At 41.8% G+C, this 144,179-nt stretch overlaps 1 protein-coding gene across 2 annotated transcripts; it reads left to right on the top strand.

Moving 5' to 3' along the window:
* The first annotated feature begins 40,295 nt into the window (after positions 1–40,295).
* On the top strand, positions 40,296–93,551 carry LOC116394082 (complexin-1). 2 transcript variants are annotated; one of them, XM_031866887.1, is made up of 4 exons: positions 40,296–40,640; positions 41,576–41,690; positions 86,468–86,646; positions 89,973–93,551. In XM_031866887.1, exons 2-4 carry the CDS (start codon positions 41,660–41,662, stop codon positions 90,165–90,167), a joined length of 405 nt encoding a protein of 134 aa, XP_031722747.1. In that variant the 5' UTR covers positions 40,296–40,640; positions 41,576–41,659; the 3' UTR covers positions 90,168–93,551. The 2 variants fall into 2 exon arrangements, with proteins under 2 accessions (XP_031722747.1, XP_031722748.1); XM_031866888.1 differs by lacking the exon at positions 40,296–40,640 and adding an exon at positions 40,700–41,275.
* The last annotated feature ends 50,628 nt before the right edge of the window (positions 93,552–144,179 follow it).

Raw genomic sequence — 144,179 nt, 5'->3', positions numbered from 1 at the left:
AACTACAAGTTACTTCTAATTTTAGTGGACAGCTCTCCTTACAGGCTGCTGTAATTACAGCATCCATCACACATAAAGAGGACTGCTCTCTGCAGCTGACACCTTTAAGGCGGACATAGGAAGCACAACAGCTAAATGTGCACTTTAATTACCCACTGCCAGTCTACCCAGATGCACAGTATGGACTTCAGGTCTCACACACACATATACCTGGCACCCTCTCATTAGACTCATCAGCAGATGTGTCACACACACTGGAGCTTCTTATAAGTAAGCTTTATTCTCCTTTTGACCAGACTTTGGAGCAGTTGAATGATTCTCCAGTTAGCTAGCATTAAGAGAACTAGAAGTGATCCAAGATGGCGCTCAGTCATTCATTTGAAAATAAAATAAAGCTCACTTCTTCTTAACTCTACACCTCCAGTTTTTTATTTTCATACTTTTCGCCACTTTATCAGATTTCAGTTTCCTCTGGAGAGACAAAAGGCTTCTTGCAACTTATTTCCCTACATGCAGTGGTCAGTGTTGCGCATGAACGGTGATATGAATATATCTATTGGCAACTAATGAACATGAACGTGAGTGACGCTCAGGCACTGTGCGTCACTCTCCACTGTCTATTCCATCCCCGCCTTCAAAGTCTCCAAAGTCAACATGACTAGTGAGCGAGTTACAGCAACGAGGAGCAGAAATGCTCCTTCGCGAGGCTCATGGCGAGGATGCTTTTCCACTCGTGGATAATGTTCTGCAGTTGTTTGCATCGGCCTGGTTCTGAGATGAGTCTCATAAAGAACTTTATTATCATGAGCAAAACAATTACAAGTCATTGACAATCCTGAATCTAAGGCTCCCTGTAACATTAAAATATGTATCTGAAAAGATTATTAGGTAAGAATTAAAGCACAATGAAAATCTAAGTCATAAATTAGCACAAGTTGACAAACATAAACAAAAGGAGAGGTGTAAACAGTTTGTAACAGTAGGTATATCAGTATAGGGAGCTAAAGTGATGAGCTGATGGTCCGTGGTACAAAGCTGTCCCTGGGTCTGGTGATGCAGTCCTGACCGGATTCTAAAAATATTTCTGATAGACTGATTAGACGATGCAGCATCCGACCAGTTTAAAAGAAGAAACAAGAAATGAATGTGAACTAGTTCATTTATTGGGGCTGTGAACTTATTTAAAACTTCCAAATTGTGAACGTGAACTAGTTCATGTGATTCCGTGTGAACTGAACTTTGAGCTCGCTCTGATGAACTGTGAACTTGCACAGCACTGGTAGAACTCCCCAACACCTGTAAACATGCAATCACAGGTCTCCTTTGACTCAAACACACCTGGGCAGGTGTAGTGGCGTAGCCTGGCTAGCCGGACACAACTGGTGGGTGTTGAGTTGTCGCAGTTTCTTTGTGTACGTCCTTTTAAAATGTTTTGTAGCCTTCTTATGATTTGATGATTCACAACTTTCCTCAGACATTTACCTTGTTGGTATTGCATATTGTGATTTATTGCCTGCCTGCACTTATGCAAACATTTTGGTGTTTTCTTACCCATGCACTGACAACTGTATAAGCTCAGATATCCATGCGGAAATACTTAGATGCCTGCATAACACACACATCTCTGTGATGTCGCTGGATGAAATGTACACGTTCTTTGTTGTCCTCGCATCAGTTCAGTCGTGCACTGAACACTTAAGTCTTGTTGAATGGGAACACGTAGAGAGTGGCCTGCCACAGTGCAGTGTTTTTAAACAGGAAAGCAGTGAAGAGGCACTTGAACGACACTCGTCAGTGCATTTTTCAAAGGGTGTATGATGGCGGTTGTGTTTTCATATTTGTCCCTTTTTATATCCTGAGGCTTCAGATACATGGACAACCTTTTTTAAAACATCATATCTTGTGTCCTCATCTAAGAGAGAGAAAAAAGAAAAAGTTATCTTCCAAATGGCTGTTTAGCCCACATTGCCCGCACTTCAATTGTACCAACATTACTAATAATGCAAAAAAACTAATGCTAATCTAATACATCAATGATGAGCTCAGCTGTGTGACTAATGTGTCTAGAAAATAGCCAATTTAGGTTATAAACAGGTCTGCTGACATGGTATGAATGTGGTATTAGCACGAGTCAGAAAAACAATTGCCAATTAAATCGGCTGATAAAAATACTGAAGAAGCAAAAGAACATTGTAATGACTCTCACATGTGGCTTAAGATGAAAAACAGGTCCATACCTAAGAAATACACAGAATTAGATAAACTAGACACAGCAGTGAAACATACACGGGGAACAAGTATTTATAAAAACAAAGAAACACTATTCACACGTTTCTTCGGTGATATTTGTGTTTTTAAAGCGCTGTGTGGTCCAAATTGATTTGCAACGCTTCCTAATCTCACTGTAGGCAATTTGGCGGGCTGACATTTGAATTTACCCGTGAACCATTACAATTTAGTAAGAGACAAACTCAGAGGCAGTCAAGCAGACTTCCAAAGGATCGTTTATTTATTCTGTCAATACTTAAAGTTATCTTCATTACCCAGACCAGGCCAACAATCAATACTTCATCAGGGCTGTTTGGACCATGTCTGCACGGAGCCGTGAGCATGGCGACTCTCAGTCACACCCATTTTTTAAAAACCTGTGTGCCTCATAAACTCCCTCAGGACAGGGCCAAACATATGAGTTACACAATGCTGCAGTGGATATTGACCGGTGGGTTTGTTTACTGAGGAGCACGGTGAGATGCTGCTTCAGATCAAAATGAAATAAAAAGTTAACTTTGTTATCAAGGCTACAGGCGTATCCTGTTTCCCTCTTCCTCTCCTGGTGTCCCCGTCCATCTCCTGCAGTGGTCACACTTTAGTGATCAGATGCACCAGATTATAGCTCAGCCGTGTCCGAATACACGTGTGTCCACACTTGAGCGTTCAGATATATTTACTTTTCCTATAAATTCTTCACATTATAAGTCCCCCGTTATTTTTGCTGCTTACTCTTCCTCCCTGCAGCATTGGTAGACTGGCTTTGATGAAGAATAGCCTCAAACAAAGCTCCGCTAATATGGTGATAAACTCATTTTCCTACAAATTCTTCATAATAAAAGTCCCGTTATATTGCTATTTAAAAGCCTTTATTTAGCTGTTAAAATCGGGAAATGTGTTTTCTTTTTTACCTTTATTTGACAGTGCAGCTGAAGATTGGAAAGGGGGATAGAGGTTGGATGACATGCGTCCTGGCATCAAATGACAAAAGTTCCTTTGAAAATTAGGTATCGTGAGTGTGGCTTCCTTCTGATTACGGCTCATTCGCCTCATCTGTCCTGGTTGCACAGCTGCCTTCTATCTACTAATGAACTCCACACTTCCTCCACTCCTCATCGGCTCAATCCCAACGTCCCCCCTAAGGCCTTAAACCCTCAGGGACTTACTGACGTCACCTGGTGAATGGTTGCGTGTGAGAGACTGTGAGGGCTGGAAATGCTCTAATTTGAATGTGTTCCAGGCTCTTTCCTCACAACATGAGAGGTAAATACAAATCATCCATTTACTCGTTTTTGTCAAAACAGCTTCAATGAGAAAATTAAACATTTGATGAATAAATAAATAAATGTTTTCATGATTTCCTTTGTTCCATCTTTATTTATTTAATGAGACAGGCTGAACACACGTGAGCCGTCCTTTGTTTACCTTTTTGTTTACGTCTTCATGCGTCCACTGGTTACCCCGTGTTTAACGTGTTCATTGCAATGAATTGTGGGTAATCCCCTTGGGCAAAATCTGCATCTAATGCCGACTTACATAAAGGGTTCATAAAGGGCTCAAAATGTCTGCCAGAGAGCCCTCAAACACTCGATGATTTGACAGTCTGAACCCTCAAGGACTTTACGGGAGCGCACCTCAAAGTCCGTAAGTCCGTGACTGTGGCGATTGGTTCGTCATTCCCTGCACACCTCCCATCATCGTTCCTCCACCTCCATCTTCCAACCTCACCAATAAATGACAGATAGCGATAACAACAGCAACATACGCTTGAAAACAAATCTACTTCAGTTTTACTGATCAGTTTGACACACTTGGTCTTGTCGGAACTTGTGCACTCAAGTAGTTTTATGATTTGAGGTTTAGATACAAGAAAACACTAACTAGTTCACTTTTAGTTACTACTGATACTACAGCAATGACAACTAACCACTACAATTATAACATTTTATGAACAAGACGTAAGAGGGACAGGGTAAACTGGTGCACAAGGTTTTGGCTACGAAAGACTGAAATTTTGCAGTTCTTATGCGAGACCTAGTAAACAGATGAGATGTTATCTGTCATCAAATCATTGTTACAACGGTTTACTTCTAAATTGTTAGTTGAAGCTACCGATTATGAAAGCATCGGGTTTTTACAAAAGGTTTTGTAGAAATAGAAGAGTTATATGTGCACAGTGAAGAGATTAGATTACTTGAACTATGAAGCAAGAAATCTCTTGTCTATGTCCTTCACATATTCCAAGAACCGTTCATCTAATTTACTTTTCACTTGGCGGGGGCGTTTCTGGGAATCCAACGTTGTGCCTGGTTGAATTTGGTGCACTTATTACAAGGAACATGCTCAATATTAATACAATTTTAATTAGTAAGCGAACAGCGCTCTGTGCAGCAGCGGGCGGGGCTTCAGGGCTCAGCCGACTGAGACACCAACATACTCTCTCCTTCCTCCTCCACCACCCTCAAGCAATTAAAGCCGATATACCTTCCCAGCTTCTTCACCAGAGACCAGCTTCATTGCCCCAATTTCCAAAAATATCAAGATCCGGTGTTTGGTGAACGTGAGGGGGACATGAGCACCACGCTCCGCCTTTGTTCCCCCACACAACCCAAACACTGTGGGGGGGGGGGCTTCAAACTCCCACCCAGATCTTTTTTAAAATCCACATCTCTTTGAAGTTGAACATTGAAAACAGTGCAGATTACATACGCAGTAAAAACACACACAGCATGTTCAGTCTTTACATTCTATGTCACAGGCATCAGATTGAGAAAGGAGGGTTGGGGGGGGGTTCATTACTTTGATGGATTCCAATTGTAAAGGGTGTTTTGGTGAAACAGACTGTGTTGTGTTCAAGCCTGTACATCACACCGAGCTAAAGTGAGATAAGGAAACAGAGAAGGCGAGAGGGAGAGCACACAAACAAAAACCATGATGATGCAGACGCATTGCAGTTGTACGAAGGCGAGCAGCAAGACGCCATCGCTGCTACGCATCAAGTTTCTGCTCAATTCTGCAGCACTGAGGCTTCAAAACCCCCGGAATGCTTTAGTGTCCGATGAGAGCTTTTAACTATTCCCTCTGCTCCCCTGCTGTTGCTTGGGATAGTGTTTCTCCTTATTTGTGGAGGGGAAGTGAAATGACGCAGTGATCCCAGATCTTTTTCTGCAGCACAAAGGTTGGTGGTTTGGCTGTCAGGGGGCCCTGGGACACCCAAAGGTCCACAAGGCGGCTTCAGAGGGTTCTCCGCCTAATTATGCCCATCTACCACCTCAACCTCTACGCACTTACTTTACACATTAAATTCTCAATATTTCTTGTATCGGCAGGAAGATGGATGCAAATCCTGAGGTGCTAAATCTTCCCATATGGATGTAATTTCTATGATATTGGGCTGCCTTCACTATATACGTACCGAGGTTGCTGGTGAGGATATTGAAACCTTAATACTGATTGACCCATAACTCCAGCTTTTTGTATTTTCATAGGAATATGATTAAAGTTTTTTTAATAATCTTTATCTGCACAAAGATAAAGAATGAAATTATACTGTAAAAGAAGAGCTATGCATCACTCTGTCTGCTACAGCCCCATTACATTCTTCAACCAAACTGAAAAAGAGACCACGGAGCTGCAAGATAGACGAATTATGAGACAATGGGCCCCTGGGCACAGACATGCAAAAGGCTCCACCACCTCTAAAGGAACAAGACTTTATCATTCTTTAGCCGCTTTGGTTTTGTGTCACTTCGTAATTGTTTTGGTCTTTTTGTAGTCATTTCACGTCTCTCTTTGTAGACGTTTTTTAACTCTGTAGTTCAGGGGTATTCAACTAAAATTCCAAAAGGTCCAGATTGAGAAAATCTCCTCGGGCAAAGGTCCGAAACATTACAATAATATCTAACTCGCGCTATTTAGTGCCATATATATATATATAAATATATTCAAGAAGCCTAGTAGTAGTAACGTCTCTGTGTAGTCAACAACTGTCAAATCAAATAAAGAAAGTACACATCAATTATATTTTAACAAATTTTAACAAAAGCGAATTCAGTATAATATAATAATATATATATATATCATATAATAATATTCACTATAATATAAAACACACGCACACACACACGTATATATATAATTATTTATTTATAACTATATATCCATTTCTCATACACAATTCATACACAAGTGCTGTCAACTTAACAATGAGAAGATTTGCAGTTTATTCATTTAACGCATGTTAAACACATTTTATTTTATGGGTATACTTTTGTTTCTACAGAAACATATTACAGAAAAGAAACGGTTTCACGTTACAAATGTAAAAGTTTAAGATTGTTTTTCACGTTCTAACCTTTTTCAGGTTGCACTTTCGCTGCAGTTCGAACACGGGTCACCGTCATGGTTACAATAGCGATCAATGTGGTTATTTAAAAACAAACGGAAACAACGTTGACAGCTTTCTGTTTGAAACGGGACAGGTCTCCAGTGATCCAGTCTAACATTTAACGTTAGTTCAGTTGCTTGGTTGACTTATCCACCGCGACCGTCTCCTCTCGCTGACTTTGCATCTGGTGAGTGTTTATTTAAATATACGACGGAGAGAAGGGGTGAAATGCAGACGAACTTGACTCGGAGCGCCGGTACCGACTCACCGGGATCCCGTAACGAAGAGCGAGAGACGGCGTTGCGAGTTGTGGGAAAGTGGATGCTGAGTGACAGGAAGGAGGAGGTGGAGGTGCAGGAAGGAGATCTCCTGACCTCCTCCTGCGCGCTTCTCCTCACACAGCGTTGCCAACAGCAGCGTGAAAAATACATCAAAACATGCGGCCTGATCGGGAATAGTGTGCTATCTATTTTCCGGAGAGATCCGCCCAGCGGTTTTCCCGAAAATTCCCGAAAATCCCCAAAAACTGAGCAAAATTTCTCCATTCACTTGAATGGGGTTTCGGCGTGAAGAGAGCTAAAAAAAACACTTAACTTTGGGCCCATATTGACGAGCCGTACATTAACGTAGAAACATGATTCAAAGTTTAAAACGTAGACAAAACGCTGCACTTTATTGAGCCAAATGGACATTTTGATAGCTAGCACAGTTTTCATGAAGTCACAGATTAAGTTTCAGGAAAATTTTGGGTCTGTTTCAGATTTTATAATGGGTGTGTATTGCACGGCTCATTAAGAGCTAGAGTGAGAGCATAACTGTCTGAGTGGAGCGGAGCAGGAAAATATTCTGTGATTTTTCCAAACAAATTGCTCTAGCTCCCACAATGTTTACTCTTTATACACCATTTTTGGCCAAAAAGTTTGGAAATGTGCTGTCGCACACAGATGTCTGTGGAATCCAACGGACTTACACATTTGGCTCAAAGAGCCGCAGAGCGACATGAACTCCAACCAACTGCTCCATTAGACTCCATGTTAAATCTCACCACTCATTTCTCAAAGAAAGCAGATGGTACCAGTTTTTCATATTGCGCTTGAGCTCACATTTTTAACACCACAAACATAAAAAACACATCTCCGCGTTTGCCAGAGTCTTATCTCTCTCACGGTATCCATATTTTATTGATTAGTCTCATGGTTTTGGTATAGAGGGCATATGTTTACCAGGTAGTTTTGTTGAAAATCACTGTTCACTCTTTCTCTTAATTAGCCTCTAACACACAGGTGCTCCAATCACCAACATGCACCCAAGCACACAGGTGTTTATATGAGCTCATTAGTGATGTTGATAAACACACAGAGGCACTGAGACACACACACACATACACTCCTCTCCCTCTCTCTCTCTGTCTGTCTCTATCTCTCTGTGTGCGTGTCTCTCTCTCATACAGTCATTTAGGTTTTGGAGACTTTTAGAGGACTCCACCCCCCCATTTTAAAATAACACATGATTTAGAGATATACGTGATGCAGCTCAGCCAATCAAATATGGGTATTCTAAGTTTCCTGATTCGAGTGACATTTACACACACCGCGACACAAGAGGGAGAGACACGGCAGAGCAGGACAATAGTTATGTAAGCTGTAAAAGATAAAACATAATACAATCTCCAAATGAGAAAGATTGCCAGAGAGATCAGAGTCTCTCTCTCTCTCTCTCTCTCTCTCTCTCTCTCCCCACACACACACATATGACATGGAGATATTCAGTCAAAGGCATTGTTAGACCTCCTGTCTGTCTGTCTGTCTCTCTCTACACACATCCACACATGATATTCAAGGAAAGATCATTAGACCTCCTGTCTGCCTGTCTCACTCACTCACTCAGTCCATCTAACTGTCTGTCTGCCTGTCTCTCTCTCCCACTCACTCAGTCCATCTAACTGTCTGTCTGTCTGTCTGTCTCACTCACTCTCTCTCTCTCTCTCTCTCTCTGTGTCTCTATCATACAGTCATTCAGGTCTTAGATATTTTTAGAGGACTTTTCCCCTCTCACTCCCCCCCCCCATTTCAAATTAAAAGCCCCACAGAATGAATTCTAACTGGAATGCTTGTGATGAAGCCTCTCATTTTAGTGTCAAACATTATGTTTCTGTCTCCTCTCCCCCTCTCTCACCCACCCAGTCCCACTCTTTCCAAATTAAAGGCCCACAACTACAAGATTCAATCCAAGAGTATGAATCTAAAATGCAGAAAAGAGAGTAGCGCTATCTCAATTGAACCTGAATGACTCTACCGGTAACATTGGCGTGTGTATATATTGCGATTTCTTCGGGCAGTAGAAGCCACACTGTCAAAATTTCTTTAGGAATTTTCTAGTTATGTCTTTGTTACTTGATTCTAGCTATCGGTTGTACTTTACTAACTAGCTATATGAATCATGTTAGCATGTAAAGCTAGCCCAACCACCGGCTTTCACACTAAATACATTATGTGTTTCTTGTCAGATGGGATTTGCCGACGGAAGTGGAACAGTCTGAGGGACACATATTTGAGAAAGAGGAGAGAGGAGAAAGAGAAAAAGAGTGGCTCAGGAGCAGGGCCATCCAAAAAATGGAAGTACTCTGCGGTCCTGTCTTTCCTCAACCCCTTCGTGACTCCCAGGGAGAGTAGCGGCAACATGGGGCGGACGGTCGAGGAAGACAGTACCGCAGAGTTCTTCACAGATGCAGGACGAGATGTCAGAGGCAGCAGCAGGGCCATCTGAGATTGACAGGAGAGGTTAGTTGAAGTGAAGACACAAAACCACAGCATAGTTAAGTCATACAGAAAAGATTAATACGGCTGAAAAAGTAACGCCAGGCCGAAGCAGTGAAAGTGTTTTTTTTTTCATTTGGCAAAGCCTGGTTCTGTATGGTTTTCATACTCATTAAAAAAATGTTTCATGAGCAAAAATAAGTTATAATAAAGGTGAGTTTTGAATCCTGGGCTCCAGATCTTAAACCACTATACTATCATAGCTTTAAAGGCAAATTACTATTTAATTAAAGCAGCACTTTTGAGTTATAAAATTGTTTTATTGTTGATGTTCAAAGATGAACCAGATCGGTCATCAGAGGACGGTGAGGAAGAACCTCAAGGTGCTGCTGCTCCTCCTCCTGCTGCTCCTAAACCACCCATGGGTATGTACATCACAACAGTTGGATTGCATTTTTTTGTATGAATATAATTCATGCATTCATGGTATGTTTTTCATGATGACAAATATTAACTTTACAAGCTATTGTAGTGATGGGATGCAATAGTTTCACAAAATATGTTGTTTCCATTTCATACAGGAAAGAGAGGGACCCGAAAAAGGCCAACAGGGATTGAGATGCAGAGGACTGTAGAGGAGCGCATTCTTCAGGCGTTGAAAAGCGAGTTCCCTGCTCCACCAGCTCCTCCACTATCAGAAGATGAACACTTCATGAGGAGCCTGGTTCCTTCCCTGGAAAGATTGCCACTCCAGCAAAAAGAATGTGAAATTTCAAATTCACAAATTAATTTATGAAGCCAGCACTGTGGTACTGAATTTGGAACATTTGGAATAAATGTCTGGGGGACAATCTTTCCAGGGAACGAACCAGGAATTAAAAAAAAGTTATTACATGTTTTGTGTGTGTATATATATATATATATATATATAAACACATACACACACCGTATATATAGCTGATTATTGAATACTAATTATATTATTATATAACTTGTTTTTTTATATTTTGATTGCATTTAAAAAAAAAAAATGCACGTTCGTGTTACTTTGTCCATGTTCTTTATTGTAGTTTTACAAGAAAACTTAACAAACAAAGGATACAACTATCTTATATGTATATATGTATGTGTCTTTTTTATAACATCCCATCACTGCACTGAATATAGTGCATTATAATGTGGGATGATTGTATTGTGAAGGACACACTGCTACTAGATATATATTAAGTAATATTGCAGGAAGTTTGCTCAGTAGTAATGTGTGGGTGGCTCCGAGCTAGCACCGATCCGTCCGAGCTCCATTGAGAAGACAACTACGAATGATTGCCGTTTGGTGTGAACGCGGCATTAGATCATTTCGCTTCACATCCCTTCAGTCTGCAAAAGTTGCTGAAAAATGATAGAATGGTTCAATACCATTGATAGTATTATATTTGATTTGGAACTTCCAAGAGCCTAAATTCTGCTTTAAATGCTTTACAATGTGATTATGTAAACAATCGGTAAAAGCAATTCCCCAAGTACACTTTGAGAGGATTCGTGTATCCTAAATTCTTGCTGAGCGATGTGGATGAAAGTCAGATCCTCCAAGTCGGACACCAATGTGAGCGAGGTCCTTTCCTCAAAGTCTAACTCTGTTTTGGTGAGAAATCATCTGGTAACCCTGTGTTGATCAAACGTGTTGTTGCTATTGTTACCTGTAGTTCAATAAACTGTACACACAGAATTAAATTGTATGTACTGTTGTGAGAGCTGAACCACCTCCTGCCATTTAATCAGAAACTAGTATTTTTTATCATGGCCTTGGCATGGTGTAATATAAGAAAAACTGACTATTTCTTCTGCACTTGGTATAGTTGTGCTCAGTCTACATGATACAAAGGTGGAATCAACAATGAACTTGAGTAGCACAATAATTAATTGTGCTTATTATATTTATCCAACAGGTTGCAATGAAAAAACACTTACTGTCTGATGCCTTAAGACTTAGTGATGCATTCGGTACACCTGACTAAATTCGTTTTTCCTGCAGAATTGTCCTCTTGGGCATTGCAATGATCTAAAACATCTATCTGATTAAATGTATGTTCAAAAATAAATCCCATCATTACTATTTGCTTTTTAATGTGTGCTGAATTGCTATTGCCAAATGGCAGCCTGCACTTAACATTATACGGCGGGGGAGCTGCCACGAATGCCAGAATCTGAAAGTTTGTTTTCCAAAATGTGTTTTGCCATTAAGTGTGCAGGCGTAACTGGCAGAAACAGTTCCGAGACTATTGCCGGCTTGTTAGAGTACTAATTAGAATGCTAATCAGAGGATGTACTGCCAGCAAAATGTTCTGTCACCACATCCTGCAGACAAAGAGTACACTTTTTCAGTCATTACAGCTCCAATCAGTCGCACAGCTGACGAGGAATAAAACATGATTAGAATGCAAATGGCAGTAAGTGTTTCTTTATCACATAATGTGTGCTCAATGATGAAATGGAGTCAGATGGGAAGAGTTAGACTTCTGCGCCAAGTTATGAGTGTGTATGAATGTACTTTACTTCTGCTGCATTTACTGTTTAAAATCTAGATATTAGTAATATTAATAATAGGGCTTGTTGTACATCTACCTAATGTTCTTTCAAGTCATTCTTTGGTGCATGTTGTTTTAAATTTCACCAGTTTATTCCCTTTATAATGATCTGTATGTATGTAACGAATTGCTGTAGATTTATGGTGGATTTTCAACGGTATCTTACAGTATTTGAAAGTAACTGTAACATAGAGTTAAATGGTCATCCCTTGCATGTAAATAACAGTTAATGCCATCAATTAATAACAGCAGACTACTGTAATTTATCAGCATGACAGTATTTTTTGTGAAGTGGTGAATATACGCTTCTCTATACAACCTACAAGTCATTTTTGAGTGACAAGACGTGACCGACTGCTCGTGAACGTGACTTTGGACACAACAGCTTCAGTTCACCCTTCTGAGCACAGCCATGTGGAGATCAACATAAAGTTACGTTTATCACCCGAAATTCAAAGTCCAGTATTGTTTTGTCTTCATGAATATTGAACTGTTAACATCTCAGATAATGTTTCACTTGGTCTGTTTCGTTACATCAGGTTGCTAATATTGGTGGAGCTAACGTTAGCTCTGTAACGTTAGCTAGCTCGAGCTCAATTAGTCTTAGAAAGGTTAGCTAGCTAACAGCATAGCAAGTTAAGTTAACGAAAATAAAGTTAATCACCAATTAGAGTGTTAAGATGTAACGTTAGTAACCTAACTTGCGCTATTATTGAACTGACTGTAGGACCACAAACGGGACGATTATTAAAAGGGAGAGCGGACCAGAAATCACCGACGTGTGTTTAAGACGAACAGTTGAGTTAACGCAGTTGAGTTAACTTTAACATTATCCCAGGAGCAACATTAAAACCAGATCAAACTAATTTTAGTGTTGAACGTTAGTCCATTGTGGTCCACTGTCTTAGCTTCATTTCTTCACCTAATGTAGTCAGCTCATATAGGCAGGTCTGTTACCTTAAACTGTATGGTATTGTATTAATTTTTAGCAAAACTTGCACTGATACGTTAACATGTGTAAGGCACATATGAACACCCAAAGCTTATTTTAAGTGTGTTTATCCTGGATGTCATAAAACTTTCGAGAATTTCAGAACATTGTGTTTCTAAAGTTTTAATTTTTATTTTAAATTAATTAATTAATTAAAACATTTTACCCTTTGTCACCGAGTGCAGTTAGGTACAAATTGAGAATATTTTTATTTAAATTAAATCATAGCACCTGTCTCCCTTCTGTAGCCCTCCTTGCTTCTCCACAAGCCTCTGGCGTGAATCTAAACGTGTTCGAACTTCTTCGTCAGTCTTCATTAGAAGCTAAACAAACAGACTGAGGCCGAAGGGAAGCACAGCTTTCAATCGTCGTGCCTCAAAATGTTTATGTGTTATTTACAGAGGACTGAAGGTCAAGCAGATATTGATGTTGGACAATCAGGACTTCGAAATATGTGGGTAAAAAAATAAAGTTTAAGGTAGCAAGTGAAGGAGTTTTGGGATTGAAATTGTACTCTTGACTGAAAACGAAGTCGTGAGCTGAGAGCCTTTTTGTTAATGCTGATTAATGACTAACCAGGAGGCTAAAGGACTCCACTCTTTTCAAAATAATGTTCCTGTGCTGCTTTATTTTATGCTTCATCCAAAGGTTCTTGCTGCATTATCTTGTAGGAATTTGCATCAGTCAAATATAACTTAATTAAAGACGAATTACATCCGCTCTACTGTAATGAAATCTAATGTACAGTAATATAATCTAATTGTTCATTTGGATTACATGACTCTTCCTTTTATTGCCGTAACGATGAGGCTGTAATCACTGTGAAGCATATAATCTCATCTCATTTTGTCCTATTATTGGATGGCATATCGTCAAGCGTTCACGAGCTGGTTGCTGAACTGTTGCTTGAACGTGAGGGTTGGAATTATTGTCTTGTGACAATTTAGTGTAGGGCAAAGAGTGAAAAGAGACAAGTTACCCACCCGTGATCTCCCTAACTGGAGTGAAACAGCAGTTATGGCTTTGCTGCTTTTATTCATTCTGTCTCAATGGTCTAGATTAGACGTCACAAACACTGGTGATCGATGAGCCTCTGCAACAACTTCTCATCTGAAACTAACTGCATTTCCCACATACTTGTCCTCGTCCTTTAACTGTTAAGGTCTCACATTTATTTCCCACAAGAGCCAATGTTAGCGTATAAACGCATGGATCGTCACGGCCACAGCAGTGCCCTTGTCTTTCCCTGTGTCCCCCACTCCCTACCGTGTCCCCCGATTGTCTCTGTGTTTCTGTGTGTCGTTCCCGTCCTGCACACCTGCCCTCAATCCGTTCATTACCTTTCCCAGTCTGCTCACCTGCCTTTGATAAGTTCATCAGCATTCTTCACATCTGTTGTCAGATCATTAGGCGTTTTCTGGGCCGGAGCAACATTTTCATAGTTCTATGAACTCCGTTTTTTTATTGTGTCTGTACCATATTGAGGGAACACGCGGGCGAATGCAGCACCGGCAACGGCTAACGTTAGTGCTGTAAACAATAGACAAAAACAAAAGCTACGTAACTGCTACATATTTATGCATTAAATATATTTGAAAAATAGTTAAGTAGTCCTGTATGTTTGGTTTATTTCAAAATATATTAAAATATCAATACACTGCGGTTATTTTAGATGTTTTAATCTTGACAATTTTCAAAACATGATGTGTGTTTGTGTGTGGAAACACCACCAATGTTTTTATTATCAGTACCAGAGAATTCTCCATCAGCAAAGCACATAATAACTACCTGTTGACTCATTACTTGCTGCCCACAGAGCAGGGCCGGTGATTTTAATGTTGTATTTATGCTTTAGTTCCCACTGAGTCTAGTGTCATTTTGGTTATTTACTGCATACATTTAATGGGAAATCAATGTCAAACCGCTCAGTGAGAATGCTTTTAACTTTAATGTACAGGACAATAAAATAAGCCATTCATTCTGAATGTGTAGTTTTTAGCTACATGATAACAACAGGTAGAAAATGATTTGTAGTAAATGAGGCATGACTTTTTGTGCAATCCATTAGCTAATTATAATTTTGGAAAAAGGGTTTGAGTGGCAAAACTAAGAAGCAACATGCCTTGAATAAAAAATCAACGGGTTGAAGTGAATTAAGTAAAGAAACAAGCCTGCATGTCTTCACATGCTTCTTCAGTGAGAGATGGGGGTGTTTGAGAGTGTTGGACTCGCCCGTGGCACCGACAGTACATGGCTCCACTCAAGACGCTGTGAATCCTCAACCTGACAGCACACAGCAAGTAACTTTTTTGTGCTGCCTGCTGACACTACAGGAATGCCAGTTTTCTACATACAAAAGGACTGGATGGTAGAGCAAAGCAGGTTATGATAAAAGACCACAAAGATGTATTTAAACACAACTGATGCGATCTTATTTATCATACATGCCTCAACTATTCAACGTATTCTCATACAAAGCTTCAAAAGATATCTTACGAAAAGTTGCTCCTCATTTTTCCTGCGGTTTCCTACGAAAGCCACCAACACGTGTCAATTTCTGCTCGTTACATGCATATGTTTTTTTTAAAATCTGTTAGGTTTACAAAACTACTTGGCTGAAAGATCGCTGTTTGTTGGTGCCATCTCACTGCCTCCTGCATACCCGTGACAAATGCCTTTAAAATGAAATGACTCCTTAAAATAGCTGCATATAAATGAAATCCAGGGTTGCTCAAAAATTTAGATCAGGAAGGACACTTGACACAGTATGTGGGAAGCAGCATGCATTAATTTAACATGCAGCATAAATATGGTTTGGTGTTGGCCCTGCTGCCTACATCTCAAATCTAAGGGGGGTGGTGCCAAGAAACCAGAAAAGCTCTGGTGAAAGCATTGTAGTTGCCATTGGATGGAAATGCCACTGAACATAATCAGGGGATTTGCAATTCCCCTGTCTGGCAATAGGGTTGCACAGCTGCGTAGCATGTTTCCCAGACAGGTGACTGGTTATTCTCAGCCACAGCAGAAGAAGAAAAAGAGAAACCTCCTTTCTACCTCCTTCAAAACATCACAAAATGGCCAGATTGGGCTGACAGAATGAAAAGGCATTGAAGTACGAACCATTCCAAGAGTCTCTTTGTCATTTGGAATCAGCGACAATCCACATGCTCGAAGCAACTTGGGTAAATTTAAATGATTGCATACATTGTTTTAACATTTTGGAGGGAATCTTTGTTAGATATATTGCACCGAAAGCAACCAATTCTCAAAAATTCATAACACGACCTGTAAACTGCAAGAGATTTCTTGTACTGGTGTGATATTCCTCGAAACAATCTTTTCTGAAATTAACTAACTCTGTTCAGCACAACATGAGGGGGTACTGGACAAAGAAATGCCCATCAATATACACATAGCTACTGGCTTTTTATCTCATACGCCATGCAAACCATGCAACCTGCATGGAAAATAACTGCATTTTGAGAGACAGAGATTACTGGTTTCCTCTCTCTTCCCAGCCCCTGTCATGTCCCATGACATGAGCTCTTTTAATGGATTTTCTCATCTTTGTGCGTGAGGTTATATATGTATTCATCTGACTGTGACTTCACCACATGGTGCAGGGGACCGATGCTGAGGTTGCTCATGTGCAAACATAACACAATTCTGCCTGCAACAATCACAATACTCATATCCTTCCTGTTCCTTGTGTCATCTATGGTGTAATTTCAGACCTCGGATAGCATCTCCAGTCCAGCTGCAGTATATCCTGCTGTAATGGTTTTTCTTTAATCCAATAAGTATTAGTATTTATTATTCAGCCCAGTCGCCAGGAAGAAATGTTGGCATTGTACGTTTGTGCAAACAAATGTTTTTGCATTTGGTTAGAGCAAGTGATGAAGTACAACAAGTGCAGACCAAATTATGTAGTATACGGAGTGATTGTTATTGAAGGCTATGTGGTATTATATTGAGAATAAAGGGCAGATGGGCAGGACTTTCACCCAGGAGACTGCTATTTGTGTCCCGTTTGAAACCAGAAGTAAACTAGTTATGTTACGTTAGGTTGAAACGTTACCGTGTTACGTTACCGTATTACATTACGTTGATAAATTAAGTTATACGTTACCTTATTACGTTACCGTGTTACATTACGTTGATACGTTACGTTATACGTTCCGTTACCGTGTTCCGTTACTGTGTTACATTACCTTGTTATGTTACCGTGTTACATTACGTTGATACGTTACGTTATACGTTACGTTACCGTGTTCCATYACTGTGTTACATTACGTTGATACGTTACCGTGTTACGTTACCGTGTTACGTTACCGTTATACGTTACGTCACCATGTTACGGTACGTTGATAAGTTACGTTATACGTTACCTTATTACGTTACCGTGTTACATTACGTTGATACGTTATGTTACTGTGTTACGTTACCGTGTTACGTTACCATGTTTGAGGAAAAGAATAAATGATTTGTGAAGTCAGAGCTTTACACATGATCAAAATTCATGCAGGACACAAACAGTGGTGTCTTGGGCAAAACCTATGCATACTTTCTGACTTCATACCACGTCAGTTGCTCTGACCATCTAATAATTACGCTGATGGGTTTACATTGGAGTTAGTTGAAAGCTTCGATGCGCCGGTATCAAGACGCAGAAGGGCACTGACCAAGCTGCGGTACGGGTTGGATAATATTTGGCCGTGTGAACCCACATATCAGAGCTTGAAATGCAAGTTCAAAAGACTTCATGAAAGTTGAAAATGAAAGCTCGGTCGACTTCAAAGGAAACTGCGACAGTTTCTGTTTCTACATATTAAAGTCAGGTTCTTTCTTAAAGGGAATGTGACAAGCCTAATGAGATTACCAGTCTACAAACCAGTTCCAATGTCAGAGAGACACAGACACAAAAATATTCTTCATTATCTCGTCTCATGTTCTTTTAATCTTTGCTGAAATAACTGAGTTAGATGCATGACTGAGGGATATATTTACATTGGCAGAATGTGTTATCTGCATTCCATTGTAGAGCATGCTTGCTTACATTACACATGTAACCTTCATTTATCTCTGCATAATTTTCTTCTTCTCTGTGCTGAAAAAGGATGAGGAAATGAGCATGGTGCTGTCTGGCTGGCTGATATACAACATTAATCATATCATGAAATCATTACATTTGTATAAACCATGAGCCAACCACTATATACTTTTCTTGTTCCATCATTTGGCTGCTGGCTGTTATTAATTTCCCATCTCTGACTACGTTACTACAGCTGGTGTGTATTAACCAACCAGGGCCTTCTTAACCAGCCTAAAATACAATTTTTAACATAATGGTAACTTTGTTTTATTGATCAGCTTCAGTGTTGTTTGAATCATAATTTAAAAAGATACCAGCACTTCTGCTTTATATTCACCAAAACATCAAAGAATTGTATTAATACTGTATATATTCATTCAGAGAGGCCGACACAGTGAACTTTTGGTTTTTAATTTAGGTGGGGGTGGACAGAGGGTGGAGAGGGTGAAGGGGGAGGAAAAGGGAGCTACTGCTGTCCAGCCTGAGATGAACAGCCAGCCGCCTCCTCCAGGTTTCTGTCTCCGTTTCACATCTTGTTGAGGTGCATCCAGCTCCAAAAACCCTTCGTCTTGCTCTTCTCCTGCTTTTCCTTTTTGAGCATTTTGCTCCAACTCTGTCCGTCTGTCCTCCGTCTTTTTGGGAAACAAGAAGCTCCTCCTTTTCATCTTTATTTGAGTGTTTGTGTTGTCTGAGTGTTACAGGACCAAGAATGACACCAAGCTCACTCTGGTGCAACACATTTCATTTCCTGTAAGTATGGGACAATACATCAGGTCAGAAGCACTCTCACGTACGTACTGACGTTTTAGGAGTCTCTTAGGACTGACGGTCCTAAGAGACTCCTACCAGAGGGTGAAGGATCCAGCCACCGCCAGTCTCCGATCCTTCACCCTCTGGTAGGAGTCTCTTAGGACCCTTGAAAACTCCTTCTTAGAAACCAAGAAGGAGTGGCTCACTGCCGACAGATCTCCTGTAACACCAGAGAAATCTGCCTTCAAGGGTCCGAAGAAACTCACATCCAGAGGTTGAAGGATGTGAGACGTATGTGGTGGCAGGCACAGGAGAATGACCCCCTCCCTCTGTGCCGCCCGGACCAGCTCTGGATCCAGGTGGGATTGATGTCCGTCCATGATGAGCAGCAGCGGGCGCTCCTGCACGGCGAACTTCAGGAAATGCCCGACAAACCACTTCCTAAACAGCTCACTGTCAATGTACCCTGCTGGCGACTTCCCGTAGAGGGCATCGGGAACCCATTCCTTGTTATAGGGGCCCCCTGGATATCCCCCTTGTAGATGATGAAATGGGGGGACATCCTCCCCAGCCGCGTTGAGGCAGGCCAGGACGGTGATGTGGTCTCTGGTTCCCTGGGCCTGACTGTGTCTGAAAGAGCTGCTATCTCTCTGCTCAGAGCCTCCATCTTCTCCTTCATCATCTGACTCTTCTGCTCCTCTTCCTCCCTCAGTGCAGCCATCCTGGCCTCCTCTTCCTCTAGAAACTGGTGAAGCTTCTTAAACTGCTCCTTAATCTGCCTCTCTGTGCGTCGGGCCTGGACCTTCATGTGTTCTGCTGTTTGATCAGACTTCACTTGAACTCGTTTAAAAACCTTTAACTTCTCCTTTAAGGGCTCCAGAGGTTGAGCCGGTATACCGCCCAGCCCTAGTGTTGCCGCTCCCGGACGTTTATCCACCACGTCTGGCCAAGCACGGTTCTTTGTGCTTCCCGGTGGCGGAGGTTGTAAATGGCCAGAGCGTGGGCCAGGACCTGAGGCTTCGTCAGTGGAAACCCGTGACTGGCAGAATACAAACAGTACTCCACCAGGGAATCCTCATCTTCAGGGGTGAGGAGAGTCCTCTGACCATAGACACAGTCAGAGGACACCCTTCCACTGACTCGGTCACTCAGGCTGGACCTAGGGACCCCAAACTGCTGGGCTGCCTGCCGTAGAGAAAGCCTGCCAGGCTTTCACCTCCAGTACGGCCTGTGCCATAGCCTCCTGGGTCCACTTCCTCGTCTTTTTGGTTAACCTTATATACTGTATAACATAGCACTGTATTATATTGGAGGTTTATCTACATAAACAATAGTTCCACTGCTGGCTTTCGATAAATGTACAGACAGTCTTTCTCACTCTCGAACACACACACACACGCACAAACCAAAATTATTTGCATAATTTATCAGATCATTGTGCATTAATATACTTGATGTAGCCTGGCTTATGATAAACAAGAAAAATATTTTATTTTACATGTCTGCTGTTATGTTTTAGAGCTAAGACCAAACAAACAGCCGCCTACCTTTAACTCGCGCTACGATTCTTTGTTCGTTTTTCCCGGGGCCACAACTTTTCTTTTTCAGACACAACATTTCTGCCTACCTCCCCTCGACTACAGATTATGTCACACATCAATGCTATATTTTCATTGGCTAGACAAAGTAGTGTAAAGCTAGCTACAAACTACACTCATATGCTAACTCATATTAGCAATACGGTGAAAATACAGAGACACTTTTCAGAGTAAAGAGCGTCGCCCGACTGTCGCCGAGTGTTCTTTCTGCTTCCTCTCATCAAAGTCACTTTCCTATAGTATTTAGACATGTAAACGTCCATATATATTCATGAAATTTGACACGTAGATTCTTTGATATGTATGAATTAATATTACTAGAAAATGACAGCGAAATGACCGGAAAGTGCGTCGCGACGGAATCGTTCGCGACAGGCCAATAGCAGCTAGCGCCGTCCGAGGCAGGCCATCGTTACGTTAATTGGCTCATTCCTTAACTACATTGCTATGAACACTCCCTCAATTCACACACACACATATATATATATATATATATATATATATATATATAAATATATAAAACTAACTTCAGCTCTCAATGCAGCAAACACCACAAAAAACAGTGGGTTCACTGTTTGTTTTTCTTCTCACCCACTCAATGCCACATGAGCATCTGGAGATCCAGGTTCACAGCGTACCTCTGGTGGATTTGGTCCTCTACCTGGGTCACCTTCCTCTGGCACTCAATCTGCAGCTCATCAGTACTTTGGCTCTGGACTGCTGCCTTGGACATCTGGTTGTTTTGGTCAGAGACTTGTTGTTTTTCTGACTCGTACCTTGCAACCATGTTGTCGTAGTCCTGCTTGTTTTGGTGCAAGTCAGACTGAGGATGTGCCTGTTAGCACGATCAAAAGCATTTTGCATTGACGGTCGGGGTAGGTAGCAGACCGACTCTCACCCCGTTCCTTGGGTTGTTTCTTCTATTCTTGGCGTCTTGCTGTTTGTTTCGGATGCATCGCCTGCGGTTGCTTTTCTTTTACCCCCTGCCAAATGTCTCTTCATTTTGCACACTAAGCTAGATGTTACAGGTCCCAGCATGAATGAGCCTGATAACAGATTGTATGCCTGAGAAAAACAGGAAATAATAAGACAGGCAAACGTTGTGGCTTCTTGATTCAGTGTCCTCTCAAGCTATATTTATTTCACACTTCTTTAAGTGAAAACATATCATCTACTATCATCTTAGCTAGCACTCAACAGTCAACAGTCTTAACTCACGTAGCTTCCAAACAACTACATAAAAACACATTGGTCCCGAATTCATGTGTCATCTTTGGTGCACTTTACATGTTACTAACCTGAGGAGAAAAACAGGAAATAATTCTAAAACGTTGTGGCTTCTTTATTCCGTGTCCTCTCAAGCTATGAGAAGACGCTGAACGCGCACATACAAGTCTCTGGTCGCGAGGCAGAACCACAGCGCTGCACTGTCACCTACTGGGCATAGATAGAAATACACTTCTAAAGGAAGTTTAATTATGATAGGCAAATCACAGAAATTCGTTCAAATATTCATCAAACAAAAATGTGACCATACGTTTTGTGTGCGTCACATAGACATGTGAGTCGCCGAGGATCTTGGCCGTCGCGCAAGAGTAACCTGTTAACAGCGTAACGTAAACATTTACACGAAAGTACAGGCATTTCGCCATGTATTTATGAATGACTTAGTTTTACGTCCGTGTACTTTGTACTTTTGTAATATGTGAAGTTCTCAATAAAGTTCTTGAAATACAAAAATTCTGCATTTCCCCCTGCGCCCCACCTGTAATACCACTGCGCCCCACAGTTTGAGAAATACTGGTCTAGAGACAAAACCAAAAAGTTGGGCGATAGAGGAAGGCTAAAACAGTGTGAAATAAAGAAGACAAAGGAGCAGACTGTGTGAAAAGGGCCATGAATAAAGTCAGGAGTCTGAGAGGCGTCACGCTGCGTCTTGTAGCATTAAAACAGACAAGTTACCACATTGTTGGGTTTTAATGAAATTAAAATCAACACTCACTCTAGCCCTGTTCTATTTATTGTGACTTACCCTTCACTGAAAATGAAAGTGTAAATGAACGCTCATCGTGCTCACTCCATCAGAAAGCTGTTTTATTTTTTAATGTCCAGATGTTTGTGTTGACTCTCTCAGCTTCACTGCTGACCACAGGAAAGTGTCTCTTGTCGTCTGCTCATGTGTCACCTCATCTCTGCCTCCATCCTAGGCCCTGTGTTTGGAAACCAAGATCAGTTTCTTGGCCTGGCTTTGTTTGTGGATACCTTCCGCAATGACCTCCATGGGATGGATGTAAGTGTGTGTGTGTGTAGCTCGAGGCGATTGACCGGCTTGTTTCTTTTAAGGGCCTGTGTTTTCCAACAATGCTCTCTTCCACGGGCTGGCCGTATTTATAGACACTCTAACGATGACGCCACGGATGTGAGTGGTTTGCTCAGGTTTTACTCGTCAGCACGCTGTTTTTCTATAACTTTAAATCGGCATGTCGTCAGAACGTTTTCAGCATGTTAACATTTGCAAACCCCTCATAATTCTAATCTCATTGGGAGCTGCATTTGGAGACTTTAATGTTTTCTTGAGGGGAGAAAGACGCTTGGGGCATAGGGAGATAAGGGAAATACATTCTGATTACCTCATTGTGATGAAGGCATAATTGAGTCCATTCAAGGCTTTTGGGGGCTCAGATATAACCACGCTGCCTACAGACGTCTGCGTAATATTACATTAGCCTGAGAGTGCTGGGAGAGCAGCCACTGCTGCTCGGGCTCAGACAGGCAGGGTGAATTAGTATTTGCATAATAATAATGCTTCGCTTTTGTTGACCTGCACTGAGGACTAAATGTGTGGGGTTTTAGTGCATCAGCACAACTCAGTGTTATGCAATTTGTTAATTGTTTTCCTGAGTGTTTCCTGTGGTTATGTAGAAGAATAGAATAGAGAAAATGTTAACCCACCAGAGCTGGATATGTGTTGTTGGGTATCCTCCCACAAGACCACCATCAAGAAAATCATGAAGGAACAAGAAAGCAAACAATCAAATAACAAAAGTATACATACATACAAACACATGTATTCATATTATTCTTGTAATTATGCAAATTACTACGTATGGCAGAAATGCACTGCATACAGAAATAATTGAATTATAGATAAGAATAAACTATATACTGTGGGGCTTATGGGTATGGGTGCAGACTGGGGCTGTCAATACATTTGGGTTGAAGCAAATGTGAACTAACAGCTAATTTGTTCAAATTATATCAAACACGGTGTAACCTGAGCGGTTGAGATACGGTGAGCTGTGACTCACATAACAACCCCTACGTTGTTCAGAAAAGAGTAAAATTATTAACAATAATATTGTCTTGGCAAGCTGTTAACATTCATTGAAAGTGCTGCTGCTACAACCAAAACACCCTCTTACAAATAAATATATACATTCTATATTGCTTATACATCATCTGCACACACAAACTGCATGGTAGCAAAGAGACAAAAGAAGTAACATACAGGCTGTTAATATCTCCTCATATTTAGAAGTATAATGATATTCATCGCCATGGAAACATCCTTATATAGTACCACTTTCTAGTCGAGGCAATGGGGAAAATACTGAAAATCCTTTTTACAAATATGTGTCACTCCGCCTGTGATGAAATTGGATTCCTGCCTCAGTTTGCTTAAAGGGACTCTGTTTCTACGAGTGTGAAAAGGCTTTTCAATACACGCACAGACCTTAATGAAAGACGGCATCTACGTCAGCACATATGATTATTCCACTGTAGCAAACGAATGTGTACACTACATGTTTTATTATTGTTTTACATGAACAAAGATCTGACATTTATGTGGGAATAAATTAAGCGATAAAATCCGTATTGGTAACAGCTGCATTTCCAGCCCGCCAGGACCAACAGACACTCACAGATTACTTTATTGTACTCACAGTGTCTGCAGGACCATGATGCAACGTTTTCTGACTGTAAAAAGTGTTACAACATCTAATTTATCCGTAAGAAATATTCATATGACGTATTTTTGTTGGCCAAAGTTAGACTATAAAAGATTTCCACCACGGTCACATGACGTCGCCACCACTAAGCTAAAGGAGGACTAGTGTTCTAGTGACGATGTCTCATTCATGAGCTAACTTCAAATCGCATTCATGAGACAATTTGTCTAATTTCAGATTAGATTTTAGAGGAAATGGTGCATAGTTACATAATCACTTCACGACAGGTTAATAGCAGACCACCTCAAGGTGTCACTCAGAGAGAACCAGGACATTCTGATGTAGCATTTCAAAATTAAAGCCCTTCAAAATCTATTTGCAAAAGTACTCACATATTCATCATCACTATCAGAACAGTTTATGGAGCATTGAGTCAAAGTATAGAAGGCTAGTGTTCGGCAGGTGGCACATTTTATTTGCATCACAAGATCAGAAAAATGTAGAAAAGTGTGTAGAATTCATTTTTTAATACATCCACAATAGTAGAAATACAAATCAATATATAATATTCATATAAACTCATTTTAAAAAGGGGAAGTTGTTATAAACAGTTATAAACTATTATAATTCATTGACTCCGTGATGGATTATGTCATATTTACATTTTCTGCCTTTAAATGAGTTTTTACTACCTTTGGTTCTATAATTTGCACACATATCCAACCATTTTAGGCTGCTGAATGAGTTAATAATTCATTTACTTGTATTAAATGACAGGGACATTGCACATTCAGTCATAAAAGCTGCAGCATTTGTTGCATTCTCTCTGTTTTTCTGGGTTCATCTGTTTTCAGTTTTAATGTTTTATCTCATCTGGCCTCTCTCTCTGCGTTTCAGTACTAATGGCATACATTATCCCCCCGACAAAGCAGGATATTCAGTTCTTTCATATTGTATAGAACATTAAAATACCCACTCACTGTACTGTGGGTAGGATTACTTTTCATCTGTAAAAAAAGGACGAAAAAAACACTTCAAGGTTGCAAGCAAACCACTGCAGTAAATAATTAAAGAAATGGGGGAGTCTGAACAAGCTCCCATAGCCGGTGTGATAGAGTGTGTTCTACGTATTAGTCCTGGTGTACTAATGAGGCAAAGTTGAATATAGTTTATTAATAAATCCTCGCTTCGACGAATCATCTTCATTTGCCTTAACACCACATTCCCCATACTTATTTCAGTGTACGCTCTGGTAACGACAGCGACCTTCCCAGTGAGCTGAAAGTCGTGGAGAGCTTCGCCCTCATTAGCGGCCTGCACTCGCTGTCTCGCGGTCGTCTCGCGGTGTAACAAAAACGAGCAGAGGACGACAAGCCGGGTTACAGGGTCCCTGCACGCTTTCTCTGTCCCCAACCTCGCCCTTGTCTCTCCCTCTGAAGCCTGAGCAGGGACAAGAATGTCAGCAACACAAGGTGCTAGACAGGCCTTCGCCATCTCTGTGGGTTCTGGGGACTATTTTCTGCTCATTACAAGGTATAACAAGATTTCACCCTTCTGCCCAAATCAAATGAAGGCTGTGTGACGATGGCCACGGTGACCTTACGGCTCCTAATGAATCTGACAAGACAGCAGCACTGCCGCCCGTCCTCTCTGTGTGTCCGGCAATATTTGTGGGGTCTTGGTGGTCATTCTGTGGCTTCCTGGAAAATATATGGAGTTGAACTGCTGATGTGAATAAGTAGAGATGGAGAGGAAGAACAGTTTAAAGAACCATTATCGATAACCTTTAAAGGTTCTTAATAAACCAATTGATGTCACCAATCTAGCTTAGTCCTTAGTCCTAGTGTTAGACACCATGAACTCTACGTGTGTGGAATCAGTTTTCAATTTACACCTGATTCTTCCCCAGACTACCAATTCTCAAATCTAGACCTTCAAACGCGTTACCACCAGCAGCAGGCTTAACACAGATCAAGTCACACACCTAACAAATTGGCGAGCTCACAGGTACCCTGATTGACGATCTGGTCAGCTACTTAGCACATAGAGTTGTCTGTCGGAACAGAGGTCTGGTCTGTCGGCCGCACCAATGAGGCTCTTTAGGATCAGACCAGGAAGTGAGATGGTCCTCTAAAATCCAATCAAAGAGGGGGAACCGCATATCCTATTCAACATGCACAGGAACCAGGGTGCCGTACCGCAATTTGATAATTTACTGCTGCCTTCATCAACCACTAGATTTGGCCACAAAAGGGCTTAAATAATCCACATCAAGCTGACGTACACACACTTCTGAACTGGGGTTCTCTCAAAGGACTGCCACTACTTGGAAGGTGAGGGTCATGTGACTAACTATTGCTAGCAAGTTAATCTGCTAGCATCTGTATAGCTGCCTGACCACCATGATTTCTTCATTTCAAAAATATTACAATTGACATATTTAAATGGGAAGTGATTACTGAAATTGTCATTTGTCTTTTTATTACATTTGCAGTGACAACATGAGAAGCACAAGGATAAGGTGCTGCTGTGTCAATAACAAAGAGAGGGGTAAGAACCAAGACCATTGGTGGATGTCTTTTTCCAAAAATAAGTGTCGCTATTTCGCCGCTTAATATTTGCGTTCTGTGTAAAAGTATTCACCACAAACACAACAGTTCGAATTAATCGCATGAAGAAAACAGCTCCAGTGTGTAAAGGTCTTAATAGGACAAGCCATAACCCATGAGTATCTGTGATTTTGATATGCAATGGGTTCATGTTGTCGACCTAAACCTCAGGATGAGAAAAAGAAAATACAATTTTTCATCCTTGTTCTGTGTTTTTCATCACTTTTCAGGCTTGACATAATTTGGTTATGATGTGCCCATTTCCTGTCTGCACATTGTGTCTCTGGAACAGGCGAGCAGACGCTCCGGCCTTGATGTCTTGCGCCGTGAGACGGGTCTGACAAATGCGACGAGGAAGAAAGCAGAGCCAGAGTGCAGGAAATTATCGGCATCGGCGAGGAGATGCTGTGAGTGCTGCACTCATCATCAGATGTCTGCACTCCAAATGTCAAGCTCGCAGGTGTTAATGTATTCTTACACCTTTGGAACATAATGCACTGTCCACTTCTGTTATGTTGTACTTACTTTGGATCCTCAACAAGGTGTATTTCAGTCTTGGAAAAATCATTGCTACTTCATTTGATTGGTGATCTATTAAGAGTTGCAGATTGTATTGATGTTTTTTCTCTATTCTAAGGATGCATCCAAGCAGCAACTGAAGATGACGGCTTAGAGCGAATAACAACTCGTTGCTGATTACCTTTAACAACTTTTCTCTCCAACTTTATTTATTGAGTTTAGAAATTTCTCTCAAACTTGATATATTGATTTTAGTAATTAAACACTTTCTATTGCACACCTGTGGCCCACACAGGTTTCCTGAAAGGCCAAACAAGCTGCTGTTAAATATTAATCATTTCTATTAATGCAATATGAGGGCATAGCGTGCAAACACAGGCAAACCTCCGCTGTGTTCCAGATTGATTATTTTAATTAAACTGGCTTGGGAACAAAAACGCCTCAATGCATCATGGGGTAACTGGTCGTTTATTATCCGAGGTGAAGGCTTCTCGAGGCGTGCGCTGGATGGAAATCTCTTTTCTCTTATTTCTGTTCCTCTGAAAGCACATTTTTAATTCCTAAAAAGTTGATGTGACGTTTGCTAGTTTGGCCTTTTTTTCATGCATGCCAGGACTATTTCTGTCCTCTTCTGGGAATCAGCCGAAATAAGTCAGCCCCGATCAAACATTTTGCCGTCAGCCTCAGTGGCTCCATATCCTGCTGAGAATGACTGCAGTGCAGCGACGGGCCTTTTCTGGTTTCACACTGACATGCGTGAGGAGTGGAGGAAGTTTTGCTGCAATCAAGAAGTTAAAAAGCCTCCTCAGAGTTCTGATCCCAGGTCTGATTGCCTTTTATCCTTTTTGCTGCTATAATCTGCAGCCAGCTTTCAGGAAAAGCCGCCAGGTGAGAACTTATTTCCGGCAGCTTCTCAGACTTGTAAAAGCTAGAGAGACGGAACAAATGGTGCTGAAGCATTTGGGATATAATGGGATCTACATGTCCTCTCATGATTGCACAGAATCGTGAGTGAAACAGCAACACAACCCTTTTGCTCTATACAACTTGTACTGTGGGTAAAGTTAAAGATATGAGGTACATTATAGGAAAAATTAATACTTTTTTATTGAAATTACAACAATTCATGTTTGCATTCAAGCCACATTATTGTGAACCTGGAAGTAAAAAGGGTGACAAACTCAGCAGGGAGGATTGGTGTGTCTGGAAACACCTGACTTTCACCCAGGAGACCACTGTTTGTGTCCTGTGTGGAACCAAAAGTCAAAGTTGATTTATTTGTCACGTAATTTCAGTACTTAAATAACACCACTTCCATAGTTATTTTAGACGATCTTTAACCTAACCAAGTTGTTTTTTTGCCTAAACTTAACCAAGTTGTTTCCTGTGAAGATGGAAGTTTATTTTGAAAAGACTGTATGCGAGCGGGAATTGACCCGTGTTGCAGGACATTTGCAGGAGAATGCAAGAAAAACATTGTATGAGGATATGTTACACCAATGTTTCAGCTACATTTATACATATTTTCGAAATATTTGGCTCCAGGAACTTGGTGATGTGGTGACCATACGCAGAGGGCTAGTTGGTGAACTACTGTCGCTGGCGAGCTAACTTGCTATCTCGCTCGCCAGTTCCGATAACTCACATAGCTTTTTTTTCTACTCCACTTGGACTCTCTCCCCTCAAGAGGTCATCTCTGTCAAACTAGTGGTAGATAACATTTAGTTACCATCGTGGAGAAGGTACATATGTAAATCACTGAGCTTTCTAACATTCTGCCACTGTGAGAATCTTCTGCAGAACTTTTGTCAAGATGTCATTTCTCCAAGCAACAGTCAGATAAGTCTGAGACAATGCAGCTGCACTGCTTCATCCTGTGCAGCTGTTTATTTGTGCTCTTTCTGTTCTCCTGTGCCTGTCTGAGTTTAACTCAGTCCCTGAAGTGTTTCCCTTCAGAAGATGAGATGTCTGATCCACCGCGACACGGCAACAACGTCCTATTGAACTGAGACTGAACCCAGACATCTTCAACAGCATCTGAGATATGAGAAGAAGCCCTCTGAGCACTGCTATATTAATACTGTAGCATTTTAACAGCGTCGGATATTTTAATGATCGGATGGAGAGATCGTTAATTAATTTAATTAATTGTTCATTTGCACTTTTACAGTGAGTGCAAAAGCAAAGTTAACGCCAGTAAAGCGAATGGATTTTGTAGATTAGGGAAGAGTTTAACTGGATGGAGTAAAAATTATATAAATTCAACTTCTCTGTTATTTTGAGAATAACCGTGTTGGTTAATTGGCCCAGCTCTATGTCACACTGGTCAGGACTTTGTTAGCGCTTCATTTTTAGGATTTGTTACCTTTTTGTTTTGTGTCATTCAGTCTTATTTAGTCTTTTCTTCATGTTATTCGTTCATTTTTAGTCTTTTCTGTTTTTATTTTGATACTCCCCTTTTTTTGTCGTTGTAGACAATTTCACTTCCTGCCTTTGTGTGCCCCGCCCTGATTGATTTTACCTGTCACTCATTAGAGCTTCCTCAGCAAAAAAGACTGAAACAGTTTGTAGTTCTTACTGTCTCACTGTCATATGAACTGATGGCGCTGAATGCAGGAAGGACTACAGATTTTGAAGCTGCAAACTCAGCTTTCTGGGTCAATATAGCACGAACTGAGGAAATTATTGCTTCAATCATTTACCATCAGCACTGATTGCACAATCACATAAAAGGTGCTGATTATTCCCTTTAAGATCGGCAGAGTTTTTGAGCGTCTTAAGGCTCATTGATGTGTTTTTCTTTCCTACTTAGTTCCTCTTTTAGTGAACTTCCTCAGAAACTAAGACACTCTAATTCAAAATATGTTTGGAAAATACCATCTTAGTATAACACTCCAGATCCATACTGGGTCAGGTGAGAAAACTCATGGACTATTGACTATTTTTGCTGTAATTAAGTTGAAGTTGCTGCAGTCTGTCTCTGCTGAAGTTTTCTTTTATTACTTCCTGTCAAGCCGCCCCAACAACAGGAGGAGCGAGGAATCAAACCGCTGCGCTACTTACGGAGCATCTTGGACTATTCTCAGCCATGGCTGGACGGATTGATAATTAAGAGCGCTGTGAAATTATATCCACATGCTTCAGTTCCTACCACATGCTGTGGAAACTCCCTGCAGAAAAGATTATTCTCATGCAGCCCACAATAGCTAATAACTCGCCGCCGCTCCAACAAAAGGACCTTTTTCAAAGACTCCCACAAGAGCATTTGATTTGACCAAACCCTCTCTTTCACTTCAAGACAAGGAGCCAATAAACTTCACCCATGCGCCACACCCCACGCTCAACACTCGAGGAAGAAGAATAGGTTGTTTATGAAATGCCTCTCGAGTCTGTGAGGGTTACCGGGGTAGAGGAGAGGACGAGAGTGAGCAGGTGTCTCCCAGTGGTCCATAAAGATATCCGTATTATCATTTTGTCTTGTGTCACAGCTGATCTCAAGACAATTTGTCAAATGGAGCAAAATGGCTTTAAGTAACACATTCTTTGCAGCAGAAGTGAGAGAGATACTTTGCATTAATAAAGAAAGTGCAGAGGGAGAATTAGAAAGTGTGTGTTTTTAAACCCTCTCAACAGCACAGTGGAGACGCCTCTGTAATGGTGGAGAGATGTGATTATAGTGCTGTGCACAGGGGTTTGATGGGGACAGACTACTGTGACATTGTCCCTCTGAGTGTCCAAGTGCCCATTTTGATCTCAAACCCCACAGACTTTCAGGGTTTAGTCATTACAAGATCACGCTGTGCAGCCAGAATTGTTCAAAGCTTACAGACATCCCAAAGTTTCCGATAATACCAAACATGGTGAATGTGGGGGAATTGTGTGTAAAATACAAGATATAAATGTGAAATATATTCCAATTTGAATCAATGGTGAAGCCATGAGTAACATGGAGTACTGGTTTTGAATACATCACATAGCTTTGGAAGAAGCTGAAGAAGATATTTTACTGTAATTGTGGAATTAGATGAACTTAAAGTTCCCTTCTTTGTCCTCAAATACAATTTAAGGACTTAATGAACCCAAAATACAGTCCAGAGTCTTACCCTTCGAGAGGTGTGTGTGCCACATTCTTTGTGTCCAAAACATTATTTCAGGCATGAAATTTGGTTAAAAGCTCCAGAAGAAGCTTGTTAATAACCCTCGAGTCAATATAACTCCGTCAAACTATTCATATTAAGGTAAATAAGAAACTCATTTTTGTCTCTATTCATTCTGATTTCCTAAACTTTTCAGATTTTCTCGTTGCATCGCTTAAGAATATGATCATATGCAATAAAAATGCTCCTCGATTACGCTTGTTTTTGATCTATTAAGTAAGCTCTTATTTTAAGCAAAAACAATGTTTTACCAAACCTAACGTAGTTTTCTTGCATTTTGTTTTGTTTCAATTTACGTTGAAATACTGCGACCTTAAATCGGGGAAAAAATACTTTTCAATGGGAAAGTAATTGAGGATGCAGTTTAGTTTTATGGGAGTGTACTTTTGTAGGAGACATGGTGGTCTGAGGACACCAGGTTTACAATAAGTTAAGGGTTTCAGTTAGTTTATTTTTTAAGTTGAATGTTTGAAAGAATACATGTCATCATCAGGGTCCTCAGTGAAGTGGAAAATGATAATTCATCGTCCATGGTCACTGTTTAAAATACAGCAGGGTAAGAATGCTGTTCATGATATTCTATTAACGTTATTTAGCATGAAGAGGTACAATCATCTGCTCATGAAATACTTTTTTACAACTTTTGAAGAACGTTGCATGCCAGTCGTCATGTGAATACACTTTGTTTCCTCTGATTTTCCCCGTGTGTCACGATGCATCAGCACATCTGTCGCTCATTCGCATGTGAATTAAACATTCAACATCATCAGCACGATTCATTCCAGCAGCCCATTCCCTTCCACCACACATTATTACACGGGATTCATTAAAGGCTGCATGCATGGCCGGAAAGGAAAAGAGAGGTTAATGGGAAAAAAATGAACAAATATATGTTTCGGAGATCATCCTCATCATTTGATTGTAAAATGAATGATAATTGCGCCAATGTGCAACACTGTGCTCCCTTTTTTTGACCCATGAATAATGAAGGCCGACACCAGGGAGAGAAAATGGATTTGTGTACACTGAACCTGGTGGATGAAGTGCAGCTGACAGAAGAAGGTGCTTTCTGTGTCACTAGGCTTCTCTGCTCCAGCTGACAAGTCTGACCTCAGAAGAGCTTCAGTTCAGGAAGCATTTGTTTAGCAAGTGTAACATGGAGGAGGAGGAGTTTAGGGGGGAAAGAGCACTTGACAAAAATGTGGCAGGAGGCTACACACAAAAGTGCAGTTCAGAAAAAAACAACAATAAAGAAGAGAAAGATGCTCGGCACACAGAGCCAGCCTGATGGAGAATGATGATGCCTGTGATGTGAGGCACGACACTGAAGGGCTCTACACACACACATGTGTTAATAACTTCGCTTTCCGGGTAGTGCTCATCAATGTGATTACCAATGCTCTTCCTGCTCTGTTTTATTCTCCTGCTTCACTCTATGGCACGTATCTATTTAAACACAATTCAAGTTAGAAATTTCAAGCAAATGTTAATTTATCATATGTCCCAAATAAAATGCATACTGTGCATATATTGAGGTATATATTTAGCAAAAAATCATCAACACTGGACCCGATTTGAGTGTGACTCTTAATTTGTCAGTTTGTGGACAAAGCTGACTGTGATTGGCTGATTAGACGCTCGCACTCTGGTTCCTTTTCGTTGGCATATATTCAGCGTTACTGTTTCAGCTGCTCTGTCACTCACGGCGTTTCAAGCAATGCATTTCAGCTCTCGGCATTAAACCAAAACCACATTTTCAGTTTCCCTTTTTGCTGCATGGACTTTGGTGCGCCCACGTGATTCCATCACACAGCCTCACCTAACAAGGTCCAATCAACGAGAACGACACCTGTGTGGGTGTGCAAGGCCTCGAACATGATGAATGGCAAAAAAAATCTAACGTTTTTTGTTGTTGTTCTGGTGTTAAACTTATATTGGCCAGTACTCAAAGCAAAAAGAGCAATAACTGATTTAATTACACTGAAAATATCAAAAGTCCTCCCTGCTTGTACACAAGTATTTTAGTTTGTTGTAAGTTTTCTCCAACATATAGTAGATAGACATGTATCAGTGTGATGTAATGGTCTGTGCCGAAATGCTCAGAGCTGGATTTAGACTGCAGCTGCTCCAATCACAAAGAATACCACCTGGCATGATTATATTGCATGGCAACATTAGAAGGCTGTTCTGTGCAACACTTTTCTGACAAGACATGTCAGAGACCTCAAGATGTAGTTTAAGCCAAAATAACGCTGCAAATGACCCCGAAAAATGACCTCTCACATGTATATACTACGTCACTTGTTTAGAGTCTATCCGAGTGACGCGGGTGCATTTATATTGCATTCTGGACAGACTACTTGGCGTACAAATGACGCACAAAAAATGCACACAAAATTACTTACAAATTGTTGTGTCATTCATATGCCAAATTTACCACTTTCATCTCAGAAAAGTAACCCCCCCCCTACCCACACACACACACACACACACACACAGCTCCGTAATGATCTATCCTAACATGCAATGGTAGGTTAGCACCTCAAAATGAATTGGTTTGTTTTCTGAGAACTGGGTTGCCTGTATCTCAACGAGTCCTTTGGGGGGCATATTATGGCCCAGTTGAACAATTTGGTTTTATTATGAAAAACATTCAAAACTCAGAGGCAGAACTTAATGGTGTGAAATGTAATAATGCAAGTTCGGCCGCTGTGAATTAATTTTGAAAAAGCTTAAATACACTTCTACAAAAAAAAAGCAACAACGCCAAAGGGACTGACATAGCAATACTTATCTCTGGTAACGGATCTGTATGTTGACTATTTGCTTGGTGGCCGATTCTGTAACTGGCTGCTCCATGTCATTGGTGAGTTAGATTTTCTATACATTTACCATTTGTCGATGTGTGTGCAGTTCAGATAATCATTTTGTGGGGACAAAACCTGTTCCCACAGTCACATTATGGGGACTCACCACCTATCTGTGGATTACCATTTGGTCCCCACAAGGTTATATCCATCTGAATTATCCTCTGGGGAAATATTTGGAGCTGAGCACAGATCAGCAGCCACACAGGGGAATAACTGCAGTACGTCAATGGCTTCTTGCAATCTTCCCAGTTGATATAGAGACCACCTCGCCACTTAAACGCACGGATCAGCAAGTGCACACCAACTTCTGTGTGTGTGTGTGTGTGTGTGAGTGTGAGAGTGAAAGCAAGACACCGAGAGAGAGAGAAAGGAGAATAGAGTACATTAGAGCGGGCCTGAGTTGAATTAACAAGACATCAGGGGAGTATGTGTGAGCGAGAGGGGAGTGTGCGATGGTGCGTGTTGTTGTGCTCTTGTGCTCGGACCTCACAACAAGAGTGCGCCCAGGAGGAAGTGAGGTTCACATTTTGTTACTCCTTATAACCATCCGAGTTGCCAGGGATATTGCTTCAGGTTAGGTTTAGGACAAAGGTTGGATTTTGGAATACAAGTTAGATTTATAGTCTGTACATTTGAAAGGTGTCTAATATATAAAGTTTGCTGTTTCATTCCTTCGTGGTCTAGAATTCTAATTTCTACTTCTAGACAAACCGGTGTGTTTTTTTTAATAGTACACCACTTCATGTGTATGATATGCTGAATAAACTATATGAAACCTTTAACGCTTAACATGACATTGTGACCTCAAAGGTGTATTTCGAGAGAGGCGTGTTAGCTGTAATAAAGAAAAACAAAACTCACTGATGATTTAATGTAGATTGTACTGTTAAACATTCTCTTTTGCAGGTGGACTGAAATGAAGACGGATAACACGGATATGTCCACGTTTTCATGTTTGGCATACATAAAGTATATCAAGCGGCCGTTATTGTATAAAAAGCAAGAGAGTCCATAAAGGTTTGGTGAAACAATCATAGGACTTTACCCAGGAGACCGCTGTTTATGTCCTGTGAGAAAACCAAAGTCAATGGTGACTTTACACTTGTTACATTACATTTCTTAAAAATTCAGTTTTGTTGCCTAAACCTAACCAAACGTTTCACAACATTAACAATTTGGCATTGTGTGTGTGTGTGTGTGTGTCTGCAAGCATGATACGAGGCTGATATGAAACATTTTCATGAAACATGTTTTTGGTTCAGAAACGTCGACATGCAACGAATCCCATGGTTTAGACATACAATGGTTTTGACGTACAGTACGTACAATGCAAAAAACATTGTTTTTGTGGCGACTGGGTTGAAACCTGACAAAAGAAAGTTAAAAAAGCATCAATACTAAATTGTAGAGGTTTTAACATTTGACTGTTTAATGACAGACATCCTCCACACATAAAGACATAAACAAAAAACATAAATAACGTGTGTGTGTGTGTGATTGGCAGTTTGATAATGTAATAAGTGAATGAATGAGAAAGCTACTTTTAACTGTGATGTTTGGCCCCGAGTGAACATGTCTTCCTGAAACAATTTCCAGTTCAGCGAATTCATTCCGATAATCAATCAATCAACGAAGAATTCACAGCAAAGAAGAATTATCTAAATGTATTTTTTTTATATTTCTCCTCAAACTGCATCAGTCTGCGTTCCTAACTCTTGCACCCTCACTTGGCTACACACACTGACCTCATTGGTGACCACCAACACAAGAGGGACTGCTCAGTCTGCTGAGTCTGACGCATCTTCTGTGCACATTTACAGCAGTGTAACTGTTCAATAATATTGATCAGAAGACATAATGGAAATCAAACAAAGTCCCATTGATAATGCATTACTGCAGAAATTGCTTCTTTTTTTAAAAATCACTTAGTGTGAGTTACTATTGATCTCAGCTCCTGATCAATAGTCATTTCAGAGGCTGATGGGGAGGGAGCACACATGACCTCTGCTTTGGCCAATAGCCACCCTGGGAGGGCAGCATGCAGCAACGTGCTGTACGGTAGTTTGAGAGTTGAAGCTACTAGAGATGAATGGAGAGCAGCTACAGAACCATGCATACATGTCGACTGAGCCCTGTATTCAAGGGATCTTTACGTGCTCCGTACGAGCATTTACACATAAGCCAAGAACCGCAGTGCTGGCATTATATTTTCTTAATGCTGTTTCATTATCTCAAGAAAACAAAAGGGCGTTTCTTCTTGTTACTTATCATGTTCATCAGAGATCAGGAGTGCAATGCCAGCATCCATAGATGACTGCTGTCCAGCCGTCACTCTAATGTCTGACGCTTAAGTTGTAGTGCACCCATATACTGGCATTTAATATAGTATATTTACATAATAAATGCATTCAATCAGCACAGATTGAGCTCAACATAGACTGTAAAGAAGTGTGTGCATAAAAAACTGTATTTAAAACTCTACATACGATGTATGGAGCTGACAGCTAGCGACGAACTTGAGAGAGTTAGCTGAAGGATGCTCGTAAGATCCAGTTACTGTACTTGTTTATTTTCTGCCATGACATTAAAACTGTCTTAGATAACAGCGAGCTACGCTTTCTGTACTCCAACACGACAAACTCTGCTCGGCCGGCACTCACGCTTCCACCGTTGTCTTCTGGCAACATGTCAACCTTAGGAGATTTCAGAATGACACTTCTCCTTGAGTGCAACTCTTTCCATAATGCCAGACACTTAATAACTATCAAAGCCTGTCGGTGGCAAAAACAAGCACTTTTAGTGGACGTAAATGACAGTGCCAGCTTTCCCTAATAGATTACATTACTGCCGTCTGCCGTCTACAGCGCTCTCGCTCAATACTGGACCAATTTCAGAAATAGTTGCCTTTATTAGTCAGTTAGACACAAAAATATGAAAATAGGGTCCAGATTGATAATTGGCACTTCACCTCCTTACAACTGAAGTGAAGAATGAAATACATTTATGACTGCGATCTGATGTGCAGCAATTTCCTCTAGTGTCCAAACCACACGCCAGAGTTCACCGTAGCCCTCCTCTGCTGCAGTCCTGCTGTTTCATGAGAATAAGACTTTAGTATTAAACTGAAAACATGGTACACGATAGCTTTTGTTGCATCATTTAATACTGGCAGGGATTTCAGTGAACTCATCTTCATGTATGTGCAGTTGCACACATAATACCGAGCAGAAAAAAAATGCTTGAATCAACTTAACTTTATCTCCGCCTGAGCCCCAGTATTTGGGGAAAATACCTTGGTGGGGAAACTGAGGAGGCCTAATTACCTGAGCTTGGCACGCTGTTCAACCTTGTTGTTGCCGATATTCCTTCAAATGAAGTGAACGGGTGAGATAAAACGAGAGCGGGGATTAAAATTCTCTACAATTAATTCCAGGAAACATGTCAAGTCCTTGTTCTACAGCTGAATAGTGAAGGGCCTCAAGTTGGCTCGATTTTACACAGAAATCATGCAAACCAAAGAACATCAGTGAATGCTGAATGGGAGGCTAAATGAGATACAGCTCGAAGGGTGTAGGGTGTGACATTTTGGCACACCAGCTTTGCATAAATTTGCAGAACACATCATCCATCAGGGTAAAGTCAAATTCTGTAATATGTTTGGTGTCGCTGAAAAGATCAGCAGGTTAAACCTCCCTGCTAGCAAGACTCAGATCAGAGAAAATGTTATGAGCTGGGAACAAAAAGGGCTCAAATGGCATCATGGACTAAAACCAGCTCAACATCATATTATGTCCGCTGGGGTTCAAGCTCACTGCAGAGCGACAGTATCCCAAATGTATCCCTCGCCATGTACAAGTTGACCATTTGTTTTCAGTTATTGTAATGCAGCAGAACTGTGATGTCTTCTAACTGTAAGTGAAACAAGATGATGCATAATATATATTTACAATATGTGACACATGGTATAAGTGAATCTGTCTCTGCTCTCAAATCTGGAGCTGGATTGAAGAGTGCAGGAGGACGTTTGAGGGCGCTGAGGCCATAGAATCAGAATAGGAGTAGAACGGATATTAAACTGTTGAGTACTAAAGAACATGGATTGTTGTCAGTTGTTACGGTGACAACACACATCAGCGTGACACACCACACTGCCATGTTGTTGTCAGATGAGACAGGTGGCTTAACATAAACCATGAACTGTACGCTACCTAATAGAGTAGAGTTTAAATGAATGAAAACAACTTTTACAACCGCGGTTAGTAACGTCATATAGCTCTGGGTATCCATTCAAAATAACCATAGTGAGAAAAAAATGCAGTTGGGGCCTTGTCAACTCAAGGCGCTCAGCACAATCCTGCAAAACAATGTGAGCCCCATAGAACGTGAGGCACTCAGAAACGCAAAAGCCGCGCGCACAACGCTGAAAACCATTACAATAAGCCACCCTCTGTCCCTCTGAATAAATGCATGTGACCTCGTCAGTGATTCAGACATTCAGAATAAACAAAATGCTGCACATGTCAGTGGAGACTCATTATTTCCATATTACGCTGGGTGACTGGAAAAACTCAATTCTACTCAATAAATACTCACATTTAAAACCCAAAATCTAGTTGATCAGAGAGGAAGTGACATACAGTATCAGTCACATTGCTTACACATTGAATGGAGGCTCCACAATCAAAGCAACCATCACAACAACTTACTAATCTGTTCAAAGTCCACTGGGAATGGTCCGTTGTTGTGTTCCCCTAAATCATAATCAGGGTTTAGTTCCAGAGTTTGTGAAGGAAAATATGAGTTTCAGTTAAGTGTACCATAAAACGCTGAATCCTATATTTCCTATAATGCCTCCTGTGTCAGCCCAAATCTTTCAACCTCTTCAACAGGAGTCAGCAGTCAACATGGTAGACTGCTAGGAAGTAGCATACAGTCATAGATGAGCACTAAAAATATGAGGGTGATGGGTCCAGTAGCGTGCGAGATTAGCTATGGACAGACAGACAGAAAGATGCACACATGCACAAACACAGACACAGGCTCAAGCCTGGCAGGGATGATATAGTAGCCTTCAAAAGATTTTAATTTGACACGGCTGTAAAGTAGAACTGTGTCACAATTATTTTTCTTCCGTGTTGCAGTGATGAAATCCAAGTGAAAGTATAAGCACAGGTCACATCAGAAGGGTAGCAACCTCCCAGGTAGAAGGAGGGGGGGGCTCTCTTTTATTTTACCCCTGCCCCTCACACAATCTGTGCACACCACTGATATGCCCTCATGTCTACAAGAATATCGTAAAGTAACGAGTCAAATATGATACATAACATGTTGCTATAGGGAATTCCAGTGTGAGCTCTTTTACTACCATCATGGAGGGAACCCCAGAGGATTGGGTAGATTGTTCACATCGCATCCATCGTGTCACGTTACACAAGACAGTGCCGGCAAACAAAGGGACATCCAGCTACTACGTATTTACCCGATTCCCATTACATTCCCGCTATATTCTACACTACTGTTTTAGATGAAAGCCGAGCCCTCTCCCCGTTGCAGAGACGAGGGGGGCGGGCTGTAGGATGGAGCAGCCAGCCAGCGTCAGGGCTGAATAATTGATCTGTCTTTATCGGTCAGGAGGACGCTAGTGGGACGTTTCTCTCTCTCTCTCTCTCTCTCTCTCTCTCTCTCTCTCTCTCTCTCTCTCTCTCTCTCTCTCTCTCTCTCTCTCTCTCCCTCTCTCTCTCTCCATGTGATTCAGGGTCCTTCCCATCACGGTGTGAACGGCAACTGCTTCACCCTCACCAAACCACCACCACCCCCTCCTCGTCTACTCCTCCTCTTTCTCTGTGTGTGAGTGCAAGTGAGTGAGTGTGTGTGTGTGTGTGCAGGAAGACGAAAGCGGCAGGCAGGAGGAGGCACCAAGGACGTCCCTTTTTTTTCTTCTCCCAGCCCCGGGAGCCGGAGATGCGAGGGACGAGCAGTTAGATTAGCCTGTGCTGCTGTTGCTGTATGCTGCGGGATAACTTCGCTGCAGCTGAAGCTCTCTGCTCTCCCCGTTCGGTGTGTGTGTGAGTGTGTGAGGAGGATTTCAGCCAGTCGCCGGGGACGGAGGTAAATCGATGCCTGACGCGGCCGCTTCAGCGCGATTCAACGGGTTCGGGGAGCTATCCACTCGCGGTGGTGCTGAAAACCAGGCTCCGCTCAAAACGAGGAAGCGCATGTGTATATCTCGTGTCAGGTCGAACATATTTGAATGCACGTTCACCGCATGCATGTAGATGCAAACAAGCATGCATCAGTCTGCAATCGCAGCTTAATTAACACACCGTGCGAGCAGCGTGTTTGATGCCGGAGTGGGATGGCTGTATCCAATCTCCCTCCAATGGAGAATGCAAAGTTTTACCACATGATCAGGAACAAAAAAAAAACCCACAGCGGTGGTTTAGTCCGGCGTCCACATGCATGACAACAGACTGTCCTGGTCAAGCTGCGTACTCGCACCGTGCACTTTGTCAAAACTCGCTTGTCTGCTGTCGTGACACGTTCTCTCTTCAGCACCCGAGACTAAACACTCAGCTGTCCGGGATTCTTGGGGGGAACAAGCGCCACATTTAGGAGGAAACGCTGAGCTGTAGCTGCTGATTTGGGTTGCAGATTTACGCGTTTTTTTCCAGTGTTTTCCGTTGTGTTCAGGTTGAGTTTGAACCATTGACCTTGGTGTCCTTCACTTGGCGCATTGAAGAAAGGTGCCGAACACTCAAATACAGATCATTTAAGTCTATATGCGACTGTTTGGATCCGTGCAATCTGTAATTGCAGCTAAATGTGGAGTTATTTCAGAAATGCTTTCTACAATATTCTGTACATATTTAATGTGGAGCGAGTCTGTAGTAGTGTAAAGTGAGTTTATAGTGACCTCCTTATCCTACGCACGGCCAATTTCCATACTACCTGTTGAATTGTTCATTGATGCCTTATAGGATTATAAAGTTTAGGATTATTGAATTCTTAAAATCTTTTTTGTTTGTTTTGGGTTTTTTTCGCAGATCTGGACAAAGGACTTCTTCTTCTGTCACAATTGAATGTAACATTGCTCGGACAAGGAAGGCAGGGAATTACAAGCCATCATCATGAATTTCGTTATGAAACAAGCGTTGGGAGGTAAGATCAACCTTTGTTTTGTCACTGTTGTGCCCCAGAGTGTGAATGCATATTGAACGTGTGTGCGTGTGTGTGTGTGTGTGTGTGTGTGTGTGTGTGTAAGTGCGATGGTGTTTCCTGGAGGTTTAATTTTCCCTGAAAACCTCTATCATACCTTTGTTGATGTGCAGTGCCTTCCCAATTTTGCGTCATCGATGCATGAATTCACACATTATTAATTTCAGCCTCAGACAGCTGTAGTAGAGGAAGTCAGTTGATGTTTTATTTCTTGTTTCCCGTCCTTGCTTGTGTTCTTCCTCCACATCTGCTGCTTGCTTGCTGCACACATGGCGTACGGTATAGTTGGCCCCTGAGGCACACTGAGTACAGCTTACCGTAACAGGCTGGTGATGTGTAATGTCGCCTGAGTCGCTGTGGTCAAAAGGGCATTTCATGTTCCAGTGAGTGCAACCTGCTTTACCAAGAGGTGTTAAAGGTCTTTTTGCGGTGGCTCGGTGATGGTCTTACCATTAACCAGCCCCGTAGTGGAGCCTCTTGGCTGGACGCTGCAGCGACTCTTATCTCGACATGCTGTGTACACATTTTACACCTGAAGGGGGAAAAAGATAATCAAGGCAGAATCTAATCCTCATGCAGGCATGTGAATGATTTTCTAATTGCTTGTGCTTCAACGACTCCCCTGACGTGGGATTAACATAACAGAGTAATGAATTTTGAGTGAGTATGGACTTGTTATTATGTGTGAATATGCAAATGGTGCAGTGGAAGGTGAAAGGGCCTCAGTAGTTTTCACCCAGCAGAGACGCTGCTTGGTGATTTGGTGGGAGTGGAAATCCATCCCTGGTCTGCTGTTGTTGGTGTGCTCTGCAGATGCTCTGACGCATCTGCACTAAAAATCCTTTGTGGTCCTCAAACATCTGGTGTGATTAAACAGAGCAATAAAGCCTCTGAAACCTTGTTTTTTATTTTAAGTGTTTCATTATAACAATAAATATTAAAGTTAAAAGTTAAAGAAAACATCCATTTTAAAACACTTTAAGATCACATCCTCGGTCACAGGCTGCAGCTATTTAACAATATATGCAAAAAACAACACTTTCTTTTCATATCAAAATCCAATCATTGCTCCTTCCTGTAAATAATATGACATTTGTTTACATATGCTAGTAACAACCAATTTCTTCCAATCATATCAGGCCACTGTCCTCTGTTGTTACACTCTAAGCCCGCCCACTTCTTTAGCGGCCTTTCACTGAACACCGCTCAAACTTCCAGTTCACTGAGTCTTAAAGGGCTTCACAGTCCGGTACACCGTTTGATCAGATTTGATTGGCCCAGCGGCACAAACAAACAACCCCACAACTGTCATTTCACAGAATCCTGATTGGTGCATGGACGAATGTGATGTCATTCGTTTCCAAGTGAGCTGTGAGCCTTCTTTTAAACACATAATTTGGAGTTTTTGGATGAAGCTGAATGATTTTGATCATGTTGGTTAGCTCCTGCAGTGTGCTACTTCCTGTTTACATTTTCACAGGACAAGATATAGGTCTGATTAGAACTCTTCAGTTCGTCCACTGAGTGCTTTCTGATTGGCTCAAAGGTTATAAAGGTTCTACCTGGTACCCTTTTAGATGGCTCTATACCTAGAACTTAACATAAAGGGGTAAAACTAGAAGTATCTGTGAAAGGTTCCACCCAGAACCCCCTATAAGAGGTTCGGACCGTTCCCTGGTGTAATGTTTCTACCCAGAACTCTCTCTGGTGTATCTAGAACCTTTCTCCCTTCTAAGAGTGGAAAAACTCACCCAGAGGGTTCTACTAAGAACCCTTTTATACTCCAAGGGTTTCATCTAGAACCAACCCACAGAGGTATACCAAGAACCATTTCATGTTCAAAGGGTTTCATCTAGAACCCACCCAGGTGTATCTACCAAGAACCCTTTGATATTGCAAGGGTGTCATCTAGTTCTGCTGGTTCTGGGCAGTCATTTTATGCAGACTTGATATTCATTGAAATGGATTACACAACGCGTTTGCCAATAGATTTCTATGTATACAGAAGTCAGTGGAAACCAGTATATACCAGACAGGTTGGGGAAAATACAATCAGAAATATTATTAAAAAAAGGTCAGCAAAAGTGTCTACATGATATGTCGACTGGTTTGATATGTTGCTTTAAGGCTGCCGGTCTCTGTGGCTGTGTTGTGTTTGTTTGTGTCATGTACAGCAGCTGTGTATTCATCTTGTATTAGCCGTGTGTGTGCGTGTGTGTGAGTGTGTGTTACACTGCTGGGGGGGTGTTAGTGCAGGTGCCCACCAACAGGCTCTTCAATAAAGACGAGTCAAATCCGCTGAATTGTGCATAAAAGAAATTTCACACATGAGGAAAAGCAGGCAGTTTGTGCCGAGGCCTTCACCTTAAGCAGAGTATTTCTTTCCGTCTTGGGGAAGATTTTTGGTTTTCTTCTTGAGGAGTAATGAGTTTTTAGTGTGCAGTGGATTAGCTGTGGGTTATTATCTCACTTCTCTCTCTCTCTGTGTGCTCTAAGGCGATACTCACACTCCATCTGCTCCCATCTAGTCCCTGATTAGTATTCTGTCTGTTTTATACAGGTCGTCTCTAAAGGCACCGAGGACTTGTCATCATCGATCGGAAATCATAGATCAGACGGGCTTAAAGTTTTTCATGTTAATGACCTCCAGAAGATGAATGCCTCACCAGTCTGTACCGGGATGTTCAAAAAGTTACTTTAAGATCACATCCTCGGTCATATTGTGCAGACTTTTACCGTACACCATGAACAGTTTAAAGTTTAAAGCATGCATAAACACCTGTCTGGTCCTTTAATATGTAGTGAAAAAGATCAAACCCCCTACAACCTGTTTAAGGACCGCTGGAGTCCCTGAACCACAGTTTTATAGAACTGGCAGTAAGGAGAAAAGTAAGGACAAATGAGGATTGATTCAGTCTACAGGGCAGTTACAGCAATGTGTGTGTGTGTGTGTGTGTGTGTGTGTGTGACCTATTGCAAGAACGGGAAACCATGCAAGAGGGAGAGGGGAGGATTTATTGCAGATGATATCATCCAAAAAATGCTCGTAAATGGAAGTCAGCTCTCTCACCTCTTTCTCTCGAAGCTTGCGACTCCAGCTCCTCCCTCCCCCACCTTCTTCTTCCTCCTCCTCCTCTGGCATCTCTGCTCTCAGCCCCGGCAGAAGAGGAGGAGGAGAAAGAGGTGTAGGAGGAGATGAAAAGTGACAAATTGATCTTTAAGACTGGGTGTTATATCATCAGCGGCTGATGGCAGAGGGTGTAAAGTCGCGCTGCACTCTGAACCGGCAGAAGCTGTAATCTCCATTTAATGGGAGATGTTTTCTCTCCTCTGCGGCCTCGGAGTTTCTCCCTTTCTCATCTTTCCTCCCCTACTTCTGTCATTCATTATTTCATCATTCTATTTTCAATTCTTATCTCCCTCTGACCTCCATCATCTTCAGTCACGTTTCTCCATTCCCACCTCTCTTCCTCATTTCCCCCCTCCCTGCACAGCTCCCTAGCCCTCTCTACTTTTACTCTATCACTCTCTCTGTCCCCTCTTTGCTTTTCCGTCTGTCAATTTAGCTTCCCTCCCCGTTCTTTCCTCTCTCCCTCCATCTGCGATTACAGTAGATCTAAAGGGCGAGGCCAGGAAACCTCAATCAGGCAGCCACAGGGGAAACTGGGACATGTGTGTGTGTGTGTGTGTGTGTGTGTGTGTGTGTGTGTGATTCAGTGTTTGCTTGTGCGTGGCAAGAGAGAGAGGCAAAATGTGCGACAAAGACAGAGAGACTGGGCGGACCTCAGTAGTCGTCTTTAGCTTTCATTAGATGATAATGTAAGTGCGTGTGTGTGTGTACCTGTACAGCTATCTTTGTGGGGACCAATGTGAGTTATAGACCTTCAGAGTGAGGACATTTTTGGAAAGTGAGGGCATTTTGGTTGGTCCCTACTTCGGTACAGACATTAAAAAACCCTTTTTGATGGTGCAGAACAAGAAGCTTCTCTGGTGCTGATAAATGAAGCCAATGTTTAAGTGCCAAAAACTGCAGTTCCTCAAATGTGCCACTTGAGGCTGGCTCCAAAAGAGAGTCAATCCCTCCATTTGAAAATGCCAAGCTTTATACCAGAAAGGACAGTTTTTACAGTCTGGTGCAAGAAAAGATATGATCGTGGGCGTGGCTGCTTTGAGTGACAGGTGGGTGCCATTTTAGATTGCTAGCTGTCTGCCCTGATGCGTCACCCGTGCCACCTCAGCTCCACCGACGATACACCTCTTTGCCCATTATTGGATTAGGCAGGAGTAGGGTTGTGTCGTCACTGCCAAGATGGCGATGATCTGAGCCACTTCACAATGGCTCTTCATAAACCTAGGAGTGACAGTCTATGGTTCAGGTTGGTTTAGGTTTGGGCTAGGGTAATGGTTGGGGTCAGGCATTGAGTTGTGATGGTTAAGGTTAGGGTAAAGGGTCAGGGAATGCATTATGTCAGTGAGTGTCCTCACAAAGATAGAAGTAAGGTTACTGGAGAGAGACATGATCACGACTAAAACGCACAGAAAAACACAAAAGTGGAGTGCGACACACAAACACGTGAGCACTGACATGGACCACCAGGACACAAAAACATCCAATTCAAACCCACTGACATACTGATAAACAAAGCCTAGCACACACATGGACACACACAGGGTTGCTGCTCGGGTAAAAAAAAACCACAGCAGGGAAACAGTGAGGAAACGTTGGGAGAACGGTAGCAGTTCAGACAGTGCAGACTGCTGTTGAGCCACATGTAAACATTCTCTAAGAAGACAAACAGAAAATAACACTGGATAATAACTGTAGGTGTCCTGCACTGCAGAGCATTTGTTCAGGATGCAAACAATTATATACACACTGAGTATATATACTTTGTTTATTAAGGAAGTCACATTGAGAGTGAGATCTGAGAATGGTGAAAAGAAAACAATTATAAATACAAGAAAAAGTAATGATAGTGATATAGAAATATAGTACTAAAATAGCAAATGTTTTAATATATATATACTGTATATATATATACATAGACAACAGCATAGCCAACATAAATAAATACGTTCTGCAATATCCTTTGCGTAGGTATAAAAAGGAGATTAAAAATACAAGCATATCATGTAAAACTGTCTCAACTGAAATCAATGTAGAACCTCGAAACACATTTCTGAATTTGGTCATTTGAGGGACTAAAACAAAAGAAAAGCCAAACTGCTGTCAATCAATTTCAGATTTGATTTCCTATTATTTTCTCTTATAGCTCCAAACCACGCGTCTCATTTTAGTAGGAAAAACGATGCATTGAAGAGTCTTTTAACAGATGGGCCGTGTTCTTCAGGTACCGCTGCCTCGGTAAGAGAATATCTTGAGCTAACTGCTCGGATGGATTTCCATGGTGTTGTGAGAACAGACAGAATGGATTGATGGAATTAATATGGTTTTGGGATAATATAAAGCTTGCATTTCAAAGGCTTTGGGTGTTGTGTCAAGAAATACATTAGAGTGCTGGAATAAATAGTGTAAAAGCTCTCTGAAAGCCCCCTGCTGAGGACATTTACACACGTACAGTGCTTATGTTAATGTGTCGTTATGGAAACCTGCATTCATTGTAAAGTGGCATACATTGATCGTGTAACTGTGAACATGTAATAAATGTGCAGTATGCTGTGTGAGGCTGTGCTCTGGTTGTGTGGTCACATACGAGATAAAAGATAATTATCCTAAAGGATTAATTAAAACTAGCTGAAGAGCCCGAGAGGATTTATGGCTGTATGGAGACCTTTAACTCCTGTGTGACCTTACAAAGCCCGGCGGGCAGGTGGGCTGTTATTTGTTTACTTGTTCAAAGAGCGATACAGAGACACATTTGTGTATATTTTTTTATAGTGTCTGCATTTCATTTGTGTTTTCAAATCAAACTATTTACCACATAATGTACTTCCCCTCCCTGTAAGGACATATTTAAACACATTTGTAAATCAACGCTCTTACGTGCCTTCTTCTGCACGTCCTCCATCTTTGCTCATCCTTATCACTTTTTCCTTTTCATCTTTCTTTTTTCTCCTCTCCTCCTCGCTGCCCTCCGTCTATGCCGTCTTGCTCCGTCCATTCTGTGCTGATGAGGCTGATATGGACTGTGTCTTTAAGAGCTTTATAAAGAGCTGTGGGACAGATTTATACACACAGCCTTTGTGCAGCAAGACTGTGATTGTAAAAACGATTTGTTTTCTTTCTACATTAAGCTTTGTTTTAAACAATGGAAACGTGGCCACATAGAGCTAAACAAGCTTTTATGCAGTAGCAGTCCCCATCAGCTGTGATTTTACGACATGTTACTCATGTCCTACATCGAGAACAGAGTGCTTTTTGTCCAAAATATTGCTTAATTTTTCTGCAGTTTGTGCTATTTATTTCATTTAGACCACCAACATAAGTGTCACACCTCACAAGCGGTTAACCCAAGGCTTACAGAACATGACATGTTTTTATATAACACACGCTTCCTGCTGGATTTCATATACAACCTTTGCGCATGGGTGGGCAGTCTCTGTAAGCAATTCAAATGAGTTTCTTCACACTTAACTGGCTTTCAGTTGACTTGGCATATAAGAATAATGTTTTATGGCGGATATCAGCCTTTTCGAACCCAATTCAGAGAAATGAGCCGAGAAGGGAGGCAATGTAATCCTGACAAATTGATGTGCAGTAATGATATCTGCCCTCTCTAGACGCCGCCGCTGCGCAGCACAGTTGTTTTATCATTCATGGTGCAGAGTCTTCCTTTGGGAAACAAACAGGTTTTAAACTCATTTGAGAACGCAACCTTGAGTCCAGCTGCCTTTGAATTTTTGACTGTGAGTTAAAGACTTTTCATTTTGTCGACTTTTAATATTTCACAAAAAAATTGAATTCAGTGAAACAAGAAGTGTTTCACTGAAGAAACACTGAAGAATTCAAGAAGTATACAAGAAGTGGACGTAGTTACAGTGACATCCCTCATTGGTTTCAGGGCTGTCTTCGGCTTTTTGTCTGTCACCATCTTGGTTTCTGTTCTGCAACCAGAAGTGACACGAGAGGGTGGAGCTCAAGACGTTTTTAGGCAACCAAAATGTTCCCATTAAACACACTGAAAACACACTGTGAAAGGGTTAACGTTCTAAGACAAAAGCACAGACAACTCTCAGAACGGACAACGCTGCGGTAGCGACCTGTCAATCACCGTGTAGCCCCGCCCTAAAGCATCCCCTGCTTTATGGTCTGTTTGACTCTAAATGGACCATAATGTACTAAATGAACATCATGCTGTATTGAAGAAGACTTGAAACTAGAGATTGAGACCATAAACTCATGTTTACAATGTTTACTGAGGTAATAAATCAAGAGAGAAGTAGAGTCATTTTCTCATAGACTTCTATACCACCAGAGGAGTCGCCCCCTGGTGGACACTAGAGAGAATGCAGCTTTAAGACACTGATGCATTGGCTTCACTTTTCAGACGCAGAGGTTTTTAAAATCAGTTTTAATCAGCTTCCAGCTGATTCAGCCAAATATGTAATAGTTCACATATTTTATATAAGAATAGGCCAGTCAATGGACATGTGGTTACAAAGTTTGTAAAATTGTAATATGGTTTGGTGGAAATCTATTGGCAGGAAACATAGTCATTATTATCTAAAGGCTTCTGAGCTTTCAGAACCACAATCAAAAGGAAAAAGAGAGCTCATATTTCAGACACCTTTTTTTCAGAAGCACAGGTCGTCCACCTGAAGGGGCCAATATAAGATGATTGATGTACCGATGTTTTATTTGTCATCATGGTCCGACAACTCACCCTGAAGGTCTTCATGTCACACAGTGTGTGTTGTGTGTTTTATAATCATGGTGAAGTGACAGTGACTGACCTGAGGGTATCTTTTTTAAACTGAAGTTACAGACCACTGTCTTTAGAAGCAGCCGTGTCCAAAAGATCTAGTTTGTTACATGATGAAGCCCCCTGAGGCTTTCGATAGGCAGTGCTACTGTCATAATATGAAAAGGGAAAAGTGCATTTATTTTACCCGGGTTGGTTCTGGGACTGTTTGAGGCACACATGCTCTTTTGCAGCAGCCATGGGATTCAATCTAAACAGTAAAAACAAAATATTCTGTTGGCAGCTTTCCTCTTGTTTCCCAATAGTGGCATGTCCTATTCAAAAGTAAAAAATAATGCCAAAGATCTTCTTAGAGTACTGTAACGTGCCACCACAGTACAAGCTGTAACACACAAAAGTGTACCAACCAATGTTAGTACTCATCTGTATACTTCTGTTTGTATTACAGAGGAGACAAAGTAAAATACACAAGTTATTTACTAAATCTATTTTGAAACATGTCTAAATAGAAAAGCCAAAGTTGTATTAACAAAATGATCAGTATGCATTAGCTTTACTTGATAAAATATCTCTAACATGGATCCAAACCTGGACCACATTTCTTAAGACGTCAGCTCCTCTTGGCTGCAGACGTCTACACTCTAACAGACAGCCCGTGTGCAGTGCTGAACTTTATTTTCTTATATAATAATGACAATTGATTGACGTTCTCCAATGTGTCGGGGTTATCTGCCCTGCAACAGCCTGCCGTGGGCGGGCAGTCCGACAACTGCAGAGGGAATCCCCATGTGGCCGACGCAGCTGTCATTCAAATCTTTTCATTTCCAACATGGAACGTCCCTGAAGTATTCAGTACGTGGAAACAGTTGAATGAGCAGAAAGGCACCTTAAATAGCTGAATGCACACTTGCACTGGAAACGTGAAAAGCCAAATTTCCAACTATTTAAATGTCATTTTAATTGGGATGTTTAGTTCATGAGGTACCTTTAGGTTACATTGTGGTTTCACACGAGTGTGGTATTCTCTACAACACACTCACGACTAATGTTCCTTTGTGTGAGCTAATGATGGGATCAGACTTCATAACATTTACATCTTCAGATGCACTCACCTTGTCAGACGAGGTGATCACTGTGAGTTGTTCGAGTCACATGTCAGACTGCCTGTTGATCTCAGACCTATCGTGCAGTCATGAAAAGCTGATTCAGCAGGTGAACCTGCGACTGACTTTCTGTATCAGAAATAACAAGAAATATGGTGCCTGAAGTGTCACAAAGCACTTGTTTCCAATGCCCAATGTGTGTTTGATCGGGCCATTTTGTGGGCTGATATATATATATAGTAATAGTGATAATCCTGTGTTGGTTCTTTTTGTGGCTAGCTGACTATATTGAAGCCATAATAGTATTTCAAAATAGACATTCATGCAAAAAAAGGACATCAAATGTACTTTCCCCTTAACTTTATTACTTAAAGATTTAGTATTATTGCAGCCACTGACTTAAAAAAGCTAAATCATTGTCAGGCGATAGGCGGCGTGTTCCCAGATTGCATTTTGGCCAATGAGTCCCCGTCTATATTACCCGGACTAAAAACGGAAACCAGAATGCTTCCGATACCAAAATCTTGTCCCATTGCCTACAGACTCTACATACGATTTGAACGCAGAATCTGTTTATAGACATTATAGAGAACCTGATAACAACATGCCTTCATTATATTCTAAATAACATCAACCCATGTAGTGATCCGAACTTGTTTCACATTCATCATTGTCAGAACTAATGCCTCTATGATATACAGCTTCTGTTTAATGTAGTTTTTTTCCCGGACACCTTGTTTATACCTTCACCTCGTGTGAACCGGTGATTGATGTCATGTCACTACTAGACTGCACACAGTCACAGACACTAAAACCATACGGCAGTCCCGCTCAGTCATCCGTGCAGACGAATGAGCCTCTCTGAACCTAAACACACAAACACATCAGTCCTTTTTCTTCCCGGTGCTAATTAAGTCTCCAAATGGATTTTTTTTGTCCGCTCTCGGCGGGGAGTCCAGGGAATCAAAACACTTCACCTGCGTAGCTGTGGAGCCGAGAGACGCTGTGCTGTGCGAGAGCTGCTGATGCTTAGTACTGATTCACGCTTCGACCTAGAAAGCGGTTAACAGCGAACGCTGAGGCTGCATGACACTTAACTATACACCGTGGTGAGAGGGATGACTGGATAGCACACATTAGCGTTATGGAGCACTCTCTGGATTGTATGTGTGTGTGTGTGTGTGTGTGTGTGTGTTTGTGTATGTGGCTACCCAGTACATGTATTGTAGTGTTCAGTGTTCATCATTCTGCAGGAATGCTTGTGCCCTCTTTTGGTCTTTTTCACTGAAATTTGCAGTTGACTCTCCACGGGGTTATTATTTTATGATCCAAGTTTTTATGGCTCTCAAATGACCATTTTTAAATATAAGTAAATTAAGTACAAGTATTAAAGCTATTACAGTAACAGCTGTATTTTTGACACCATCTATAAATACATCTGTAAGTATACTTGACTTGTGACGTGAACATTGTCCTCAGTTGTATATATATATATAATTTTTGTGTTAAAATGAGGCAGCTTTTAAAACTTAAATGTCTTGGACAGTAAACGGTGTTGTATCTAACAGGTTTGTTGCCAGAACACAGACGGCGGATACATTTGTGAGATCAATGCCAAGAATCTATAACAACACCAGCTGGCATCCTTCCAGCCTCAACTATAGCCAGCTGGTTGGGATTAAGTGAGGAAGTATCAATGTACCTGAAAAGGAAATTCAATTTTTTCAATTCAATTTATTTTTGTATAGCCCAAAATCACAAATTACTAATTTGCCTCAGAGGGCTTTACAATATGTACACATTTGACATCCTCTTGTCCCGGAACCCTCACATCGGAACAGGAAAAACTCCCCCAAAAAACCCCTTTAACGGGGAGAAAAGAGGAAGAAACCTTAGGGATGGACAGAAGTGCAATAGATGTCATGTGTAGAACAGGATAAGTGAATTACAACACATTCAATGTAATTACAGCACATTCAATGTATGACAGAACCATGGCAGGAGGCAAGACCTGGTCCAGGTATAACCCGAATACACAGGAACCTGTGAGGCGAGAAAGCACAGACACTCTGGTGAAGAAGCAGGTCAATAATGTGCATTAATGGTATCGGTAATGTGAAATAGTAATATGAGTAATAATAAAAGTGATATTAGCAGTTGGAGTCAGCAGGGCCACGGTAGGAGGAAGGACCAGGGTCCAGATGAAACCAGGTTCCATGGAAACCTGTGAGGAGAGAAAGCACAAGGACACAAGGAAGAAACAAAGTCAGTAATGTGCACTAATGGCATCGGTAGTAGGGTTAATAATGTTAATAATGAAGATCGTAGTAGGTGTCAGCAGGGCCATGGCTGGTTGAAGGACCAGTGTCCAGATAAAACTGAGGTCATGGGAACCTGTGAGGCGAGAAAGCACAAAGACTCCGGGGAAGAAGTAAAGTTAGTAATGAGCATTAATGGGACATCAATTCATACAGACAGAGATGAAGAAGAGGAGAGAGGAGCTCAGTGTATCCTAGGAAGTCCCCCTGTAGTTTTTGCCGATACCAGTTTGTCTAAGGGTTGGTCCAAGGCAAACCAGAGCCAGCCCTAACTATAAGCACTATCAAAAAGGAAAGTCTTAAGCCTACTCTTAAATGTGGTGAGTGTGTCTGCCCCCCGGACTGAAACAGGAAGCTGGTTCCACAAAAGAGGAGCTTGATAACTGAAGGCTCTGGCTCCCATCCTACTTTTTAAGACTCTAGGAACCACAAGTAACCCTGAATTAATGGGGCGCAGCTCTCTAGTAGGGCAGTATGGTACTATAAGCTCTTTAAGATATGATGGTGCCTGACCAGTTCGGGCTTTGTAGGTAAGTAAAAGGATTTTAAATTCTATTCTAGATTTTATGGGGAGCCAGTGCAGAGAAGCTAATACAGGAGTAATATGATCTCTTTTCTTAGTTCTTGTTAGTACACAAGCTGCAGCATTCTGGATCAACTGGAGCGATTTAAGAGACTTATTAGAGCAGCCTGAAAATAAGGAATTGCAGTAATCTATTCTAGAGGTAACAAATGCATGAACTAATTTCTCTGCATCGCTTTGAGACAGGATGTGCCTGATTTTTGAAATATTACGTAGGTAAAAAAAAGGCAGTCTTAGAAATTTGTTTTATCTGAGAGTTAAAAGACAAATCCTGATCAAAGGTAACTCCAAGATTCTTTACGGTGCTGCTGGATGCCAGCGCAATGCCATCTAGAGAAACTATCATCATTAGATAACTGATTTTGGAGGTGTTCTGGGCCTAGTAGAATAACTTCAGTTTTGTCTGAGTTTAACATCAGGAAGTTGCAGGTCATCCAGGTTTTTATGTCCTTAAGACATGCTTGCAGTTTAGCAAGCTGATTGGTTTCATCTGGTTTGATCGATATATATAATTGAGTATCATCTGCATAACAATGAAAGTTTATAGAGTGTTTTCTGATAATATTGCCTAAAGGAAGCATATATAAGGTGAACAAGATTGGTCCAAGCACAGAACCTTGTGGAACTCCATAACTGACGTTGTCTTCAACGAGGCTTCATCGTTTACATAAACAAACTGAGATCGATCCGATAAATAGGATCCAAACCAGTTCAGTGCGGTTCCTTTGATGCCAATATAATGTTCTAGTCTCTGCAACAGGATGTAGTGGTCTATAGTGTCGAACGCAGCACTAAGGTCTAACAGGACAAGAACAGAGACAATTCCTTTGTCTGATGCGATTAGAAGGTCATTAGTTATTTTTACCAGAGCTGTCTCTGTGCTATGATGCTTTCTAAATCCTGACTGAAAATCCTCAAATAAACTATTGTTACATAGAAAGTCACACAACTGATTCACAACTGCTTTCTTAAGGATCTTAGAGAGGAAGGGAAGGTTAGAGATCAGTCTATAGTTGGCCAACACCTCTGGATCGAGAGTGGGCTTCTTACGAAGAGGTTTAATTACAGCTATTTTGAAGGTCTGAGGTACATGGCCTGTTAGTAAAGACAGGTTGATCATATCTAATAAAGACGTGCTAATTAATGGTAGCACTTCTTTAAGCAGCCTAGTCGGCATAGGGTCTAAGAGACAGGTAGAATGTTTAGACGTAGAAATTGTTGAAGTCAGTTTGTCAAGGTCGATGGGAGTAAAGCCATCTAAACATATATCAGGGTTTACAGCTGTTTCTAAGGTTACCCTATTTGTGGAAAGATCGGTCGAGGGCAGTACATTGTTAATGTTCTCTCTAATAGTTATAATCTTATTGTAAGGGCCTGAGGGGCAGGGTAGTGGCTGGCAGCTACATTCCTGCCAGAAGGCTCCACCCTCTCCTTGATGAGAGCATTGAGATCAGGTGTGGGAAGAGACACACCTGATCTGGATCTCCTCATCAGGGAGGGGAACAAAAGGCCAGGAGAGAAACGGAGCAGAGAAGAGATGACGAGGGGAGAAGAGTGTCTTCTCCTCGAAGGGAAGAAGATTAAGCCCGGTAAGTCGGCTAGCGGCCCGGCTGATTCAGTTTAGTTATGTAGTTAATCGATCGAGCTCTGGACGGAGCTACGTTTTCTGTTGTTTTGTGTGGGTTGAGGTTGTTTGATTAAAAACCTGCAGCACTGACTTTGCCTGTGATTGCTGCGCTGCCACTCATCTCTGTCCTCCGTACCTTCCTGTTACATTATCATTAAAGAAGTTCATGAAGTCATTACTACTGAGGTCTATAGGGATACTCGGCACAACAGAGCTGTGACTCTGTCAGCCTGGCTACAGTGCTGAAGAGAAACCTGGGGTTGTTCTTATTTTTCTCCATTAACGATGAGTAATAAGCTGCTCTGGCTTTACGAAGGGCCTTCTTATACGTTTTAAGACTGTCTCGCCAGACTAACTGAGATTCTTCCAAGTTATTAGAACGCCATAGAATCTATGTTAATGCCATAAGTCAGAACCAGGTCGAGGGTGTGGTTAAAACAGTGAGTGGGTTTCTGTACATTCTGACAGAAACCAATCAAATAACAAGATGAATTATGGCTATTGTTCTCGACATCCACTGAATATTAAAGTTACCTACAATAATTACTTTATCTGTTTTAAGGACTAGACTTGATAAAAACTGAGAAAATTCCGATAGAAATTGAGAATACGGACCTGGGGCCCGGTACACTAACACATATAACTGGCTGTATTGTTTTCCACGTTGGGTGTGAAAGACTAAGAACCAAGCTTTCAAATGAGTTATAGTTTAGTTTAGGTTTAGGGTTTAATAATAGGCTCGAGTCAAAGATGGCTGCTACTCCACCTCCTCGGCCGGTGCCTCGAGGAATGTGAGTATTAATATGACTTGGAGGAGTTGATTCATTTAGGCTGACATATTCTTCATTACACAGCCAGGTTTCAGTAAGACAAAATAAATCAATAGGATTATCTGATATTAGCTCATTTACTAATACAGCTTTAGATAACAAAGATCTGATATTTAAGAGTCCACATTTAATTATCCTATTTTGTTGCACTGTTGCGGTACTTTTAACTTGGATTAGGTTATTTTGTTTAACTCCTCGACCGTTTATTTTTGGTTTAATTAATTTAAGTGGCCGTGGGGCAGACACAGTCTCTGGAAGAGCCAGAAGTGTATATATTAGTTCATTGGAATTTCGGGCTTATTAACCATTTCATTTCTGAATTATGCTCATTATGCAGGAACTAAAGACATGTAAAACCATATTGAAAAGTATTTATGTTGATAATTGACACTCCCTTTTTTCTTGATTTAATGACGTCATGACGGCAGCCGGTGCAAAACTTGAAGAGCTGCATTAGACACGGGAGCATATCGTGTTTCTACCGTGTCACAGTATATATTATTTGTGTATTTAGTTAACGCTTTGTTGCGTAAAACAAAGACAAAACGAAAAGAATCAAACCATCTCCTGTCATTCGCGTAAGGAAATGAAGTCACTGTGTCTGCAGCTCATTTGCGGCTTAATAACGAACACCGACGGAACGCCGCTACAATTATTAGAACAACTCCTCCAGGGACTCGGCATGTGGATGTCGGATGCCACGATCACCGGTGAAACCTGAAGAAAAGTCCCAAAAGATCCGAACAAGCCCGCAGCGCTGCGCCGTGGTGTTCTTGATCGAACGAAAACTTCGGACAAGGTAAAGAAAGGACCTGAAACCCGTTGACGGGGTCGGGTTTAAATGAAGATTGATGTCGCTAATCTGATCCAAGAGGCTCGCTTCTGAAGGACTTCTCATGCAAATCATACAGCGCTCCTCATTAAAAGCCATTGAAGTCTCTGCGTCTTTCAGAAGTAGTGGTGCACATGTGTGATGAGAAAAGTGGAAATACTTTTTAAACATTTGCACGCAATTTACGCATTGCTTTATTGATATGACTGAAGATGAGATAGTTAATGCTGAAGAAATGGAATCTAAGAGAACGAGAATGTGAACTGAGAGAGCAATGGAGGAGAAGCTGCACAGGCTCATTGGAACCAGGAGAGGAGTATTAGGTCGGATAACTGGAAAAATAAAATAAATTTAAAGTTTGATGACTGATGCTGGCAATCTGCAAAAAGTGCAAAAGTTAATGCACAAGGATTTCAATACTCTTGTCAGTGAGTTTATAAAGCTCAGTAGACAAGTAGCAGATCTTCTGTCTGAAGAAGAAAAAGATGTCGATAACATCGAAACAGTGCATCAAAAAGCTTCCAGGTTTGAACGTTCATCTGTCCTGTCCGGCAGATCATCAGTTTGTGCTACTGAAGAAGCAAAATGAGCTGGCTGAGTGGAACGTGCTGCAGCTTTACAGAAGAAGCAGGAGCTTGAATTGGAGGAAGCGCATGTTAAAGCCAAACTGGAAAAGCTGACTTTGGAAGCAGCAACCGCTGAAAAGAGAGCTCAAGTAAAAGTACTTAAAGACGATGAGAGATCAGAGGATGGCATGAACAGCTATGTTCGTTCACACTTAAGACGAGTACAAGTGAAGGAAGAGGAGCAAAAACCTGTCCCACCCACTAACATGGCTGTACATGGAGGTATAGTTCCAACCCGGCTGCAGCAACTTACAGAGCCACAAACTGTGAGGCCAAGACAGACGGACAACACTGACAGACAACAGCGTGACAGAAGCAGTAATGGCATTCTTCAAGTAATGCAAAAACAAAATCTGATCACAGAAATGTTGGTTAATCGTCAGAAACAAGCTCAGCTACCAGTTGAAGAGGTTACAGTTTTCAAGGGAGATCGACTCACCTACAGATCCTTTATCAGAGCTTTTGAAACTTGGTACTTACGCACTACAACCCGCAGGCTCGGTAAAGCAACCATGAACTGGCCGCCCACCTGCAGCCTCGGACGTGCCCCCGAGACAACTGCTCCAACCACTTTCACACCACACTACAGGCTGGTGATGTGCTGCTCTCTGCTCTCTTGCTGCTGCTCCTTTTTTTTTTTGTCAGGAATACATTTTTTATTTAGAAAAGACGAGCTGCTTTTAAAACCAAAAGACTTTGTGATCATGTCGAAGATCACCCCGAAGAGCACCCCGCATGGGTTTTGGGTCTGATAAATGCACGCATCCCCGAAGGTCGGCGCTCGTTTGCATGTATTAGCTCTAGAATTGCCACAGTTATCCAAGTAACGTTAGAGCGATCAAAGGAACCATAACTGATTTAATGAGCCATTCGCAGTTTCACTGTACCGGCCGTGTGTACGTAGACTCGCATGGCTTAATCTTTGAGACAAGCATATGCTAGGGTTTATAAATGTTTTTTTAACAACTTTGGTGTTTTCATAGTTTTGGACATTATTCTGATCAGCTATGTAAACTATTATTCACCAATTTACATGCTGAGATCTGGAGTCCAACATGATAAATAACAATAGTAAGTGTACCTGAAATGTCAGTGATAATATCATCAGTTCTTCAACATCGTATGCTTATTGCTTTTTAATGAACGAATACCTAAGTAACCTATTCCAGCAATCTGCACAAACCATTAAAAGTTTCACTGAAAACTCTTTTTCATATTTAATTAGAAGAAATACCAAGCACAGGGGCACCACAGGGTACGGTTTTACCTCACACTCTTATTCACATCTACACCTCTGACTGCAGGTATAGTGATGATTCATTCCACTTAAAACAACTCTGAAGACTCTGCCTTTGTAGGTTACATTTCAAAAGACAACAACTCATCTTACAAAGACGAGGTGGACAGATTTGTCAGATGGCGACAACCTCCGGGTCTGAAAAGTGAAGCCAATGCGGAAGTGCCTTAAACCTTAAATACAACTTATTGATAGGCTGATACTTACACCAAAATATGCTATATATTATGATTAATTGGGAGAAACCAAGCTATTCCAAATAGCCAGAATGGTATGATCCTTTGTTTCATAGCCGCATTGTCCCACCACTTTGTTGATTGGACCGTGAGATTGACAGTCGAATCATGCTCCTTAAATCGAATCGTTGAATAGTGGATTATTCTGTGTCACTCCTACTAACGGTTATACCAATGACGTATCCTAATGCTGACAGTGCACTACTGTGGCAGTCCGTGTTTTTAATGTACTGATTTTTACTAAGACATCTCAAGTCAAGCATTGATGGGCATTAATCAGATCTGACTTGACTGCAAATTTGAAAGCTTCATAAAGAGCAAGCAAAAAAAGGTTGATGTGTCACAATCCTTTCTTCTTTTTTTTGAGGAGCACCTTTTCGGTGTGCAAGCGTTTCACACTAAAAAAACTGAGAAATTTAGAATGTATTCTGCCAATTTTTAGAGATGTTTTACATTGTGAAAGCTTGAATTAGTATGCAGTCAGGTTGACGTTGCACCAGTACACAGATGGAGGGCAGACGAAAGAAGAACTGGTGAGGGCAGCAGGTCAGTCACGCCAGCAGCATCCAGAACATTCTGCAGGGGTCGGCAGCTGTACACGCACATACGCACACATATTGGCAGCGGCAGTGCTGTCCGAGCTCAGGGCTGCAGGAGATTCAGTGATGTGTTGTGGCCCGCTGAGCCGCCCGGAGGATCCTGATGCAAAGAGAAGGCCCCTGCTGCTGTGACACACACGAAGGGGCACAAAGTTATCAATGACCGCTGCAGAGTTTGTTTTCTCCTACACGAGTTGAGTCATGAAGTCAGTTTTGAAGCACATTGCCAAGAAATCGCTGAGTCACTATCAACCCCAACCACCCCTGCAGATGTACCGGGGGCAGCAGACTGCAGAAATCTACTTATTGCTCTCTTCTTGAGGATGAAACATACGTCTGCTAAAAATTAAATACAAACGGAAACAAAGACGTTTATATGCAAGCACACCCATGCACCGACTTCAGATGCATAATCCCCTCACATGCAAACAGGCAAACATGACGACACATTAACAAACACATCGACAAATAAAATGATGAAATTCAATAAAACAAACATATTCATTGAAACAGTGTCTTCAGGGACACACAGAGCAGCACATTAGTCGCACACATGCACACCACGATCGGGCTCCTTCTCTACTTCTGCAGTGGCTGTGCTGCGAGGAAATGAGTCATCTGTTCGTCCACAATATTTGCACCTATAATGCAACGTCACAACATCGACCACCGTCAGTTTATGACGACTTAACATCAAACAACTGTTTAGTTTGGGTCAGCAGAGTTGAACAGGAGAAAATACATTAGGAGTTTAGTATAACTTCAGGGATAAACAACAAGAGTAAATCAGCTCAGCCACTGAAGTGTGAAAGTTACTGAGAAGCTCCTATTCTCAGCAGGATTCTCCCCCATGGAGCTTTAAATTGTTTCTTAACAATGTTGACCATGTGAGAAAATGTGTTTCTTTCAATTACATACTGTATCTCCGAAGGCAGTTTAGTTGTATGGGAACATAATTTTTAGTACCCTCATTACACATGAAAAATAAATGTTATGCCACAGAGCAGTGAAATACTTTTGTATGCTCCATCTAATGCAAAAGTCTTATGTGTAGCTGATTATAGGAAGGAACCCCTGTTGCCTAAAATAACCCTTGTGACGTCCTACCTCCTTAGATAACCACTCATTTTCCACTTGGCTCCCTGATACAGCATGCTGGGCTGCTCGGCCCAGTGAGAACAATGTGTAATTATCTGGCGAGGCTAAAAAGCAGCAGCTGACCGTCACTGCACCTTCTTGACCGGCATCCAAAATGGCCGCCCTCGTCAATATGTCACCTTGGCATAAAATGACCGTCCGCTCCTCGGCTTTGAGTTACGCCTTCATCAACAAACGCTTGGAGGGTTGGGAGTGATTCCCCCGAAGTTGCACTGTGCAGCCACGGACACACAGAGAGACACACAAACGAAAAAAAGACTCGTCAATCTTTTGTCGACTACAGGCTGAGCTGCTGTAGGTCCATTAAACTGTGTGGCTTTAGCCCCAGACTTAACATCATGTGACTCTGACGTAGCATCACGTGCCCAAAGTCAGAATAACTCAACTTTTCGTTCCACGCTGGACAAGAACGCCGGTCTCCTGAGTATAAGGCCTTTGTTTTATTTGACCCATCCATCAGCAGCACGCTCCTGTTGCTCTGAGCCTCTAATACTACGTTACGATGTTTAACGTTGTTTAACATTGGAGTCAGTTAAACAGCCTCACGGCGAAGTACAGTTTCATATGATGGGCAGTATTAGCTTGTTATCCCAAAAATTGTAAATAGTATGAATACGAACGTGTCCCCGGAGTTCAAGATGAAATATATTGTAACATTTTACTGGAGGAAAAAAGAGACTTCAGAGATATCTAAACAATTAACACAGAGACACTGTTTTTATGTCTTGGTGTCTATAACAATTGTCTATATCAATTGCATTAATGATAAATCCTCCTCGATATTCTACAGATACTGCTGGCTTTCCGTCTTACCAGTTAATTGGTGTTAGCAGCAGTCACCTGGCCTCAGGTGTAAATCACTCTCTGATTAGTTGGCTGTAACAAAAGCCAGCAGCAATCTAGGCCCTAAACACTGAGCTGATGACTTCTGCTCTGTTTGTCTTCAGTCCACACCAGACACAATATTTTGCACAGAATGCACAAATCAATCCATGCATTGATTAATATACTTAATTACTGTCACATTCACGCCATTTGTTGCTCTTCCAAGTCGTGATCCTATATTACCGATTCTGCACGTTTCTCCACATGGTTCAATATCAGCAGTCCCCGTTCTGCAGGCCGAGCTTCATGTCCTGCTGACTGTCGTATGCCGAGTGTCCTGAACTGTCCTAAAACCCAAAGACTGCCAAGGTTTCTGTGGTTTGATTCCTGCTGGGCCAAGCCAAGCTGAAAATGTATGCACTCACGACATCGTATGGTTCTGTGGATTAATAGTTTGTTTCCTGATAGCGGTGAACCACCAGGGGAGAGGGGCATGTGGACGAAGGGAGGGTGGTTAAGGTGGGGGTGTAGAGACCACACAGAACTGAGCTGAAAAGATCAGGGCTACGTCATCCACCGATCTGTCTCAGGGAAATTCCTCCTTCAGTGCAACAGGAGCAGGACTTTAAATGACCACAGAGGAGGTGGACACTCACAGGTGAACACATACAGGGGATGCTATACTGCGGCTGAAAGTGTCCAGATTTTCCAATTTTCTGTGGTGCATTCCTGATTTGTCTTTAATCAGAGTAAACAGCAAAGTGACGTGAGCACATGAGCGTGCCCCAATGGCCGCCACTCGCACTGCGCTCGCACGGCGCTTACAAATGAACATGCCCAATGTCCCAACCGACGTCATCGTCTTGGAAGCGCAGCACCCGCTCTCCCCAGAAAAACACTGTAAGCTCTGTCAGCACTGGTGCCGTCGTTAGCACTGTTAGCTGCTAGCTGCCGGCTCAGCCGCCGTCATGTTGAGAGCCATGTGGAGGCAATAGAAATATCCACTGAATGCCAAATTTCACACGACATTTTTGCCCAGTTGTGGTTAAGTAAAGCTGAATTATATAAACGGACTAGCAGCATCAATTAACGTCACTGTGTCATGCAGATGCTCCGTGTGCAGGTGCACCTCTTCATCCTGACACCAGGCCAGGCTGCTGTTCTCACTTTATTTTATTTATTTATTTCCACAATGCGTGGGAGTTTCAGTGCAGCTTGAGGTGGTGTCCCCCAGGACATTCTTTTGTGTCGTACTGAGATTACTGTAGCTGGAGCCTTCCGTGCATATCCCTTCGGCGCTGAGTCATGGCACGATTCATCTGTCTCCCAGCAAACTGAGCTCAGGTGATGACTCTGGGGAATCAACTCGCCAAATCCTGACTCTAAGCTTTCAAAGGCTGAATATGCTGTCCACAGCAGGCTCCAGTCTGGGCTTTTATACATCCCTGGTGTGTGGTGAGGCACACATGCACTTTGCGGACACCCACACAGACACACAAACACAAACACACAAACCCAGCAGCATTTACCTTTTGTAGAGTTACTTGTTACTTCCGACCAGTAATTTTAAACTGCAAGAATGTTCTTTAAAATGAAATTACATGTAATTTCAGTCTTCTATTAGCAACACAAACCGCTTCACCTGTGCTGCATTTATAGTAATAGAGAGCCCTACAGTTTATTTATAGAAATTTAGAATATAGAAATTTGTATAAGATTTAAAAAACAAAACCCTCTTCGAACATTCAAATCACCGATTTTTCTAGGTGGCCATAGAAGCACAGATAACAAACAAGTATATTGGACAGGTATGAAGCCGCTGACACCTTGCACTGTGAAAGTATTACAATTTATCCCCTATGTGCAGCAGATCAATACTTTTTATACAGAGTTGTAAGACACAAGTAATTTAGAAAAGGAACATTGTGATAGATCACAGCTATGTGCCCTTCTTTCTCTTGGTCTTTGAAACACAGACTTCTTCTCTTAATAAAACATGAATAGAGGAGCTCGGCGCTGCAGCTGAAGGTCTGTGAGATGCACCGGTTACGTGTAGGTACGCAGGCTCGGGGGGTTGTGGGTGTAGAGAAAAGGCTGCCGGGCTGCCGTGGGTGGGAGTGTGAACTTCTGCTGACTGCTATAAAGCTGTATGAAGCTTCCTGGAGAGTTCCACCTAAAGACCGGCAGCGGGCATCCGGAAAAAACCTGGTCGAACCGTTATGTTGTTACTGACCGATATGGGGGGGGGGGGCACAGGTTAGAGTGCTTCAGGGGGGGCTTTCTCCTTTGCAATAAGTTGTTGAATTATTCTCGTAGGGATAAGAATAGCAAAGGAAATGCTTGTTTCTTGATATGTGTGCTAGCGCGCGCGCACACACACACACACACACACACACACACACACACACACACACACACACACACACACTCTTGGGTCTTTTCTAAATGCATTGTCTCAGTTAAACAGTAGGCGCATGCTGTGTGAACAGCTGACAAAAGGAGGGGCTCAATCTCTGAAGGCCAGTTTGGAACTGAGCAAATATATCCTCTGTAAGACACCCAGCCACTGAAAAGAGAAAAAACACAAACGACAGGGACAAGAAGCCAGCTGACACAATGCGGCTCTAATTAGTTCGCAGACGTGAATTGGATGGCAAGTGCCTCAATTTTGGGGACGGTTAAATGTGTCACTGGCAGCGGAGGAGAGAGGCATGAAATGAGTCTGCTCACAATGCTGGTTTAATGAGTCGCTGACGAGCATCCCAAATAAGGTGCAAATCTAACATCGCCCCCCACGTATCCAAACACCTCAACAAGACGAGGAAATCAAACCATTACATCAAACAGACTTAGAAATTAGGAATGGTGTTGAGATTTGTGCAGAACGTCCATGAAAAGAAGTTGTGATAACTTAAAGGGAAGAACATAAGTAACATCCCGTTAGCTTCCTCATGTCTGTGTGTGTTTCTGTGTCTGTCTGTCTGTCTGTCTGTGTGTGTGTGTGTGTGTGTGTGTGTGTGCTTCCCCTGATTACACTCATCCCACTCACCTGCCCAGTCCACCCAGCTGCCTTCAATCTCCTCATCACCCCACACACATATACTCCCCTGCTTTCCCTGTTCTGGTTGTCAGATCGTCCTTGTTTGTTCCCTGTCTGTTCGTTCTGTGCCTTCCTCGTGTTTGATCGGTGTTCCAGAGTTCCCTCTTGATGTGTACCTTCCCCCTTCTTTTGTTTTGTTGGATATTTTTGCCCGCTCCGTTGGAGTCGCTTTGAGTTTGTTTTTGACCTTTTTTCAAGTAAAGATTCCTGAGTTTTGAACTTCACCTCGTCTCTTGTGTCTTATCTGCGATTGAGTCCCGGATCTGCCCCTCGGCCTGAAAATAAGAGGGTTGAAGGTAAGTTGTTGGAGTAGGAGATGGATCTTAGACTTGAGCGATGCCTTGTACTGCAGAGGGAGGCGTTCGTAATATGTCACTCTGGTTCATTCCCGCCCTGGTGCCCTGTGAACGAGCCACATGTTCTCTTCATTACCGCAAAACAAAGGAAACTAGCGTGCCATGCGGAACGAATAAACATGACACCAAACCGTAAAGGTAATATGTGTAAGCTATTGGGTTTGACACCACAGACAGACGTATGGAAACGGGTAACTGGGTCTCTATTTTATTTTATTTTATTTACATACCGGACTATTTCTTGGCTGGGCCAAGTAACTTGGATGAATTTGAATGCTCTCTCTCTCCCTTAATCATCGCATGTTATCAGTCCCTGGTTTGGCGTAATGAACAGTACGATGTATCTTAAATGATGTAGGGTGCGGGCTGCCTTTCACCGGCTCAAGGATGCAGTTTGGTCATTTATCTGCTCGTGGTGAGAGAGGGTCAGGGGCGAGGACGTCGACCTCATTGTCAGACATTTAATACAACCTCAGTGTCGTGAGGTTTGTCAGGCTGCCAGAGAAAACACCGGCAGGAATAGATTTGCAGAGACAACCTTTTGCTGTAAAGGTCAGTCCCTCTATAGGCATTAAGGACTAACACTGACTCGGTGCTAACACTTCACATACAGTCACACGTACAGTTAGTGTGACATCGGTAAAGTAATGTCGCTCCGCTGACTTCCCGGAGGGTTGAAATTATGAGAATTGCTCTTTTCTATTGCCAGTGATTACGAGCGTGAATTGGCAGCCTTGTTATCAGCTCAGTGCACAGTTCAGACGTATGTGCCAGTTTTTGTCCTCCAAGACAATGGAGAGGAGATATCTTCTCAATCCATATCCGCAGTCCTACAAAGAGACGAATGAAAGCCCCAGTTAACTGAGCGGATGGTAAACTATCGATCAGTGTTCAGAAAAACCTGCAGCTTCACACTAGAGAAAAACATTAGCATTTTACACCATCAACAATAAATATTTTGAGCACAAAGGGTCTATTTTATGTACAGTGCTACCTCACTATTTTTAAAAAAACATTGTCAATTGATATACTTGTTGGCATATATGTTTTACCGAATTTCACTCAAAAGCAGCCCAATTTTTAGTCTTTATGCGCCTAAAATAACTTCCTCTTGCAAGACGTTGCTGAGCAGTTTACAGTAAAAGAGATCTCATTGAAACAGACGGCTCAGAAAATGCTTCCTGTAATAGAAAGCGAGGAGAAACGGGTTTAAAAAAATGCCAATGAGATGCTGATTATGCACAGTTATCAACAAATTGTTTGTAATGCTTGTTGTATTTTTTTCTTTATTTTGTCTCAAATATTTTAATAATGGGTTTATTTATATTTATTTTTCGAGGCACAGCTTTGCATTTTTTTTTTTTTTATAAATAAAGTTTTTTCACATCTTAAGAATACTTTGTACGACTAATGCATTATTTAAACCTCTGGTTTGCATATTTAATACGCCTCTGTATTCCAACATGTCCGTACTTCTAGCTATGTCCACACTGCGAGGAGGAGATGGTGACTTCCCCGACTGCTGACCTCAACAGCAGTTCAACCGGCCCTTCGGAAACACACGAAATATTGATTTCAAACACTCTGACGTACACCATAACCCTGACAAATTATTACATTCGATATTTGATAAATGTAATTATTGCTAAGGGATGGTTGTCTTCCCAGTCATGTCATGATTGAACACAGGTCCCACAAGGTTTCATGAGGGCCATTCATTAAGCAGCTAATGCAGACATAACGACGACTCCGGGTTCGGCTAAATAATGTCTGCTGTCAAAAGGTAAATGGCGTCCCCTAAATGTCAGAGGAAATCGAATAGCTCTTCTTCCTTGTGGGCCTTTTAGGTTGTTAAAAATTGTTGCATTTTTCACCAAAAAACATTTGCATCTAAAGACTTTTAACTTTGACATCAGGCTACAGCGTGTTTCCTTGTGTCAATGCAGCGCTGAGCCGTGTGGTTAGCTGGTGGTGAGGAGATTGCAAATGAGATAGTGGCTTATTTACGATGCAGTGGGGACGGTATGCTAATGGTAAAGCTGCTAATTGCTAATGATTTCAGCTGAGGTGATGAAAGAGAGATATCGAGTCATGTGACACGAGGTGTTGATTAATGAGTTTCTCCTGTATTTCCGCCCTCGAGGGGAGACGCTCGAGCAGCTGCAGCAGTGTTGGCGTCACATCAAAGAGACTTAACTTTGAGTCAACAGGTTCAGAGCGTCTCTGCTTTGTTCAGAACAACTGCAGCGTCAATGTAAAACTGTCACCTTTTAAAGGGGACAAACAGAGCTGCATGGCTCTCATGAATGCAGCACTGTGCTTAAAACTCGGCCTTCGGTTTCAGCTCAGTAAAAGTAAAAAAAACGACGACTGTCAGTGCAGTAAGAATATCTCAAACTGTTCCCGATACAAACCTTTTTCCAAGAATTATCGATGCTGCAGTAAAATACAAAATACTTCAAAGATGGTCGCCTGATTTGGCAACACAATAAAATATATAAATAATGAAATATTGTCACTCAACTGGCAGATTTTTTTCTTTCACTTGGAAGGAAATATAACTTCAGCCTTCCTTTTCCTTTGATTTCTCCTCGAGGATTTTTGGGGTTTTCCAGGTGATGGTAGTTAAAAAATTGGATCAATCAAATAACAGAAAGTTAATCGACAATCAAAAATGGTAAACATTCACTACTTTCATCTTCTCAATTGTAAGGCTTTTCTGCTTTTATTATATATTGCAAATTGTCTTTGGGTTTCAAACAAAACATGTTTAAAAGCGTCCCTGTGAGAGTATGTGTTGGTTGTTTGTTTTGACCTTTTACTGACATTCTATAGATAAATAAATGATGACAATAATGATTAATGCACCTTAGCATTGTCCAGTTCATTTAACTGATACATAAATGTGTTACTGTGTGCAGTCGGTAAGAACTTGGACACGTTTTCTGTTGACTCCATTGGCTCCTCTTGTCTCTGAGCTCGAGCACATTGGATTTGAAATGAAACAAAGACCGCATTATGTGAACAATTAGGTTTCTAAGCACTTTTATTTACAGGCTGCCCCAATTTGTGAACAATGCAACAAGAGACTGGGCTTAAATGTCTTGATTGTTCATTTGATGTGGATCTGAAAGTCAGCCCATAAACTCGGAGTCATTGTTTTTTATCTTTTGTTCTGCAGTAGGCTGAACGTATTAAATACCATCTGAAGAAACATTTTAAACGATGCTAAAAAGTTTCACGATAAAGACAAAGCACAGGAACTATACTGGATATAATGAGTGACTTTGCAGCCTCTTGACTGTATGCTATGAACAGTCAGTCTCATTTTTACAGATCTGGTGTCCAGGCTGGAGTGCCTCGCCAGGCTTTCATCATCGGCCAGCTGAGCGATCTAAGCCGCTCTGACATCAGTTCACTCCCCAGCCGGCACCCTCCAGGTCCGGTTAGCCTCCTGAAACCTGGCGCGCGCACACACGCTTCTCCTCTTCGCGTTAACGTATCCTGCCGTCGACCAGCGTTCCCCGCTCAACCCTCGAGGAGTAAAGGTTAATTTTCCGAGCGAGCTGTTCCTGTCACATGCATTAATGTAGTGATTCGTACACAGCGTGGTCGGCCGTGTGTTGCTGTGTACGCGGCGCCGGGCAGTGAATGCGTCTCGCTGACTGTGAGTCATGCACAGCCGCTGGCTCTCAGACATCGAGCCTGTCAGGAAGAGCGAACGCCGGCTTCACTGAAGCTGCTGACCGGCTCCGACCCAAGGAGCGCAGAGAGAAGTCGACTACCGCGAACCAGGCAGAGCCATGTGTGTGTACAGCATGTTGTTTATCTTCCTTTATGGATAACTTTACTACAGTGCAACCCAGAACTTATCTCATCTCAAACATGGACTAGTCTAAAGAGATTTAGTACACGTTTTATTGTGTTACGTTATCCAGATAACTCCCCAAATGTGCTTCTTTGATGCAGAGTTTTGAGAAATTAGTTTTAGAAAATCTAAGAGGCTAAAAAGCTCTGTAGTGCAGAGTTGGCTGGTTATATGGGACTCAATTCAACTCACTTCTGGTTCGAGGTCCTTCTCCCTAATTAGTGTTCCCCTGCGGACACTAGACCCTCAGTGTAGGTGGGATTCAGTTTCATGAAATCATCTTAAATGCAACTCTCGCCGAATACTTTCATCGGCAAACCAAACGGAGGAACGGCTGCATGTCAGTTGTAGCGTAGTGTACAGCGTAGTTTTGTAGGCAACCCTTTTTTTTTTACATTGGGGTGGAATACATTTAAAAAATTGCTGTCGCTGTTGACTGTAACTTGGCTATTCAAAAATGTCTCATCCAGCCCTGAATAACAACTGTTTCTATTTCTTAAGGTTACTGGAAGTTATTTCGGTTTGATTTATTTGAGGCAAGGTTGAAGACGAGGTACGTGAGGGAGAGACTGAGCATCGGAGTCGGATGTTTAGGTATAAATGTATTCAGTAGGTGACTCGGGAACAACTGACGCTATCGAGGCCACGCAGACTGAATAAATAAAGACAATTCATTTGAAGAATTATTTTCGTCTTTCTGATTGCTTTTTCTATATATTTTTCTTGCGTGGGTAATTTAGTGTCACATTCGGTGTTTTGGATGGCGGACAAAGATATAAAAGTCACTGTTTGGGAACGAGCCATATCTTGTTCCTTTGCAAACAAACAAGTCATTGAGCATCATTCTGCGAGTGATAACCCTCTCTGCTAGTTAAAGGATCAAGCGTCAGCGCCAATGAAAACACCTTCCTGTGAAAGAATGATGTTGTATTACTCCCTCTATGACACCTGTTCTTTGTACTTTCACTAGATTTCTCCTCTTTCTTTATTTCAAAATGAAGCCCCCTTAGTTTTTTAACTTCTTCTGTAACATTTAGTTTCTGGTTCTGCCTTTGGTCAAACAGGAAAGGTTAATATGTGGGAAGTTGTTCATCGGCAGAGAAAACCTCTACATGCACTCTCCCTCTGGGCTGATGCAGGTTTACTGAATTACACCAACATATGATCTACCGCTTTATGTTAAATCTCCCTTTTTTACCTGCTAATGTTATCAAGGCTCACAATGAAGACATGATAAACTGCAATAATGATTATCCCTCCGAGGAACAGAATTCCAACATCCATCTCTCTTCTCTGTCTAATAATACCTCAGTGTCCTCGCTGACCTTACCTTCACAGCCTCCCGAGATACATCAGCAATGTACATTTAGTCGAAGGGCGTTGAAACGTGTGTTGATACAGTTATCAGAGAAATAGACTCACTGACTTCATCGCATTTGTTTGAATTAGTTTGCTTCTATGGTCTGCCCTTCCTCCATTCTGAGGTCAGACAGCAGGAGAATAGCAGCTAGCCTGCAGCTGGAGTTGATTCAGTGTCTTGCTGAAGGACGCTTTTAGCAGGACTCAACAAAACAAACTGCTTTCACACACATAATGTACCTGAAGTGTAGCTACGTCCACCCACCGGCCAAATGGCTGAACCAAATATATTCAGGCCAAATTCATGCTGGGGAGACGTGAAGGTTTACAGTTTATGTAACGAACTTCCTTAAATAGAGGCCAAACAAGGCTAATCTTTGTGACTTGAATGAATACGATTTGTCATTTGTGGTTTGTAAACACAACATTCAAAGTTGGCCCCTCCTATCCTGGTCAAAGGCAGCGTAAAGAAGCACCGTGGTTATGGTAAGGCTGCCCTACGCTCCGTCTTGTTTCGGAACGCGCTTTTGTCCGTTTCGCCTCACTATATTCAACGCTGTGTCCGCCATCTTCATAGCTTTCTCCTGGATGCTTACGATCTCTCACCTGATCACTGCGTTTTTACACCAGCAAAAATCCTGCATCGTACACATTTTCATGTCTGATGTTTTAGAGAGAAATCTGACAAAGCTGAGATTTAAATGTAGATAAAGTCGAGAAACAGTCTACATATTTAAGGTAATATGAAGAGTAAAAATGTGTTAAAACCATTAAAGCCGTTGGGTCAATGGCTCTACAATGGATCAAACGATGACACTCGGTTCCCATAGTGTCAGTTTTGGTCGTTTCAGTGATGGACGATGGGTGCCTTAGTGCAAAGATAACATTCACTGAGGGGCACTGACGAAGTGTCTATTTGAAGTGATAATGTGTTGCCTTAGTAAGTAAAGTCTCTTTTGGGAGTATTAACCTTTCTTTGCCATTAGCTTGCTGGTCGTATAACTAGCTAATGGTTTATCGTAGAACGCCAGACTAACGGCATCAACTTTTACTGTGTCTTTGGAAATGTACCTTATTTGACATTTACCACATATTATAAACGGCACAACAGTTTTGCTGAATCACCAACAGGCCTCCATTGTACACCAAGCTGTGGATGTGAAACCACAGAGTTTATAAAAGCCGTCATGAAGCTTATTGTAACAAGATTTGTCAGATTTAGTCAAACATGGTTAAGAGCATGTAAAGTGAGGCCCATCTCTCCCATCTGTGGAGGAGAAAATATTGATATTCTGTAGAGCTCCCCTTCCTCCACCAGCCAAGGTCACTGGCATGGATGAGTCAGCATCACAAACCCCGCCGTCACGCTCTACTTCCTTTTTCTCCTCGGTGACTATCAACCCTCAGCCTCTCTCTCTCTCTCTCTCTCTCTCTTTCGGCTGTTTTTTAATTTCTTTCCACCCCTCTTTCTTTCATTCTCCCCGCTTCAGCCTCTCCCTGTGTCCTTCCAATTCTCACCTTCCTTCACTATCCGTCTCTCTTCCATCACACGGGGATTATATTTCTGGAAATTCAGGAAGAAAAGAGGGGAGATCAGGGAGTGCCTCACTGCCACAGAAAATTCGCAGAGAATCCCGACGCCTGACCTCAATTCTCAGCTCGCTTTACACACACTTTCTTTTTTGCCCGAGAAGCACTTCAAAGAGCTGTGGGCGAGGCAGAGGTCTGGTCGCCTTGTGAACATCAGAGGACATCTAGAAATACTCCAACATCTCCCCAGCAGGAAAGTGTGCCAGAGCGTGGGCTACGACCGAAAATCTGTCAAGGGAAAGGCATGATGGGATATTTACGCTGCGATCAGTTACACTTTTCACACCTAACTGGTTGGATGCGCCGTAGTTAAGGTTTTTAAACCTGGAGGTCAGGGCAAAAGAGGACATTTAGTGTAAAAAAACCACTAAATGTATCTGATTGTTATATTTGCAGCTTCCTCCGAGGGTTGGTCATGCAGCACAGCCTGAAAAAAAAGTGTTAAGGTGGAAAGTTCACCTTTCTGCTGGTTTGCAGTTGGATTCCTCTCAACTACGCCTCTCACACAGGGTGACGAGTAGGAGTTGTGTCTTTTTGGAGGAAAAGCATGAGCCAAAAAGGTTGAGCATTTGTTGTGGTGTGAGATTCAAAATGCTCAATTCCCTCCAGAAATGTAGTATGTGATACTTGACGGATGAACTGAAAAAGACTCCGTCCGTCCGTCCTATCCATAATGCAATATCTCAGGAACGCCTGGAGGGAATTTCTTCAAATTTGGCCCAAACATCCACTTGTATGAACTGATAAAAATGTCTTGGTCAAGGGTCACTGTGACCTAAGAAAACACAACTCAAGAATTCATACGTTGGCTTTGACAACGTCACACAAACCTCTCATAATATCAAATACTTTGTGGACAGACATGAATGTAAACTGTAGCTCGACGGGTCGGTGGAGGCATACAACCGTAAAGCGGTAATTCTAGTAATACAGTAATAAAAAATCAGCGCATGTCAATGTTAACCAGGTCATTGTACAACAAACGAAACATATTGTTGCTGTCTTACCAGCCTTTACAATTTATATGTCCCAGAATGTGCACAGTGAGATTTAAAAAGAGGTCACGGAGGACAGCGGCTCATGATACAGCCATACATGCTCTTGATTAAGTTAAAGTAACAACACAGACGCTGTATAATTAACAGCATGCTGCGAACTCACGAGCCTGAAAGCGGACACCCTTTATGAAAGGATAGGAAATGTTTTATTATATACGATCAAATCATTTCTATCGAGCGTTTTCTAGAGCAGAAGAAAGAGACAGCGAGTGATCGTTCATTAGGCTTTTAGTCAGTGTGAATCAATTCTGCTGTATTTTATGACCAACTGTCATCGTGCTTCCAGATTGGATGATGGCGAATAAGACAGAAGTGGAACTTCACATCAGAGTTAGTAGCTGGCTCCGTGACGAGACTTACAGAAACGTGTTGATGCTCACACACTCGTACGTCTTTATTCATCTCCGCTGCCAGTCAGAGTTGTGTATTCGGGCCGGTTTGGCATTGAAGTTGCAGCGCTTTTAACTTTCTTTTGTGTTCACCAAGTCTCGCTGAATGTATAAAATATGAGGAACACCTGGTCTCTTTTTAAAATACAGGAGGTATAGCAAGTGAATCCAACGGATCAAAGGTATGAACCCATTTTGATTCTCCAATTTAAAATTCCCTCTGTCTACTGCTGCTAACAAGACAGGACTTTTAAGCCTGAAGGGGATACTACAGGGGAATAGGGTAAAAAAAGTATCAAATAGATATTACCATGACATTTCCCCAGTTGATTACTTACATTAAGTACATTTTTTGTATTATAAGTTGTCTGAAAGTGTATGTTTTGATATGCAAATCCGGTATTATCATATTAAAGATGTCTATATTTGCATACATTTCCAGAACAGAAATCTGAATATTGGAGACATTTCATTGGATAAAAAAATCCCCCTTCACAATATTCTAAGGTGCAATTTAAAAAGAAAACGAACTGCAGAATTAGTTACGCATCACTTGGAGTAGTTATGAATTATTTATAAAAAGCTCCAACCTCTCAAAAGAGCCCAGGATTATGCTGTAATTAAAAAGGTTTAAACGTTTATTTTGGGTTTGTCATTTTTCGAGCTTGTGCACAAAGAAAGGTGGGTGCTCGTTAAGGATTTTAAGTATCAAAAGTATGTAAATCAAGCACTCGTTAGGCAGAATAATGGCCACTGCGGAGCTAATTTGAAGTAGTGCTGTTTGTTTAAATCGTTATCTTTTATCTTCTTTATCTTCCACGATTCACTTTTATTATTGAATATATATGCAGTGAAGTATAATATTTCCTCTTATAATGTAGCAGAGTTGATGTATTAGGTAGTATAATACATAAACTATAATATTAATAATATACAAGTACTTCAAAATGACTTGGTTAAATGTAAATAAATGTCTTCCTTTTCCACCAGTGATCTCAATCGTTTTAATACTTTAACTCAACAACATTTCACTGTATCTGACAGCTGCATAGACCAGTTTTGTCTTCATTGATGGTCCAAACATTGGTGGCGTCACTTGACATATAACGTGTTAAAATGCAGGTGTGCGAAGCCATTTGACAATCTAACTGCAGATAAACATAACTTAACAGACCTGGATTGTACTAAACAGGCTGGCAGGCTGTTTTTGCACACTTGAATATGCACGTTTAGATATTGCGACCTAATCAGAGCCGTGCAGAGCTCCACAGTCCTGCTCTGTATGTCTCTGCTCCTACATGACCACTCATGCCGTGCGAGGGATTGGCATAAATTGTATTTTCATATTTCACACATTTCGAAAAAACCTCCAAAGCCGCACAAATCCGAGCCGGGGGTGACGGCGCGGAGATCGCCGCGAACTCATGTTTGAATAATGGTGTTAGTTATCATTGAGATAAGATTTTCCCCCCCCACGTGATCGATGAGTGTACTCAGAGAGCGATGAGGCGATGCTGATTACGCGTAGCGGGGAGCCATAGATCCGTCGAGCTAATTCACAGACTGAGGCTTTCCAAAGCCAGCAAGGGGATTGAATCATAGTTCCTGATATTAGAGCACAGAGGCAGGAAGCGAAATTGAAGCTAAAAGCACAATTGGGGGGTTGAGAAGGAAGCAGAGCGTTGGGTCTCAAGGATCAATGCATAAAGCTGAGCATACAGACCCGAGGAGGATCTCAGCCAGCTTAGCCTCATGTCTCAATTCCATGTCAATAAAATGAACAAACTCGGCTCAAATAAAACCAAGTGGTTGACCCACTTGAAGAACTTGAAGATACTTTGTCTTTAGACAGAACTACGGTAGAGCAGGAGGCTTAGACTGTCTTCTCTCACTGATTCATTTTGTTTTCCAGTGGTGTTTCACCTATATTTAAACGGACGTCGACACGATCTTTTATCTTTCATCATGGCAATGATTGGATCATTGATTCTTAGATGAGAGATAACTTTAGGCCTCTCTGTTGAGAATAACAACCAGTTCTATGTGGAACAAAATATAACCTTTGCTTACATACATATAGTCTTAATCCTTATATATACATACATGTATGTATGTATGTATATATATATATACAAGTATCAATAGTCAATGCTGCTATTGCTCAGTTATCCTGGTAGCTGGCACATACTGTAGGTCTCTTTTAGGATACGTTCAGATTCAGACATGTTTGATGCTTAAGATGTTCGTTTTCTTACGGAGCAGCTACAGGGGGACATGAAGGAATCTGTTAATTAGTGTTGGGGATTTACCCTCGGGCAAAAAGCCCACCGTATAATCTGACTCCAAAAGACTACACCTTCAGAAGGACCCCGCGCAGATCGTTTTGATTGGAATTACATTCGATGAACAGAAGACGGTAGACGATCCATAAGTATTAACAATTTAATAAGTCAAGCATCAAAGCATAGAAAACATAGATCTATGGTTTCACAAAACACAAGAATTGATTAAGTATCCCTAGCAACAGACAGAAAGTCCGGGCTCGGTCCACGCATCTCTCCTCTCGGTGTTTTGTGAGCCCCGTTCTATCATTTCCCTGTTTCTTTATTCATTCTCATGAGGAGTTGACCTTGTCCTGCACAGGGACGAGTTATCTACACACACACACACACACGCCAGGGTTGGGGCCACTGTGTGTGTGAGTCCAGTCGTTCTCAGGGATAGCGACGAAGCTGTTCCTGCTTTCCACCTGTTGTTGCTACATAATGTCTCACAGACTAACCCGCTTCACAACACATCTAGTTACGAGTTTAAGCTAAACCACCTGTGTGTCAGAGCTTCTTCTTTGTACGGGAAGCGCGTGCGTGCCTCACCCGGAGATTCAAACCTTTGCTCTATGACACACGCAACACTATTGCAAATGAGCACACACATACTGGTAATACTTATACGTTTAATGCCTGTAAATACCGTGAGCATGTTTCTACATTAGTCGACCTGTTAATTGGCTCTTGTATCTTTGGATTGCAAGGTGTTAGAAGTCACATCTCAGGTATTTAGGAAGTGTATAAATAGGACAAATGAAAATAAGTGAAGATTTGCGGGTAAAGGTGTGATCACCCCGCAAAAGAAACGATTGGATAACAGAAGTAGTCCTATAAGCAAGACACATCTGCATTCACCCTCACTTTCTCATTCTAGAGAAACTCGTGAAAAGACAAAAAGACGTTTTCTTTAAACGTCCTAAAAATTTTTTTGCATAAAATCAGTGAAGCTGTCTATGTAATCGATGTCTAATTCGTCGGCATATCCAATTATTTATTTTGAACGTGTCACCTATTGCCAGAAGCAATTATTCAGCTCCACAAAGAGTTTAGCAAGTCTTTGTCACATTGGACTCGAACATAATTGCTTTCAGGTATCCTACCTGGCAGAACAAAGCAGCAGCACAACAACAAGCCTTCTGTGATTTGTGTGAGAATGAACTAACCAGATCTCAGTGATTTGATTGGCTCATGTGGTTTTAACAAAGCTTGAATTCATTTTAGTTTAAAAAGTTATATTCTTGGCTACCAGTGCATATAAAACTGTGTTCTGAGATACCTTAGATAAAAACCAACAACTAAATCTCTCATTAGTACGTATTAAACCCAAACGTTTTCCTTTGCACAACTCTCCATTATGTGGAGACAGTCTGCATTAAACCCTCTCACAGATGCATATAATGAGCCGTCTAGCAGGCTATCCTTAGGTATTTCCTTTCATGTAAGCACACACAGGGATCAGAAAACCAGACATAGCTGTAAAAGAAAAAGAGAAAGAACCCGTTGTAAGATTATGCCTTCAAAGTACCGTCTGACACCTTATTCCTTCCTGGACATGGTGGGTCAGGGTCACCCATAATGGGTCTACATTCAATAGATCAGAGCCCTGGAAGCAGTCGGATGTTCATGACTGAGGCTGAACCCCTTGAGTCGATAACTTAACGTCAGCACAGCCGTACAGTTTCATGTGTTGTATGAGCTTGGTGCAATGTATACATGCTGGAAGGCATGAATGAAAGTTCTACTTCATTGTTGTATTGATTGTCTGCCACATTTCACTCACAGATATCACACTGTTTACAATGCAAATGACTTCTTTGTAGTTTTTCATGTGGCAGTTTCTGCATTTACAACCTGCAATGGATACATCATATACAAATGCATTTACACAATGCACTACCATCATATGACAAAGTTTAAGTACAGTTTGCTGCACAGAAACACAAGAAAAGCCCTTTATTTGACCCTTGGATTTTTTCATTGCATGTGACAATTTAAACTTTACTTGACTTTCCTATTGTCCAAACTTACTTATTACTAAATAAAAAAGTGGTTGTTTGAGTAGTATATAAAATATACTACGGTACACTTTTCAGGAAAGAATTCCATCTGGAATTGAAATATTGTTCACGGTAAACTTCCCTCTCTGTTTCCTGAGTTTCACCTCCCCCTTGACTCACGTGGTGGGTCGAGTCATCGGTGTCGCCGGCGGAGGGTTAGCCTGCCACAGCGTCGCCTCCATGACTCATTACCGCAACGACTCCAGAGTAATCGCTTATGAAGTTCTGCGATTGCTCTCCAGGTTCTCTGGCACGCAAACCAAACGTGCCACCCCGAGCTGTCACGGGTTGTTAGAGCGCGCTCCAACACCGATACAGCAGCAACGCTTAGCAGGACGGCCAGAAGACCTACATTCAATACAAAGCCAGTTATCGTACAATGAGCCAATGAGCATCATGATGAAAGTGATTACAGTGATATCATCCTGGAAATCAAACAAAGAGGAAATTATTCCCTTTTGGGTATTAGCTTGATGTATTGTAGTTTCTTTGAAGAAAGATTTCATTTATGATTTATGAAAGGATCATTTTTACACAGCTTACTCGGGTTTTGTGGTGGTGTCCTGCATTCTGTGTGTGTGTGTGTGTGTGTGTGTGTGTGTGTGTGTGTGTGTGTGGATGGATGGTTCGCCTCGTCCTTGGTGCCAACCTCAGAGGTGATAAATGTGTCCCGTCCCTGCTTGCTCATCACCAAGGCCAGACTCTGTGAGGCTGTCTTCCAACGATAGTGGTTACGAGCGGGTGATAAAGCACAGGAATGATGCACACCTCAAGCCTCCATTTCCCATGCACCCCAGAGCTTTACTGGGGTGTGTTGCGTGTGGGCGGGACATGTCCTCTTTCCATTTTGCTTCCAGCACATGAAAAATCCTCCTGTGTTTCTATCCGCTGTGCAAAATATCCTATCCTTTAGTCTTTGCTGAGATTTTTGCACAGATTTGAGTGTGCAGATACGTTTTCTTTCCATCAAGTTTGACAATATGAGATATGATTTTGGCAATACAGCCTCTCACATTACATACATGGATAACTTAGGTCACTGCACTGGTAGCCCTTCAGTCTTCTGCTCAAGGACAATTTCAAAACCTCTTAACAACACGAACGTACAGGGAATGAAAAGGGAGGTCACTTAAGAGGAGATTGAACTCAGCACCAAAATAATCTTTCCCTGGTCAGCCTGTCACTCTTGGAGATATAGAAGTCATTTTCTGAGCAGGGCTTTCTCTTCTTCTCTTACCCAAAGTGTTGTTAGAGCTCTCGGAGGACAACTGTGTTCCAAAAGCTGAACCAGTCTCACTGATTGAGTCAATAGTTGTCAAGGACCAGCACAGACGGCTGTGTGAAGAGTGACTCACTGCTGCTTTGACAAAAGATTTTCTTGTTTTTGTTCATCTTTTCAAAGGTCTGACATAGATGAATAACTTTGTGTAGGAGTTAAAACAGAGCAACAGGTCTTTTAAAGCATCACGGTGCAACCATGACATCTACATGGTCTTTAAATAAATTGGTGAGATGTGGATGTGAACGTGTTTTTGTCACTTTGTAAACACCCACGCTGATTTTATCTCAGCGCCGGTTCAGTCAGGGTTTGTTCATCATTGACATTCCTGGACGCAATATGCCTTTTTACACGTACACAATACACAATCATTACAAAGAAGAGGGATGTGAAACGAAGTTGTTATGGCTGTTTTGCTCTCCTTTTAGCTCTGTTTTGGTCTCCACCAACTACTGAGAAAACATATCTGGCTCCATAGCTACTAGTTGTTGGATTTTCTTCACCAGCTCGTAGTTAACTTTGCTGTCTGCTGTTTTGGGCAGGGCAGGTGTAGCGTACACTCGGTTTATCAGAGCCCACAAAGGGTGAAATACACGTCCAACTGTGATGCCGAGCAAATAGCGTCTCGTTGCTCCTGTGCTATTTGCATGTCTTTAAATGAGATAATATGCACACATTTAGCACATAATTGGCTGCTTTCTATGCAAATGAGCCTGCAAAGATCAGCGTCAATAGCCACACAGATACAGTGAAGGTACTGGCTTCAGAGAGATGGTGGGAACTGAAGCACAGCCTTTTGGGATGCAACGACGGAATGCAATCACTGTCGTGTCATGAAAAACACATGAATAAAACCATTTTTAAAAATACGAGAGAAAACAACAATATTTAAATAATTAGTTCATTAGCGCTGCTGTGCCTCTTGTGTGAATGAGCAGCGTCTCTCTATAGAGGGGATCGCTGCAGGCATTAAATAAACTCAAAAAAGGTCTCAAAACTAATTTTCCTCCATTAATTATGTATTATTTCACCCACCCGCATATGTGTGCTCTGCTGCATGTATGGGCACAATGAAGGGAGAGGAGTTAAATGAGTCAGTCTATATTGCACTCAGAAAACTTTCTGGGCACATTTGAGCTGTGATATCATTATATCAATATTTAGTTTGTCGGACCTCGGGACGGGGCAGATGGCGGTTGCAAATGATACACAAGTCATGGCGCCATCAACGGCCGCAGTCCGTTCTTTGTGCTCTTTTCCCTGAGAGACAAAAGAGCACAGCTCATATTTCCAGTTTGCTCCGTACTCAGTCACGTTGTTTTCTGCTTTACGGTAAGGCTCCCTTGGTGGTCTTTCCACTGGTGATTTTGGACCCCCTTCCTGCTAGCCCCGGGGCAGGAGGCTGATGATGATGGTCTGGACGGCTTGGTGTGGGCCGTGGGGACCCGGCGGTCGGCGGCCGTGGGACTGCTGAGGACCGATGACAGATGGGGGGAGCAGGAACACGTCGGTCCTTGAGCTGGTCCTGCTGTTTCCTCTTTTTACTCTCGTTTTCCCTCTGGACCAAAACCAAATCAGTTCTTCTTTTTCTCGACCTCCAGTCTCATCTTTCTTTATCTGTCAGATTCCTTATGTCTTCCCTCTCTTCCTCTTAACTTTTCCATGATTGTCATTCGATCATCCTTTTCACTCTCATCACTCTGTTCCCCTTTAACTGTCCTTTATTTATTGCCATTATTGCTCTTCTCTTTTTCCTGAATGTTCCCTTTTTTTTGTAAATTTTGCGCTCTTTCATCTGTCCTTGTTACAGATTTTGTACTTTTAGTCAGTTTCTTTCCTGCACGCTCTCCTTCTCATTCTATCCATCTGTCTAATTTGCTGTCTTGTACTAGAAATAATCGTACTTGCTCTCATTCTAGTTAACCGGATTCCTCCGTCTTCAATTTCAACCTTCTCTCTCCTGTATTCTCTTCCTCCATCCTTGGTCGTGTGCCTTTGGGCTCCACACAGGACTCTTCTCATGTGGTCTCACCAGTCCGTCAGTAGAAAACACGCAACTCATGCACACACACACACACACACACACACAAGAGGAAATGCTCTCGCAGCCCAAATGCACCTGGGGGACACGCACTCGATTGTACTCTCAGCTCTGACAGCGGACAGCGTCCGTGCACGCTCACTGTGACACACACACATCACACTTGCACAGAAGCCTAGTGGGAATTAAGAGCTGTACATTTTGTTCTCCTTCTTTCACACACAGCGGAGCCTCATCTCCACACACACACACACACACACACACACACACACACAGAGATACTCCCAGATGCTCCCTCCTCATGTTTTCACACTCTCTCCAAGTCTAAAGCCAGCCTTTTATGTAACTCTGTCCAGTCTAATCCACCGCATGACCCGATCACCCATAACTTCCAAACTTCTCCGTGAACCCTTTTCAGTCTCTAACTAAGCGTAGAAAAATCCTTCTCCTACTTTTAAAATTAGCCCTTGGGCGTCAGCTGACCAAAAAAAGTCCCTTTTTAGAGCTGTAACGAGTTAGCATGGTGACCTGGCTCTCCACGCTAATGCAGTCACTAAACATGTTAGGTTTGTACTGTGTAGTTATGGAATGACTTGGTTTAGTGTCTCTATAACAGAGGATAAAGCTTGCTGCTCCTACTGACCTTCATCTTTTTTCTTTTTTAAGTGAGAAGCATCGACAGCTATTGTATGAATTACTGTGAACTGTGGCACAGATATGCACGGTGCCCAGAGGCTGAACCCTAATGACTTTAGTGATCCTCTGTCCTTTCATCTAGCGCCCCCAACAGGTTGACATTTGTTCTTCCGAGTGAAATGTTTTGACAACTGTTGGATGGATCACCATGCCATTTGATGCATATATGGTCCTCCTGAACTTTAATGGTGCTCTTGACTTTATCCAGCAATACTTTGGATTACAGTATCCATTTAAAGCTTGTTTTATTTTTACAATCAGCATGACGGCCTCACAGAGATGCTAACATGTCTGTAGACTACCCAATATAGTTATCTTTTACATTTGTAGAGCTGGAAGATTTTAGTGGAGTTGATTTGAAGTGTGAGGTCTGGTGGTGTATTTAACTTTTGTAAATCATTCCAGTCGTAATTTAAAGTAAACTCATAGACAATCTGAGCTCAAAGGTGCACATGCTCGCTGTTTAACACATTTCCACTTTCACATCAGTCTTCAGACCCAGGTCACATGATAACAACTGGCCACTGACGGGGGAGATTGTAATCAAGAACCTGCTCTTTTCCACGATAATCGGCCTCCTGGTCGTTTATTGACCGTCTTCCAGTTCATGCTGTGACCAGTTTTTATCTGGTGCTCAGTCTCGTGCTTAAGAGTCCTTTCCATTTATTGTTCCCTTCAGCCACTGCTCAAGATGTCATCCAGTCGTCCTGCAGGGTCCTAATTGTTGGGCGTGCCAGCACAGATGTTAAAGCGTTGAATGGTTTGTGGTCGGTGTGGTGGGTTCTTGAGCTTTGCAGACTTGTCAAATGTTCAGGAAGGTCTCTTTGGTCTTAGACATCACAGATCATGATGTGATACACTTAATGTGCATGTGAGCTTGCTGGATTCAGAATTTAGTAACATTTTCAGAAATCAACATGTTTTCTTGTACGACGCTCATTGTGGTGTGAGTTGAGTTATTAATCGTGCTTTCTAATTAAGTACTTTAGACCGTGTCTCAGTGTTTTTCTATCCGTAGCCGAGGCTCTCCGGCTTTTCCTCTGGAGCTTCCTCGCCTCGCTTACCGTTCCCAGACTCCACAGCTGGCAGCGTTTGATGACACCGAAGGCTTTTGGGAACGACGACGGTCTAACGCTTTCTACACAGCAACTTTGTCACAATCAGATGAGCTAATTAGCCCTGAGCATCGAAATTAGTCATGTGGAGGCCTGGGAGAGGCTCTGCATTTGAAATATAAGAGATTAAGTGGCATCAGTTGCAAAGAGGTAAAAACAAGCAGAAGTAGACCCGAGATACGAGGTGTATCTGATATCGCAGCTGATTCATATACTGAAAAATACCTCCTTTTCAAAAGAGTATTATTGTAACAAAACAAGATTAAACAGATAGAGTTACTCTAATGTTTAAAATGCTTCATTTTATCCATATTATTACCCAATTTTATAGACTTTGCTAGCACAAATTAGCATTTTGTATCAGTAAGAGTTCTAATGAGAAGGTGAGAATATACCTTGTCTGAGCTTAGATTTAAAGAGATATCTTCCCACTCTCCAGTCATCACGTCGGGCTATTTTCATTTTAAGTAGGCGAGTTTTAATGTCAAAAGTTTTGCTGTCCAGCTTGGCCAGAGAACAAAGTATTATCCCTGAGGTGATGAGGGATATTCTCCATCAGAGTCTACTCGTCTGCTGTAAATATTGCTCTGCATGTAAGATTGGGGAAATCTCCTCAAGCTACCAGCAACAGGTCAAGGAGAGAGTTTACATGCCCAGTCAGCAGTTCGGTTTCCCCTCGGGGCAAAGCACAAAGAGACGGAACGATTTTTTTAGTCTTAGTGTTACTGCAAGAAAGTCACTCTACAAGCTTCTGCTTTATTAATACACACAAACACGTTACTAATAATGAAACCGCAGAGTCTCTCTGCTTGTCCTCAGAACAGCGAGGTCCGGATTCACCTGCAGAAAAATTAAGAAAACTCAAAAATGTATTAAATAAATAATAAACTTAAATGCTAAATACATCCAATGACTTTATACACAAAGCGGTTGAGATTATTTGTTAAAAGAAACATTTTCTTGTGATTTATTATACAGTGAAGTCGCTGACTGCATTCGGACTGGATGAAATGCTAACTCCAGACTGATGGAACATTCATGTATCGTGTTACTGTATATTACACACACGGTACACTGACATGAAAAAGCCTTGAGATAATGAATGTAATTCATTCCTAACATGCCAACGTGTCGTGTTTTCTGCACACTAAGGAGTAAATGAAGACAGACAAAACATCATTGTGTCTGTTTATTAATCGTCGCTCACCCTGCTCCTCATGTCTAAGGACCGGGGCTTGTCCCAGTCCGTCAAAATGGCAAGTTCGGACTGCAGCCAAGAACCCCAAGGTCAGCGCTGTCTCATCAATTCCACGGCTGAAGCAGATAGCTGTCTTTGAGTTGTTCCCCCGGAGGAGAGCCCGCGAGGCAGACCGGAGTGCAGACAGTCGAGGAAGAGTGCTGGACTTGTCGCGGGGAGAGAGCAAGGCGTATTTCAAACTTGCCCCGGTGTGGTCCACAATCATTTTCTCTCCTGCGAGGGGGAAAGTGAGCAGAGAGTCACGGGTTTCGGGGCTTGGTCGGGCCACTGTTGGAGCACTGGCTCATTTCCAGCCACTGAGCTGGAAAGAAGAGCTGAAGCCTCTGGGGTGTGAGCACACTTCCTGATACTTTAAAGGACAGAAATCAGCATTTGTTAAACCTAAGCGGTTGAGCGGACAGTGTTCTTGCTGCTCAGAGTGTAATGAGAATATGTGAAACACTTCAAGCCAAATGGAGCAATGCAGTCCAGGTGTATTGTATATCAAGCACACAGTAGTGGGTGTTTGTTATCATTTTACAAAAGAATGACTTTCGACAATTATATTCAAGCATCACAATAAAGGTAATAAGAGAATCTGTGTTTCGACCCCGAGGAGACTTGCCTATTTTTGCATATTGTGTGTGACAGGAGCTGACAAAATGTTTGCTGAGAGGGACCATCTCTCTCTCTCTCTCTGTGAGGTTGTCTTCATGTTGCACCGGAGTGAATGACAGCAAATGGCTTCATGGAAGTCCTGACAGCTCCAACAGTGTTGACAGTGCGCACACACCCAGCCTGCTCTCTTAAAAATGATGTTCCCATACAACAAAACTGCATTTTTAGTTAAGTTTTAAAGGAAACGTATTTTCTTCCGGATTTGTTTTTGATGTATCAGAAGTTTCTAATGATAGTCCACGTAGGGAGGAGGTCGGGGTAGAGGTAGAGGGATGGGTCAACCAGAGGACGGCTGTTGGTGTCAAACCAAAAGACAACGTTGACTTATTTTTAAAATTTCCGTCTGTAACTTTAATAATGTAACAACCAATGATCTTTTTACGAAACATTACCAAGTCATTTTGTCGAGTTTTTGTTTTGTTTCAATTTACAACGTTAAGAACATGTTTTAAAACTGCGACCGTAATTCACGAGTAAATAGGTTTCCCCCCAAACGTAAAAAGAGAATACAGAGTTGACACAACAGCAACATCTGTTGATGGTTGATAAAGTACGGTTGATGCCATCCTCCACCACAACCTTCACACCCCTTGGCGCCACTTATTCTTGACGCGACCACGAGAGTCACGAGTTTCTGTGCGGCAGGGTTTACCCGTCCGCGCACATCCAACAGGAGAACTTTGAGGAGTTTTGAGAAACCAGCATGGTATAAAAGATGCAAGTGTTTCAGCTCGTGTCCGTGCGACCGTCCTGAGGCTTTACTCTCCACATCAATACCTAAAGGACATGATTGTTCCTGGATTGCCACTGGACTTTGGCAAAACACACATGAATATGTGGTGACATATGAGGCATGTCATTTGATGTCTGTAGCAAACACCAGATGCTCCTCACAGAAAGAAGTACAAGTCAAGTTACAGTATGATGTCAGCGCCTGAGACAGCTTTGCTTGTGCCTGCGGGCGTTTTAATTAACCAGTCTTCATCATCGAATAAAAACCCACAACATTTACATTTAAAATATGAAACAATGGATGCTCAAGTCATTAGCATTAGAAGTGATCAAGTAAGGGACACAAAAGTCAAAGCTTGATCTGTTTTTCAGCATGTCTAACCAGTGCAGACGGGAGATGGGATCAGAGTGAACCCAGTGTCTGTTAATTATGGTCCTTTCAACGGCACTTGAAGGGGCTTGTTCGCAGGTCTTGACCCGTAGTCCAAGTGGACGCTTTGCACGAGGATGTAAATTCCTTTTGGAGATAGAAAAAAGGTCAACGTGAGCAGCACAAAGGCAATCAAGAGAATTGCTAATAATTTATCGCAGTGTCTTATCTCCGGCTCGCCCGTGGCTCTCACCTCTTTTTATCTATTGTCACACTTGACACAAAGACACTTTAGTCTTCGGTTCAGTCGGGGGGGCATGATTGTGCTGCTCTTTCACTGGCCTGAAAGACGATTGAAGTACAAAGCAATGTCTATTGAATTATCCAGATCTTAGATGTGCCACTGTGCCCACCAAATGCTTAGCAACAGCCGATAGCTGAGATCTATTATGTGCAATCACTGTGAATTGCCGGTGTCAGTGGTTTTCGCCCATCATTTCTTACTTTTCTCTCTCTCTCTCTCTCTCTCTCTGTGTCTCCACCAACAACAGGAGCCACCAAAGACATGGGCAAGATGCTCGGTGGGGAGGGGGAGGAGAAGGATCCTGATGCTGCGAAGAAAGAGGAAGAAAGGCAAGAGGCGCTGAGGCAACAGGAGGACGAGAGGAAGGCCAAATATGCAAAAATGGAGGGAGAGAGAGAAAACATCCGACAGGGCATCAGAGATAAGGTAAATACAAAATACCTCAACACAGCTGACCGAGGTCACAAGTTAACAAAGGTAGCATCCTTGCTTGCTTGTTACCGTCATTGATGCCCTCTATCCGAAACGGCCAATCCGACAAGCGTGCCGACTATAAATGAGGGATTGGCCAGATGTGCAGAGGTGTGAAGAAATGCAGGACCAGAACTCTGTTTTAATTCTTTGCACCACTGTGTCCGTCACTTTCCACTGTGAAGCAACTGATTGTTTAACTATGAATGCTTTTGAGGAGATTTTTAAGAATGTGCACGGTCATGCTCCGCCCCTCTCTAAAAGAAAAATACATTTTGCTTTCAAACTTTGTGGAACAACATTTTGTTTCAGTTTCATTTAAGAGTCGGTAGATAAAATGTCGATTCTGATTCTGCAAACCACGGGACACGTTGAACGTCAACGTTTCTGAACCATAAATACGTTTGATATCAGCCTCGTATCACTCTTGAAGAAATGCGCAATGCCACGTGTTTAACGCTGTGAATTGATGACTTAGGTTTAGGCAACAAAACTACTTGGTTAAAGTTAGAATAAAGATCATGGTTTGTGTTAAAATTAGAACATAATGTAGCTTGTTACTCATTATAACACGAAACTCTGCTGTCACAGTTTGGCTCCCAATTCTGATTGGAGTTCTGCTCCAGTTTGCCCGTGCCCCTGCCGGCCGTTTTGTTGGTCTAAAGCCCGGTAGCTCTTTGATAAAATCATTGCACAGTTTCTCGTTACACTTTGTCACTGCCTCTGACTGAATGCAAAAACGTCCACAATCAACGCATCCCTTGTTTGCAGCAACTAACGGGGCTAAAAAAAACATCCTGGCGACTGGGCTTCTGATCAGTACCGTAAAGTAGCTGCGTTGTGAACTTAATGTGAAGGAGACTGGGTTGATTCTACCGGATGCTGATTAAAAACAAATTGGACCAGCCCTTCCCATCTGATTATTCTCCTCTCCTAATTAATGTGCTTTAAACCCTTGCATGCTGGTCAGCTTTATAAACACGAGTGTGCCCTATGCCGTTCAGTTAACTGATGAAATTCATTTAAAAACTTTTTCAAAAAGATTTTTTGCCTCACTGTCCCGTTTTATGTTCCGCCAAGATTCATGCTTAAATATATTTAATTCATCTGCAATAAAATGTTAATTGATGGTATCAAAAGCATCTGCAGCTTGAGGTCAAATATTCCTCTTGACATGCTGATAATTCATTGAACATGTGACTCGAACACTCTTTGAGGGCTGTCAAGCCGAGTTTAAAACTTGTAGCTCTTGTACAGCTATCTTTGAGCTGATCCTCAAACTGACGCCCAGTGGTTCTTTAGTTTAGTTTCGGAGCAACTGTGAAAGAATGAGAGGAGGGAGACGGGGCGATATGACGGCATATCTTTGGAAAGTGTTTGATTGTAGCGAGTGCAGAGGGGCTGACTAAGCGTGACTGTCTTCCCTTCAACCGACGAAGCCTTTGTTGCTGTGGAACAAGTCTGAGAGCGAGAGAGAGACAGACTGCGAGAGAACAAAACAGGGCGGCATGAAAGGAAAGCGGAGAGCAAACAAGGGAGCAGAGGGAGATACAGAGGAGATACCCATCAACCAATCACACCAATGTGTCTTACTGTCTGTCAAAGGCAGGAAGGGACATTTCTCAGGTGTTGAACTAACACGTATGATTCCACTTCTCAAATTACATGCAAAGTTTCAAACATAGTTATTCTAAAGGTGGATGAATGATAATTGTCTCCATGTTGGAATATCAAATTGTATCTAAACATATCGTATGATTATGTCTTATAAAAAAGATACATTTAGAGGGAACTAGTTTTACTGGTAGGCTGTTACTGTAGACGTAAAAATGCAGAGAATGAAGATGAGCCTTAACTATGAGATCTGATCTCTGCTCTGTCTTTCACTTACAGTTGTAGAGCCCTATAAGACCAAGGATCAGAAGGCAGCATCTTATTAGAGGGAATGAAGAACTCAGAATCATCTCACTGTCCGCAGGAGGGAATCCTTTAAATGTAGCGTTGAAATAACAGGCCGTTTTTATGTCGGGGACAAATTATTAGTAGTGTAGATCGCAAGAGCCCAAGCTCATACATGGAGCCGAGCTTCGCTTTATGCCTACTATTTTACTTTGGAGTAAATGTCAAGAACGACCTGTAGCCTGCCATTCCTCCTCTATCACCCAGCGGCGCTTAGAAATGCCTTTGCTACTCATGTTAAATGGCAGTCCACTTCTGTGTTTTGGTACCGTCGATTTTCACACTTGATTAAAACTCTACCGAAGTAAAACCTGACCCATACTCCTGACCACCTTTTCGAGTGCACCCAGGCACGTATCAACGAGTCATTCCCGGGTACGGTACACAGGGTTAACACCAATCACACAAACTGGACTTTGGGGGTCATGTGTAACCTGATCCTGGCCCGGTTCCCTGATGTGAAAGCCTCCTTAGCCCAGAATCTTGGAAGTTATCAAACTCCCAACCAGTTGCTCTGATTTATGAGTGTGCTTTGGCCTTTAAAGTCTTCCCTTCCAAACGTTCATCTGTTTACTGTGTATTCTTTTACAAACGACTTTCAAGACTTTAGCTTCATCACTCAAACATTAAAGAATGACTCATGTTTTCCTCTGAGGCATTTCTTCTCGACTAAAAGATGCGTTTGTCTTGACAAAAGCATCTTTTGAGCTGGACGCAGACTTAAATGAATGTCAAACTAATTGCAACAAAGGCAAACAAAAGGTTGAAAAGTGTTTGCATCCTTTTTGGCTTCATTGATTTCTTTAACAACGTTAGTGTTCCACTCTGAAAAACACACACACACACAGATGCTCGTACTGTCCCCCGTGCACATCCTCACAGCGGAAATGGACACTAGTAGTCCTCCTTTAAGATGTTCACTGCTGCAGAAGCACATTAACGTGCGCCTGGTGGAGCAGTGAAAAAGTCATGGAGGAGTCAGGCTCATTTTCCGCATCTCTGCCTAAAGATCAACCATCACTCAGCCTGTTGAGTGATGGTTCCTTCCTCTGCTCTGCAAGCTTTTTGCTTGCAGTCCAACTGTATTGATTTTACTCAAACTAGAACCGTACATGCTGAAACTATACTCGAGGTAACAGTGAACACAGATCCACAACCGTAACATCAAAACAAGAAACGTGCAAGTTGAGGAATAAATGTTTTCGCAACTGATTGTCAAAAGAATGTTAAAAACAAGAGGTCTAACTTTCAACCAATCGCCCCAAGAGACATGAATCCCATCCGGATGGAGCTTAACATCACTTCCTGTTTCTCCTGTGTAGTATGGCATCAAGAAGAAGGAGGAGAAGGAAGCCGAGGCAGCGGCCGCTATGGAGCAGGCCTCCGAGGGCAGCCTCACTCGCGCCAAGAAGGCCGTGCCCACCGGCTGCGGCGACGAGGAGGAAGAGGAGAGCATCGTGGATACGGTCATGAAATTCATCCCGACCCCGCTCATGGATATGTTCAATAAAAAGTAAAAAGCGTTTTGGGTGAAAATACGATCAACTCCCTAAAGCGTTCATCTAACCGAGACCACCGCCGTAACCACGCTCCCCTCCGCCCAAACCTGCAGTCACACTTCTCTCCACCCTCCAACCTCTTCAACCCAACGCCTGAGTGTCCTGGAATGGAGCAACGTGGCATGATTTTACCCTTGATTTAGAATAGCCGGTCTCTGATGGTAATACATACTTAATCTCTCATAAAGAGCATTTTTCTTGATAACTCGGAGTATGTAACACCTACACGGACCTTTTAATTCAAGGGCAATCTTATGCCATGTTAATGTCAGGCACTCAGAATAAAATCCGATATCACCCATCAGCCACCCTTTTTGTTTGTAAATAGCCTCGGGTTATAAAGAAAAGTATATATAAGTGAAATATGACATATAACAAGATGACTAAGAGTATAAGCCATATTTTTAACTTTTAAGAAATTATCCAAATCATTTTAGAATTTGATTGAATTTTCCTGTTTCTGTTCTTGCTGATATTTGATACATACAGTGTATATAGATACTTGCATTTCTATTGGTTCTCCGTTGTGAGGATTCACCCCATAAACTGTCTCTCATGATCTTAATTGGTTTATCGTGAATGTGTACTGTGAGCACTGGTGCGGACGAAACAACACCTGTAAAACCAGAAAGTGAAGGAATTTATTTGAATTTGTTGTTGTTTCTTTCAGCATGCAGTAAACCTTTGTGAAGTGAAGTACACATTTGGATAACATTTCATTTGTTATGATGAAGCGGAATTCATTAATATTTGAGGCAATAACTGGTTTGACATTGTTATTTAATTGACATCTTGTCCACCATGTAACGTAGGCGACAACTGAATTTTTTGTGTCTAAAATGTTCTTCCGTGGGGGAAAACTGTAAATGGTCTCCGTCCATGATGTTTGTCTCAGAGCAGTTAGACTCCGTTTGTATGTCCTGTGGCAGGCGTCACTCACTCTGCTTCTGCAGGAGGACGTGTTCATTTTAGATCAGGCTCGTTAATCTAATTTTGTTGACATTTCATCCATTTTTTGGTAAAAAAAACCCTTCACAAACACAACAATGTTGTGAACACACTATACGTGAACAGACAGTGACAATAGTGCAATATATTGTTGACGTGAAGTTGCCCTGTGTCCGTTGCTTAGACTGATGGGAGTGATCCCAAATCAGCAATAACAGACGATCTTCACTGTTGTGTGTTTAAACTCCTTGATGTGTTAGTCGACGTTTAAAAAGGGCACAGACGTGTCTGCAGAATGACGGCGAGGCCTTTGTGGGTCAGACGTCATTTGATTAAAGAAGTAGAACGGGAGGAAGCGTGTTTCGTGGCGTAAAATAAATGTTCAGTCACTTGTTACAGAATGACGAGCACAGCGATTCGTGTTCGAAATAACAACCCAAAAGTCCGACCAACCTGTTTCCAACTGCAGACATTAACAATAGATGAAGAGACATTAGATGGAATAACGAGGGGCTTTCTAAAGAGCCCTTGCATGAGAGTTTCTTGACCGTACGACAAAATGTTTACCTTCTCTGTAGTTTGTCCATAAATGTAACGACACTAATCTAAAAGGGGGTCTTATGAGGACGAAATGAAATGTTTCTCCATATGCCTTGTTTTCTATTCATATACGTCTCCTTCATTCCACAGTGTCTTGTTAAACATTCCAGATATTTCAGACATTCCACCAGACTTGTGCTGGTAAAACACACACACGTGGATATTTACAGTTTAGAGTACGCCTTAGCCTTCAAGTACTTCGTGAAGAAACTTAAATTCGATGTTCTTATAACCTGAAAATAGACTCTAGAATGAATCGAATATAAAGATTCATGACTTGACTTGAGAGTTATTTTAGCTGCCAAAAAAAAGAAAATCCCACACGAAGTTTACGGGAAAGCATAAATGTGCTATTAGCAGAGATCAATTGTGATACAATTTTGTTAGGAAATGTTTTTGTGATTCACGTGAGCACAGTAGCCGTAGGCGTAATTAAGGTTTTCTAAACCACATTGCCACTGTTTTTAATAAGCTAGCTGAACATGAAATAACACAAATTCTGAACGTGTGCGTTCCTGTGGCATAGACGAGGGAAATTTAGCTTTTATCAACGCTTTGTGAGCTTTGTTATCATGTTGAATATATTAAAAAAAAAGACATCCAAGGGTCACCTGTAGAGCACATTTATCAAACTTCTTGTGATTTGATTGTCCTCCTTCAGTGTGTTAGCAGGTAGTTGGCAACTGATTGTTCTTTGCAGTTATGGAACCAAGCATCAACAACACTCAAACCCATTATCAGAGCGGTTATCCGATCAAACCAAAGAATAGTGCTGGTAGTAGTAGTAGGTTTCACTCTATTTATTTACTGCATCTTATTTATTTTGAAATTCTCAGGTATTTTAGCTGCAAATAGAAGTTCAAACCGTAACTAGCCTTCTCTTAGCATAATTAGCCTTGAACTCAAATTGAACAATTTCATTGCCGGGGGCCTAGCAAGCCTGTACGTCGACTCTTTTTTTATGAACAACATCTCTCTTGTTTGGCCCAAGAAAATTCCAGAAAGCTACAATTACTGCCCAGTGAACCCAAGTAGAGGACTTTCACAGCGACAAATGCTAGCAAACATCATCAGTGTGTGCTGTTCTTCAGGCTACCAGCCCTGAAATCAGACCACCCTTTGCATCTCCTCCACCAAACGCCATCATAAACCCATCTATCGTCACCTTGTGGATGCCACTTGATTGCGCTCTAAATGGCTTGTAGACCCACTGCCCGAAACAACTGCCCAAGTCATGCGTAATCAATATTTAGCGGTCCAGTAGGCTCCATGTCAGAAATCCATTTCAGCACTCATTTGTGACGCTCATGCAGCCATTAAAATGATTAAAAAACTGCCTGAAAAATATGACTCTTCAAAAAGAAAAACAGTCCTTTGATGTGACCTGAATGTAAACTGTCTGATGTTTCTCTCTCCTCACATCTGTCTTTCTCTGTTCTGTACGCGTTGAGAAGATGCTTACTTTCTCGTCTGTAGCCGGTCCTGTTTCTGTCCTCTGGTGGTTGGTATTTTGAAAAAAAAAAAAGATATATATATTTGGTGCATTCTTTTGTACTGTGAAATCTTCTCACCCCTTCTCTCTCTCTTTCCCCCTATTTGTTGACAAAAGTGTATGCATGCTTATGGTGTGCGATGTAGGCAAGGTTGTTGATACTCGTTCTGTCTTCTCTGTGTTTCGAAGCTCCACCTGTTAGCCTCACTGCATGCCATGTTAGACAGATATTTCAGTCTGTAACTTTCCTGCAAAAATGGAATCACCGCACACTCTGAGAATAAAAGTGATTTCATATAATTTTTCATCGTCTTGTGTTTATGCATTCAAACAGTACTGCAGCAAATAGTGGGAGAGAAAAAACATAACGCAGTGGTAGTGACGTACCGTCTATTTGTGGTTTGGGAGGCAACATCATCTCTGACTGAGACGTCATGGATCAGATCCCAGTGCATGGCATTCCTTAAGGAAGTATATCTGCAAAGACCTTTAATGTATATCACATGTTACCGTGTCTGTCAGTCAATCCTGTTTTCATCTCGACATGGCTGTTGTGCTTTTTATCTATTCAATAAAAGCGAAAAGGGCTGTAAACAGAATGCACTGTGTTGTTCAAATCGTGATTGGAGGGTTTTCCGGAAACAGAGAATTTGCGATCGTGTCGCAGTGACAGGAACATCAAAGGGATGCAAATATCGAATCGCTCTCATAGCAGTTTGTTTGTCAAAAGTGGATCTGTGATATGGGTATTGGCGAACATTTTATATCAAACAAATCCACTGAAAGGATAATGGAGGAATGCCAAGAAAGGATTAGGGATGGCAAAGACTTCAGAGCTGGGTTCAATTCCAGAACAAACATGAGGCTCACATTAAAATGAAATTAATTTATTATGATGCTTTGACATTTTCAGGTTTGTTGCTTGTCAGAGTTTTGGTTTTGTATTTTAAATGAGGTTCTTTCAAAAGGTTGCTGGCATCGCCCTTCAGCATACACAGTGCAAAACCCATTTATTTACCCTCCACTCATACATCAGTGGAATTCCCTGTTAAAGGTTAGCTGCCATGTCAATCTTATTAGTACAGCTGTGTTTTTACAGCAACGCACAACTTGCTTTAAAAAACACATTAATGTATTTAGTGGTTCAGTTGGTATTTTCATCAGTCAACTTGGTGGTTTGCCGTCATGCTTCAATAAGCACATGTGGTTTGCGGAGCAGGGGGGAACACAATCTCCCTCTCGCTGTCTGTTGCAACAGATGTTGAGTGATTTATGCTCTTCCGGTACCTCGATAGAGACACCCCAATCCAAGAAACAGCGTGATATTATTAGCATGGTACCGGCGGCAATTGCAGTACGATTAACGATTAAGTACAACCGCCTATAGTGTTCTCTAAATGAAAAGCCATAAATCTCGTGTTGTTACTTCAAGACTACTTCTGGGTATTGAACCCACATGGGGAAGTCCACAATGGCAAATTAAGCTATAAACAAGATCCCAAGACAATTTCCTCAGAACAAAGTAAAAGAAGTCAGACAGACTTTAAGAAACATGCTTTAGTGCATTGCATAATCCCCCTCTTTTTCAAGTATGATAATCGACTCAAAGAGCCCGTTTATCGTTTGTCGAGCGCCAACACTTTTCAACATAATTGATTATATAATAACACATTTGTTAGGTAGCCTTAAGCGATCTCAAGCGGTGTCCTGGGTGAGAGTCTTGTGTTTGTCAACCACAACTCGTCAAATACCAACACTTGGTCCGTGCCCCTCGGCGTCTGATACCAACGCACTGGGCTTTCAACTTACTCCAATGTCCACCCAACTTATTATCAGACAGGCAGAGCAACTGATGTAGTATAACGAACAGCGTCTGTGTAAGGTAGGAAGGACAGGAGGACGGGTCAAACCTTACTTTTGTTATGTAACTTACGTACATAACTCCAAACCGTTTGTTGCCTAAACCTAAACACATTTTTGCGTAAGTAAAAGTAACAAGTAAACCTACGAACCCCTAGACTATACGCATGTAACGAGCTGAACGTGATACGCCATCCCTGAAAGTCCTAAACCGATGCTAGAAAGGTACCTAAAGCGTCATAGTTTGAAGCATAAGGCCACTGACCAAGCCTCGGTACGAGTCGGGGGTGAGAGAGTTTTGGTAGTGGATATTACTCGATGATGATACTAAATGAAAACTAACTGGCCAGCCAGCTACTGAGCTATTTCGTTAAGCAGAATAACTGTGCTGACAATTCTCAAGCTTTATCATTTAGTAACATGCTATAGAATAGGACTAGGCCCATTCACCAAATTGAGATTTACCCTCACCACCAACATCTGCTCTTTTTGCAGTCTTCTTCTCCAGTGGAGCGCAATATTGGCACCAAATCTAGTTGTTCAGTTTGCCACAGATCTGCAGAGCCTCTGTAGGTTTCACTATGCAGCTGCTTTTTTCACCACTTCAGGCTGTTGAGCACACACAAGGGTCCTGGCTCCTCCTTTGCAATGAAAGTCCACAATTCTCCCTGCAGGAAATTGAGGTATAAATCAATGCCATTAGTATTCATGCTCTGAGGTAGACTTTTCAGATCGAGCTGCTTTTTGTGCTCTCAGAGCAGCACTCGGGCTGCAGGGGAGCCTTGGCTCTATTGGTGCCCTGTAGACATGCAACAGTCAATGTCAATTAACTGCTCTTTTTTTCTGGTGGGTGGATGGAGATATTTTTCCTCATGAGAAAATATGGACAGAAATGCTGTGATCAGTGACAATTTGGCTGTTCTGACTGCTGATACTATACGGTAATTTGCTAAAGGCCTACTGTGTTAGACTCTCAGACAATAGTGGCACAGAAAAGATTATTGATGGCATATTGACTGCAGTGCTGATCTGAAGTCTGGTTAAAATATTTGCCCTGGAGGCAGAAATAACCCCGTTGGCTGAACTAAGAGTCAGTGGGTGTACCCACACAGGGAAATGAGTACCGTAAAACATCATGTAACATTTCAGAACACACCAATCATTGATCAGACATTGCTGTGCCTTCCAGTACAAAGCTACAGAGTGGGAATCAAATGATCGCTATCCAGCCTGTTTGAAGTTTTCTTACATTAGCTACATTAACCTGAACCCTGACAAAAACACAACTAGCTAGAAAGGCATTCAGAGAGAGCAGACCTCCGCCAAAGCCATTTCCATAAGTGAAAAATAATGTGTGTAACCCCCCGTGATTTGGATTTGCTCCAAGATTTAATGGGTTGGCCCATGCCCGACCCTTTCACCAAGTTTCATTAAATTCGGGTCTTGGCGCATAATTATGGTTCCCAATATTATTCCTGGCAAGACCAGCATGTGTAGCATTCAAGCGCTAAGATCGTCCAGGTGTCTTTGCCCGCGTGAGGTACCATAACCCAATATATTCAGGTCCCATCCCCTGATCAACGGGGTATCCTTACTGTATATAAGAAGTGGACGAAGTCATCGTGACGTCCCCCATTGGTTTGCCATTTTGGCGATTTCGCTGTCGCCATCTTGTAATACGGCTGCCGCCATGTTATTTTTCTGCATTCAATGAACAGAAGTTACCATATTCGGATTGCGGAGGAGTGACGTAGAGACGCCGTATACGTCTCTGTCAATCACAGTAGCCCCACCCTAGAGCATCCCCTGCTTTATGGTCTGTTTGACTCTAAATGGACCATAATGTACTAAATGAACATCATGCTGTATTGAAGAAGACTTGAAACTAGAGATTGAGACCATAAACTCATGTTTACAATGTTTACTGAGGTAATAAATCAAGAGAGAAGTAGAGTCATTTTCTCATAGACTTCCATACGATCAGACTTCTTTTTGGAACCGGAGGAGTCGCCCCCTGTTGTTCAGTAGAGAGAATGCAACTGATGCCTGATCGTGACCCTAACCACTATATTCCAATGACACTGGCCTCAACTAGCTATGCGGGGCGGGTCTTGCCAAGCAATGCAGTGGGATCCATAATTACGCCTCCTCGGCAAAGGTAATAAGAGAGAAAGAAGCTGATGTTATAAATCATAGCACTATGACCTCAGACTGGGTAACTTCAACCTGTTATCTATATCACGTATACCTTTGTATAACGAAAAGCAAAGTGTTGAGTCTCTGGCAACAGACTGCATGTAGAGACAACAAAAGCAGCATCCCACATGCAGTACTGTATGTTTATGACATTGCTATGTGTGTGAGTGTGAAACATAATAGGGTCTCAGCTGAAGATGTGAAATGTAAAGTGTGACCAACAGTGCATGACCAGCAGTGCTGAATTTCCATATTGCAAGACTAATACTCAAAGGCAGGCAACCAACCTGAGAAAGCTCCGTTTATTTTCTCATCAAACTACGTCCAATGGACACACCATGCGCTCCAAACACATATGCACACAGATTCTCCTGTTTTCATTTTTAGATTCTATGCTAAATGTACAATAGAGATATGTGATTTGTTTTAACTCCACGGGACTGCTATCCGAACGCTGAGAAAGTCTCCTCCTCCACCATTCAGTAGTAAGTCCAAAGGGACCTCGATAAGTATCGCAGCATCCCGGGGAGTCTCTGATTGACAAGTCCATTGACGTTGGATCGCAGCAGCGGCGGCGCCTCAGATGAAGCTATAATTGGTCTGTTTGATGAAAAAAAGTAGCCCAGAGAAGTTGCCCGCCCGTATCAGTGACAGACGTGAGAGCTGTTACTCCCTCCACCTCAGGGACAAGAGGTCTGACGTATTATAAGGCTTTTAATTTCAGAGCAGGTCTCCAAAGGGACATTCCTCCATTTCACCGTGTTAAAAGGAGCAGACAAATGGGGCTGAAAAGGATTCAAAAAAATTTGGTTAAAGAGCCCTCTTGACCTCAATTAGTGAGCATTTCTCCTCTGGGTGCAAAGTGCTAGCTGGCATATGATGATGGTAATAGTTTGTCACACAACCTCTAAACCGTCTAATCCTGTGTCGAGGCATGCATTATATATAAAGTTTTCTCCGCAAATAGAGGATGCACTGTAGACTGGGAATATGAATACTGCATGTTCCTCCTTAAGGATTTGAAGGGAGTAAACAGGATGTTTAGCTCTGTCTATAAATACTGCTGAGCTTCAATAACTTTTCCTTCAGGGAAGCTGTCACTCCCAGACTGTTCTGCTTTGCTGCTTCTCCTTCACAAAACAGGTGTGGTGCAGAATCACCGACTGTGGCTCAGAATATCAGTCGTTTGAGAAGATCCGATTCTAAGCACCAACAGATAAATGCAGCCTGGTCTCACTCCCAGGACGTCAGATACCAAGGCTTGGACAGCTGCCCGCGGCGTCTTCGCACCGTTGCAGTCATGTTTGCTAAATGCAATATTTTTGGAATATTATTCGCTTATTGATATATTTGGTGGTTTCTGTCTTTGTGAATCCAGGTGCGATTGTTAAATGTGGTATTTTCTCTTCTTTTGGAGGAGGGGGACATTGATGGGACACTGAAACGACAGCCGACAACAGCCGAGAAAAGGAACAGTTTAGCAATCTAATTAGTTTTTAGCCGCGACACAATACTCACATAATACTGCTATGACTCACTCCACGTCTGAGGAAAAAAACAGTTACTAAAAAGACTAATGTTTGGCCTGATTGCTTAGAATAGCTGCTAAAATGTGCTATAACATTTAGAAACGTTAAAGGTTAACTTCTACAGAGGAGCGGATTGATCAGTGCCCCCCCCCCCCAAAAAAACACATCTGCTAAAGGGCATGCAGCGCTAACTAAGAGGGAGGTTCCAAAAAAACAGTTGCCAAAGATATGCAAGCAAGCAGCAACGCAGCAGAAATACACTAACCACTGCCTCTGCAGCACCAGATTAAAGAAACTATCTGATGGGTCTTGACACCAGAGATACTGTATTTCGGCCGTAATAGGCCACAAGTGTGAAACCTCTCTCCACAGCTGTTGGCAACCGGAACTCAGGGGCCGGAGAAAGCGGAGCAACATCCAACCTAACGGTTGAAGATTATCATTTATTAATAAAAAACTATTTCAATTGGAATGTGTATAACTTTAATATTGCCACACTTGATGACCTCCAATATGCTTTGGGCTGAACAACTAACCTGTGATATAATACCACGGCCTGTGGTGATGCATCGATTGAGAATTGATTCATTCATTTTAAGCATCCTCAGCTGCCTTCCGCTGTTTAAAAGATTTCATGCATATTCCCCTCGGTGTTTATTAGAATTATTTAAGGACTGACCCAACCCTGCGGTTTGTAAGTACAAAAGGGATGAGTTCCACAAACCTCCAAAGGGAACAGAAAATGTTGCTGTCTTTGCTAAAACTGTACTTTACATGATATGTTCATAAACGGGCCTATTTGTAGCATCACAGGCTCAGTTTGGGTCTTTTTCTCAGCATGATGTCATTACTTTCCAACAAGACGCACTAAATATTACGTTTCGCTGGACTAAATCCGCAGCCTCACCTCCCAGAAGGTGCTCCTTTGGATTAAGCTCTACTGAGCTGTAAAATTGGACTGCCAGTTGTCTATGGAAATTTGATAACGAAGGGGTAATGCTCTGAGCCTGACACCTGAATTCTGACTCTGAAGCAGCTGTGGCAGAGAGTTGTGTAAAAATGAAACACGCCCTCTGTGGCTACCAAGGCCATGGCCATGTACAGTAACTGGGCAAAAGAGAAAAGGAGGAAATGCAGAGTCTGAGACGTGCACTGTGCTGGGTCCCAATGGAAACACTGTGATATCTTATTACCAAACTGTTTGATGAAACATCTGGGACTCCTCAGCCCAAGTTCCCTTGTTGCATCTCGTAATCCGCCCACATTTCCTCTCATCCATGCCCGAGTTGTGACCGTTTGATCCATCCAGAAAACCAATTACATGTAGCAGGCAGCCTAATTGTCTCAAATTTAATTTAAGACACTCATTTGTTCCACAGTCAAGAGATGGGGCCAACATTTATGCAGAGGGGGCCCTGTGCTGCTTCAAGCAAATGAGCAGCTTTGAAATTGAAATGCTGGCTTTTGTGTATGAAGAATGAGGCAACTCAAGCTGTTTAATCAGGAGTCACTGGCTTAAAGAGAAGGTCATTTCATTTGATATCCTTGTCAATGCATGATATTCAAAGACATGTATGTGCCTAAAATGCAGAGTCCCCATTACTTTAAGTGTAATGTGCCATAGCACTGCCTTAAATGGTTAATACTGAATGTCAACATTCAAATAATGTTCGTTGGTATGCTGCGGGCTATCTCGGTATTAATGAACATTTTCAAAGTCCACAGTCTTCTTTCCGATGCACAGCACATCACCTGAAAGATCCACATCCATTAAAAAGGTCATACCCTGAATCATTCACCTGATCTTAAGATGTGCTACTTTTGAAAGTCTGAAAAGACAGATATCCCGTTATAAACTGGGACAGTCCGCTTACAATTAGCAAACACTTTTCTATTGGAGATGAAAATGGGACAGCAGGTTGCTGTTGTTTTTGGCACACTCCTTATCTGTGACACCATATGGATGTTTAGCTCTGGCAAGACTCAACTGACAAAGGTGGGAAAATGGCTTTGCTGATATTCAGGAGGATTTTCTGGGGATTGGGTTGGATTTCCTGACCCAGAAATGATAGAGCAGATGAAATGGAGATAATATGGGTGTTAAGTCTCAACAGTCACTGTTCACAGAGCAACAACATGCTGGTAGTACCAGTGAACCTCACATCTATCCTTAGGTTGGTGCCCTATTAGGACCCAATACAGCCAACTTCTCTTTTAATTAAAAACAAACAGAGCGGTGGCACAGTGGCGGCATGAACTTCCATTAAACAAATAATATGAGATGCAGATAAGGCTGCTCATTAAGCCAGCGAGTCAGAAACTGCATGAGATTGCTTGAAAGCATTAAATTGCGGTGACTGCACCTGAAACACGTGCAATATTCTCACCAGATAGTGCAACAATGGGAATTCTCACAGTTCAAATTGGACCTAAAAATAGAAACGGAGAGGTTGGAGTAGACCGGGTGAGCACTGAACTGCCATGCAACATGTGAGCTGAGCATGCGTGGGGTAGGGAGAGCTCAGAACAGCCATGGTCCACTGGCTACACTGTCCACAAAGTGGTGAGAAGGAGTGGTGAGAGGGGTTATAATTGGGATAAGGGAAAAGGGGAAGACATGGCACTTTAGCACTTATAGTCCTCATAAAAGCACAGGGAGCATCAAGAAAGAAGTCGTGTCCCACTTGGCCTCAAGGAAAAAAACACAAATTCAACCAATCCCTTCAACTTTTGCCAAATTTCTGCAATATTCAGACAAAAAGTGTTGATAACGACAAATGCCTTTTAATTTTTCAGTGCCATTTTCTATGACTGGCTGTTTGTATGTAGTTATACTTGATGCTTGTCATCAGCGCCACCGGGTCGGATTCCGGCAAATTCAGGCGAAATCCAGCAAGTTCATAAGAAACTCCTTCAGCTCAGACTCCAGCGGGGAGGAGTGACGTAGAGATGCCATATAGGGCTCTGGTAGGGTAGAGACCTGTCAATCACTGTGTAGCCCCGCCCTAAAGCATCCCCTGCTTTACTCTAAATGGACCATAATGTACTAAATGAACATCATGCTGTATTGAAGAAGACTTGAAACTAGAGATTGAGACCATAAACTCATGTTTACAATGTTTACTGAGGCAATAAATCAAGAGAGAAGTAGAGTCATCTATTCATAGACTTCTATACAACCAGAGGAGTCGCCCCCTGGTGGACACTAGAGAGAATGCAGGTTTAAGACACTCTTCACTCTTCAGAACCAGAGGTTGCTGCCTGGTCTTGATAAATGAACACACCTGTGTGGGCGTGCAGAGCCTTGATTAACACCAGTTGATTTGCTAAATTTGCCTGCTAGTTAGCAAGTCGTGCACTTCTCCAAAATAGACTATATTCTGTATTGTGTGGTCATGTAGTTGGCTACATTGTACCCTTCATAAAGTTTCAAAAGAAAGAATCATTAACACATTTGTATTTCACTGTTTCAGTGATGCACCTGAAACACAGTACAGGTGATAATAATTGCAAACACCTTGGGAGCACATTTCAACAACTCGTGTGCTATTTTTGTCGAAACTCAGATGTGTCATTTTGAAACAAAGCTCTTTCCACATACTGTTCAACAAGCACAAGATGTTCGCATCAAAAGTGTTGCAGGTCATAAAAGAAGGGAAGGTTTACAATTTTCTACTTTTCACAATGGGAGACCGTAACAAAAGGTTTGGTATCTGAGATATAATCGGTTGCAGTTCAATTGTGGATACTAACCTGGTCTTATCTTTTCCTTTCTGTCACCTCAAGAGAAAAAAGGCAATGTGACCTCATAGAAACAAACCGAGCAGATAAACAAAGAGTCTTTGTGTCAGTGCAGACGCCACATTTCCACCATTTCCACTGCACAAAAGCAAACGCTGACTTTTCATAAGACCCGCCGCAACCGGGCCCTATTTCCCCAGGTGTCATGGTGAGAAAATCCCAAATTTTTTCTTGTACAGATGCAGTGTTACACAAAAGATGCCGCGCAAGTGTTTGTCTCTTTGCCGCGGCCGTTTTAATTGGATTTCTTTGAAAGTTCAGAATAACCTCGAGGGTGCCTCTGTCTGTGGTTGTGGCCTGACACCCGCTTTCAAGCTGCCTCTCCGTGAGGCTGATTAAATCGCTCCGTGATTCTCGAGGCTGCTATTCATCACGTCTGGACTTGCTTTTGATTGATTCGTGTTTCGGAAACAGGAAGTGTTGCACGGTCACAAGGGGTCTGTTGGGACTTCACCATGTGGCTGAAACAAAGGAAGAGGCGTGCGTGGAATAAGAAAAGCCTGAACTGGTTCAACCCACGCCATCCCTCATCAGGTGTTAAAATCTCACCTATGTGTGAGATTTGGTTCAAACCAGTTTACTGGTACCTCATTGGACGAGGGCCAGAGATAGGTCATAGTGTGTTTGTAACCCTGTTTGGTTTGTTTTGTAACTTAACTGTACTGTTCAGTATAAAACGTGTCGCCTTTAATATTGGTGCACTAGACCTTCATCCAACGAACACTTTAATTTCAAACTAAAATAATTCAAGTGTGGCAGTATTTAAGCACCCTGTGCCTTCATGAAGATATTCCTCTTAGATATTTAATTAGCCTGCTCATTTAAATCTCATTTGGTACTGTATCTCTCCACGGTGGCTTATTCTTAGGCCTTATAAATATTCATCTCACCCATGATCATCTTGATTATAATCGAGTGCCAAACAATCATGTGTAATTAAATGCTGCAGGGGTCACGAAACCCATCCTTCTTCAAAACACGTTTACAATATCAGACTTCTCAAAAGTTAAGAGAGAAATCAATGAATTCAATAACGGATGAAATGACGAGTGTAATAGTTGACAAAACAATCCCACAACAGGGTTGGTTTAGTAGCTGTTGTGGAGCTTTCAATTGGAGATGGAGTTCTCCCAGCTGTCGGAGAACTGCAGATGTTGACAGCATTTTCAGGACTTCTTGTCCACACGAAGAAAAGTTCATACTTGACATTAAAAACATTTTATTGACAAAACAATCTCGCCACAAGGACCATTTGTTGGCTGTTCTAGAGATTCTTCCTCTGCTGTATTTTCTAATATTTAAAACGGTTAACATGAAATATGCAGATTGACCTTTTTTCACCTAAGCAGCAGATTTGTGCAAACTGAGAAAACAAACCAGCCTGTTTGTGGTTCAATATGAATGGGAGGAGATCTGTCTCATTTGCATACATTCAAAAATAACAATTCAACAAAAACTGGCAGCAAATGAATTACACTGATGCCAGCTTTGGTGCTTCATGCAAATACATTTCTCTTTTGAATCAGTTACTTTTCTATACTATTAGCGTGCAAGTTCTTGTTAAATGATTCTTGATATCGTCGACAAAGACAGTATTTGTATATTCTGTGTGTGTGCAGCATTAAACGTGGTCTCAGTTTCACACCAGCTCTGGATCTACAGTACAGACAGTACAGTGAGTCTGCTGGTGGCCTGAAGCCAAAACGGCAGCAGAGAGCGATGCCGTGGCCTCTGTGGGGACCAGTGGAGTGAACAGATCCTGAAACATTCATGTGGTCGGCACACGTGTACTTGTCCCCTGGTGCGGCACGGTTTCTCAATCACCTCCAGCAAATAGTAGAATCTGCCAGAGCGAGACGCAGTGATGCTGAATAAGTCATAGCGCTGTATTTACTGTTTATCCTATTATAATAAGAAGGGTAGCTGGCTGTTATGGAATAAAACTATAGTAGCAGCTCCTCTACACTGTTTTACTTTGAATTTGCTTGAATTCCCTGAAGCTAACCAAAGCATATGGCTAACTGTCGTCATGTGATGTGCCATAGTTATCCATAAATGCACATTGATTAGATTTATAGTGAAAAATCCCCACTGAGGGCACTGAACCACTCAGAGTCCAGCTGTGACAAAACTGTGACGACGCTCAGGGACGATCTCATTATTTTTCTATCATGGACCTTTATGATGTCAGGTTCCCCCTCCATGATGATGTGTGACAGCTGCCAAGGGTTTTTTTTTAAAATCTTGTCACACACTGATTGAAGATTTATCTCTGTGCAAGAGATGGAGGAGGCTGACACATTGATCCAAGTGGGAAAGTCACTGCACTGTTTGGCTCCAAAGAGGAAACTTGGCCAGATCTCCAACAAGGCATCGTTTTGATTCGACCTGCTTTAGTGGTGACATATTTTACAAACATAAAAATGCAAAATAATTACTGATAAATTTGTTTGTTGAAGTTTTATTAAATGTCAGCTGCCAAAACCGTCCGGAGAACCAGTAATTATATTTTATCTTCTTTATTTTTAGCTGATAGAAAATCCAGCTTTGACACGAGTGATCAAGGTTTATTCTAGAATTGTATTATTTTATATGTGTGTGAGTTGATTTCACATGTCTAGTTTCACTTTTTAAATTTATTTTATTGGAGGTAAATACTTCTGCAAACCACTGGGTACATTGAATGATGACGTGAGTGAACCAGAAATACATTTATAAATACCTTTCATATTAGCCTCTTATTAATCTTGAAGAAACGCACAATGCCACATTGTTTGAATTGTGAAAAACAATTGGTTAAGTTTAGGCAACGAAAGTGCTTGGTTAGGGTTAGAAAAAAGATCGTGGTTTGTGTTAACAGCGTAACGCAACGGCGTAGCTACGGTAAAACAAAATAAATGCCCTTGGACATTCTGAAAAAAGAGCGATCGTAACAACATCAAACAAAGTCAATATTTAGTTTTGACAGAACACGAACAGTGGTCTCCAGGGTGAAAGTCCTCGTTAGTACACCACGTAACTTCGCTCCTTATACTACGTCACCTGCTCTAACAGAATGCTAAATTGTCCACTTTCATATTTGTAGAAACTATGCCAACATTGTTTCCTGGCAACTGGGCTGTTAATGCACTGCAGAATTGTTGCACTGAAAGGAATATTATTCTCTTTTTTATATCTAATCCTTTTTGACTGTAACTGATTCCGGAAAATTCTATTTTATTCAAACCAAGAAAAATGCAGTGAGACCATCTAAACCCGTTTCCAATCCAAATGATGTATTTAACATGATATGAAGCTTCAATTATAGGCCTTGATTATAGAAAGAAAGAAATCGATACATTTGCTGTGTATTGAAAATCAGTCAGGTCACCTTCTGTTCAAACAGTTACTGTGAAACCTCTGTGGAAGATCAAACATCATAATCTTAGTAGCCGAGTAGATATCTAGAGTTCAGCAGATAAAGCGTGCACATTATGAAAGCCACGTTAGAAAGATTCTTGTGTTTATTAGCTGCTGGATAATTTCTGACCAAAATCACAAGCGCATAGCAACCATAGCGCCATTAGTGGGCATTGAACGCTGTTAACAGCATTAGAATAATCTCTGTATTACTCTTATTGAATGAAACTCACATATTGGGAAAGAGTAGGCTATACATTATATTTCAGGACTTATGGGAAAGTGTTTTTTGTTGTTGTTTTGTGGCCATTCACATTTGGAAATTAAATTAAACAATTAGACAAATAAGGATAATTTAACAAATTAAGATATTTTATGTTTTTGGCATTAATAAATACCAAGAAAAGACAAACATCTATTCATATATACTATATTTTCATGTCTTCGGGAGATTAAACATGTTTCAGTAAAGAAAGTGAAATGATATTTCTGTCCTCAGAACACAACAACAAGCAGACAGACTGAGGGGAGTTTCCTGGAATGGGAGTGTCAGATTACCTTCCAGCTCGTGATATTTTTTTTCCTGATACGCCATCTGAATTTAACAGTACCACCAAACCATGTGGCTGTTCTTTTGCCGGGTTCTCTGTTCTGAGATCAAAATGCTGAGCAGACCTGGCATCAAAGACGCGACTGTAGAGAGCATAAAGAGAGCTAGTTAATATCTGATGCTATGAAGTCTTAATGCACAGAATTACCACGTGCAGGCAGAATGAGGTCGTTCACTGCGCTGTCAGACATGTTGGCCTACTTCTACTTGAGCCCCCGGCAGGAAAGATGGTCGATCAATTATTTACCAGCCCACTGGAGTGGTTGAAAGGGCACTGTTGTTGCTGTCTCTGAAGAAAAAATCCATACGATTCGCTCTGAAATCAAACATCCTGAGTACCCTGAGACCATGTATCACCCAGTATGTCAATATGCAGTGGGTGTGGGAAAGGCTTGGAAATCCAAAATGATGGATCGCTTCAGTGCAGCTCCTGACGCCCTCGATGGCCAACGCCCAACTGCTCCTGTCTCGCAAAGTTCCCTTCAGCTGCCTTTGTGGAGCCTTTTAGTATCAAAGGATCTGCTGTACAATATGTGGGTTTGATCAATATGGAGTTTCAAAGTGGGAAGAAAATTGTGGTATATTTTCGGCATTTAAATGAAATACATGAAACGAAATTCCAGCCATTTATTAACCCATAGAGACCCACATGTTTGTCCTTTTGAAATATAATTAGGAATAAACGTTGTTTAGGCCCCTATTCAAATTAAGTGTCTTGCTCAAGGACACATCAACATGCGACTAGCGGAGCCGGGGATCAAACCGCCGATCTTCTGATTGAAGGACGCCTGCTCTCCACTTAGCCACGGTCACCCATATTTAACAAATAGAACATTTGATAATTTACACCACCACACTCCCAAAACTTCATATTATCTAAGTGTCAAAGCTCTTCAGCAAAGTCGTAGGTTTTTTTGTGTTGGGCACAGTTAGAAGGAGTTATTTATTTCATGACTGTAATGATTTCCCAGCCAGTATACAGACATAAACAACATATCCATTTCTGATTGAATATATTTCCCTACGGCTTTCACAGTGTACTCCTAACCATCCAAGATGTGGATGAATATTTGGAGTAAAGTAACATGAAATAACGGATCATAAAAGCACAGAATGAAGGCACAGTTTCATGTGGCTGACTGAACCCTTCGCAAGGCAAACAGAGAAAAAGCCTCAAACATCAGAGTGGAATCTTTTAATCAAGAGTCATTTGATTATCATTTGATTAGCGTCTCCACAACAACGGCGACGGCAGTGGCAATTAAAAAACAAGATTTGAAAGAATTAGTTATGAGACAGAACTGTGGATTCATCCTCCAAACCCTGTTTTTTTCCAGCCTGCTTCACCCATGACATCCCATAATGCCGAAAAATGAAGCGCTGACATTGCGCTCAGAGACGTTTTTGGCGACAGTGACGATATTACATTTTCAATTATTCATTTGAATCATAACAGGATAATAAAGGAGGAGGGAAATTAATGATAAGGACCACCTTCAGCTCGAAGTATCAATTTGTCCCCATGCATAATTTAATTGATTCCCTATGGCGCATGCTCGCTCCAAACACGGGCGGGGTGATATGATTGAGAGGAAAATGGGAAATGAATGTACCAAGGTTCTTAAAATACATGTTGTCTCATTGTGGAAGGGGTCCTCAGGCGCCTGTATAACATTTTGTCTTCGTCTTCTTGTAGGAAGAGTGGCCCACTGCCAACTAAATGGCAGAGATGGGATGAAGTCATGCTTTATGTCCTAAAGTCCTAAATCAAGTTGTAAAGGCAAGACTGCAGTAGTGGGCGGAGTAGGTTAGGGTGGATGGTTGGAAATGCGAATCCTAGCAAATTAACCAATGTTTTAGTTGCGTTGGCAGAACAGTGGCCAGAAATAAATTGTATATATTTTGCTGACTGCTGTTTGAGTCTATTGAGTCATTGATGGCCAGTGCGTCTGCAGGTCAGTTTCCCATCCTCAGCTTCTCTGTGATTCATTTTAAGTTTCAGATAGTCACCTAGAACCGGCCATAACAAGCTTTAAGTCAATAATTACTTTTAGTTTCACGCAGGACACGAACAGCGGTCTCCTCGGTAAAGTCCTGTGTTTCTAAGTACAACAATGCTTAAAACGAACTACAGGGAGAGCTCCCCTCATCTGTAATATTTTGTTTATGAAGAGACTAAAGAGTAAAGTCCTGACAAACCCTTCAGCTGGGCTTTCACACCTATTTTAAGTAACAAATATGTGCTTAAAATTGAATATGTAACTGAGCATTTATGAGCATTTTGGAAACAGTAATTTTTTTCCTGATTGTCCAATAAGTAGCGATTTATTGAATGTCACTTAAATACAAAAAGAATACTCTGACAGTATTGAAAGTACAACAGCAGAGCCTCAATTCACTGAAGTATGTCAGACTCCTTTTTTGACAGACTGAGTGAGAAGTCGTTCAGGCATCAAAGACTCAGCAAGCGAGGAAGAGCTCTCGTTTAAACCCCCGTGGGCAGTCGCTCTGTTGTCCACCTCAGCCTTTGATGGGCAGGATGATCCTTCAGGCATGGGAGTCAGTGAGACATGAAGGACGGCGGCACATCAATCTTTTCCCCCACCTTTTATTTTCACAGAGGCTCATTAATTTGAGCTGGGAACCGAAAAGCAACGAGGAAGTGCGACAGGATATCAGATGTGCCATTATCCTCACCTGACACCTGGGCGGCTGAAAACTTCCAGACTTCCTTTCGGTCAACTCGTGACCTTCTCACTGCCGCTCTCGAAGCTGTAAGTGAACTTGCCAGTGACCTCCTCCTGCATAGTTAACAGATAGGAAAGGTCCTCCGAGAAGGTCACGTTCATCATCCATTGATGTGATAAAGGTTAATAAATATACCAGGAAGCCACTCAGGTGGAGATGGCTCTCCTGGGGCATCTGTTTTGCATTCCAATTATGGTCTTTCTCTGTCTGAGGGACAACATTCAACTTACATTGTCTTTTCATTGCCTTTCAAGTGCCCAATTAGTTGTGTGACGTTTGAAGTGGGGAGCATGGCGGTACCTCGAGGACTAATTTATTTGTGGCAGACCTGCACTGTTGACTGACACTGCTGGCCATGGATGACGACCTCAGTTAATTGCATATTTGGAGGAGGTAGTTAGAGAGGAGGATCTTGGAGACGGTGAGGTCCCTGAGGTCTGGACCATGGCAACATTTCCCTGTTAGCTATTGTTAACTTTTAGGCTACTTTTTGTTATTGTTTTCTCTGTGGTTGTCAAGTGTTAGACAGCTGTAATGGAGCAGTCAGCAAAAATGAGACAATCTACTGAAGCACTTGTGTAATGTAGATTTATCAGCCAGTAAAGATGCACAGCTACGTGTGCTGCTGCCGGTGACACAGGAAGATTGAAGTTGATAATAACAGCAACATGAGTGAGTAACGTCAGGTTCAAATACACACGCTTAGTCAGTGGCCTGACGCTTTCAACTATGTCACTCTAGGTTCCTCTCTAGCACTAGTTTTGGACGTGTCGGGGACAGCGTGTCCACTTATGCTCGTGACATGCATTGTGTATTTTCAAAATGAACAACAGAGAAACAACTTACATTGAATGCAGTGTGCACCTAATGTAGGGAAATTAAAAATAACAGAGGGTTTAGGTCAAGGTTGTGCGAGATGTTTTGAATTTTTGTCATGTCTTCCATCTTTTCTATATGGTTGTCTAAAACTTCAAAATAAGAGCACAAAGCTTCAAAATAAGCGCACTTATAAAAGTATGAAAGAAAAATGTATTTCTCACCTAACAATGTTTATTAACTGAGGTTTAAACCAAAAACATATGGGCTGTTATCAAATAACAATGAAGATGAAAATGGCTTCTACAAGACCGAAATCATTTTTGGTTAACAATAAGTTTGCAGCCACAACTTTTAACAATTCTAAAATAGGTCCTTTACGTTTAATATATTTCACTACAACCTGTGTAATTGCGCCTGACAAGATATGTGTTGCTGTCAACTGGAACTCCAAGCGTCATGGCTAATATGAGCTCGGGCCTCCAGGAGGCATCTGAAAATGCTGAGTCAGGTAGTCCTCACACCCCGAGACGTCTCAGAACTCCTCTTTTTGCCTCCGTGCTTTCCTGAATTCCTAATTGGCATAGCCTCCAGCATAAGATGGACTATTTTTCGCATCTCTTTTGTCTTTCCATCAAAATACAATAGAGAAAAAAATGCAGAAATAAGTGTTTCATCCTCAGAGCATAGAAGTATAAAAAAGTAATGAGGTGTGACAACAGATAAATCAGAATTAGCTCTTGTGGGTTCCAGCTAAGAACGCTGGGATCTGATTGAGCCGCCTGCCATAAGCCTTCACAAAGTACTGCACGGACTCGTGGGCCTTCAGAAGGCAGCAACAACATCCTTAGCTGTTCTGGAAGGCTAGTCATACCCCACTTCTTCACATGACACGAGGCAAGGAGCGAGGCAGTCAGCTACACCATGTCAGTGGTCACGGTGCCTGTCGACTGTCATCACCAGGCCTGCAGGCAGAAAAATCCTGGCGAGGGCAAAAGCTGAGGAGTAAGACTTGAGGAGGAGATGTGAGCAGAGCCAGAGGCTTCACTGTGGAAGTCTTGACTTATTTATAACTATAATTTATAGAAGCGCCGGACAAGTTTTATATGGAAAAGTACACTGAGAGGCTTATTAGCTTCAATCACTTGCCTACATCAGACAGCGCCCCATCTATTTTAACCTCTTCAGCTGTGCCAGACACCCCTGACACTCCAGCCTTCCTTCAGATGAACAATAAGAAGCTAAGACTCGGTAAAACCCACCGAGCTTTATTGTAAATGCAAGGCAGGATGCCCAAGTTTTCATCAGATACCATGTATATCAGGCTCAATTTATGGGAAAAGGATGTGAAAGAGAGCTAGACTGTTACGTCGTCGGGTTTTAAAGCAACAGTGTGACGCACAGTTTACAAGATAGACTTTTACTTACTTTCTTAAAACAGCCGTAACCCTCCTGCTGCCATTACGCTGCTGGCTTGGCCCCTGAGATAAAGGCTCTTTAACTTTTGTAACTCGGGACTCGAATGGGAACTGCAATAATTAATTTACTATAGAAATGACAGTGATACACCTACAGCATGATGGACTATAGTTTGAAACTAACTTCCTGTTGGAATGACTGAAGTGCATTAGATGGTGGATTAATCCAATAATTTGAATTTTTTTGTCATCAATAAACCAGCCTGGCACTAAGCAGGTAAAACTTCAATCAATCATAATGATGGAGAGTGAGCAGCGTCAGCACATGACTTAATTTTGCATCATAAATATCTACAAATAAACTGAAATGGAGTGATTGAACATTTTAATTTTTCTTTATCTCCATCTCCCTCCCCATTTATCTCTCCGACTAACTTCCAATGTTGTTGTTGCAATGTGGTGTTCATGAACAAAATTGAGTTCATTCAATGCTGAGATGAAAATTCTAATTTACAGCAGTAATAGCTTCATTTGAACCATACCGTATTTCATTTCATATTTGATTGCAACCAATATTGCGAGCATGTTTTATTAGGACTCTGAATGATTAGCCCTATAACACGATGTGCAATGTATTTCTGTGTTCTTATATAAATGGAAATGTTTATTGTCCCCAGAGTCCCAGCCCAACAATAAAACACATTATTACTACACTCTTCTTAGCAGAAGAAGAACCCCAGTAGAATATGTATAGTTCTCTGTTTCCACATTTAAGCTCTCACATCTGTTTACTTTGATGGTTCGATACTCAACTTCTGTCACAATTGACTTCTTCCACATGTGTTTTATCAAAGATCTAAACTATTGGATTATCCTGCAACATGATTTAAAATGTTAATGCATCTTATTCCATGTTGGTGGTTTGTTTTTATTCCATTAAAAAAATTCCATCCCGAAGTGATCATCAAAGCGTTCTTTTACCATTTGTCTTTTCTGCAGCACTTATTGTAATGAATATCAACGATGAAAACAAATTCCGAGGCTTTATATTCGAGTGTCACAATGAGTACGAGAGGTTCCATATTCAAATGTATGCAGCGAACAAGTGACTGGGGAGGGGCCGTCCTTCATCAGTTTCTCACATCTACTTCCCGGGGCAATATGCAGAGCTCAGATGGGTTGTAGAAACATAATTACAGCCCTCATGCATACGCTTAGACTCCCCTCCTTCGACTTAACAAGTTCAGTTTCTCAAGGTGCCAACTCTTTCTGAAGGGACGATTTACATACGGCAACTTTTCTGTGCAGATTATAAAATGTTTCTCTGTGTTGTGAATCTTTCATCTCAGCTTTTACTCTCTGCCCCTCATGTTTGCCTTTTGTCGACCCAAATAGTCAACCCAGTCGGCAGAATAAATGTTGACATAATACGTTTCCACTTTTCACAACAGCCTCGTGTCACGTTTGCACAGTGCCGAGGGGTTAACGTTGTGGAACGACTGGTGAGAGTTTAGCTAACAAAACTACTTGGTTAAAGTTAGAAAAAGGATGGTGGTTTGTTTAAGTAATAACGTTTAAAAAAGTAACCAAAACTACTGTCTTTAAATGAATACCACCCTTTGGGGACTTTCTAACATAACATTACGTAAAAAGCGTAAAGTCAATGTTTACTTTTGCTTCACACGCAACTCCGGGGTGAAAGTTCTGTTTGTTTGCTTTCCTCTTATTCACGTAATTACACGTGTAACTTTCTCTAACGATCGCTCGATATAAAACGCCAACTGTTCACTTGCTGCAAAATGTCCGTGGTTTGCAGAGACGTACAAAGCCAACATTTATCTTTCCTGGCGACTAGGTTGGAACAGAAATGCCCAATTCTCTAATGAATACTGTTCCTGCCAACTCTTGCTGTTGGTCCGGGGATGTACATCGATAGCCAGCGAGGAGCTTCACTTGGAGGGCCCAGAGCTAGTTCAGATCTACTCCAGTCTGCTGTGCTTTCCACTCGGCGGCTCATGTTACCGTTTTTTTCTTCTTCAGGATGCGGTGTTTCCCCCGTCTTAATGGCTACTGTCTCCGAGGAAAGCTCTTTAGGGGTCTCTACAGGAATAATCACTCTGCTCCTGACTGACTCAAAGGTCAGCTGCAGCCTGAAGGTAACAGAATATCATTGGTGACAGGACCGACACCAGTTTGAATCCCTGGACCGGTTTGGTAGGAGCCGGTAGAACGCACCAACCAACCAAAAAAGTGTCATTGGGATTGCTGAGAGAATAAATTCTAATTTATGACTTTCTTTTAAACTTTGCATCATGCATCACGCAATCACCACTTCATTAGGATCCCATTCTCCGTCAGCATTGACATTCTCAACTGGCATTATGCAAATGAGCCATACAGAGATGCCAGCGAATATGCTAAATAGGGTGGTCGTCATCTAGCGTACATCTCTGGTGACTTTCAAGGTGCACATCATTTACAGCATTAAGATCTGCACGGCTTCTGCAATTTTGAGCACGTGTGAGGGTCTGAACCGCTGCATAATTTCATAGCAAAGAAGACAAACGCACCCATTTTCATCAGCATTCAAATGATAAATTATTCACAGCCTGCACGCCCCAACCTTCCTGCTTATTGAAAACTACCAGCCCGATGAAATGCAAAGGATGCACGTAAAGGAGTACGATCATTTATAAATGCATACAAATCTATGCAAATAGGTTTTCTTAAGTATAGCACATACTGTACTATATATGCATGCTTTTGAAGCACAGCGGCTTTGAATAAATGCCCTGAAGACATACCTCTAACAGAAGAGACCGTGCATATTTGATAGATGAACTCTTGAAACTAAGTAAGGGCAAATTGCATGCCAAAGGGTACAGATGGAGGACAGCATGGTGGCTTTGAGCGTTAACCCCCGATTCTTCTGCTAATGTCACAGGAGCTGCTATTATAGAGTTGTGTTTGCATGCAGAGATGCCTTTTGTCTCGACCCAAACAGTGGAATATGATCAATTTCAGCCTTCATTTTCTTTGCCACAGCTGAGGAAGGATTTATGTCAAAGGGGATGTTTTGTTTGAAGGCATAAGAGAGCACACTGATGAGAACGAGACTGTTTACTACGACGGAGCCTGGGAGGGAAATCTCTCTGATGACGACAGAGAGCTTTGAAATCTGTTGATGGTTTGATGTTGCAGTGGTCCAGTAGCTTACTGAGCCATGACGAGTCTGTGCTTTCCCCAGAGGGCTATACCACGGCGCAACCCTGTCTCCTATAAAATAACTTCCCATTCAACAATACTGCACTCTTAACAACGTTTTGAAAGAAATGTATTTTCTTAAATTGAAACAAAACAAAAAACACTACAATTATAACAAAAAAATGCAACAGAAGTACTAAAGGACGGGAAACACGGGACACAAACAGCTACATCCTGAGTGAATGCCCTTTGTTTTTTGACCTCTCCACAACCCCGATCTCTCTCTTATTTGTGAAATGTCAAATGCAAACGTAATCTATGATAACATACATTTCCCTTGAAACATAATTCACAACGCTGTTTCGCTGTATGGGAATGTAATTTTTGGGAAACCAGGCTGCATGGTGCACTCCCTCCTGTCACACAGATTTAGGCAGAGAAAGGATAATTTATTAGGGCAAAAATAAGTTCCCCACTATGCGCCATTCAGCTCTCTCAAAAGAAAAAACCTCATGAATGACCAAAATAATCCAATCAGGTCTTTTCCATGGATTTCATTTGCTTTTAATTACCTGGCCAGTGCTTAGAGGTCACTCGCCACACTGCAGAGCTGGGAAAGGTCGCTGCCGGCTGTATCTCCATAATGGCTCCAATTCCCGACGGGATTACCAGCGAAAGCCGCTACCCTTAGTCGAGCACCCGAACCCGACAGCATGTCGAATGCTGTTATTGCACAACGCTCTAGCCATTCAGCACCACTTGCAGTGTGGTGTTTTGTGTTTGAGCATGCATCTATATTTCTTGTGTCTTGCCAAAGACAGAGCTGCTATACGTCTCTATTTTTAGTGTTTTACCGCTTTGTTGCAGTTTTTGGGGCCCAAAGAGCTGACAGTGTTTCACACATTGCAAAGAGATCTTAGCGCACAACTGATAAAAGGTTATTTCAAAGGTCTTTTTTTGTGTGTGTGAGACGCATTTTTAAGCTTACTTACTTTTAAGATCCTCTGTTTGAACCGGATTTAACTGTAATAACAGTCTCGAGTGGTGAAAACATTTTCAGATTGCTGATCGGCTTTATCAGCTTTGGTTGACACATGTATATTCTCAATTTATTTTCCTCTGACTAAAGATCAGTGTTCTTTTATTTAATTATTTTCCTCTAACCGCCCTCCTCTTTTTCCCCCCGAGCCTGCATGTGGCGTTTGAAGCCTTAGCTGCTTCGACAGGTACCCCTCAGCAGAGGAAAAAAAACGAGTCAAAGTGGGAGGAGAGAGAGTAAATGTAGGAGCAGCAGGAGAAGAACAGTGACTGGGGTTTGATGTCTGCACTGTGTATATACAGATAAAAGCGATTGTTTTGGGAAATACATTCATTATACATTGAAGAAACCCTGAATGAAAACCAGTCTACGCCTACAAAGAGATAACAGAGCAGAGAGGGAGCTTCAGAGGAGCAGCCAGTGTGGTGCCATGTATTTACACATGCACACCACGTTATTCACAAAGCCATTATGTTGTAAATTTACCTTAAGGTCTGAATATTCTGTGTTAAATCTGTGTTGCATCATCAGAATATGTACGTATTTGTATTTAAAATGATGGCATTGATCTTTGGTTTTACAGCTACCATTAGTAGTTTTCAGTGTGTCAAATACTGACGTTTTGTCACGGCCATCTGCATCCGATACCAACGCAGAAGGCACCCTTTAGTGTCTGCATAAGGCTGTCAAGTAACTCTAACGTAAACCCATCCGTGTAATCATTATGCTATGTTCACACCACGAGCAACATAACGGCGAGTGGTCAGCTACATTGTCGGCTAGTCGCTGTTGAAGTGTTGCATCGAATGCACGTTGACGTAGTTATGTCGTTAAACAGTGCTGGGAAGTGACTAACGCCATCTTTTAGGTGGAACGGGGAAACAAAAACATATGATTGGTGGTCGCTTACTACGTCAATGGAGCTCTGAAAAAAGAGGATATCTGCATGAAGGTGTTTCTTTGTTTTGTCTTTTGTTTCTTTGATATCGTGTCTATCATGCATGTCTTATGTAAAGCACTTTTAATTGCCTTGTTGAAAGATGCCTCAAAAATAAACTTGCCTTCCCTAATGTGCTAATGGCTGCAGGGAAAAACAGAACTAAAAATTTTCTGTTCCACTCAACCAAAAGCTGCTCCACTGGAGGCAGAGGAACATTAAGCGTTCCCAGAGACGTTCTGTTCTTGCCAAATAGTGCCCTGTCTTTCCTGCCACCTCCGTGCTGAGAGTGTTCTCCTCCGCAGAGCTGCCTGCTTCTGCCCCCAACATGTAGATGCGTCTGATTTGTCTGCACGATCACCAAGAAGGTAGACTGGTGAGATATGTTCACAGTGTTGCTTTTGAATTTCATTAGTAACACTTGTGTGGTTAAGAAGCAGGACCAAATCTCTGGCTTTGTGGGGTAATAAAGGGTTAAATTTTGCTCTCAGTTTCTGCCACAGTATAATTTATGCGATCCACTGCTGTCCGAAGTGAATATAAATTTATTTAAGCAGTGTTTGTGTGTAAATTATTTTTGTCCACAGTCTTTTGACTGTGATAATGAGCCGCTTTATTCTCAGTGTTGTGTCTTCGCTCATCCATCAGCCGTGTCTCTGCTCGTCTCCCAGCAATTCATCATCATGATGAAATCCTATCTAATAATTCATATTGGGTGTTGTTTCCATCAAAACACGGACAGTGGTGCGTATTGATTTGTCAGCATTTACACTACAAACATCACACACTCTTTGAGGTAGTTTCTTGAGACCTAATCCCAAATTTGCAATTCATTAATTAGTTAGCGAGGTTCTCGTCTATTACTTCTTGATTTAACTAGATTAGTGGCAGTGACTCATCTCTTACCTAATCCATTTCTTTAATTAAGACTAACATCCAAATATTTGTAGTCAGTGGTTGAGGATCAAGTAAAAATGACCTTTTCAAACCTTATTTTCTACACACTTTCCCTTTGCATGATTGACTGACTGTTTTTTTTTGGTAATTATTTCCATTCATTTTGCACATGCTGCTGCACTTCTTAGCCATTGCAGTACCACACACTCACACACACACACACACACACACACACACACACACTGAGAAGAGAAGTCAGTGCTAAGATGAGGATGAGGGATCAACTGTAAGGCTGCTGGTTTCTCAGGAGATTTCATGATGGATCAGCTGTATGTAGTTATCGATTCACAGAGGAACCGAAAACAAAGGTGATGAATAGAAAGAGTAGGTCTGTGTATGTACTTTTGATTCATGTCATTGTGGGGACCCACATATTTGTCCTACATTATGGGGACTCACCTACAATTGAGGGAGGAAATGGTGACGTCATGTGAACCACTGGTGAGTTGAATGATACCTGCAAATATAATAGTATGCTGCCATTTCATGTACACTGTTTTATGCCTGGTGGTAAAATGTGGTATGTGCTTTTGTTAAAGTTACTACAAGTAACCTTTCCTTTTTGTATTGATTGTGGCGGTCCCTGTGGAAAAAAGCTGTAGTGTGTCCTGAGCACCACAATCCCTTAAAAAACCTCTCCTTTTACTACAGAACGGTCTGACAGTCCACACCACGCAGTCCTGTTTCCCATGCCTCCATTCCTTCTTGGCAAGGAACTCTTCACCTCCTTAGTACAATTAATTTGGTAGAAACATAGAAGACACAAAATACAGAGACCTTCATGAAGTGAGATTAGAGATACCCCAGGGATGCAGTCAGGAGGAGGCTTTGACGGCAGGCTTGGTTACTTGCGGAGCACGTATAAAACTTTTGCCTTTTAATGCAATTAATGTAATGTAAACTAAGTCCACAGAGGGTATAACAGTACAAAGACAATGCCTAAATGATTTCACAGCATAAGGTGAGTACTCGTTTGTAAGAGCGTAGTTGAAGTTATCGCCGTTTCTGATCTCAGCACTCTGTACATTTCCTCTTAATTGGGTCACATAGTGTTCCCTAAACAAGCCTTAGAGCTAAGGCCAAAACTGTTCCTGTTGTCCAGCATGTTGTTGTGTTTTCAAAGGTTTTTTGGAAATATGACATTTTTGACCAGGTTGAAACTAGTTTAAATGTAATATTTCCACATTTTTGCAGAGGGAAGACCATCTGACTGAATCACAGAGTAACATTTTATAATTATTACATTTGGTAGTAAAACTGTTATTCTCATGAATCTTTTGGAATAAATTAAGATCACTATTTCTCCAGTCGAGACTTCACTTGCAGTCATTTCAAATTAAATATATTTAATGCAGTCTTGTTGTAGTACTGTTGACAGGACTCTTGACTTTTCTTTTCATGTATCTCATCTGTCAACTCTCCAGCCATTTTCTCTGAGCTTGAGGTCTCTCAGATGTGAGACAGAGAGAATACCATCAAAGACAATAGCCCGGCTCCCTTCTAGGCTTTCCAAAAGAAAGAGTCCACCATCTTCACTTCAAGGACGGAGCAAGAGGAGGTACATGAAAGAAACGCTGGGTTTTACTGAAGCATTTGAACTTTCCGCTCTCTCGCCATGCGGGATGTTGGCCAGAGGAACTGATGTAACATTTAGGTTTTTACCTCACAAAGCACACACCTGTGCAGGTAAATCAGGGAAACCACTAATGAGAGTACTCCACTGACGGGAGGTTTCTTCACCTGTTTAAACGCAAGGCTCAGCTGAAAGAAACAGTGATGCAATTATCATAGCTACACAATACAAAGTCTGATTTAACTTTGTAAAGTATCATTGGCTATCGAACTTGACCAAAAAAAACTAGGACATTTGACAAAGGACTTAGGCTAAATTAAAAAACACAGCTGACAAAATTAACACTATGAACACTATGCAAATAATTTTACAAACATAGTAGTAGTAATAATAATATAATATATAATGAAACTGGGGAGAAGTTTCAAGTTTCAAAAATTCTAATTTGACTCTACTGATATACTTTGTCATATTCCTGAGAGATATTGGAAATTATAGTAACTTCTCAATGATAATGCGGTAAAATTTCCTTCCAGCAATATTTTTGGCTTTGATGAAATGTATGGCTCAGTAAAGCTTAGGCTGTCCTATCAAGTCACTACATAATTGAATGTAATGCCTTTTCATAAGTTATTAATAATGTATATACTGTATATATTGAGTCTGAATAAAGCATGTGCCAAACCCTTGGGCAGTCTGTGCATACGTGTTTGTTTTACAGGCAGCACATTGTTGTAGCTCTAAGGGTCTTCTACTTACTATTACACAACAGCAATCAATCCACTGCTGTCAGCCCAACACCCTAAAACATAAATTACCAGTCCATTTACTCAACACCAACACATGTTCTCTTCTTACGTGTTGACCCCTGAGGCTCAGCATGTAACTATATACTGGAGCTGCATAGTAGAGTGGTAACCTGTGTAGACTAAATACATCACTGTCAACAAGTTGATGTCTTAGTGCAGCTGCGTTCACACAAATGTACAGTGTTAAACAATGTGGAATACACCTGCAGACTGGAAAATGGACACTGATCATGTCTTCACCCTGTCTAATCATCCTCAGGCCTATTTCACTCTAATGTGACAGTGCTCCTACAACTTCATTTAACTGTTTACTTATTGATTGATTTAGTTTTCAATGTTAATTATTGAAGATCGGGTACGTTTTTTCATTGAAAAAAAACCTCCCACACATGCTTCTGCCCTCTATGAACTCATACTGACACAGGGAGACAAAGAAGGGAGGATCAGGGGTACAGAGAAGTATTTACCTTAAATATGACACTCAAGGATTACCTTCTTCTTAGCTGAGGGACTTACTTCAGGGTGTTTTAGATTTTACAGCTTCCATGGAGACCGTTTTTTGTTGGTACTGCCGATCCTTTGTGCTACATCCAATCATTATAGGTAACCATTCATCTTTTCCAGGGTCGCGGGGGGCTGGAGGCGATCCTATCTGACATTGGGCGAAGGACAGTTCGCCAGACTATCTCAAGGCTGTCGGATAGAGACAGACAACCATTCACCTCATTCAAACCAACGGAATTTTTTCATAGTCATCAATTAACCTGAGTTGCATGTCTTTGAACTGTGGGAGGAAGCCGGAGAACCCAGAGGGAACCCACGCTCACACGGGGAGAACATGCAAACGCCACACAGAAGGGCTGTGCAGCCCGGGGATCAAACCCTGGTCCCTCTTACTGTGCAGCCCTTTGTGCTACAACGTTGTTATTTTATTTTCATGACTGCAGACTTACTTCACATTGATTGAATGTTGGCTTTTTTTAAATATAAATCCTATAAATCATACAGTTGTCAGTAAAGGGGCGGGCGACTCCTCTCCTCAACCCTCCTGTGTGCGAGAGTAGACGTACCTCAAAGTCACATTTCCGCTCTCTCCCCCTTAAACAGTGGCATTATGCACCGCCTCTCCGGCAGTGCCTAGCTGCAGGCCTGTCCATAAAAATTTTATAGTGTTAAGTGAATCATTAAGCTCATTTTCTTTATTTATCGGCATAAACTGGGTCATGTTGCGGTTAAGAGATAATCAGAAGTACCTTTAGTTTTTCCTTACTTTGACAGCTAAGGTCTTGAGTGCAACGAACTGACTTTAGGGATTCCTAAAGTATGAATACTTAAGTGAACATTTTAAGAAAACCTTAAGCAGCCTTAAGTGTACTTTGTGCAACCAATTTTATTTTAAGGAGACCTTAACTTGAACTTTGAAGAACATTTTAACTTAAGGTGTTTTGTGCAACCAGCCCCAGGTCATTATCATCACACTGTATAATTTTGAGCTTATTCAATGAACTTTAAAAAATGGCCTCGTATTCCATGTGGAGCTTTCCGGACCTATCATTCCTCACCTGTCCATTAGTTGCTCTCAGAGGGCTTCCCTCCTTTGTCTTTCACCTGGCCCTCCTCCCCCCTGCACATGTGTTCCTCATTCCCTCGTTAAGCCCCAGTCTATATATATATATATATATATATACATATACCCTTCACTTTCCCACTCCCATTTCCCTTTGTATTATCTTTGTTTGCTGAAGCCTTGCAGCCATTCATGCCTGTGTGTTTCTAGTATTTTGTTTGAATTAAATCTGTCTTGTTAGTGAGTGTTTAGGATGTGCTGCCTGGCTAGCCAGACTTTGTTACACAACGTATTTCAGTCTTTCTGAAAAGATGGAACAATTCTCTGGGCTTTTTTCTATCCATATGTACTGTAATCACAAGGTATCTTCTACTGATCAAGACACTTGCTTTTGCAAGACATCTACAGCTCCCATGAGGTCCTGACAACATTGACTGAAACTCATAGAATAAGTTGCTATATTTGCTAAACCTTTAACAGTTACCAAACATGCTATTTCTCTATTTGTGAGCTTATGTTAAGGGACCTTACGACCTTAGGGCGTCCATTGGGTTTGGACCAGTGTGCTTCAAACAGACTAGTCATGATTATACCAGTTCCAAATCGTCACACTGAAAGGCGAGCAGAAAAACCTGTCGTCATGAGGAGGAATCATACAAATGGGCTTGATGATGCACATTTTCAACATTCTGTCCTTAAAGGCATTCATTATGTTGCACTTGGATTTACACACAAAGAATGACAGAAGTAGTGAAGAATGAAAGGAGGAAAAGGTTTAGAGGGAGAACGGACATTACGTTCTCATCTTCATTCACCTGGCTAGTTGCTGCAGGAAATGGGAGTGAAACCTTCTGGAACCTACTTTCAGAAGCCTTTTGTCAATCCAATCCATTCCAACAAGCACTTCAGGTGGCCTCTGGGGTCTATTGAATGCGTTATCAATTAGGGAATTGTTATCAATGAGGGTCCTCAATAGTACAACACAATTATGTGTGTGAGTGGCTTGATGAGGTGGGGTATGGTAGCCAATACCTATAATTTTCTACCCATTGAGGGTAAATCTGCAATAAGGTTTTATACGTACCGTTGCACAAGAGTGCACATCCATAAAAACGGTAACATCAGGAAACATAACAGATGGACTGTCCCCTTTTGTTATTCTGTTTGCCAACACAACAATTCACACTTGAATACAGATTGGTTTCACAGCTGTGCGCTTAGCATTTTATATTCTGAATCTTCCTCCAAAAGAGATTAACCATTATTTATTGGGGACACATCATGAAAAAAAACTATTTCAGTACTTGTGCTAATGCAGTTAGGTATCTGGAGTGCCTACCAAACCCAAAAACTGTGAAATAAGACACCCCGGACAGTTTTTTGTGGTCTGTCTTGATCAGAAAACATGCCATTCAGATTTGGCTCCCCTTTCTATGTCACATGCAGGCTCATTAGAAAGTACCAAAGCCCTCCATTCTGAGTATCTCCAAACATGGCTGGAGAACTACCTTTGCAGCGGTGCCCCATATTTTCTTCGCAATCCAATCCGAGCACAGTAGGCTTTTAAAGAGACAGGTGAATTCAGACACAGTATGAAGAAAATAATGATGAAAATGACCAGAATATGTCCCCATTACATCCCCTTCTTTCTAATTCATCTGACCGGTGAACTAATGGATTCATTTACGGTTTATCAGTCTACAAATAAGACAATAATTAGCCACGGCCTCTAGACTAGTTTGCAGATCTGTTGGCAGCTATGTAGTCTGCTAGCGGAGAGGGACGTACAGACCCAGTGCTGCCACTGGCCACCAGCCCGCTGTTCGGCTCAATTTCTGTAACCAGTGTAGCATGAAAGCATGGTGGAGTTAGCAAGCTAGCTGGCTAACGAGCCAGCTGCTAAATTAGTCAAATTCAAAAGGTACAATGTTCATAACTATGTTTTCATTAGTGTATAAACTGAATCTGAAACTAAGAATCTTAGCCTGGAACGGACAAACCAAACACTGGCTCTAGAGAGAGCCTTTAGCATTTAAGGACTGAGTGGAGGGGTATTCAGTTGGTTGCAATCTGCAACCTTACCGCTAGATGCCAATAAATCCTACATACAGCTGGTTTAACAGCTTTGTGTTTCATCCACACACTTCATCACAACAAGGAAAGCACTTCACACATATCGAGGCAACTGTTGAGACGTAGGAAGAGCCAATAGTATGACTAATAATGGAACGACATTTTCACCACATGACTTTTGTTGACAATTTCTAAACTGTTCTGAACCCGCCCTAAGACCCCTTCAAATATATTTCCATTGTTGATTCCACTTCGACCTATGAGTATACACAATGGCGTAGAGGGAAACACCTCGGCAACACATATTGAGTAACACGTGATGAGAGAGATTTCCCCTTTCTGTTATGTGGCACACACTGCTTTTAAAACCATAACAAATCCATAATGTGACACATGGTCCTTCCTGCACGAGGCTCCATGCTGCCAAGTCACATGCGTGACGGACATCGGCACCGTGTTTATGGAAATATCGCCTTTTATTATGCTGCTTGACACGAGACAGCCAGAAAAACACAAAAGCTTGGCATTTGTGCCTCGTCTATGACATTTACAAAGAGACAGATAAACACAGAGGCTGTGTAAACCATCAGAGGCTGGTTACAAAAAAAGCTTTCCAATTGAACTGTCACGACAAGGCACGGTGCCACGTTAAACCCCGTTTTATTATTTCAGTTTATTTTCTGCTGTCTCGCTCTGTTTTCTGGAGGCCAGCTTGTGGACGGACAGGGAGATGCAGAGCCAATGAATGAGGAAGAGGAGGAGGGGGGGCACAACAGCCGGGATGCACCTGTGTCTCTCATCACTGGATGAATTTCAGGATGAAGACCCAGAGGTGTCATCAGCATGAGTCATACATGAAAAAACCTCCCTCAATAAAATGGCTGCTGGCATGAATTTTTAAGCCATACAACCCATCACTCTGACATCTGATAAGATTTTGCTCTGACAAAAAATGACTTATCATATTTACCATCTGGAGCACAAGTTTGCGATGTTTCGTTGTGCTGCAGTTGCTGTTTTTAAGTCTGCCACCGTGGACTTTTTTCTTTTCAATTCCTTGCGCAGGAACTTGACCAGTGTCTGTGTTTGTTGCAGCATTTTCACCAGGTGTGATGTTGCCAGACTGCCCGACTGTATGCCGGTATTGTAGAGGTCCTGTCTGGACACATCCTCATCTGGAGTGTGCGTCGCCTTCATCTCCACACAAGCCAATTCATAAACAGCAGATAGTTTACGGCTTCATTACCTCTAGTTGTCACAGCAGGCATGTATGCAGCTAACATTTTTATTACTGTTCAAATAAAAACACAAAGGATATTTCAGCCTCGACATATTTCTATCCTCCATGAGAACGATTGTGATTGCTTCAACTCAGTGTGGTCTGACGGCAAGCAAAATGTCAATCTTTCAAGTAAGCTGTGACAGAAAATCGGTCCAACATGCACCATGATCACATTTGTATAGTGTGGTGTGAAATGATTTAAAGCTTTAAAGGAGCATTAAGTAATCTCTGACCTATAGCAATTACTGCAGTTATTGTGCTGCGGACCAGGCAGATAAAAGAAAAAATGTCCGTGTTATTTTGTTTGTTTTTTCAGTGTACTTTCCTGCTTTTTACAATTCAGTAAAAAAACTAATTTGTTCATGAACTTATTTTTAAATAAAATCCAAATAATTGGGGCTCAAGGCTCTGCAAAGCTGCTTATTTGGAGTGTGGGAGTAAACGGTAAATAGTAACCTCTGGCTGTACTTTTAGGCCTTTTGTTTACTGTTATTCCCTTGTGAATATTAACGTTTCTTCTTTGGATCAAAACTATTGATTTTAAACACATCTCCATATGCAGGGGAAGTCCACCACTGTGATTTCCAGGATTTGGGATCTGGCTGATGGCTCGTCGTGATGGAAGGTGAAAAATGTGAAGCAAGAATAAATATGAAAAAGGTCAATGCCCCAGTTTTAGCAATGAAGTAGATACCAGCAGATAATCCACTTGAAACTACATCCCATGTGACATTTCATCTGCATAGGCAAACCTGTGTGTTTGTGTGTGCCGAGCCTATTGTCGAATGCTCGCCTCTGCCAAGTGTCATCGAATGAATAGTCCTCCAAAATGGCATTTAACTTCCTTATTTGGGTCGCTTTTTCAGCCCTTACTGACGAATTTCAGCAAACAAGAGAGAAATAGAGAGCTCATCAATGCAGAGTTTTGTCTTATTTTCTAGTAGAGCCAGATAATAATTATAATTGCATTGAAACCAAATGACTCCACAATGAGAAAGAGGTAAATTTCCCTCTTGATTGTCAAACGTTTATTCCAGCCCAGGCTTATTCCCTGGGCGTCAAACACCGACGTAAAGGAGGTCGGAAGCTGAAGCTACGAGGGGCGCTGCGCCAACGGAAAACAGCCGAGCTCAACGGACGTAACATTACACATGCAATGATGAATTGATGACAGTGTTGTTGAGACAAGACTAAAAATTTTTTATAAATTAATGACTATTAAAAAACTCAAAAAACTCGACCCATTCCTAGTCTAATTGTGACAAGTTGGGAATGAGAGCAGGTTGTTCACTCAGTTACTCCAAAAAACAAGTTTTATTATTTCATCTGTTCTCTTGGGAAATTAATTAATTTAAAAACATCTTCCCCGCTTGTTGCGAGTATTCCAAGTCATTAATAAAGCGTTCCTGCATTAAAAGGATCCAGTCTGTTGCCGTAAATCTTCATAAACTATTAATGAATTGGGATTCATCTCTGTAACTTTGTTCTGCACAATGCACTGCGTGCTTCATCTCTTCATTTGCATCCACTCGGGGCCAGACAGACACTGCTTTAGTGGCCGAGACCCGAACTGTGCCGCTGTCCCGATCTGTTGGCTACAAGCTCATGAAAGCGGCGGGTCGTGCCGGGTTACCGCCACATCTGGATGAGCAGAAGTTCTCCGTCCCGGTGGGGAACGTGCAGGGGGAGTCGGCAGACTGTCGCAGATGAGCATCAAAGCAAAATCTCCTTTTTAATGATTCACAGTTGTGATGGGTGCTGCACCGCCTGCGTGTTCCACATCTCTGCTGCTAAAAAAAACGGCTTTGTAATATTTAGTGCTAAAGCCGACACATCTGCATGTAATCAGTACATTCATAATGGCGAATCAGAAATTAGAGAGTATTGTTTAGAGATATGAAAGTGGCTGTGGGGGGATTTTTACAAATGAGAAGTTAAAACGGTTCTAGCAAGTGTCGAGGGCGCAGCACTACTTTCTGAGAGTCAGAGAACGTGCATGATCAGATTAGCATATATTACTTTGGGGCTTTCTGTGGGAAGCTAAGGCCTCCAGTAGGGCAGACGTCTGTGTTTGTTTCCAAATAAAGTAGACTGCCAATGAGCTCATTCTGCGAGGTGAGGAGAAGCCTCCACTAACAATGCTGTCTGTCTGTTCCTTCTCTCTGCACAACAAGGCTGTGTGCCATTTGAAAGCAGCCGTGTTCAAACCGACCACTCATCCCCACGGCTCTGCGGCGCACCACTTCGATCTGAGTAGATGTTTGTTCTGATATGAACTTTTTCTGTGTGCAATAAATATAAGAAAACTGCTGCTTGGGTTTTTACATTTTCAGTTTAAAGCTTGATAACTTGAAATAAAACTGACAGAGGATGGTATGCTGTTTAAAACTTTGGCACTCAGAACGTCTGCTATACTGAGCAGCCGCTGAACAAATACAAACATTTGTGAGAATCGCTTGAATCGGGTCACTCGCCGGCTACGCAGCAACTTAACAAAGGAGCAACAGTGTGACAGTTGTGTTACTCTTGAACCTCTTTTATGAATAGGATGAGCAAAGATAACTTTTTATTGCTACGACTGTCAAAGACATTACAGATGAGAAAGCCCTTTGTGTCATCACGAACTGCAACTGTGCATCACTGCACAGACCAACTCTTGAAAGCAGAGGAATGGAGAAAAAGTGGTTTTCAGTGTCCATGTTGTTATGAACCACTTTTTCTTGCTTTACAGATTTAAAAAATTGTAAACCTCCCTTTTAAGTTTGAGAATTCAATTTGATTTACTGACAAAAAATGGTGGCATTTTAGGTTTCTGCAAACGGATATGTTGAATGTCAACGTTTCTGAACCAAAAATATTATTTATAAGTTTCATATCAGCCTCGTATCACTGTAGAAACACACAATGCCACATGGTTAACTTTGTGAAATGTTTGGATAGGTTTAGGCAACAAAACCCATTGGTTAAGGTTAGAAAAAAATAGTAACGTAGCGCAACAACGTAGCGCAACAACGTAGCGCAACAACGTAGCGCAACAACTGTGAATAAACAGAAACCGCCCTGAGCGGACTTTAATACGTAAAGTTACATATCAAACATAACTCAAAACGTTACAAGTGTAAAGTCAACATTCACTTTTGGTCTCCCACGGGACACAAACAGCAGTCTCCTGGGTGAAAGTCCTGTGTTTGTTTTGTATGTTTGTGTATTTCAACTACACAAATTGATTCCAGAAAGAGAAGTTTATACCTGCTGAGCTTCTGTCTACATTGACCTTTCTGCATGCAACAACACCCTAATCATAAATACAGCAGACGGACTGAGCGCTTGCAAGTGTGCTCAAGCTTCCAAAGCACTTTGGTTTGTTGTGTTACTTGATTGATAAAAACAAGAATGGTAACCAGGATTAGAATTCGTGCTGAAATCATGTGGTCTGACCCGAACCCAACCCTCCTGCACAGGTCAGTCTCTGTCAACCCACCTCGGGCTCGTCGGTCACCTCCACCCTCTGCTGCTGTGCTGCGGTGAACATCGTCCCATGCTGGCTGTTTAACAGTGAAGGTGGCTTTAAAGGGTTAGCTGGCAGGCAGCCAGTGTAGCAGCATGCTGCCTGGTGACAGCTCTGTGTCGCTTTAATTGACTATGAATAAGTGATAGCATCTTAATTGAATTAGGCACCTCAACCCTGACGTTGCTGTTCAAACACCTCCTCTGCAGTCAACAAGATAAATGAAGTCAATGTCAAATATTTCTCCCCTCTGTGTTTTCAAACAAGTCACTTTCAGAAAACTGCTTTGTGATGATGAGGATGATGATGATCATTGTGCCATTTACACAGTTCACACCAGCTCACAAAGCATTTTCAAATAATACTAAAAGTCCAAAGGTCGGTCATACCAGTTTCCATGATTTATTGTATATAATCAGATTTTCAGAGGTTATATAAGCAGAACAAATCTGAAATTACAAGTAAAGTATACGATAGCATAAACAAGAAAACTACTACTTTTCTTCAGCTAATTTAGACTATTTGGCGAGAAGATACCCGAGGCAGCGGTTACGATTCAATATATTGCAATAAAAAGGTGAGTAAGCCAAAGGGTTAGTTGCTAACTTTCCCTTGCTTGGCTGGCATCCTCTCCTCTGGCTCTGTGAATGGTGTAATTACATCAATATCGACCACTGTTGTCAGCCAGACTAACAATTTCCCCCTGAAGGTCTAGTGTGAAGGATTTGACGGCATGTAGACGCCGGCTGACACTACAACACGAGTGTTTGCTTTGTCCATTCTGGGATACTGTGGAAACATGGCGGACACGGTGAAGAGGACCTGCTCTGAATGTAAATAAAAACATCTCATTCTAAGTTAGCTAATTTAAGATTCTTATTTCCAGGTGATTACACACTAAAGAATTTAGGGTTCTATGCTGCTCTGCGGAGTTTTTTGACACCTTAAATAAAGAAATAAAATAATATTGTACTGCAGCACACTTTAGTCAGACTCTCCTTACATCCAATGAAAAAATATGAAAAATAAATCTGTGAGCTGCTGTCATTTATAATTTATTCGTCTGTTTCTGTATTCAATCCACGAAATGGTTCCAATCCTACAGTGCAGCTGCTGGTTGCAAAAGATGGATTGCTGCACAAAAGTAATGATGTCACCTTTATCCTATAGGCTGAGGCGGATTGCAGATTGCGGATCTGTTTGACCACCTCTGTCTGTGTCTCTGCTCAATCACGGGTGTCGTCGATCACTCGGGCAGTCCTTCGAGTCTTTTTGTTTATCTGGAGGAGGAAAATTCTGCAGTGGCCTATTTTTATTTATTTGCCACAGAGGGAGTACTGACGTGTGACAGTGTGAGACCGCTTCAACTTCAGCACATCACTGAGATGACACTTCAGTCCGTTTGAGCAAGAAACGGCAAGCTGCTCCAATCATTGTGTGTGTGTGTGTGTGTGTGTGTGGGTGGGTGTGAAGAGTTTCATCCAAACTATTGTTGCTAGGAGACTCGACAACCTTGTGGAAGTTATTCAGGTATTTTTATTTATATATCCTTTTTAAATCTGTATCTCGTCTTTCAGGGTTGTCATTTATGATTATCTAATATTTTATTCACCAATTTCAGAGCCCTCACGCTCCCAGATCCTTCCAACAGAGATTTGCAGATATGAAAAAATAGTTTTTTCATATCTGCAAATTTCAGGTTAATCAGACGATTCAGAACTCGGGGCCTCATGCCGCAGTGACTACTCCAGCTTCTTATATACAGTCTATGACTTGCTGTATAACAGCCTACTGTACTGTATGTAACACTGAACAAGATTTCATGGGCATCATTGGCTTCGGTGTGGTTAAAACCTCCTCTGTGGCCAACGGTTGCTCCGTTCAGTTAACAGAAACTGCACTTAATTACACAATGGTTAATGTTCCAGTATATTCATTAATTACCACCCCTTATCTGATGAGTAACGACGTGCCGGTTCGTGGGCCTGGGAGCCTGTATCTCGCTGCCTTCTTCATAACAAACCTAATCTGTCACAAGAGGGGTTTGTGGACTTCGCCCACGGGTGCTGTTGAGTGTGTGGAGCCAGTGAGAGGAGGGGCCGTTCATCTTGTCCCGCCCGGTGCCTGGAGCACGTCAGGGGCAGATGGAGCCCAGGTCGTTGTTTCTGAATTATAGCTGCTAATTATCCAGCTCCTCCGCCTGATGGGGATGCTAACAAATGGCCTCAATTTATTCGAGCTCCTCGGTGGAGACCATGCACAGTGGCGGTCACGTGTGTGTATATTTGTGAACAAATTTCCGATTATCTGTGTGCCTCCAGTGCATACGAAAAGTATATAAAATATATAATACTGTACATACAAAATGTTTGTACTTTAAAACAAAGGGGAATAAAGAGAAGAAGAGCACATTAACCACATCTGTTTATTTCATGCTGGATTCTCTGCATTAAACATTATTACAAACCCTTATTCATTTTCCTTTTTTTATTTACAAGTGAATGTTTGCTGAGCGTGCTCTTTACAGCTCTTTTATAGCCCTGATGTTCATCCGTACCTCGTTCACAGGGAGCTGCCCAGTACACAACACCAGTCTGCTGCAGTCGGCCGCTGTGCAGCTGCACCTGAGCTGCTGTTGCTTTGTAGCCGAAACAACAACACAGAAGTTGCTCAGTTCATTTTTTTGCCTGTGTCCTGTGGAGTAGCTTTCTTTCACTCATTAACTCTCAGACCTAAAGACTCATCCAATATGTGCCTCCTGGTGGTTCGAGGTGTGCGGCACGCTGAACTAATGCTCCCAAAATCATTATTTAAGACAGATTCTATGTTTGAAAGAAATGCTTTCACAGTTTGGTAAGCATGAGGCAAGCAGCTAGTTAGTAGAGTCAGGCTAACTGTTTCCTCCTGTTTCCAAACAAAATGAAGGCATTAAGCCATGATAATCAACATCTGTATCAATATTAAAATGCATTGTTTTTTTGTTGTTGTTATGCCTCTGCACAAGTGACAGCCATGTTTTTTGGGGTGTCAGTCTGTCAGATCCATTCCTGTGAACGTGATCTCTCAGGAAACCCTGCAGGGAATTTCTTCAGAAATGGATGAACTGATTAGATCTATTTTTGTGGTCAAAGGTCAGGCGCAGGTTGGGCGAATGTGGCTAAGTGGAGAGCAGGGCCGTCCTTCAATCAGAGGATCGGTGGTTCGATCCCCGGCTCCGCTAGTCACATGTCAATGTGTCCTTGAGCAAGACACTTAACCCCAAAAAATGACTCCCGTAGCTGTGCCTACGGTGTGAATGTGATAGAATCTGAATTGTAAGTCGCTTTGGATGAAAGCGTCTGCTGAATGTAATGTAAAGGTCACTGTGACCGAACCAAACAAACCCAAACAAAATTTGCGGCCAGAAGTCTAGAATAGATATGCTAATTAGGACAATTTTACAAAATATGTCCAGTTGGATAAAATTATGAAGGGATGACATTTTGGACGGTCATGGATGTAAAGTGAAACTTGACTGTTTGTCGGATACATAAAACTGTGAGGCGGTCATTCTAGTTTTTTTTATGCATTACCCCAAAAATCCCACGGAGTAAGGAACAGCCAACATGACCGAGCAGAAAAAAACAGTGGCCGGTACAGAAACATCAGAACAATAAATGTTGAGCAACAAACATCCAGAAAATAAATTAAAAACAACCAAATATATCACAGATAATAACACTGCAGGCTGTCTGTTGTTTCTCTGTTGCTGGACAACACTTTGTTTGTCCAACAAGGCTTTTGTAACCACTAGAAACCACATTAAATGCCAACGCTCTATTATGAAATTAGGCTTCAAGTAGATTATGCCAATAATATCCTCATATTAATAAGTGTGCTGTGACTGTAGGCACTCCCACTGAATGTTCAACCCAGGATAAACAAAAACAAACTCGAATATGGCTGCACATTAATCATCTGCTCCCGCTCTGATGTAAACTAATGACGTTGGCTTCTCGATCATAATTGAATTGGCGCGAATTCACAAGATTCCTGACGTGGCAATGTATCATGTTTCCACTCGACAGGTTCATTCTCTCCCGTTTCCCCGTCGCTCAGCTCTTGAGAGCCCTTTCAAGTTCCTCCCTGTTGGCCCCCGTTTGTAAATCAGAGATTCGGTGAAGAACCACATTGTCTGATGTGCGGGCCGCATTCCAAGTCTTTCTGTGCCCGAACACACACAATAATATGGTGTAATTACAGCAGCGACGAGACCAGCACGCAATAATTTGAACATTTAATCCTATTTAAACATTTAAGTATTGGTGATGGCATCAGAGGAATTGCAAATGATCCTCTACGTGACAGGGATTACGTTTCAGAGAAGTGGTTCGACAGTTCTGCAGCAAGTGTGCTTTTATACAAGAGTGCCCCGAACCAATCAGAATCCAGTATTACCTTGTTCCACACTGTCGTCTGCATTACGATGCAACGGGAAGACCTGGATTTTCCATATTTTATATCTTCACACTGATGCCGAACAGAGGAACCTCCATCTGTCAGCTGACGCAAACACGGCGCTGAGCAGGCTTTGTTTCACAATCATTCCAATAACGGTAGTAGAGGTATATGGGACAACCGTTTTAACAGAAATACTGAATGTAGAGGACCAAAGCCAGAAAGAATACCTAAAAAATACAGTTTTGCTGTCACATAATCAAGCTATATGACGTCCCTTGGTTTCCCGCTATTCTACTGATCATCTTAAAAACTTGAGCTGTCTATGCTGTTGTTTTTTTTAAACAAAGGAAATAACAATAGAAAATACTAGAATTAATTATATAATAAACGTGTTGTGCATTAATAGTAAAGCCACAACTGAAGGTTTACAATGAAGGTTTTGACTCAATTTAACGACCTACTGAGACTTTGTTTAACATTGTTAACAACAGACACATGATGAGTCACGGCCAATCTGACTTTTCACACGTAGTTTACAGGCTTTTGTGTCGTAATGATGGTGACAGAGTCTGAGAGCGGACAAAAAAGCCAAACAGAAAACTCGGAGGTCCTCAGAGCCGAGTGTAAACATGTCAAACGGGTTGTGAGCCCAGTGGGAGAGCCGGGGGTGAGCCTCTGATTGCTTTCATTATTCGCCCTCAAATCAAAATGTCAACCAGCGTGAAGAGAGCTGTCCCACTGTGTTCGCTGATAATTAGAGGATCCATTTTCGCACAAAGCGAGCTCTCTGGAATCAAAAAGATTGGACGCGCGAGGAAGAGGTCCAGCTTATTTTTCACTTTGTGTGCCTCACTTCCTCCCTCAGACCTTCATCTCATCTTACAGTATCTTTTCCATTCATCTTTTATATATATATATACAGTATATACATGAGAGAGAGATACTGCTGTATTTCTGGGGTTATGGTGTTTGTGCACTACATAAAGGTATCTTGTCATTCAAACTAACCCGAGAAAAAGCACAATAGTATTTTAATATTTGTAGAAAAGACAGGTAGTAGAAGTTCAACCTACAGATGCTTTGATTGGAGCCTCACATTCATACAGCGCTGCTCCAAAGTGCTTCAAAAACAAAGTTGATGAGTAAAGAGAACGGGAGAGAATATGGCTGCTGAAGATGAACTCATCTCGCACATTCTGTTCATTTCTCAAGCTTGTCTGTTACTAACCTCTCTTGTCTGTCCTCCATCTGTCCTGCAGCTTCCTTCAGCGTGTTCCGGTCACCTGATCCCCTTTAGCACCTGCGCACCTGCTCCTCATCCCCTCATTAGTCACTCAGTATATTTACCGTCTTCTTTTCAACAGTCTTTTTACCAGCTTGTCTGTTGTGACTCGTAGTGTTCCAGCACTTTGCTGTAGCTCCTCTTCTTATCTGTCCGTGACTCCTTCCTGTCACTTGTTTTTGCCTGCCGTTTGGTTTTATTTGCCCTCACTGAAGGACTTCAGGTTACTAACCTCTGCTTTGGTTTTTGACCAGCTGAACATCTTTTTAACATCATGAGTTTTGTGTCTAGACTACAAGATCGGGTCCATCTGTTCTCTCAAAGTTGCTCATTGTTTGAATTGTGCAACCCAAGACAAATGTCAGGGAAGGTTTTCTCTCTTTTTGGTTTGGAAGTACATCATAAAAAAGCGCAATATTTCGCAATTTCTGGCATTGGAGGTGGTTTTTATTTACATTTTTAAAATCTTAAATGTGCAATTACTCATGACACTAATGAGAGCGGCAGAATAACCAAAAAGTTATATTTCTTAACTTAAAGAGTATTTCTTCATTGAGAGACACTGAAGGCTTTTCTGGATGGAAAAGATGTTTTGGCTTTTCTCCTGACTCGTTTCGGCAAGAGTTTGATTGACAGATGGTTCACTCAATATTTTTTTTCTTGCAAGCCAATCGGAGCAGACTGGGTTCTTTACGGCAGCGGTGCTTAAAGAGACAGACACTACAATGAGCGCGATGTATCCCATTTAAAGTCTGGTGATAATTCTCTGTAGGGTTTTCACTGCGAGTGTCATTTGATCCATAGAGGTGCTTTAAGGCGCTGGTCACGAGAGGAAGCTCAATAAGGAAAAGATTTGTGTTAAAGTGATGAAGTAGAGATATCTGTTTTCAATAAGGAAGGGAGGGAAGCATAACTGAACAATCCAATATCACATTTAAATCAATGCTGCAGGCTAAATGTTGTTACCACTGACTTTAAATCAATGCAGGACTGGTGTTGCACTGGGCAGCTCCCTGTGAATTCATTAAATGTATGTGCATGAAGCCGAGGCAGTGTGCCTGCTCGGCAAACCTTGCCTTTGAATAAAGGCTCGGAAAAACAAATTCAGTTTGTAAGCATGTTTAACGCAGAGCAACCAGCATGAAAGAAGCAAATGTGTTTATTCCCCATCGGTTTGTTGGAGCTGCTCAGCGGCAAACATCGTTGTCCCCCGGGCTGCTGCTGTAAATACAGTACGCATCCCATCTTAGAGGGGCTTTAAGAGATCTGTGACCTCCGGTGGACCAGCAGGAATAACCACAGCACCATTAGAGTACAGACGAGTCACACAAACGAGACGGCTAATCGGAGCAGAGATGCAACAGAAACATTTAGTGAGGAGGAAATGTTTCTCTATGTTGAACAATGGAAGAGCAAAACGTGTTATATTCTTTTTGGTTTGTGAACAAGGCTTTTGTTTTTAGCATGAATTGTGTTGTTACCACTGTCCTTTGTTGTTCAGCACATTTCAAAAGCCCTTCATGGTTTATGTCTTCTTTGAATTGTTGTCTTTTCTGCTTTGTCCCATTTTTTCATTCAGAGCTGCTGTCTATTATAATATTACATTGCTTTGACTGACTTCTCTAAAGGTCTCCGAAAAAAACTGTTTGTATAAATAAATATTACTGGCAGAAATATTAATAATAAAAGGGACATTTGTCCTCAAACCAAAGCAGAAAGTGTCTCTAAAGTGACTTTAACTTCAAGTTGATGTGAATATGTTGTTCCTTTATTTGAACTTGAATCGGTGGAAGAAAACTCCCAACAGAACTTTGTCGCAGGCCGGAGACTGCAGCTGTTACATTGCGTTGTCTTCTGTGATATGTGGGCTCAGTTTTTCATGTGCTGAGAAAAAAAACATTTGGCCTCCGTCCCCGGAACCTAAACAGGGGACTAGTGGTGAGAAGTTATGATTATGATCGCACATTAGCAACATACAGCTCGAGCCCAAAGCTCGTGTAACTTTCTAACTTTGGAATTATGCTTTGACATCTTCTAATTATCCTCCAAAAACACCACAAAACTTTTATGAGAAAGTAAACAGACATAATTGGTCACGACTCACCTACATGAATAATACAGCTTCTGTTTATTTATCCGACTATTTTGGTCCGATCAGAGATTGCAAAGATTAACATAGTCGCACAACAAGTGGTTTCTTATTCCAGTTCATAATTAATGGCTCCATAAAACTTGAAACAGTTTCTTCCTGCAGACCGTCACTCTGATCAACACTTAACATCACTCATATAACACCAAAATATCCACTGCTGTTGTTTTAGATTAGAATTAATGTCACCGTCATAAATCCTCCACGCTCCATCCTCCACACTGCACATAATCATCCAGTCCATGTAAATCTATTCAGTTATTCCGATGCTCTATTTGTGTTGTTACTTACAAAAACCTGACTTAACATTTAGGTCTTATTTTGCTGTTTTTTAAATACATTTATATAATATTTACAGATATTTTTCCTAGCTGTTATTTATATTTCTGTGTGATAGAGAGGGCAACATTCATGGCCGATAAAGGTGATTCTGATCCTGAAATACTTTTTTCTTTTTAATTCATTTTCTTCTTCAGCAATTCCTTAAATATTGGCTGTTTTAAATGTTGTTGCTTTTTCTTACACACTTCTCACCTGACCTGGAAGCTTATGATGTTGCCCTTTCCAAAGAGGACCATCATGTCGGTAACACTTTACCCCCCCCCCCCATTTAGTATTTATAAGCAGTATATAAACACGCATAACACACTATTCCCTTTAGAAGGAGTAGTTCCTCTTTAAGAGACACATTTTTTAGACAGATCTCTTCTTACATCTTGCTTCTCGTCCACTTTGACTTTGGGTTTGAGTTGAGGTCTTACTTGCGTTCATGAAATCGGCTTTAGTCCTGTGGAATCCAAACCACATGCGTGGCTTCAATGACATCGTCTCTGTTGGAGCAACAAAGGTAATATCTATGAAATCCGGGAGATAAGAGCGCAGAGAGATCTCTGTATAAAGATCAATGTCCCCCTGCGTGGACAAAGCCAGCAGAGAGAGACCACTGCCTTTATTGTCGCTGCCCATGCAGGGAGCTCTGTGGGTCACACACCTAACGTTCCAGCACAGCGTGAATGAAGACGACTCGCTGCTGCTGCAGGACTCTTAAAGAAGGCTGCACTCTTTCAGTTACGTTATTTCCAGGAGGATTTATTTGCTGGCATAAGTGTTTTCCAAGCTCAACCGTGTTTTTAAAAAGAAGCGGGATGTAGGACATATTTGGCTCACCTCCCCTCTGAAACGATATGTGCCCTCGTCCTGTTAGCTGCGCCCGCTCAATTGAAATGCTTTTCCACATTGAGATGATTCCCTCTCAGGGTTGACCTTGCAGTTCATCCTCTAAAAGCAATCCTCATTCATCAAACCTGTGCTGGTTTTATTGCGACGCAGAATAGCAGTAATTCACAGCGAGTGCTCCCTTCAAATGCAATTTCCAAGCGGTGACAGAGATGCAAAGCGCACTGATAACAGTCTGCTTCATGTTTTATTTCTGTGAGGGAGCAATCAGGCCTGCGCGCTCCTTTTGGCGTTGACTTCACACACGTTGGGCAGCCGGCGCTCGATCCGCAACATAATGACTTGTTGTTTTCCAAGAGCATCCACTCCGATTTCTGCCCTCTCGTCCAGGCTTCAGATTGCGGCTCCAGATTTGTCTTAATGAAAGGCTATTAACATGTGTCACACCCAATTATGTTCAGCATCCTCCTCTCTAATTGCATTCTGCCCGGCAACACGATGCCCGGAGATGTTTCCCTTCATTTAGTCAGACCACCCGGCTTGTGAGTCACAGCTCTTTTGCACCAGTTGCACTAAAGATTTGGCTTCGGGGAGAAGAATACAGAACATAAGAGACTTGATCTTTACACTTTAAAGGTCTCAGTGAGGAGACACACTGGATATAATGTTTGAGAGCAGCTTGTGTTGGTGGCAAGTTGTGCAGCTGCATCTTAAAACACTAACATTTAAAGGGACAGTGTAACATTAAGGGGGGTTTTTTAGCAGATATTGAATATAATATTCATAACTATGTGCAATAAAGCAAAGATGAGCTGAGCGCGCAAGATTCTGGAAAGCTTGCTTGTGTTTCTAGTCGTCTTGACTACTATAAAGCATCAGAAAGACTTTATTTTCTAGAAGATAGATAGAAGATACTTTATTCATCCCCCTGGGGAAATTCAGGTGTCACACAATCTATTAGCATATAAATAATCCACCCGTTATCTTCCTCTCATCTGGGGCAGCAGGGTATTCCAGGCGTCTCTCTCCTCAGCAATATTTTGCAGCTTTTCCTAGAACCCCGAGGCGTTCTAGGCCAGACAAGATATCGAAATTCCTCCAGCGTGTTCTGGGGCTAACCCTGGGGTCTCTTACCAGTTTGAGGCCCCCGGAAAACCTCTAAAGGGAGGCAACCTGATCAGATCCCCGGACCACCTCAGCTGGCCCCTTTCGACACGAAGGAGCAGCGACTCCTATAATATAGATTAGAATGAAAGCAAATTAATATAAATATATAAATAAAAGCTCACTAACTTACCAGAAAACAGACAAAAAAGAACCCCTGAACCTACCAACACTAAACAAATGACTTTCATGGAGTGTAATTAAATCAGTTTTTGAGGCTTAACCTGGAACAGTTTATCTCTATTCAAAGAGTTAACCACCACAGTTAGTGTTCACTAATTCAGAACAAACACAACACCAAGAGGTACAGTCACGAACTGTAGTTGGCCAAATTGCCTCCTCGGGGTTGGAGGACCGGGTGTTGCTCCAATCAGTTCCAGTTCAGAGAGGAGCAACGGCTGAGCGGGTAGAGCCACACGTCCTAATCAGCGTAAACAAAGCACTGCAAACTGGTCTGTATACATGGAGAGATTAGCCGTAACAATAAATATATTTTCAGTGAGACAGTCTTGAATCAGATGAAGGCTACTGTAGCAGTAAAGGGTTAACTCAGCGAGTACACGAACGTTTACAATCCTACGCAGAACACGTCGCTGCAAACTCAAAGACACTGCAGCATTACACGAGATACATCGAAGAAAAACAAACAAATTCTACATCATTGAATGCTTCCAGGTGAAATGTTCCTGCAATTTGGAGAAGAAAAACAAATATTCAAACCTTCTGATGTCTGTGCTTTAAGATCCTGAAACGAACACAGAGCCTTTGTGTCGTGGGGATTTCTTCAGGTGGAAAAACTAAAAGTGAGAAGCCATTGGAGCCACAGGCTGAAATCTAAACTGTTAATTGGACAAGCAGTTGGAAGAAAATGAATAAAAAGCCTTGAAAAGGTGGAAATTGTAGCTTATTACTGTTCATACAAACTCTACGAAACATCTAATGGCTCAATGAATCGATTGAGGACGACAAAACCTGCTTTATCTCAATGATGACTTCATTTAGTTTGTGTAAAATGACTTCTTTTTGACAGTGGCTTTTCAATGCTTTTCAAGCATGTAGCACCATTGGGAGCATTTACTCCCACTCCAACTCCAAAACTGGCCCTCGAAATATCACGGTGGTGTCTCTGTTCAACAGATAGATTCTCTGGAGAACCCTGTGGTTCAAAGCCATCTGGACCTTTGGGCAGTCTCATCTTCATTAGAAAAAGAAAGAAGGTCCTCCACGACAGCGACACGGATCCTCACTCTGCACCAGACTTCCGTTTCTGTAGAAACTTTTTGGAGCCTCGCTCATATATTTAGCAGCCGTTTATTGGTTTCCTGTGAAAACTTGCAGCTCTCATGAAGACTTGGGAACACAGAGGAAGCGTAGCCTCGCCGACGCAGCAGCTCCAAATAGCTTGCGTCGGATCCCCGGCGCTCCCCTGCCATCTGCACCTCGACACCCACCAGCCGCCGATACGCTCGCTAACGGGGGCTGGGGCTAATTATTGGAGCCCTTGCTCAGAAACAGTGAGCATATGCATTAATCATCTCATCTATATTTAATATTGAAAATGCCTCACTCATTTCTTATGCAGTGCGAGAAGTAAACCCTGCAGACTGTTTATCCTCCTCTCTCCATGTCAGTAAAGTGAGCAACAATGACCACACGGATACACAGATGTGTTTCGCTCCAGTGCTGCCGTGTGAAGCCAAGTTGGCAGCCAGCAAAGGACCCCATGCCTGCTTTCCTGTCAGCTCATCCACCATCTTTCTTTACCTCAGATTTTTTTTTGGATGACCCAATCCAGAGACAGATGGATCGGACCCGGGCGCCCTTGTTTCCTCCCCAGCATCGGAATAACCTGCCAAATCCACTGCATGAGTTACTCTGAACTTGATTTACGCCTTTATTTCAGGACACTTTGTCGGTCTCACTCGTCAAGCCATCTTTTTCATGCAGCCGTAGTAGTTGCTGACGATGCATAATGTATTTCTCTTGGCGGTGCAGTAGCTACACAGCTGCACAGTAAACAGTATTACATTTTTTTTTTTAATTGTCTAACTTCTACATGCAGAAATAGGTCAAATGTCGTCCGACTGGTCAGCTTCTTGACAAAATTGTGATGAAATTATCATTTTCATTTTCCAGGTAACCTCTATTTTATCTATTCTTTTAAATAAAATGTGAAAGAGTATCTGCCAATATAATTAAATGACCGTACTTAACATCTTGCTAACTGTGTACTGTTGTCAAGCATAACTTGATACTCTATTATTCTAATATGGGTCATTTGTGACAATGTGCTTATTGACAATTGTGCTCAACTCTAACCAAGTTGTTTCCTGTGAACACTAAAGTTAATTTTGAAAAGAAAATGTACGCATATCACAAGTGCAAAACTGCCGCTAGAGGGGCACGTAGAGCGTCGTAGTGCCACGGACCAAGCGGCTGTATTTGAGCTGGGAGTGAGAAAGTATCGCGCATGCTGAACTTTCAATTAGTCGCTTCTAAATGTGCTGTATTATTGCCTGCTCATCCTGCTCTTTACTCCAAGAATGCCTTAATTCATCTGTTAGAAAAGCAAACTTTTCTTTTTCAGCCAATAAACTTCAGAAGCGATCAGATCATTTGACTCATGCAGGATATTTACATGCGAACCAATCAACACACAGCGTTGGCCACTTTTTATTTGGCCCATAAGAACTCACAGATCAGCTCTCCGACACTGTGAGTTTGCTGCTGTTTTTAAGCAAAATCGCAGCGAACACGTGTGGAAAGCTGTCAAACCGGATCTGTAAATGTGTATCCACGTTTCCCATACGACACCTGCTCAATGTGCCGTTTGGATCTCACACTTTGCAGCCAAGAAAACCTGCATGAAGGCTGACAGGAAGTTTACTTGAAGCTGCTTAAATACTAGCGAGATTGAAGACTTCAGTGTGTGGACCTTTGACCTTTCTTGACAATCTAAACGTTCTTGTTTTTATTCGTGCTGTTTACAGGTGTAATTGCACAGATGGAAGTTTTAAAAGGAGTTCTGATAAGTTAAGTAACTCAAAACAGTGGAACAAAAGCCTCCATCATAGCCTCTTGTTGTTCAGAATCCCCACACGCACATCTGAACAGGCGACTTGTTAATTACAGATTCAGCTCTTTCAGGTGCATTACACGACGGAGCTTAAGTTCACAGCTGCTTCACACAAACTCCAGAAGCCTGTGTTTTTCTTGTCACATAATCATCTCCGTGCTCCTCGTGGCAACATAACACCAGCGTCTGTTCTGCTTCGCCGGCTGTGAGTGTGAGAATCGGTGTCATGCGTGATCGCTGACCGTGGTGACCTGACGGATCAGCGTGTGTTGCGCAAAGAAGCATAAAAGCATAATTGCACATGCACTTTGTCCACCCTTTGTGCTTGCCATCATGCTACGCCGTAATTGCTGCCTTGGCATGAAGATAAGTTGCCAGGGTACAATAGCTGCTGTCTGTAGGTGTGCAGGACCAATCGGAACGCATACACAGCATGCAATATGCAAAACAAACGTCATCTTCGCTTTTTAGAGACCGAGCAAACTTTAACAAACAGCAGGAGCGCTAATAACAAAACAACCTTCTCTCTCACCAAGTGTCTGAGAAGCTTGTGATTAGAAAGTGGACGTCTGACCTATTAAGCATTCTGGCATTTCCTCTGGCTTGTTAATCCAACATATTTGAAAACGAATGACGATGTTGGTGAAAAGGTAGAGAATGAGTCACCCTTTAGTGTCTGTGTGAGACGCACCGGGCTTTCTACTAACTCCTATGTAACCCATCGACGTCAAAATAAGACACAAAGCAATGGACCTATCACAAGAGTGAAAAGGGTGGAGGATGGGTCAATCAAACACAGGACTTTTTTACCGGCGTTTGTGTCCCGTGTGAAGCCAAAAGTTGAGTATTTTTTACACGTAAGTGACATGACGTAACCTACGCTGCAAGCGTAGTTATTTTAAGACAAACCAAGTTTGTTCGAACCAAAACCAAGCAGTTTTGTTGCCTAAACCAAACCGTGACTGTTTCACGACGTTGACCACGTGTTACAACGCTAACTTCTTGTCAAGTTGACCGCGAACGTTTCAAAACTTTAAACACATGTCACCATCTTAGTTTAGCACATTAGCTAGGCTAATTAGCACTAAACACAAGATGCAGCTGAGGCTGATGGGAATGTCAGATTTGCGGGTATTTGGCCACAAAGCAAAGTATTGCACAAATTGATATTTTGACCTGATGGAGACGCAAGATGAAAAGTCAGAGGATCTACAAAGTTATTGCGAAACATGAACATCTGAACCCAATTTCAAGGAAATCCATCCAATAGCTGTTGAGATATTTCACTCACCTCAAGTTCGAGGAAAGGTCACCAGGATTCATCAGCTTCTTCTCAAATCTTTCTGTGAAAATGACTCAGATTTGTGATGATGTTTTCCTCCTGTTATACCCTTTCATTTTTTAATGACTTTTAAAGAGCATAACTAGCTGGAATTAGTGTATTGAACGATATAATTCATATTCTGTTAACTATTGTCACTCAAAATGGGATTTTTTTCTGGTCCGACCTAAAATCCAGACTGAATAAAAGATTAGATTCTGGTAGCAGCAGATCATTTAAAACAAGCATGGATTTAATTATCACTGTAAATGTTAATTTACAATTTCTTACAGTCTCCAGCAGTACCTAATGGTTGATGTGAATTTGTATTGTAATACTCCCAGTGTAATCCTCCTTGTTATTCTTCCTGTCAAAGGGAAAACATTAAGAGGATTTAGGGATTATACTTGGTACATGTGGTGACATCAGTCATTTACATTATTAAAGTTGGGGGAAATACATCACGTTTTGTCATAATTGCCTACAAAGTCGATGCCACATGCGAGTCCCTATCTTAGAAAAACGTCATTATCGTGCTCCGCTCGCTCCCCGAGGATTTCTTTGTGGAAAGCTCGCTGCCGACAAATGAGTCGCTGAATCACACTTCGCCAAAAGCAGCGCGGTCTCGTACATGTTCTTTGTTTCGTACGTAGGATTTATAAAGGTTTCTTTGACATGCAGGTTCATTTTTATCGTTTTATTATGTTCTATCTTGCATTATATTTTCCCTCAGACCCACATATTCACTTGTGGAAGCTTCTCGGTTAATCTGTTCTGCTGCCGTTGGCCTTAGGGCAGCTCAAAAGGCTCCATAACAAAATAAGTGTTCATTATTTACCTTCCCATATAGTCTACCGTACATCCCTAGCATATACATATGTTGTTCATGCATATATAAATACACAACATATTGTTTATATACATATCCACATCCTCAGGATAAAGACTATCAAATCTCTGTTGTGGTGATTATTCCTTCATTCCTTTCTGCAGCTA

Source organism: Anarrhichthys ocellatus, unplaced genomic scaffold, assembly GCF_004355925.1.
Source record: "Anarrhichthys ocellatus isolate YVR2014 unplaced genomic scaffold, GSC_Weel_1.0 scaffold37, whole genome shotgun sequence".
Classification (NCBI taxonomy): Eukaryota; Metazoa; Chordata; class Actinopteri; order Perciformes; family Anarhichadidae; genus Anarrhichthys; species Anarrhichthys ocellatus.
This window is presented reverse-complemented; position numbering and strand designations above follow the sequence as displayed.

Coding starts and splice junctions, on each gene's coding strand:
- LOC116394082 (XM_031866887.1), top strand. CDS start 41,660: ATGAATTTCGTTATGAAACAAGCGTTGGGAG. Junction 41,691..86,467: donor TATGAAACAAGCGTTGGGAG/GTAAGATCAACC, acceptor CACCAACAACAG/GAGCCACCAAAGACATGGGC. Junction 86,647..89,972: donor GACAGGGCATCAGAGATAAG/GTAAATACAAAA, acceptor TCTCCTGTGTAG/TATGGCATCAAGAAGAAGGA.